Source organism: Triticum aestivum, chromosome 6B (genome assembly GCF_018294505.1).
Source record: "Triticum aestivum cultivar Chinese Spring chromosome 6B, IWGSC CS RefSeq v2.1, whole genome shotgun sequence".
NCBI lineage: Eukaryota > Viridiplantae > Streptophyta > Magnoliopsida > Poales > Poaceae > Triticum > Triticum aestivum.
This window is the reverse complement of record NC_057810.1, coordinates 421,921,230-422,065,408: the sequence shown is the minus strand read 5'-3', so window position 1 is coordinate 422,065,408 and position 144,179 is coordinate 421,921,230. Positions and strand designations below refer to the sequence as shown.

The following is a 144,179-nucleotide window of genomic DNA, read 5'->3' as shown; positions in this document are numbered from 1 at the left end:
TTAGACTATTTGCTGTGGCCATTAGCCTGCGTCTGAAACGCTCTTGTTCGACGGGATCCTCAGGCACGACGAATTCGTCGTCGTCGAGGCTTGCCTCATCTCCGGAGGGAGGTATGTAATTATCATCCTCGACCTCTTCGTCTGCCGCCCTCTCGTGAGGGCTTGCTTCTGCCTCCTCCTGCGCTGAATCTTGCTGGAGGGGGTTATCTTCGGCACTTTCTGGGGTGTTATTATCTCCTGTGCCGGAATCTCCATTCTTGCTGTGGCGGGATTTAGAACGGCGCCGCTGACGTCGGCGCTTGGGCTGTTTCTTTAAGGAATCTGCCTCCGCTGCTTCTTCGCCGTCCCCATCTTTTGGGGTGTCCACCATGTATATGTCGTATGACGAGGTGGTCTTCCAGTGTCCTATAGGCGCTGGTTCTTGATAGTCTCCGGCATCGTCGTCCATACCGTCGATGTCTTCGGAGTCGTAGTCGAGTACGTCGGTTAGATCGTCGACGGTGGCTACGAAGTGGGTGGTGGGTGGGTTTTGAATTTCTTCGTCGTCCGCGTCCCAACCATCCTGGCCGTAGTCCGGCCAGGGTTCTCCGGATAGCGCGAGGTGCTTCCGCGAATTTAAGATGTCGCCGAAGGGTGAGTATTGAAAGATGTCCGCAGCGGTGAACTCCATGATCGGCGCCCAATCAGATTCGATTGGCAGGGGCGCAGGAGGTTTGGAGTCCGGCAGGGAGTCCGGCACCTCAGAGTCATGAGCTTTATGAGGGACAAGGTCAGTGTTCGGCTCCATCGCCGTGGAAGTTGCAGCTCCCGAGGCGGTGTCCAGCCACCCGTCCTCGATCTGCGCGATCGGCTCCGGACTATGGGTCGGAGCGGATTCGTGTGCAGCCTCCAAGGTACTATCCGGCAGCAGAGTTAGGTCGTGCCCATCGTGACAGTGCGGCGCGCTCGGCAGTGGCTCAGATCCATCGAAGATCAAGTCCCTGCGGATATCGGCCGTGAAGTTTAGGCTTCCAAATCTGACCTGACAGCCAGGGGCGTAGCTTTCGATCTGCTCCAGATGGCCAAACGAATTGGCCCGCAGTGCGAAGCCGCCGAATACGAAAATCTGTCCGGGGAGAAAAGTCTCGCCCAGGACTGCGTCGTTGTCGATTGAAGAGGCCATCAAGCCTGTCGGTGACGACACAGAGGAACTCTCAATAAAAGCACCAATGTCGGTGTCAAAACCGGCGGATCTCGGGTAGGGGGTCCCGAACTATGCGTCTAGGCGGATGGTAACAGGAGACAAGGGACACGATGTTTTACCCAGGTTCGGGCCCTCTTGATGGAGGTAAAACCCTACGTCCTGCTTGATTGATATTGATATTGTGGATGTTACAAGAGTGGATCTACCACGAGATCAAGGAGGCTAAACCCTAGAAGCTAGCCTATGGTATGATTGTAATGGTTGTTGTTGTTGTTGTGTCCTACGGACTAAAGCCATCCGGTTTATATAGACACCGGAGAGGGCTAGGGTTACATAGAGTCGGTTACAATGGTAGGAGATCTACATATCCGTATCGCCAAGCTTGCCTTCCACGCCAAGGAAAGTCCCATCCGGACACGGGACGAAGTCTTCAATCTTGTATCTTCATAGTCTTGGAGTTCGGTCGATGATGATAGTTCGGCCGATGATAGTTCGGCCGATGATGGTAGTCCGGCCATACGGACACCGCCTAATCCGGGGCTCCCTCAGATACTATCTACCAGATTTGTGGGCGCCGAGATGAGCAATGGGAGATGATCAGCACCAGGAAGGATAGGTCTATTGCAGCTTTCATCCAGGAGTTAAACCAGCACATTCGTTGCTAGGAGAACCAGATGTGCGCGGGCATGATAGATCTGAAGAAGGAAAGGACCAGGATCACGGAGTTGGTGGAAGAACTCAAGTCTACACGCGATGGATATGAGGAAGAAATGACGATACTCGTGGAGAAGAATGACGATCTGACGAGAAAGCTAGGAGTATTCATGGGAGACCCCGCGCCAGGAGGAGAAGACGACGATTTCACTTGTCCGGAGAACTACATCATCATCGACAACACCGATTCGGACCCCGATGATACCGATGATGACTACATTGATTAAGCTGGAGCAGATATCATGGAGCCTTCCACCGATCAAGTTTTCTAGTCGACCACCATATCAGTAGTAGTATTCCCCCATGTATATAGTATAGTCCGAGCACTTTTGTAACGATAGTTAGACCGATTGTATGCCCTTGTTTGAATTGATTGAAGTGATATGTTTGTGCTTGTCTCATGTGCATATGGGTAGTGTTTTCCCTCTAGATCTCATTCTATTCTGTTTTCTCATCTTTTCTAAACCCATCAGATGCCTCCAAGACGCGACAATGGATTCACTTTCCCACCGGAGCTCTCTCAGTTGATCCAGCAGCAGAATGCATTGATGCAGATACTAGTCCAGAATCAGAATCATGGGAACAACAAAAACAACAACAACAACAACAACAACAACAACAACAACAACAACAACAACAACAACAACAACAACAACAACAACAACAACAACAACAACCCACCACCATGACCACCTGTTGATCACTTAGCCCGTTTCTTAAGGCTGAATCCGCAGGTGTTCTCCAGTAGCACCGAGCCGATAGTTGCAGATGATTGGCTTCGCAAGATTGGAAGGGAGTTGACCACTTCAGGATGCACAGATGCGGAGAGGGTGCGTTTTGCCGCACATCAGCTTGATGGACCCGCAGCATCATGGTGGGAGAATTTCACAACCACTTACCCCATCGACACTGTCACATGGGACGAGTTTCAGCAAGCTTTTCGCACTGCCCATGTTTCAGCAGGAGCTATGGCCATGAGGAAGCGCGAGTTTCGCAACTTGCGCCAGGGAGGACGCAAAGTGGGCCAGTATGTGGATGATTTTAGCAAGTTAGCATGTTATGCCCCAGATGACGTTGCTACGGATGCAGCTAAACAAGAGAAGTTTCTGGAAGGACTTAATGATGAGTTGAGCATGCAGTTGATGTTGGCAACCTTCAACAACTACCAGGAGTTGGTAGATAGAGCTCTCATGATTAAAGGGAAGCAGCAGCAGATTGACAACTGCAAGAGGAAGTATGGACAAGGGAAGTACAATTCAGGAGCTCAGCAGAGGCCCCGTTTTACCTCGAACTCGGGAGGACACCTTCACCATAACCATGGAGGTCACAATTCCAATGGAGGGAGTTCTCACAACCATAGTGGCCCCAAGAATGTTAATGAGAAAGGAGGAAGCAACAGCCAGAACCGTACCAACCCAGCAATGCCCGCCAAGAAGGATCTAAGTCACATTACTTGTTTCAAGTGCGGGAAGAATGGACATTACGCCACGGAGTGTTCTGAAGCTAAGAATGGAAACGGCAATGGAAGCTCTGGGAAGAAGCCCAACCCTTTCAACAGGGGACAAGTGAACCACGTTAGCATGGAGGAGGTTGAAGCCTAGCCAGATGCAGTAATAGGTAAGTTTTTGGTTATGTCATTTACTACAATCATTCTTTTCGATACTCGTGCATTGCATTCATACATATCAAGGGGATTGGTGGATAAATATAAGTTGCCCACCAAAGTTCTTAGAAAACCCATGTTAGTAAGCTCGCCAGGAGCGGAGCATATGGCAAGTAAAGGATGTTTTCAGATGCCATTGACCATAGGTAGGCATGTTTTCCCCTTAGACCTAATAATATTGGAGTCGCAAGGTTTGGATGTGATTTTGGGTATGGATTGGCTATCGATGTATGGAGGAAACATCGATTGCGCCAGTAAGTTGATTATGCTCACCACCCCTGAAGGAAGGAGGATTAAGTATGTATCCCGACATGTGCCGAAGAGGACTCAAGTGAATTCCTTGTCAGGAGTTGTACAGGAGGAAGTACCAGTGGTGAAGGATTTCCCTGATGTATTTCCAGAAGAGTTGCCAGGCATGCCACCGGATAGAGAAATTGAGTTTTTGATTGAGCTTTTGCCAGGCACAGGGCCAATATCTAAGAGACTGTACAGGATGCCCGCAAAGGATTTGGAGGAAACTAAGAAGCAGATTAAGGAGTTACTAGATAAAGGCTATATTCGCCAAGTTCATCACCTTGGGGATCACCAGTACTTCTAGTGGAGAAGAAGGATGGATCGTTGAGAATGGTTGTTGATTATCGTGGATTGAATGAAGTGACAATCAAGAACAAGTATCCACTACCGATGATCAACAATTTTTTTGACCAGTTGCAAGGAGCTAAAGTATTTTCCAAGATCGATCTGCAATCAGGATACCACCAGCTGAAGATTCGAGAGCAGGATATACCTAAGACAGCTTTTACCACAAGGTACAGGCTATATGAGTATACCGTTATGCCATTTGGTCTGACTAACGCACCTGCCTATTTCATGAACATGATGAAACAAGGTGTTTATGGAGGTCTTGGATAAGTTCGTCGCGGTGTTCATTGATGACATATTGGTCTACTCTAAGAATGAAGAGGAGCATAAGGAGCATTTGCGTTTGGTACTTGGGAAGCTTAGAGAACATCAGCTATATGCCAAGTTCAGCAAGTGTGACTTTTGGTTGAAGGAAGTTGGATTCCTCAGACATGTTATATCCGGAGAAGGAATAGCTGTATACCCCACAAAGGTTGTCACTGTGACAAACTAGGAAGCACCCATGACAGTTGGGGAGATCCGGAGTTTTCTTGGACTCGCTGGATACTACCGGAGGTTCATTGAGAACTTCTCTAGGACTGCAAAGCCCATGACGGAGTAGTTGAAGAAGGACACCAAGTTCAAATGGACTGAGGAATGTGAGGCTAGTTTTCATGAGTTGAAGAAACATTTGGTTACAGCTCCAGTGTTGATTCTTCCAGATCAACGCAAGGATTATCAGGTGTATTGCGGTGCTTCTCGTCGAGGACTTGGAGCAGTGCTTATGCAGGAGGGGAGAGTTGTTTCATATGCCTCACGACAACTTAAACCCCATGAGTTGAATTATGCTACACACGATTTGGAGTTAGCGGCCATAGTGCATGCGTTGAAGACATGGAGACACTTTCTCATCGGAAACCACTGTGAGGTGTACATGGATCACAAGAGTTTGAAGTATATCTTCACGCAGAAGGGGTTGAATCTCAGGCAGAGGAGATGGTTGGAGCTCATCAAGGATTATGATATGAGGTTGCATTATCATCCCGGAAAGGCTAACATAGTAGTCGATGCGTTGAGCCGCAAGAGTCATGTCAATACACTCAAGACCGGAGAGTTACCCAAGGAGTTAGCAGAGGATCTTCATGAGCTATGTTTGGAGATAGTTCCGAGAGGCTATGTAGCAGCATTGAGATTCAGTCTACTTTGATGGATAAGATCAGAGAAGCTCAGAAGACGGACAAGGAGATTGCCGAGATAAAGGAAAGGATGAGCAAAGGAAAGGCTAAAGGATTTCGTGAGGATGAGCATGATACCTTATGGTTTGAGGACCGCGTATATGTGCCAAATGATCCGGAGATCAGGAAGTCGATTCTGCAAGAGGCCAATGATTTGCCGTATTCGATTCACCCAGGAAATACCAAGATGTATCTGGATTTGAAGGACAGTTTCTGGTGGACCAGAATGAAGAAGGATATTGCGGAGTATGTAGCAATTTGTGATGTATGTCAGAGGGTGAAGACAGAGCATCAGAAGCCAGCAGGTTTTCTACAGCCATTGTCGATACCCGAATGGAAGTGGGATAAGCTAGGCATGGATTTTATCATGGGATTGCCCAGGACTCGTTCAGGCTATGACTCGATATGGGTTGTAGTCGATCGGTTGACGAAGGTAGCTCATTTCATCCCAGTGAAGACCACTTACACCAGTGCTAAGTTGGCAAAGATATACATGACCAGGATTGTATGTCTGCATGGAGTTCCCAAGACCATTGTATCAGATAGAGGAACCCAGTTTACCTCAAAGTTCTGGAATCAGTTGCAAAACTTTGGGTACCCGGCTAGAATTCAGTACAACCTTTCATCCACAGACAGATGGACAGACCGAGAGATTCAATCAGATTCTGGAGGACATGCTGAGAGCTTGTGCGCTAGATTATGGATCTAGTTGGGACGACAATTTGCCTTATGCAGAGTTCTCTTACAACAACAGCTATCAAGCCAGTTTGAAGATGGCCCCTGATAACCCGCAAGTATACAGGATCAATGTAGCCTCTTTCGATAAGTAAGAGTGTCGAACCCAATGAGGAGCTAAAGGTAGAACAAATATTCTCTCAAGTCCTATCTGCCACTGATACGACTCTACGCACGCTTAGTGTTCGCTTTACCTAGAACAAGTATGAAACTAGAAGTACTTTGTAGGTGTTGCTGGATAGGTTTGCAAGATAATAAAGGGCACGTAAATAAAAAGTAGGGGCTGTTTAGATAAAGATGCAATAAAGTAAGTATTAGTAGAGAGCATTTTGTTACGAGAAAGTTATTTGTCCAAGGCAATCGATAACTAGACCGGTAATCACTATTGCAATTCTATTTGAGGGAGAGGCATAAGATAACATACTTTCTCTACTTGGATCATATGCACTTATGATTGGAACTCTAGCAAGCATCCGCAACTACTAAAGATCATTAAGGTAAAACCCAACCATAGCATTAAAGTATCAAGTCCCCTTTATCCCATACGCAAACAACCTACTTACTCGGGTCTGTGCTTTTGTTCACTCACGCCACCCACCATAAGCAAGTCATAAACATATTGCAAACCCTATAGCAGGAATCCCTCACGCTTGCGTGACATGGAGAGCACCATAGGACAGCACCAATAATAAAACATGCAACTCAAACCAATCACGATCATCAATTAACCCATAGGACAAAACGGATCTACTCAAACATCATAGGATAGCCATACATCATTGGGAAATAATATATAGCGTTGAGCACCATGTTTAAGTAGAGATTACAGCGGGTAATAAGGAGTTACACCGCTGCATAGAGGGGGGAAGATTTGGTGATGAAGACGGTGAAGTTGTTGGTGAAGATCGCAGTGATGATGATGGCCCACGGTGGCGTTCCGGCGCCACTGGAAGCAAGGAGAGAGAGCCCCCGTTGTTCTTCTTCTTCCTTGACCTTCTCCCTAGATGGGAGAAGGGTTTCCCATCTGACACCTTGGCTCCCATGGCTTGGGAGGGGCGAGAGCCCCTCCAAGATTGGATCTGTCTCTCTGTCTCTCTCTGTTTCTGCGTTCCCATATCCATCCCCTTCACCGTTTCTTTTATATCAGGAGATCCGTAACTCCGATTGGGGTGAATCTTTCGCCCAGATTTTTCTCATAAAATTAGCTTTCTTGCAGCAAAAAAAGAGCGTCAACCGCCTTATGGGTGGCTCACGAGAGTGCCAGGCGCGCCCAGGGGGGAGGGCGCGCCCCCTATCTCGTGGCCACCTCGGGCACCGTTTCGCGTTGATTCTTCCTCCGGAAAATCCCAAATATTCTAAAATAATTCTCCGTCCGTTTTTATCCCGTTTGGATTCCGTTTGATATTGGGTTTCTGCGAAACATAAAACATGCAACAAACAGGAACTGGCACTGGGCACTAGATCAATATGTTTCTCCCAAAAAATAGTATAAAAAGTTGCCAAAAGTATATGAAAGTTGAAGAATATTGGCATGGAACAATAAAAAATTATAGATACGATGGAGACGTATCAGCATCCCCAGGCTTAATTCCTGCTCGTCCTCGAGTAGGTAAATGATAAAAAAGAATAATTTTTGATGTGGAATGCTACCTAGCATAATCTTGATCATATATCTAATCATGGCATGAATATTAAGACACGAGTGATTCCAAGCAATAGTCTATAATTTGACATAAAAACAATAATACTTAGGGCATCCCAACAAACAATCATGTCTTTCAAAATATCAATGCTTCCAGAACGTTATCCCTACAAAATCATATAGTCTTGTATGCTCCCTTTTCTTAACACAAGGTACCCCTCATGCCTATCCCGGTGTCAGCCAAGCAATTTTTTAATACTTTAGTATTCTCAAACTTTTTAACCCTTCATGCAATACATGAGCATGAGCCATGGATATAGCACTATGGGTGGAATTGTTGGGGAATGTAGCAGAAATTCAAAATTTTCCTACGTGTCACCAAGATCTATCTATGGAGAAACCAGCAACGAGGGGAAGGAGAGTGCATCTACATAACCTTGTAGATCGCTGAGCGGAAGCGTTCAAGAGAACGGGGTTGAAGGAGTCATACTCGTCGTGATCCAAATCACCGGAGATCCGAGTACCGAACGGACGGCACCTCCGCGTTCAACACACGTACAACCCGGTGACGTCTCCCATGCCTTGATCCAGCAAGGAGAGAGGGAGAGGTTGAGGAAGACTCCATCCAGCAGCAGCACGACGGCGTGGTGGTGGTGGAGGAGCGTGGCAATCCTGCAGGGCTTCGCCAAGCACCTGCGGGAGAGGAGGAGGTGTCACGGGAGGGAGGGAGGCACCAGGGCTTCAGGTGCGGCCACCCCTCCCTCCCCTACCTTTATATAGGGGCAAGGGAGAGGGGGGAGGCGCAGCCTTGCCCCTTCCTCTAAGGAAGGGGTGCGGCCAAGGGGGGGAGGAGTCCATCCTCCCCAAGGCACCTCGGAGGTGCCTTCCCCCTTGAGGACTCTCCCCTTTTTCTTATATCTTGGCGCATGGGCCTCTTGGGGCTGGTGCCCTTGGCCCATATAGGCCAAGGCCCACCCCCTACAGCCCATGTGCCCCCCCCGGGGCAGGTGGACCCCCCGGTGGACCCCCGGACCCCTTTCGGCACTCCCGATACAATACCGATAAAGTGCGAAACTTTTCCGGCGACCAAAATAAGACTTCCCATATATAAATCTTTACCTCCGGACCATTCCGGAACTCCTCGTGACATCTGGGATCTCATTCGGGACTCCGAACAACATTCGGTAACCACATACAAACTTCCTTTATAACCCTAGCGTCATCGAACCTTAAGTGTGTAGACCCTATGGGTTCGGGAACCATGCAGACATGACCGAGACAACTCTCCGGCCAATAACCAACAGCGGGATCTAGATACCCATGTTGTCTCCCACATGTTCCACGATGATCTCACCGGATGAACCACGATGTCAAGGACTCAATCAATCCCGTATACAATTCCCTTTGTCTAACGGTATTGTACTTGCCCGAGATTCGATCGTCGGTATACCGATACCTTGTTCAATCTCGTTACCGGCAAGTCTCTTTACTCGTTCCGTAACACATCATCCCGTGATCAACCCCTTGGTCACATTGTGCACATTATGATGATGTCCTACCGAGTGGGCCCAGAGATACCTCTCCGTTTACACGGAGTGACAAATCCCAGTCTCGATTCGTGCCAACCCAACAGACACTTTCGGAGATACCTGTAGTGCACCTTTATAGTCACCCAGTTACGTTGTGACGTTTGGTACACCCAAAGCATTCCTACGGTATCCGGGAGTTGCACAATCTCATGGTCTAAGGAAAAGATACTTGACATTAGAAAAGCTTTAGCATACAAACTACACGATCTCTATGCTAGTCTTAGGATTGGGTCTTGTCCATCACATCATTCTCCTAATGATGTGATCCCGTTATCAATGACATCCAATGTCCATGGTCAGGAAACCGTAACCATCTATTGATCAACGAGCTAGTCAACTAGAGGCTTACTAGGGACATGGTGTTGTCTATGTACCCACACATGTATCTGAGTTTCCTGTCAATACAATTATAGCATGGATAATAAACGATTACCATGAACAAGGAAATATAATAATAACTAATTTATTATTGCCTCTAGGGCATATTTCCAACAGGAATAGAGCATGATGGTGGAGGTTATGTGGAGAAGACAAAAAGGGAGAAAGTCTCACATCGACGCGGCTAATCAACGGGCTATGGAGATGCCCATCAATTGATGTCAATGCGAGGGTAGGGATTGCCATGCAACGGATGCACCGAGAGCTATAAGTGTATGAAAGCTCAAACTGAAAACTAAGTGGGTGTGCATCCAACTTGCTTGCTCATGAAGACCTAGGGCATTTGAGGAAGCCCATCGTTGGAATATACAAGCCAAGTTCTATAATGAAAATTCCCACTAGTATATGAAAGTGATAATATAAGAGACTCTCTATATGAAGATCATGGTGCAAATCTGAAGCACAAGTGTGGTAAAAGGATAGTAACATTGCCCCTTTTATTTTTCCCTTTTTTTTCTTTTTTTTCTTTTTCTTTTTGCGGGCTTCTTTGGCCCCCTTTTTTATTTAGGCTTCTTTGGCCTCCCCCCTTTTTTTCATGGGGCAATGCTCTATAATGATGATCATCACAATTTTATTTACTTAGAACTCAATATTACAACTCGATACTAGAACAAAGATATGACTCTATATGAATGCTTCCTGCGGTGTACCGGGATGTGCAATGATCTAGCGTAGCAATGACATCAAAAAATGGACAGGCCATGAAGACATCATGCTAGCTATCTTACGATCATGCAAAGCAATATGACAATGAATGCTCAAGTCATGCATATGATGATGATGGAAGTTGCATGGCAATATATCTCGGAATGGCTATGGAAATGCCATGATAGGTAGGTTTGGTGGCTGTTTTGAGGAAGATATAAGGAGGCTTATGTGTGATAGAGCTTATCGTATCACAGGGTTTGGATGCACCGGCGAAGTTTGCACCAACTCTCGAGGTGAGAAAGGGCAATGCACGGTACCGAAGATGCTAGCAATGATGGAAGGGTGAGAGTGTGTATAATCCATGGACTCAACATTAGTCATAAAGAACTCACATACTTTTTGCAAAAAATTAAAATCCCTTGAAACAAAGTACTACACACATACTCCTAGGGGGAGGTTGGTAGGAGTTAACCACCACGCGCCCCCGACCTTCATGCAAAGATAAATAGTCAAAATACAATGCGCGCCAATTTGGTTACATAGTTAGTATACCATACGTGCATGCTTCGGGAATCACAAACCTTAACACCAACATCCTTACTAACACAACCATCTACTAGTACCTCCCACATATTATCATCACTATATTGCAAAACTATTGCAAGGAATCAAACATATCATATTCAGTGATCCACAAGTTTATGTAGGATTTTATGACTAACCATGTGAATGACCAATTCCTGTCATCTCTCTAAATTGATATAAGTGAAGCAAGAGAGTTTAATTCTTTCTACAAAAGATATGCCCATGCTCTAACAAATATAAGTGAAGCAGAAGAGCATTCTACAAATGGCGGTTTTCTATGTGAAGAGAAACAGGCAATCCAGACTTCAAATGATATAAGTGAAGCACATGAAGCATTCTATAAAGCCATACTCAAAAGATTTAAGTGAAGTGCAAAGAGAATTCTATAAATCAACCAAGGAATATCTCATACCAGCATGGTGCATAAAATAAAAATGAAAACTAAATGCAAAAGACGCTCCAAGACTTGCACATATCGCATGAATGAAACGAATACAAAAACATACCGATACTTGTTGAAGAAAGAGGGGATGCCTTCCGGGCATCCCCAAGCTTAGACGCTTGAGTCTCCTTGAATATTTACTTGGGGTGCCTCGGGCATCCCAAAGCTTGAGCTCTTGCCTCTCTTCCTTTTCCTCATATCGAGACATCCTCGATTAGACACTTCATCCACACAAAACTTCAACAGAAAACTCGGTATGATCCGTTAGTATAATAAAGCAAATTACTACTCTAAGTACTGTAGCAAACCAATTCATATTTTGTTTTTGCATTGTGTCTACTGTAATATAGCTTTTACATAGCTTAATCCACTGATATAAATTGATAGTTTCATTAAAACAAGCAAACTATGCATCAAAAAGAGAATCTGTCAAAAACAGAACAGTCTGTAGCAATCTAAACATTCACCATACTTCTGGTACCCCAAAAATTCTACCAAAATTAGGAAAAATAAAGAAGTTGTAGAGCAAGACAGTGCAAAAAGAATCAGAACCGTTTGGCATTCCAGTTAAAAAAATGTAAAATCGCGCATTACAGCCAAAGTTTCTGTCCTACACCGTACAAACCAACAAGCATTGTAAACATCCTAAAGGCAAACCTTGGCACATTATTTTTATTATACAAGGGGATAATTATTTTTGTTGAAAATTTTCTGTAATCAAGATTCACAAAGTTTCCGTGAGCATGAACAAAGTTCAAGGCTAGCTCCCACTTCAACAATGCTTGTCTTTCTCACTTTCACTTTCCTTTTTGAAAAGTTTTTAGGTTCCCCTCTTTATTTTTTTATTTTTTTAGACTATATGAAAGCACTCAACAGAAATAGATGACTCTCTAAAACTTCCGGTTGTCTCCCTGGCAACTCTTTCTTTAAAGCCATTAAGCTAGGCATATAGTGCTCAAGTAATGGATCCACCCGGATCCCAAGGTATATTAAAGCCAATTTTAATTAACAATGATTTGTAATTTAGTAGTGAGCACAAAGTAACATATATCATGTAATGACAAAATCTAACCCTCTTCCTATGCATCGGCATGTCATAAAAGAACAATTCATGCACACCAAGTAAAGGCCAATGCATAGTATAAACAGTTTCTTGCAATTCTATCATATTGGAAACATAAAGAGGCGGAGATATAGTTCCTCTCTCATAATAATTGCAAGTAGGAGCAGCAAGCACATGCATAATATATCTATCTAAATCATCATGTGCAACAATAAAAGGCAACCCATCAATATAATCCTTAATAAGCACAAACTTCTCCGATATAGTGTAGTTTGGAGAATTCAAAAAGATAATAGGACTATCATGCGTGGGTGCAATAGCAACAATTTCATGTTTAACATAAGGAACTATAGCAAGTTCATCTCCATAAGCATAATTCATATTGGCATCTTGGCCACAAGCATAACAAGCATCATCAAAAAGGGATATTTCAAGAGAATCAACGGGGTCATAGCAATCATCCTTCGGTAAGCACGAAGGGGAATTAAACAATGTATGAGTTGAAGAGTTACTCTCATTAGAAGGTGGGCACAGGTGATCAATCCGCTCTTCCCCTTTTGTTCTTCGCTCTCCTCATCATCTTTTTCATCCAATGAGCTCACAGTTTCATCAATTTCTTCTTCCATAGCTTCCTGCAAAATATTAGTCTCTTCTTGGACAGTGGAGAATTTCTCAATATATAGTTTAACATAGGCATCAGAAGCATAATTATCATAATAATATTCAAGTATGGCAAAAATTTCAGATTTGTAAAGAGTGGCATCATACTTTTCAATCAAAGAAGCAATTTCATAAGCACCCTTAAAAGCAACAAATTCTTCAATTTGTTGAACATCATAGTAATTATAAACACCCTTAGCATACGAAGATACGATTCCATTATCAATAAACTCACATTGGTAGGGAAGGTGTTTCTTAGGGTTTACAGAACAACAAGTAATATCATATATTTCACATAAATTCCAAGCATAGCATTGCAAACGATGAATTTGATCCAGTAAAAGTTTCCGTTTTTCAGATATACGGTGTCGCACATAACAAGCATGCTGATCTAAAGATTTGCCCTCAACTAAGCTAGTTGGGGTTTCAGCACGAGCACAAAGGGATCGAAGATGATCCAAGTAAAAAAGCTTCAGGAGTGTGATAGATTTTGAGTGGTTCTTCAACCATTGGTTCAGTAGGTACAACTAATTTTTTTTGGTATTTTGTGTTTCCTACCCATAACTAAAGATAGAGAACAATTTAGAATAGCAAATACAAATTACTTAGTGATAAAGGAAACAAGCACACACGAGAATATTCACCCCACGCTATGGCTCCACAGCAACGGCGCCAGAAAAAGGTCTTGATAACCCACAAGTATACGGGATCAATGTAGTCTCATTCGATAAGTAAGAGAATCGAACCCAACGAGGAGCTAAAGGTAGAACAAATATTCTCTCAAGTCCTATCTGCCACTGATACGACTGTACGCACGCTTAGTTTTCGCTTTACCTAGAACAAGTATGAAACTAGAAGTACTTTGTAGTTGTTGTTGGATAGGTTTGCAAGATAATAAAGAGCACGTAAATAAAAAGTAGGGGCTGTTTAGATAAAGATGCAATAAAGTAAGTATTAGTAGAGAGCATTTTGTTACGAGAAAGTTATTTGTCCAAGGCAATCGATAACTAGACCGGTAATCACTATTGCAATTCTATTTGAGGGAGAGGCATAAGCTAACATACTTTCTCTACTTGGATCATATGCACTTATGATTGGAACTCTAGAAAGCATCTGCAACTACTAAATATCATTAAGGCAAAACCCAACCATAGCATTAAAGTATCAATTCCCCTTTATCCCATACGCAAACAGCCTACTTACTCGGGTCTGTGCTTCTGTTCACTCACGCCACCCACCATAAGCAAATCATACACATATTGCAAACCCTACAGCGGGAATCCCTCACGCTTGCGCGACACGGAGAGCACCATACGACAGCACCAATAATAAAACATGCAACTCAAACCAATCACGATCATCAATTAACCCATAGGACAAAACGGATCTACTCAAACATCATAGGATGCCATACATCATTGGGAAATAATATATAGCGTTGAGCACCATGTTTAAGTAGAGATTACAGCGGGTAAGAAGGAGTTACACCGCTGCATAGAGGGGGGAAGATTTGGTGATGAAGGTGGTGAAGTTGTTGGTGAAGATCGCAGTGATGATGATGGCCCCCGGCGGCGTTCCGGCGCCACTGGAAGCAAGGAGAGAGAGCCCCCGTTGTTCTTCTTCTTCCTTGACCTTCTCCCTAGATGGGAGAAGGGTTTCCCATCTGACACCTTGGCTCCCATGGCTTGGGAGGGGCGAGAGCCCCTCCAAGATTGGATCTGTCTCTCTGTCTCTCTCTGTTTCTGCGTTCCCATATCCATCCCCTTCACCGTTTCTTTTATATCAGGAGATCCGTAACTCCGATTGGGGTGAATCTTTCGCCCAGATTTTTGTCATAAAATTAGCTTTCTTGCAGCAAAAGAAGAGCGTCAACCGCCTTACGGGTGGTCCACGAGAATGACAGGTGGGCCCAGGGGGAGGGCGTGCCCCCTGTCTCGTGGCCACCTCGGGCACCGTTTCGCGTTGATTCTTCCTCCGGAGAATCCCAAATATTCCAAAATAATTCTCCGTTCGTTTTAACCCGTTTGGATTCCGTTTGATATTGGGTTTCTGCGAAACATAAAACATGCAACAAATAGGAACTGGCACTGGGCACTGGATCAATATGTTAGTCCCTAAAATAGTATAAAAAGTTGCCAAAAGTATATGAAAGTTGAACAATATTGGCATGGAACAATCAAAAATTATATATACGATGGAGGCGTATCAGCCCCTTTCGAAGCTTTGTACGGAAGGAGGTGCAGGACACCGTTGTTATGGGATGAAGTTGGGGACCGCCACTTGTTTGAACCAGATTTGATTAAGGAGTCTGAAGAGAAGGTTAAGTATATTCACGATAGACTTATAGTATCCCAGTCCAGGCAGAAGAGCTATGCGGATTTTAAATGCAAGGAGACAAATTACGAAGTCATAGACCGAGTCTACCTTCGTGTGTCCCCACTTCGAGGAGTTAAGCATTTTGGAGTTAAGGGAAAGTTAGCACCACGTTTTGTGGGACCGTACAAAGTTTTGGAACATATGGGAGAAGTTACTTACAAGTTGGAGTTGCCTGAAGGATTGTCAGGAGTTCACGATGTGTTCCACGTTTATCAGTTGAAGAAATGCCACACGGAGATGGCCGATATACCTCTGAGAGATACAGTGCCACTGGAAGCGATTCAGTTGGATAGCAATTTGACCTACGAGGAGAAACTAGTGAAGATTCTCGAGGTTGCCAGCCGAGTTACGCGCAGCGAGGTTATCAAGTTCTGCAAAGTTCAGTGGAGCCACCATACCGAGGATGAAGCCACCTGGGAAAAAGAGGAAGAACTACGGAAGGACCATCCGCACCTATTTTCTAGCCAACCCGAATCTCGAGGGCGAGATTCATCTTAAGGGGGGTAGGTTTGTAACATCCCAAATTTCCAATTTGGAATGTTATACACTAGATCATCATTGCATATCATATTTTATTACATTTTTGGTTGATCCTAGAAATTCTACGCAACTCAAGGACCCACACAGAGAGTTGGGGATTTCGTTATTTTCATATTTGAGTTTTCTCAAATTTTGAAAAGAGGATCAAGAAAATGTTCATCTTCTTCTAAATATTTTATTTAGACGGTAAAAATTTGTTTTGGCATTTTTACTTTTTTATTTTATTTTTTAGGATTTGTTTAGTTTTGGCAGAATTTATTTAAAAAAAGAAGTGTTCGCGCGCCCGACTAGGCCAGCGGCCCAGCCGAGCGGGGCCGGCCTCGCGAGCGCCGCCGCCTCGCCCCGCCGTGTCACCGCCGGACTCGGGGAGTCCGACCCGAGCCGACGCCGCTGTCGCCCCTAGCCGAAGCCGGCCACGCCCCCCTCCCGCCTCCTATATGTACCGCCGCCCCCGCCGCCTCACCACCACCCACCACGGCGCCGCCCCGCAACCGCAGCCGCCACCGCACACCACTGTTGCCACCGCCGCCACGAGCCGCTGCCGCCCGACGTCGCCGTAGCCCCCTCGCTGCCCCGCTGCCAAGCCGAGCCCCGCCAGAGCCGCCCCGCCTCGCCGGAGCCTCGCCGAAGGTAGAAACCGCCGCCGCCGCCGATTTGTTTTTTTTGAAAACCGCTCCGTTTTTTTAGAAACCTAGGTTTATTTTTTTTAGATTAGATCGGTTCGGTTTTCTCGATTTACCTAAATAGTGCATGTTCGTCCGTACGTTCGTTTTAATGAGCAGTGTTCACCCGTTAGCCGCAGACAGCGGACATTTGTTCGTTGGCCTATTCGTTAGTTTTTCTTTTTCCATTGTTTTTCCGTGATTATTTTCGATCGCAATTTGTGCCCTGATTTTTGTTTTAGTTTATCTTTTCGCTCGTTTATCGGAATCAGTCGATTCAAGCGCCTAGATCTTCGCCTCGAAGCTCTCATTCTGTTTAATCAGGTTGAACAAGATTTTGGTACTATAAAAGTTGACTTTATTCTAGATTAGTAAATGAATCTTGTTTCTTTCGCAGTTTGACTTTCGTTGATTCGTTTGATTTGATACATTTTGCAAACCGGAGTTCTTAAGTTGAACTTTCTAGTTAGATCTCTTATTTGAATTTTACCCATGCTTCTAGTTGAATGCTTATTGTTTGTTTGTTTGTGATAGAGTACTCGGAGTGCGAAGCGTGCTACTACGAGTCTCTAGGTTTCACGGATCATCAGCAAGGCAAGTAACACTTTGATCATACCTCTTTACTACCCAGTTGTTATTGCATTAGGTCAACCCTCCAACAATTGCATGGTTAGGATATGTTTAACATGTGGGTTCTCGGAAGTAGATGATGAGGTAGAACCTATTGCCCTGTTTACTATCGAACCTTTGGGAGTTACTTCTACGTTGATTGTATTGCGATGCTATGCTTGTAGATGTGGTTTGGTTCGAGTGATTGATGACAGATGTGAGAGTTATTATTAATGGTTAACTTAAGGTGGCTACTTTAATACACATCTGGGTGGATTGCTTGAGGCACCCTAGAGTACCCAGTGGTTGCCAGGGCACCTGGAGAATCCAGTGTTGTCCTAGGATATCCCAGAGTACCCATGTGATCATCCTACGGTCCGCCACCCAGGCTCAAAGGGATCATAAGATTATTCATGCTAGAAACTTCCGCAGAGTGTACAAACTAATCATGGTTAGCCATGTCCCCGGTTATGGACGTTTTGAGTATCTGGTTCTTGGATTATCATGTTGATCTCATCACTCTAAATATAATTTGATTGGGTTAACGATGATGCTTAATTGGGATTGAGTTGGACGAACCTTCTCAATGTTTAACGACCACCATGATAGTTAAATAAAATTTATTCCTTTGTTGTAGGGAAAATTTGGCTTTATGCAAAACTGTAACCATAGAGCTTTCCACCAGCCATATATGCATGTAGTGATAGCAATTATTTCTGTTCATTACTCTATGTGTTACATTGCCAGCATATTCCATGTGCTGACCCGTTTCGAGCTGCAACGTTGATGTTGCAAACTTTTCTGACGACGAGTAAGGTGCCATAGGTCGTTGTCTTTCACTTAGTGATGCCATTGGAGTTGATGGACTCACTTTATCTTCCAAGCCTTCTGATGTTATCATTTTTAGATGGCCTTAAGCCATAATATTGTAATAAGTTCTCTTTTGAGACATTCGATGTAATAAGTGTGTGCTTGCTACTCTGTTACAAATCCTCAAGTAATGTGTTTGTCAGCATTACCGATCCAGGGATGACACTGATGCAGAGAGATCAGACTGTTTGAGGTCTGGTCACTACACCCTCTACGTAGGTGAACCTGTAACTTTTAGCCCGTTTCCGGTAGATGAATAGTGCATATGAACCGGTTAATAAATCCAAGTTAAAAACTAAAATAACTAATATGACTAGGACATATCTTTAGGCAACCCTGCACCGCACGTTAGCATAGCATACTCTGTGTTGCATATGATTACTATGTATTTATCTGTTTCTTCCCCCTCTTCTCTCCGGTAGACCCTGAGACCGATGTTGTTCTTGTCATCGACTACGTCACCGACGACACCACTGACTACCCTGCCTTTGCTGCTGAGCAACCAGGCAAGCACCCCCCTTTGAACATTTAGATATCGCCTATTCTCTTCTCTCTTATGCTTGCATTAGAAATTGATGTTGTTGCTGCTACTGCTTTTCCTATTCTGATGCATAGCCTGATCTTGTAACATGCTATTTTTACCTACCTGTTTATCCTAAACTGCTTAGTATAGGCTGGTTAGAGACCCATCAGAGACCCCATGTTGACCCAACTGCTCCGCTGGATTATCAGAAGACCCGATCAACGGGATTGAAGACCAGGCCCCGACACCACACAACACTCGCCTTAGTTGTACGACACGGCAACGTTACTATCGAGTGCCGAGGGTGATACCTCGTTAGCATTTCTGATGCTAACTTTGTTGAGTAGTTACCCGGTCGTGGTCATCGAGGGTGATTCCTCCTTTTCTACTTCTGATAATGATGCTGTCGTGCAACACCTCAAGTGTGAACCTCGAGGGTGATTTCCTCTTACGTTCACCTTGATGTTTACATCAGGTGGGAATCCAACGAGGGTGATGCCTCGGGTTCCTTCTTGGTGTGGTACCCACACAGATTGCCTTTACATTACTATTGTTACTGATTAAAGTGGATAAAGATGGGTCGGACCTGAGGGGTACCCGCGCGAGCATCTGATGCGAGTGATGTGGAGTCGGGTTGACCTGGAAGGTGCCCGCGAGATAACTACGTGGTGTGGCCAGGGATTCTTAGCCCTTGCCGCAAGTCCTCGAGACAGGGTGACAGGGTAACATCGATCGTGATTCTTTGCTCGTTATTCGCGCTCATAATCCACTACGATTTGGATATTTTATCCGGGGGCCTCTGGCCTAATAGCATTAACCATCACGTGGGCATAGTATGGGCGTTCTGCGTCGTATGCATCAGCCGAAGCTTAATAGACGTCATGCGACTGAGCGGCATGCGCCGAGTTGGACTGCGTAAGCACCTGCCTTTTTTAAGGAGGTAGCTAGGTCTGCTCATCAGCCGCGTACGCAACATGCAGGAGTGCAAAGGGCGATGGGCCTGAGACCCCTGCGTGCTTAGGATGTAGACCGGCATGCTGACCTCTCTATTAGGCCTAGGTCGGGTTGCGGCGTATGGTTTGGCCGAGTCCGGGCATGACCCAGAAAATGTGTCCAGCCGGAGTTAATAGAGCATGGTGGGTAAGTTGGTGCACCCCTGCAGGGAAGAAAACATCTATCAATAGCCTGTCCTACGGTAACAGAAACTTGGAGTTGTATCCCAATCAATACAACTAGAACTGGATACTGAATGTTGAGGCATGTAATGGATATGTGGCTCCGGGATTGCTTTCCTGCAGGGAGTCGAGGAAGCATCCTTGGGCGTTATTACTACAACATGTTTGTTAAATATAAATTGCTATTCTATACTCTTCTGATTGCTGCAAGATGCTTAGAGCTGCTTGAAGATGCTAGTCTTTGATAGGCTAGGCTTCCCCCTCCTCTTTTGGCATTTTGCAATTCAGTCCACAGATACTACCCATTTCATTGATACCGATGCATATGTAGTGTAGATCCTTGCTTGCAAGTACTTTGGATGAGTACTCACGGTTGCTTTGCTCCCCTTTTCCCACCTACTTCCATTCTTCTCGGATGCTGCAACCAGATGGTGGAGCCCAGGATACAGACGCCACCGTCGACGGCTACTACTACCCCGAGGGTGCGTACTACTACGTGACGGACACCGACGACCAGGAGTAGTTAGGAGGCTCCCAGGCAGGAGACCTTGCCTTTTTGATCGATGTTGCTTTTGTGCTAGCCTTCTTAAGGCAAACTTGTTTAACTCATGTCTGTAATCAGATAATGTTGCTTTTGCCGACTCATTTGTATTCGAGCCCTCGAGGCCCCTGGCTTGTAATATAAAGCTTGTATTATTTTAATTTGTGCCTAGAGTTGGGTTGCGATATCTTTTCGTGAGTCCCTGGTGTTGATCGTACACAACTGCGTGTATGATTAGTGTATGATTGAATCGGGGACGTCACATGTTACATACCCTTCCTTAGTGGAAACTGAAATTTAATATTGCCTTATTTCATATCAATCACGGCACCGATAGTACGTAAAAACGGTCCACCAAGTATAATTGGACAAGGTGGGTTGCAATCAATATCAAGAACAATAAAATCTATGGGCACATAATTCCTGTTTGCAAGAATAAGAACATTATTAGTTCTTCCCATTGGCTTTTTAATAGTGGAATTCGCTAAGTGCAAATTTAGAGAACATTCTTCAATATCGGTAAGACCAAGCACTTCACATAAAGATTTTGGAATTGTAGGTACACTACCACCCAAGTCACATAAAGCAAATCACTCATCATTTTTAATCTTGACTTTGATAGTAGGTTTCCATTCATCATGTAATTTTCTAGGAATTGAAACCTCTAATTCCAACTTTTCTTCCAAAGCTTTCATCACAACATCAACAATATGGATTGGAGCAAAGAAATACAATTAATCAAAGAGAAATTATCATAATTAAAGTCTTTCTAATCCAAAAGAGTGGGCACATCACTAGTTAAAGTTTTGACCTCTCCAAATCCACTTTTATCATTTTTCTCAACAAGATTTTCACTCTCCAAATTATCGGGGCGCCTTCTAGCTAAAGTTGCCTCTTCTCCAGTCCCTTTATCATCAATTTTAATCTTACTAAACAAGGAATCAATAGAAGAAACACCAATCATTTTAAGATCTTCATCATTTTTATGAAAGTAATCGCTAGAAAACGCTTTTTCTAAAAATTCTCTTTTAGTTCTAAGCATAGTGGTTCTTTTCTTACTTTCGTCTGTTGAAACATATAAAGCCTGAATTGATTTATCAACCTTGGGCACAAAAATTTCCATCTTGAGATTTTCTACATCATGAGAAATTCTATCAATGCTGCTAGACATATCATCAATCTTATTCAACTTTTCTTCCATTGTAGCATTGAAAACCTTTTGAGTATTGATAAATTCTTTAATATTATTCTCAAGATCAGAGTTGTTCCTATTATTATTATTATAAGAAGGATTACCATAGGAATTACCATAATTATTATAGGAGTTACTAGGAAAAGGCATAGGATTAAAATTACCTCTATAAGCATTGTTATTGAAATTGTTTCGCGAGATAAAATTCACATCTATGGCATCACTATTTTGCTCAATCAAAGTAGACAAAGGCACATCATTAAAAATCAATTAGATCACTTTTATTAGCAACCAATTTCATAAGAGCGTCAACTTTTTCACTCAAAGAAGAAATTTCTTCAATCGAATTAACTTTTTTACTAGTAGGAGCTCTTTCGGTATGCTATTGTGAATAATTTGCCATAATATTGTACAGCAATTTAGTAGCTTCACCCAATGTAACTTCCATAAAAGTACCACCTGCGGCGGAATCTAAAAGATTTCTAGAAACAAAATTCAATCCCGCATAAAAAGTTTGTATGATCATCCAAAGATTTAAACCATGAGTAGGGTAATTTATTAGCATAAATTTCATTATTTCCCAAGATTGCGCAACATGTTCATTCTCAAGTTGCTTAAAATTCATGATTTGTGTCCTAAGGGAAATAATTTTTGCGGGAGGAAAATACTTAGTAATAAAAGCATCCTTGCACTTATCCCAAGAATCGGTACTATTGCGAGGCAAAGAAGAAAACCAAATTTTTGCACGACCTCGCAAAGAAAATGGAATAATTTCACCTTCACAATATCATTGTCCACAACTTTTTTATTTTTAAAATCGCATAATTCCACAAATGTGTTAAGATGGGACGTGGCATCCTCACTAGGAGTACCAGAAAATTGATCTTCCATAACAAGATTTAACAAAGCAATATTAATATCACAAGACTCCGCACTAGTGGCGGGAGGAGCAATTGGAGTGCTAATAAATCATTGTTGTTGGTATTGGAGAAATCACACAACTTGGTGTTCTCTTGAGTTATTGTGACTATGCAATAAGATTGCACTCAAAAACAGATCTGACGAGAAAATGACGAACGAAAAAGAGGGCGAATAAAACGGCAAATTTTTGTGAAGTGGGGGAGAGGAAAATAAGAGGCAAATGGAAAATAATGTAAATTGCAAGGAGATGATTTCATGATTAGGACCTGGTATATGTTGATGATGTCTCCCCGACAATGGCGCCAGAAACTCCTTTTGATGTCGGCGTGAACTACGTCGATATTTCTCCAATGAGGAAGGGGTGATGCACCACAACAACGGTAGGTATTTACCTCAATAATGAGACCAAGGTTATCGGACCAGTAGGAGAACCACTTAACACTACGTAAATGGTACATGCACATAAAGAACAACTACTTGCATCCCGACGTGTTAAAGGGATTGTCCATCCCTTTCGGGTAACGGTGCCAGAAATTGTCAAGTTGACGAGATAAAATAGTAGTAGATTGATAGATGCAAATAAAAGCAAATAAAATTCAGCGAGGTATTTTTGGGTTTTTGATAATATAGATCTGAAAGTAAAAGTTGCAAATAATCAAAAAGGCAAATAGCAAAATAGTCTGAAAGTATATGATGAGAAAATAGACCCCGGGGCCGTATATTTCACTAGTGGCTTCTCTCAAGAAAAATAGCATACGATGGGTAAACGAATTACTGTTGGGCAATTGATAGAGGTTCAAATAATTATGATGATATACAGGCAATGATCATTACATAGGCATCACGTCCAAGATTAGTAGACCAACTCCTGCCTGCATCTACTACTATTACTCCACACATCGACCGCTATCTTGCATGCATCTAGTGTATTAAGTTCACAGAGAAACGGAGTAATGCAATAAGAACGATGACATCATGTAGACAAGATCTACTCATATAGGAATAGACCCCATCTTGTTATCCTTAATAGCAATGATACATACGTGTCGGTTCCTCTTTTTTCACTGGGATCGAGGCACCAATGAGGATGATGAATCCCTCCGTGATGGTGTCTAGATTGGATCTGTGGCTTCTGGAACTTGCGGCGGCTGGAATTGTTTTTCATCGCCTCCCCTAGGAATTCTGGAATATTGGGGTATCTATAGAGCAAAGAGGCGGTGCAGGAGGCGGCTGAGGTGGGCACGACCCACCAGGGCGCGCCTGGGGGCCCAGGCGCGCCCAGGTGGGTTGTGCTCCCCTCGTAGACCCCCTCTGGTACTTTTTTGCCCCAACAGATGTCTTCTGGTCCAGAAAAAATCACCAAAAAAATTCGCTATGTTTGGACTCCATTTGGTATTGATTTCATGTGAAGTAAAAAACAAGCAAAAACACAAGTGGCACTGAGCACTATGTCTATAGGTTAGTCCCAAAAATGATATAAAGTTGCTATAAAATGATTGTAAAACATCCAAGAATGATAATATAATAGCATGGAATAAATAAAAATTATTGATACGTTGGAGACATATAAATGGACTTTTGGAGTTTTGAATCACTTGACACATGTGAACCATGCCTTATGGGAAAGATGACTAAAACCTAGTTTTTTGGTACAATGGAACGGGCAAGTGACTTGTTGGAAATCATACATACTGGTGTGTGTGGTCCGATGAGTGTTGACGCGCGTGGTGGATATAGTTATTTCCTCACCTTCACCAACGATTTGAGTAGATATGGGTATATTTACTTAATAAAGCATAAGTCTGAAATGTTTGAAAAGTTCAAGCAATTTCAGGGTGAAGTTGAGAATCATCGTAACAAGAATATTAAATTCCTACGATCCGATCGAAGGGGAGAATATCTGAGTTATGAGTTTGGCAATCACTTAAGACAATGTGGAATTGTTTCACAGTTGACGCCACCTAGAACACCACAACGTAATGGTGTGTCCGAACATCGTAATCGTACCTTATTGGATATGGTGCATTATATGATGACTCTTGCCGATCTACCAATTTTGCTTTGGGGTTATGCATTAGAGACAACTACATTCACTTTAAATAGGGCATCATCTAAATCCGTTGAGACGACACCGTATGAATTATGGTTTGGCAAGAAACCTAAGTTGTCATTTCTTAATGTTTGCGGTTGCGATGCTTATGTGGAAAGGCTTCAGCCTGATAAGCTCGAACCCAAAGCGGACAAGTGAGTCTTCATAGGATACCCTAAGGAAATAGTTGGGTACACCTTCAATCCCAGATCCGAAGTGAAGGTCTTTGTTGCGAAGAATGGATGCTTTTTAGAGAAGGAGTTTCTCTCGAGAGAATTGAGTGGGAGGAAGGTAGAACTTGATGAGGTTGTTGAACCGTCACTTCAGTTGGAAAGTAGCACGATGCATAAAGATGTTTCTGTGGTGCCTGCGCCAAGTGAAGAGGAAGCTAATGTTGATGATCATGAAGCTTTAGATCAAATTACTACGGAGCCTCGTAGGTCGACAAAGACTCGTACGCCCCTGAGTGGTACGGAAACCCTGTCTTGGAGGTCATGTTGTTGGACAACGGTGAACCTACTAGCTATGGAGAAGCGATGGTGGGCCCGGACTCCAACAAATGGCTAGGAGCCATGAAATCCAAGATAGGATCCATGTATCCGAACAAAGTATGGACTTTGGTGGACTTGGCTGATGATCGGCAAGCCATTGAGAATAAATGGATCTTTAAGAAGAAGACATACGCCGATGGTAATGTCACCATTTATGAAGCTCGACTTGTCGCAAAGAAGTTTCCGACAAGTTCAAAGAGTTGACTATGATGAGACTTCCTCACTCATAGTGATTCTAAAGTTTCTTCGAATTATGTTAGCAACTGCTGCATTTTCAATTACGAAATCTAGAAGATGGATGTCAAAACAAAGTTTCCTTGACGATTTCCATGAGGAAAGGTTGTATGTGATACAACGAGAAGGTTTTGTCGATCCTAAGGATGCTAAAAGGTATGCAAGCTCCAGTGATCCTTCTATGGACTGGAGCAAGCATCTCAGAGTTGGAACATACGCTTTGATGAGGTGATCAAAGCTTTTGGGTTTATACAATGTTTGCAAGAAACTTGTATTTACAAGAAAGTGAGTGGGAGCACTACAACATTTCTGATAGTATATGTGGATGACATATTATTGATCGGAAATGATGTAGAATTTCGGGAAAGCATAAAGAGTTGTTTGAAAGGAGTTTTTCAAAGGAAGACCTAGGTAAAGCTGCTTACATATTGGGCAACAAGATCTATAAAGATAGATCAAGATGCCTGATAAGACTTTCACAGAGCACATACCTTGACATGATTTTGAAGGAGTTCAAAATGGATCAGTCAAAGAAGGAGTTCTTGCCTGACTTGTAAGGTGTGAAGTTGAGTAAGACTCAAAGCTCGACCATGACAGAAGAAAGAAGAAGGACAAAGGTCGTCCCCTATGCCTCACCCATAGGCTCGATACGGTATGCCATGCTGTGTACCACACCTGATGTATCCTTGCCACGTGTCTGGCAAGGGGGTACAAGTGTGGTCCACGAGTGTATCACTGGACAACGGTCAAAATTATCCTTAGAGGAATAAGGAAATGTTTCTCGGTTATGGAGGTGATAAAGAGTTCGGCGTAAAGGGTTACGTCGATGCAAGCTTTAACACCAATCCGAATGAGTCTCAGTAGCAAACCAGATACGTATAGTGGAGCGGCCATTTAGAATAGCTCCAAGTGGAGTGTGGTAGCAGCATCTACAATATTACATAGAGATTTGCGAAGTACACGCAGATGTGAATGTTGCAGATCCGTTGACTAGAACCTCTCTCACAAGCATAACATGATCGACCCCAAAACTCATTGGGTGTTAACCACATGGTGATGTGAACTAGATTATTGACTCTAGTGCAAGTGGGAGACTATTGGAAATATGCCCTAGAGGCAATAATAAATTAGTTATTATCATATTTCCCTGTTCATGATAATCGTTTATTATCCATGCTAGAATTGTATCAATCGGAAACTCAGATACATGTGTGGATACATAGACAACAACGTGTCCCTCGTGAGCCATAGATGACAATGGTTTCCTAGCCATAGACATGAGTTGTCATTTGATAACAGGATCACATCATTAGGAGAATAATGTGATGGACAAGACCCAAACTATAAACGTAGCATATGATCGTGTCAAGTTTGTTGCTGTTTTTTCTGCATGTCAAGTATATGTTCCTATGACCATGAGATCATGCACCTCACCGACACCGGAGGAGTACCTTGTGTGTACCAAACATTGCAACGTAACTGGGTGACTATAAAGGTGCTCTACAGTATCTCCGAGGGTGTCTATTGAGTTGGCATGGATCAAGACTGGGATTTGTCACTCCGTATGACAGAGAGGTATCTCAGGGCCCACTCGGTAATACAGTATCACAATGAGCTTGCAAGCAATGTGACTAATGAGTTAGCCACGGGATCTTGTATTACGGAATGAGTAAAGAGACTTGCCGGTAACGAGATTGAACTAGGTATGGAGATAACGATGATCGAATCTCGGGCAAGTAACATACTGATAGACAAAGGGAACTGCATACGGGATTAGCTGAATCCTTGACATCGAGGTTCGACCGATAAGATCTTCGTAGAATATATAGGAACCAATATGGGCATCCAGGTCCCGCTATTGGTTATTGACCGTAGAGGTGTCTCGGTCATGTCTGCATAGTGCTCGAACCCGCAGGGTCTACACACCTAACGTTTGGTGATGATAAAAGTATAGTTAAGTCATTATGGTGGTTACCGAAGGTTGTTCGGAGTCCCGTATGAAATCTTGGACATGACGAGGAACTCCAGAATGGTCTGGAGGTGAAGATTGATATATTGGACGAAGGATATTGGAGTCCAGAATTGTTCCGGAGGTATCGGGTGATGACAAGCATGACCGAAATTCGTTTCGGGGGGGGGGGGAGGACAAGTATTGGGGGGCTCATGGGCCAAGGGGAGGCCCACTAAGGGGTTGTGCGCCCCCCTCACCCCATCTCACGTAACCAGGAGAGGTGGGGTGCCCCATCTAGGGTTCCCTCCACTTGGCTTGGGGGGCAAGCCACCCCAGGGTTTCCCTAGGGGGCGCCCCCATCTGCCTTGTGGCCGCCGCCCCCTTAGATGGGATCTAGGGCGCCCCCTCCTCCTCCCTGTCTCCTATTTATAGAGGGTAGAGAGAGGGCAGCTGCACCCTTGAGCAGATCTCTACGCCACGGCGCTGCCTCTCCTCTCAATCTCATCCCTCTTCCTCTCCATAGTGCTTAGCGAATCTTTGCTGAGATTCCTCCACCATCACCACCACCACGCCATCGTGCTGCCGGAGGACTCGGGCTACTACTTTACCATCGCTCGCTGGATCGAGGAGGTGAAGGCGTCATCAAGCCGTACGTGTGTCGAACACGGAGGTGCCGTCCGTTCGGCACTTGGATCGGGAGTTCACGAGATGGATCATGATTGGATCGCGAAGACATTCGACTACATCAACCGTGTTTCTCAACACTTCCGCTTAGCAATCTACAAGGGTATGTAGATGCAATCTCTCCTCTCGTAAATGCTCATCTCCTAAATTGATCTTGGTGAGCTAGTAAATTTTTTGTTTCCCATGCAACGTTCCCCAACAGAGCAACCCCAAAGCTCATCGTACGGCAAGAAGTGACGACGACACTCTCATGGTCCAAGGAACTAAAATCACAAGTTAACACTCCGTGTTATAACAATTGACTCGTGATGATATTATCTCAAAGTATAACAAACAAGTTTGGGTCATACTCTCAATGTTGTTTTGAGACTATCGTTATACTTAACAATATCTCAAGATCTGGAAAACGTGATCACCAACAACACTTGAGCTAGTCTTAGAGGCAGGACTAGGAATCATATTTTACCGTTTATCGTTCTACACGTGCATATGAGTTTTCCAATGAATCACATATTCCAGGATCATATCAGTTATAACATATAATATAAACTCTAAATTATGAACACAGAAATATAGTAATACAATATTATTGCCTCTAGTTACCTAGAACTCCAATTCCAGTCTAGGTATCATGATGTGTAAAAGAGCTAAACTATTGATATCACTATCATAGATGTCATTCTATCCAATTTTTTAGAAGTGCCACATTCTCAGCCTTGATCCGGTGTTCCAGCATCGTCAAGTATTGCTTGAGTAAGAATTTCCAGTAATTGGTAACCTTGCCATTTCTTTGCCTGAAAGGGATTCTGCAAGGCTAGATTACTATAGATCCAGATACTTCGGGCAAGGTGACAGCGAAAAGTAAATATATAGGTGATACGTCTCCGTCGTATCTATTTTTCTAATGCTTTTCCTCTTGTTTTGGACTCTAATTTGCATGATTTTGACTGAAACTAACCCGGAATGATGTTGTTTTCAACAGAACTACCATGGTGTTGTTTTTGTGCATAAATAAAAGTTCTCGGAATGGAACGAAACTTTGCGAGCATTTTTTATACAATAAAAGAAAATATCTGGAGCCAAGAACCATCAGAGGGGGCACCTGGGTGGGCACAACCCACCAGGGCGCGCGACCCCCTCCAGGCGCGCCCAGGTGGGTTGTCCCCACCCGGTGGCCCCGAAGACCCTGAAACCAATGCTATAAAATCCTATTTTTCCAGAAAAAATCAGGGAGAAAGAATTATCGTGTTTCATAAGACGGAGCCGCCGCTGTCTCCTGTTCTTCATCGGGAGGCCAGATCTAGTGCCCGTTTGGGGCTCCGGAGAGGGGGATCTTCGATCTTCGTAATCACCAACCCTTCTCCATTGCCAATTCTATGATGCTCCCCACCGGGAGTGAGTAATTCCTCTGTAGGCTCGCTGGTCGGTGAGGAGTTGGATGAGATTCATCATGTAATCGAGTTATTATGTTAGGGCCTGGTCCCTAGTATCCATTATGTTCTGAGATTGATGTTGCTAGGGCTTTGCCATGCTTAATGCTTGTCACTTTGGGCCCGGGTGCCATGATTTCAGATCTGAACCGTTTATTTTATCATCATTATATCCATGTTCTAGATCCGATCTTGCAAGTTATAGTCACCTACTACGTGTTATGATCCGGCAACCCTGGAGTGACAATAGTTGGGACCACTCACGGTGATGACCGTAGTTTGAGGAGTTCAAGTATTCACCATGTGCTAATGCTTTGTTCCACTTCTCTATTAAAAGGATGCCTTAATATCCCTTAGTTTCTAATAGGACCCCGCTGCCACGGGAGGGTAGGGCAAAAGATGTCATGCAAGTTCTTTCTATAAGCACGTATGACTATCTACGGAATACATGCCTACATTATATTTATGAACTTGAGCTAGTGTCGTATCGCCCTAGGTTATGACTGTCTCGTGATGAATATCATCTAACAAATCACCGATCCAATGCCTACGAATTTACCTTACATTGTTCTTGCTAAGTTACTACTGCTGCTACTGCAATCGTTATTGCTACCAAATCACTGCTATCATTGTTACCGTTACTATTGTTGTTGCTACTATTATCAAAACTATCATACTACTTTGCTACTGTTCACTTTGCTGCAGATAACTAATCTCCAGGTGTGGTTGAATTGACAACTCAGCTGCCAATACTTGCAAATATTCTTTGGCTCCCCTTATGTCGAATCTATAAGTTTGGGTTGAATACTCTATCCTCGAAAATTGTCGTGATCCCATATACTTGTGGGTTATCAATAGGCAAGCCAAATGGGATGTGATTTTCTCACAGAAGGATCATGGATGACTTGCTATACATAGAAACCAAATCATAAAGAATGCCTTAACAAATACTTGTATAAGCTTCTTATTGGGAAGGAGTGGCAAACTCTCTCGTGCAAAAAGTATTTGAGCCCGACAATTGTGTCTCTGACATGTAGGAAACACATGGAGATTTATATTTTGGGGCACGTTCGATGGCGGCAAAGAAACATCTTTTGCGCTTAGAATCCTTGACAATTAGGAATGGGTATGAGATTCTCTTTCGGGGGGATAGGGTGCTAGAAAACGCTACTCTCTGAAAATAATATCTAGGCTTATAATGCATTGCTCTCTCTAAAAATGATACGCCTGCACAAATTTTGACCACATCACCACCGTATATATCTTCGCATGGGATTTAGTCTTTCCCCGTCTCGTGCCATGGCAGTATGGCACTATATCTAGCCTGCTTGGATTCTACCAAACTAACCTAGGACCGGGATGTGTTTTACTGGGATCTTGTGCTAAACGAGTTTAGGGTAGACTCAATGTATCGGGCACGTTCGCACTCAGAAATTCTAGTGGATAATAACAAAAATATCTAGAAGTGGAAGATACAACTAAAGTAAACTAAATCATGTGGTACCTTCCTCGAGGTGCCATCCTAACTAAGGACAACCATGCTCGCCGTAGTTGATAAGGAAGTAAAAAATGTGGTGTTTTTGTCCTCACGACGAAACAATTAAACATGCCATCCTCAATCCATCTTTTGTCTGCTCTACGTGGTCTGTCATTAAAATAGCATCCAACTTGTATCTACTCTACATCGAGTAGAGTACCAACCGTTCTTTACAACGGTGTGGATGTGTTTGAAGTAGGTGGCCAAGGATGATTTTTATCCCACATGGATAGCAACGTAGTCTACAAATAGGCTCTCCACCCTCCGCTTCGTAGTAACAGTTTCATTCTTCTATGGCATTATTGTTGGCGACGTTTTTCTTTTCTCTTTTTTAGTGTGTGTAAGTTTGTGTTGGCTATGTGCATCCTAATTATGAAGAACTCGGTGTATACTCATTATAATATATGTATCCTTGATGCTACATTTTTAGTTCAAAAATACTACACCACGTAATCTATTACGAAAAGTTACGTTCTTTCCTATCCACAACTAAATACCTCCCCCCCCCCCCCCACACCCCCAATTTCATGGGGTGGGCATGGGCCTTTTTTTTTCCTCCCAACCAAATCTGGTCACCTCAGCTCGTTGGTAAGCTACCTAGAAAAATTTACATAGGTGTAGCAAAGCTCTTGTCAGTTACTCCCTTCATTTCCTAATACAATGCCACAAACTTAAATTACAGGTATCAAGGTAAAATTTAATGCATGCTTTGCAAGCCAACTTGCCTTCCTGTTTACCGGGTTAATTAATAATGTGCATGCAAATTTGAACATAAGGGAGGAAGTACGTAATTGAGAGTGTCATTATCATCAAGTGCATGCATGCGAGTAGTTAAACCATGAGTTGCTTGTACGAGGCAACGTCATCATTTTTTGCCTCGATTATTGTTAATGGTCTTGCATAGCTGCAAACTATATATTTTTCATAGTGATTTTGTATACAAAAATGGAGGGAGTAATAAAAATGACCTTTATAAAAAGAATCAAGTGATCTATAACAACTCTCTAAATACTACTCCCTCCGTCCGAAAATACTTGTCATCAATTTGAATAAAAAGGGATGTATCTAGATGTATTTTAGTTATAGATACATCCCTTTTTGTCCATTTTGATGACAAGTATTTTCGGACGGAGGGAGTATTATTTATCAAAAAATGAGACCAACCCAAGGGCTAACCCTCGTTGGCATTTATTTATAAGAGAAACTCCGCGAGCACCACGCGTTCAAGCCGGGACTTGAACTCGGGTGGGCTGGCAGCAACCTCAGCTGCCCAGCCAACGGGTCGACGCCCCATCCTCAAATACTATTATTTATCAAGACATAATAAACAGATTAAAGTGACGAGAAGCGATAGGCATTCAAAAATGGAGCGTGACACACTTTTCTCCACTAAGTAATCAGAATTGAGAACAATTAAGATGGGACATTGGCAGGGAAAGAAAAGCAATGATGAACCTCTAGACAATCTGAGACACGTCGCAAAAGATGAATAATAGCAAATCGGTAGATGTTGCGCCGGATGTACCCTAGCGAAGAAATTTCTCCAGGACACGACATAGCCTCTCTGAATTGTGAAGCGGCACTGGGGCCTGAGGTGGATGAGGCTGCCCCCATGCTACTGATGAGCAAGAAGCTGAAGATCGACCATCATATGCGCCTAGAAAATTAGGGCAGGCCATGCTGAGCTGTTGTTGCTGGCTCGGTGGTTGCTGACCCAACATTTGGAGCTGAGGTGAGGTCTCATCATCCCATCATCATCAAGCCGCGCGCACATAACATATTCGGACCCTCCACACGCGCCAGACCTAACAAAGAGGATCTTTCAGGTTGAAAGGCAAGAAAATTATTGTTATCTTCGGTGCATTTGATTCTCCCGTGGAATTTCTCACCATGCTCATTTCTCTCTCTCCCTCTCTCTGTCCTTGCTTTCTTTAACTCTTCTAGATGCAATTCTTTGCCAAGTGGATGGCAATCATAGGATACGGAAAGGAAGATAGTGCTTGGTGATGGATGGCCTCTTTCTTATACGTAGTACTATCAAACATGATTCGAAACTGCTATCATCATGACCATGTTTTGTCAAGCGCTGCCACTCGATCGGGTTGATAATTCTTCAAAAAAGCATACTCTGCTAAAGCAGCGACAGTTGATATGGATTCGTATAATAGTATACAGTATGTAGAAGTAACCTGTGCAGTTCCTATTTGATTTATTTTGACAATTATGCATGATCACTCGCAGCTACACGAAGAGAGAAACAAAACAACCTTGGGCCTTGGGCAAGGTAGGCAACCCAACAAAAATATGCGACGGAAGAAGCAAATTACAAAAACCTAATGGCTGGCTGCTAGTGGTGCTGGGCTGCTAATGCCGGTCGGCGGAGACGCTTCTTCCCAGCGGCCAGAGCTTGCTGAGCATCCGCTTCGGGTTCCCCGCCGGCATAGCACAGAAGGCCCTGAACCGCAGCGACGCGCTGCGCGACAGCCCGGCCTTGCGCACGAACTCCTCGTCGTCCTCATCGTCCTCCTCCATCTTCATGCGCAGCGTGGCGATCTTGGACGCCGCGCGCCGGAGCCCCTCCACGCTCCAGTCGTCTCCCGGGGATGCGCCCGACGCCAGGGCGCGGAGCCGCTGCTCGTCCACCCGGTCGGCGTCGTCCTCCTCCGACCCGGACTTGGACAGCAGCGCCTTGATGTTGCTCGGCAGCTCGCCGGCGACGGGCGCGCCCGACAGCGCCGCCGCCCGAGCGTGCTCGAAGAAGAGCACCTGCACCACGACGCGGAGCGGGAGGAGCTCGTTCTGCGCCGCGTGCGAGCACGCCTTCTCCGACAGCCTCCGGCAGTTGATCACCCGGCACAGCCGCTTTCTTGCGCTCTTGCTCATCTCCGGATGCGCCTGCAATGTACAGTTTTTTTTTTTTTGGCAGATTAGAACTCTCCATTGTTTATGCAAACAAGTTGAAAAACTATCCAACTTCCAAGTAGGGGTCTGCGCTGCGACGCGACACAACGAATTTGAGGATTGAAAAAAGAAATCACCTTGAGGTACGAGTCGACGACTTTGTAGAGCCCATCGTGCTCCGGGCGAGCGCTGTCAGGCACGGCCTCGGCAATCGCGAGCAGCTTCTCCACGGGCAGGTGGGGATCCTTGGCCACCTCCATCAGGAACGCGTCCACTAGCCTGCCCACCCTCGCCAACGCGTACTGCGACACCGGCGCGGCCGACGACGACCGCCGCGCGCCGTCGAACCCCACGCTCTCGTCGGACCTCGACCGCCGGTGCCCGTCCGACCGTGCCGGGCTGTTGTCGTCGGGGCTCCTCGCCGGCGCGGTGGCCGCCGCGTGCCGCAGCGCGAACTCGTGGAGAATGGCCGCCACGGCGTCCACGTCGTACAGCATGTCACTCATGCAGGACACTGACGGGATGAGCAGGTCGCTAACGCTGGCCTCCTCGAGCTGCCATGCCACCCTCCTCACCAGCTCTGCCTTGGACGCGGGGGACGCGCTCAGGATGTTGGCCGCCTTGAGGAGCTTGAGGAGGAAGGCGCAGGAGACGGCGTCCTTGTCCACCGGGAGAAGGCTCACGATCTTCTCCAGGAGGAGGCGGTGCCTCGTGGTGATCTGCTTCACGCTGGCGCCGACGGCGTCGTCGAACGGTTGCTCCGCGGCGAGCCCGTCCTTGGCAACGTTGGGCAGCCACCGGCGCGCGTACGTCTTGAGCGCGTCGCCGATGGTCTTCTCATTGACGGCGCCGGTCGATTTTACGGCCACCATGATACGCCAGAACATATCAACGCCGAGCTCCGCGACGTCGTGCGCCCACCAGGGGGACGCGGACGTGGATTTGGCGGGGACAAGGGCGACGGCAGGGTTGGCGATGAGGTCGGCGACGGCGTCCACGCAGCGGGAGGTGAGGCCGAGCTCCTCGCATAGCGGCACGTTGTGGCGCGTGGAGTGGAGCACGGCGAGTGCATCCTTCCAGCGGCGGAGGAGGCAAGAGGCGAGGAAGGAGTCGAGCTTGGCCACGAGGTTGCCGCGATCGGCGGCCTCGGACATGCCGAGGTGAGCGGCCGCGCAGCGGAGCGGGACGAGGTTGCGTGCGCTGACGGTGATTGTGATGCCGTAGCAGAACTTGGCGCAGACCTCGAACGCCTCGGCGCCGCCCGGGAAGCCGGCGAGCTCGATGACGTCGCCGTCGCCGCCGCAGCCGGACTCGGCACAGAGCGCTTGCAGAAGCAGGCATTTGGAGAGCAGAGGAAACTGTCATCAGGAAACAAACAATCTTGTGAGGAATAGGATCCGATCGATAAGAGATTCATTCCAACGGCCAACACAAACCAGGAAATCAATCCTTGCATGGCTATGCAAGCTAAGATTAGAGAAACAATGAGAGGTTGCGATCGTAACATGTGCGAAAACAAATCGGCAGGGTTGTGGAATCACATAGAGAGAGACATGAATGAATCTGGTTCTTGGATTGGTTCGTCCATTACCTTGTGGAGATGGTAGAGGCATTTGCCGACCAGGATCTGCAGGTCAGTGGCCACCTCCGTGTACACGGACCTGGAGCAGAAGGTAGCGCGGAATCAGGCACAAGAAACTATCTGAGAGAGATGGCGCGGAATGAGGATCAGCACGTACCTCTGGGAGTCGGAGGAGTAGAAGGTGTCGGGCCTGGTGCCAAGTTTCATAAACTTCATGGTGGCCGAGTAGTAACTAAACAGAGGAAGGAGGTTTTGAGTGGGAGGAGGAGGTTGGTTGGTTGGTTATAACCACCAGCAGGCGAGTGAGGGTGAGTGCTAACTTTGTGTGAGCCGTGGGAGGCTCTCTACTTCTACTTATATATCATGCATGCACAAGCAAGTGGTTGGAGGGAGGAGAGAGAAACCTTCCCCAGATTCAGCATCCATCCTCCTAATTCGAGGTGTCGTCAGATTTGATTTGATTTTATCAAAGGGAAGGGGAACAAGAATATGCAGTCCAACTATGCGCACATATACTGTTTGCTATGCCAGTCCATTTTGGTGAACTTTCAGTGCTGCTTGCGACGCTCTTCAAATCGAGATGAGGATCGGACTGGAGGTGGACATGTGAAAACTGGGACCAGAGGGGAGAGGGCCATGCACAAGTCAAGAGAAATGGGCAGGATCTTGCAGGTTTCGGCTGGGGATCACGGGCAGGATGGGCTCCTCCTAGCTGCAGGGGCTGGGTTGGCCACCTACTTGATGCGCCTTCTTGTCATAAAACAGCTGATAATTCCGGCTCAAAATCAATACTCTACTACTTTTTTTTTAGAAAAGGAGGATGACCCCTGGCCTCTGCATCTGAGCGATGCATACAGCCACTTTATTAATTATTCTCACAAGACCTTACAAAGAAATACAACAGCAAGACTAAAGTCACCGTCTAAGCAACAACTGTCGTTACGGCTATCCAAATGATGAAGGGGCGCTGATAGTCTGGGCCTAATACCAAACAGACATCGCAGCCAAACCTAAACATCTAAGACCTGAGGTTCCAACCAGGACGCCTGCCTGGTATGGGGCACCTACCAGTCCGGCGCACTTCTCAACCAGGACGCCTGCCGGGTATGAGGCCCCCGCAGCCACCTGCCACGAGTCCATCTTTAGAGCTGTACTGTTGCATCTACCATGCCAGATCTCTCTGCCATCGACGTCACCACGACGCCAGACAGCGTCATCCTCCTGCGCGAGTCCATCCTCCCACATCGAACTCCGAATCTGCACTGCGCCATGCCGTCAAGATCCGTCGCCATCAATGTATGGATGAAACACCGATCCACCAAAGAAACCGTCCGCTGGTCCCGCGAAGCAAGGCTCGGCACCAAGTAGAAGGCCGAAGCGCACCGCCACCACGCCACCAGCAGCCCCGCCACCAAGAGTTGTTCCCAGCCGCCGCCTTCAAGAAGGAGCACGACACCAGGGTGCCGTCGACGCCCAGACCAGGGGAACAAAAGCTTTCGCCATAGCTCGAGGAGGAGGCGGAAGGGAGAGGATCCACCCCAAAGCCTTCAGGAAGGGGATCGGCGCCAAAGGCGTCGACTTTGGGGAGGCTGCCGCACCAGCCAGGGGTTTCCCCTGGAACCTCACCCGCACGCCAGATCCACCAGGCCGGCCATAGGGGACGCTGAAGCCGCCGCCAAGGACCGGCGCCAGCACGGATCGGGACAAATCGAAGCAGAGGCGGATCTTCTACATGGAGCCATGACGGATTGCGAGGAACCGCCACTGCGCCAGCGTCCGCAGCCCCCACGCCGCCCGCGCGGCCCAGAGCCCGCCGACACAGCCCGCCGGCTGCACCGCGGCCATCCCGCCGCCACCATCATTGGGAGGCCCTCAGGCGGCGGCAGAGGGAGGGGAGGCGAGGGGGAGGCGCGGCGGCGGCGCTAGGGGGCGTCACCACCATGCCAGATCCACCTTCCTCGCCGCCAATAGAAGCCGGCGGGCCAGATCGGGCGTGGACCAAATCTGGCGCCTAAGCACCCGCACGCCTACGCCGCAGCCACGGTCGGCCAAGCTCCAGGCCACGCCACTCCACCCACCACCAGAAGCAGGAGGGGGGCTGCCACCCCACCCCGACGCGCCGAGAGTACAGAGACTCGCCGGCGCCGCCGCACCGGCCGGACGGCCGAAAAAACCGCCAGCCAAGGAGGCGTTGCAAGGGCTGACGGAGGAGGAGCGCGAGACGGAGCAGAGGGCCGCCGGGGAGCGCCGCGACGGCCGCAGCGCTGGAGGCCGAGCCTCCCCCACCTAGAGCCCTCGCCGTCGGGAACGACGCCGCGCGCGCGAGCGGGAAGCCCTGCCGCCGCCGTCCGCCGCGCGGGCTTCGCCCGGCAGTTTCCTCCGGCGGCGGCGCGGCAGGGGGAGCCGGGGAGAGGGGGTGGCGGCGCGGCGGGCTAGGGTTCCCCCGAGTCGCCTCCTAGGCGACGCGGGGGTCGGGGTCCAAATGTCCAAATGCGATTCTCAATACTCTACTACTGCTACATACAAAAGGTTCAACCACAAAATTCTATATATGCTAGGTGAACATTACAATGGATCAGGAAAAAGAATATAGGTCTGCTGTTGAGTCACAGGAATTTCTGCTCAGGTTCCTGCTACCTCGGTTCCGGATAGTACATAAGTTAGGCTTATAGTCCTCCTGAGGGCAGCACTTGGGGAGATGAGGGCTTTTCATCTTCAAATTGTTATGTTATGCTTCAAATTCAATTATAAAGAGAAAGACTAACTTTTGAACGAGCAAGCGGAGCAAGGCCCGTCGCCGAATCAGTATTGGCCTAGATCACATGTGTTATATATACCTCTTGTAAGCCGTCGCACGGGATACGTTGATCAGTTGTAAACCCCAGCGTGTGTAACATCCCCTGATATAGTGAAGATTGGCTGGCTGTTGCAGGGATTTTCTATGTTAAAATCCCGTGTCTCCTGCTTGTTTTCGTTTTTCGTCGAGTTGATTTGCCTCTCGTATCTCTAAAAAGTGGAATCAGAACCTTGTTTCTGTCTAGGGTTTCGACGACATGGCATCAATGAAGTTCGATATTCGCTGCTGGACTGCGACACGAGGTTTTCCTTGTGGCAAGTAAAGATGCGGCTGTGCTGGCGCATCCCGATCTCGACGAGGCGCTAGATGGCTTCGGTGGAAAATAACTGAAGCCGTGGACCGAGGATGAGAAGCGTAGTGATCATAAGGCTTTGTCTTTGATTCATCTTCATCTATCTAACAATATTTTGCAAGAAGTGTTGGAGGAGAAATCCGCAACACCTCTCTGGCTGAAACTGGAGTTGATCTGCATGTCTGAGGATCTAACCAGTAAGATGCACATGAAGATGAAGTTGTTCACACACAAGTTGCAAGAAGGTGGTTCAGTGCTAAACCACTTATCAATATTCAAGGAGATCGTTTCTGGCTTACGGTCTATGAACGTAAAGTATGATGATGGAGATTTAGGTCTTCCGCTTTTATTCTCTCTGCCTAGTTCGTTTTTAAATTTTCGAGATACCATATTATATTGTCGTGATGAACTAACTGTTGCTGAAGTATATGAGGCCCTTCAACAGAAGGAAAAGATGAAAAGATATGTTGCAATCTAAGGAATCGTCCTCCAAAGGAGAAGCTTTGTAGGTACGAGGCAGGCCTGAGCGAAAAAAGAATACTACAACAACAACAAGTAGCAAGAATGGTAGAGGTTGTTCGAAGTCCAGATGATCTGGGAAGGAAAATATCTGCAGGTATTGTAAGAAAGAAGGTCACCTCATTGATGACTGTTGGAAGTTGGAAAATAAGGAGAAGAGAAATTGTATGTGGAAACCTAAATACAAGTCCGATGATGATGGTAAGGTTAATGTTACATCCGGTAATAAGTCTCATTCAGATGATGCTCTAGTTGTTTTTGTTGGATGTGTTTCATGTCATGATGAATGGATACTTGATCTGCCTATTTGTTCCATATATGTTGTAACAGAGATTGGTTCAGTACTTATTAGTTTGTGTAGAGTGGAGGTGTTGTGCATATGGGAGATGACAACCCACGTGAGATTGTGGGCATTGGTTCTGTTCAGATCAGAACACATGAAGGGCATGATGCGCACGTTGACAGATGTGAGACACATACCAGGCATGGCCAGAAACCTCATCTCACCGAGTACTCTCGATGTCAAAGGGTACAAGCACTCTGGTTCAAGTGGAGTTCTGAAGGTAACAAAAGGTTCCCACATTCATATGATAGGTAACATGAATTCTGCCCAAGTTATATGTTCTTAGAGGAAGCACAATTACTGGTACTGTTGTTGCTGCTATTGCTTCTGATAAATCCAGTAAAACTAATATTGGCACATGCACTTTGGGCATATTGTCGATGTCAAAACTGGCGGATCTTCGGTAGGGGCCTAAGCTGTGGATCTAGGATCAATGGGGAACAAGGGGCGATGAACACGATGTTTACCCAGGTTCGGGCCCTCTCTAAGAGGTAAAACCCTACGTCCTGCTTGATTGTATTTGATGTGTATGGTATGATTACAGATTCGATCTACCTTGAGATCGGGCGAGCTAAACCCTAGGTTGATGGGGTGTAGGATGTTGCTCTAGCCCTAAAGACTAAAACCCTTTGATTTATATAGACACCGATAGGGTTAGAGTTACATGCGATCGGTTACAACATAGTAATTATCACGCTAAATCCTGACTTGGAGGGCACACCACGACTCCAAAGATCTCCTGTCCGGTCACATGTCCATGCCCTAGTTCGGCTCCATAGTAGCCCATCAGTCCAGCCCATAATCAATGGGCCGGCGGCCCGAGGACCCCTTAATCCAGGACTCCCTCAGTATCCCCCGAACTAGCCTCCAACGTCGAGGATTTCCTTCTTGCTTGCTTCAAATCTCCGGCTTGCAAGGTGAGTTCTTCACCTTTACTTGTATCATCCGGAGCAGAGTTCCATCGCCAAATACTATCTGGAATCCGGATTAATGTTGGAGGTTCGTCACCCAACATGATCCGGATCAATACTTCATCGGAATTCGAGTACCTCATTAACACATGGTGGGGCCATCGGAGTTAATGCTTTCCTCGGGGCAAGGGCAAACTTTGACTGTCGTGTGCCCTTTTAGAAGGCAAACGACCCAATGTCCCCTTTTTTGCAGACCTGTCCTTTCAACTTTAGGACGAAACGCCTATTTATAGATCCAAAAGTGCGGGGGGCAACTGACTCGTTCCTCCCCCAGAAGCCAATGCCTAAGAAATTTTAGATGCCATGGCCGACGCCCCAGGCTCTTCTTCACGACCTCACAGTCCTCTTCCAGGTGACTAGGCAAGCTGCTCTATATCACGCCTTCCACTGAGTAATCTACAGACGGAAGGATATCTTCCGGCAGCGGATCTTGTTTCCCGCGCTGGATTGATCTCCGTGGATGGCCAAGTGTTCATCGAAGACTTCCCTGCTAAGCAAGGAAGAGAGGGTATGTTTCGTGCCCCTTCTTCTACGGGGCCTAGGCTTTCCCATTCACCCCTTCTTGCGGGGTCTATTAGAATTCTATGGGATCCAGCTTCACCACCTCACCCCGAGGTCCATACTGCATATTTCTAGTTTCGTGGCCCTCTGTGAGATATTCCTGAGCTGCGAATCCCACCTTGATTTGTGGAGAAAATGCTTCTGCCTCATCCCCCATACCCGTGAAGGGTCAATGTTTGAAGTAGGTGGAGCAGAGGTACGACGCATAGCCGAGACAGGGTATCCCATTGGGACCCCACGGAAAGATTTCAAGGAATGGACCTCAGAGTGGTTCTATATCAAAGTTGTTCCCCTCTCCGACCCAGTCCAGTGGGGGCTGCCCGAATACAGTACCCCGCTAAAGAAGTGGTTCAACTGGCGACCCAAGAGTCCTTCCCAACTAGATAGCACAGAGGTGCACCTTTTGGCCACCAAAATTCAGCTGCTGGCCCATAACAAACTAACCATGATCGAAGTGATGACCATCGCCATAGCCTGGTGTGTACAACCCCTTCAACAGAGGGGACATCCTCTGTACTGTTACAACGGGACTAGCGACGCAACTCACTACAAGCGACAAGGGCCGAACAATCAAGCGGCTATAGCCAAAATATTAGCCGACCTCTTCAAAGGAGAGGAAGAAGATTTTGCTCAATTGAGTATCCGGGAGGGTTGCTGTAAGACCTTGAAGTATGTCTAGAGGGGGGGGGTGATTAGACTACTTGACCAATTAAAAACTTAACCTTTTCCCAATTTTAGACTTTGGCAGATTTTAGCTATCTTTGCACAAGTCAAGCAATCTTCACACAATTCAAGCAAGCATGCAAAGAGTATATGAGCAGCGGAAATTAAAGCATGCAACTTGCAAGAATGTAAAGGGAAGGGTTTGGAGGATTCAAACGCAATTGGAGACACGGATGTTTTTGTCGTGGTTCCGATAGGTGGTGCTATCGTACATCCACGTTGATGGAGACTTCAACCCACGAAGGGTAACGGTTGCGCGAGTCCACGGAGGGCTCCACCCACGAAGGGTCCACGAAGAAGCAACCTTGTCTATCCCACCATGGCCGTCGCCCACGAAGGACTTGCCTCACTAGCGGTAGATCTTCACGAAGTAGGCGATCTCCTTGCCCTTACAAACTCCTTGGTTCAACTCCACAATCTTGTCGGAGGCTCCCAAGTGACACCTAGCCAATCTAGGAGACACCACTCTCCAAGAAGTAACAAATGGTGCGTTGATGATGAACTCCTTGCTCTTGTGCTTCAAATGATAGTCTCCCCAACACTCAACTCTCTCTCATAGGATTTGGATCTGGTGGAAAGAAGATTTGAGTGGAAAGCAACTTGGGGAAGGCTAGAGATCAAGATTCATATGGTAGGAATGGAATATCTTGGCCTCAACACATGAGTAGGTGGTTCTCTCTCAGAACTGGTAAGTTGGAAGTGTAGGTTTGTTCTGATGGCTCTCTCCACGAATGAAGAGGAGGTGGAGGGGTATATATAGCCTCCACACAAAATCTAACCGTTACACACAATTTACCAAACTCGGTGGGACCGAATCAACAAACTCGGTCGGACCGATTTAGTAAATCTAGTGACCGTTAGGATTTTCGGTGGGACCGACATGCAACTCGGTAGGACCGATATGGTTAGGGTTAGGGCATAACGTAATCTCGGTGAGACCGATTACACAAACTCGGTGAGACCGATTTTGGTAATTAGCTAACCAGAGAGTTGGTCAGGTAAACTCGGTGGGACCGATTCGCTCTTTTCGGTGAGACCGAAATGTTACGAAAGGGAAACAGAGAGTTTACATTGCAATCTCGGTGGGACCGATCGCTCACTTCGGTTAGACCGAAACGTTACGAAGGGAAACAGAGAGATTACAATCCCATCTCGGTGAGACCGAGATCCCTATCGGTGAGACCGATTTGCCTAGGGTTTGTGGCAGTGGCTATGACATTTGAACTCGGTGGCGCCGGATAGAAAGAATCGGTAGGACCGATTTTGACTTTGGGTTTAGGTCATATGTGGATGTGAGAAAGTAGTTGAGGGTTTTTGGAGCATATCACTAAGCACTTGAAGCAAGAGGCTCATTAAGCAACACCTCATCCCTCCTTGATAGTATTGGCTTTTCCTATAGACTCAATGTGATCTTGGATCACTAAAATGTAAAATGTAGAGTCTTGAGCTTTTGAGCTTGAGCCAATCCTTTGTCCTTAATATTTTGAGGGATCCACTTTCATCATCCATGCCATGCCATTCATTGAGCTTTCCTGAAATATTTGTCTTGGAATAGCATTAGCTCAATGAGCTATATGTTGTTATGAATTACCAAAACCACCTAGGGATAGTTGCACTTTCAATCTCCCCCTTTTTGGTAATTGATGACAACATATAGATCAAAGCTTCGACAAATGATAATAAGATTGAAAAACATCGTCGCTTTGAGAAGTATGTGATAAGCAAGAGCTCCCCCTAAATTTGTGCATAGTTTAAGATTTGCTTTGGACTGCAAATGCACAAGGAATTAGGCTCATGGGTTACTCTTCCATGTCACATACATCTTGGTGGAGCGCTCAAAATAATAAAGATTGAATACATGCACTCATCACCAAGCAAAGTGAATGATCATATAAGGATAAGTAAGATAATATCATCTAACAAGCATAAGTGTAGCTTATGATCAAACACATGATCATCAATGTCTCACAGATAATAGCATAGTATCTCAAGCAATCAAAAGCAAACAAAGTTCAACCACCAAAGCAAGAGAGAACAAAAAGCAAACTCTCTCTCTCGAAGCCTATGATCTATACATTTTTCTCCCCCTTTGGCAACAAGTTACCAAAAAGTTCCTAGAAAATGCATAGTACTATATCGTCTCTCAGGCTTGGTCTTCAGGTGGTGGTGTAGAGATGGCTCCTTGGACGAAGGCTTCAGTTGATGTGGATGGAGCTGGAGGTGTTGGTGCTGGAGCTGGTTGCACTGGAGCTGTAGCTGGTGCAGATGAAGTGGCTCTGGTGTCTGTCACTGGCTACTGCAGTTGATCTCTGAGCTCTAGGCACTCTGGCAAATGCATCTGTAGTTGTCTGCCCTTCCTCTCCTGCATGTCATCCTGTAGCTGCTCCACAACTGACTGAATCTCAGTTACTTTGACATCTAAATCATAGAATTTTTGTTCCATGATTCTTTCCAGGCTCTCCTGGTTTTGAGTTAGGGTGGCCAACCCCTTCTCAATCCTCAGAGTTGATGCTATCAAGTAACCAAGCTGCTCCTGCTTGTTCTTCAAAAAGTACTCAGATGCCTCCTCTTGAGTTGGCATCTTGGCAGCCTTCTCTTTCTTTGCTTTCTCCTTCTTCTCTTGAGCTTGTACTAATGATGGTTCATTCTCATTCATCACAACTTGATTGTCCTCAAATTCTGGATAGATAGCAAAAGTGTTCCTTATCCAACAAGTATGTTCCTGTGCCCATCTTTGAGTTAATCAACTCCTGAATTTGTGGGGCATATCCACAACTTCTCTTTTGGTCTGCTGCTGTCCTCTTGATAGTCTCAACCATGAGGCTCATGACCTTGAATTTCTGTGGCACATCAAATATGTGTAGCAAATTAATTGCATGCCCTCTGATCATGTTGTGGTCACCTGACTTGGGCAAAAGAGTGTGCCTTAGGATCCAGTTGATCGTTGACAGCCCTGACAGAAGAAAATGGACTGACCCAAACTTGAAAGTCTCAAGAGCTTTGTCTGGGATCTCCTTGTACATATGTGACATAGAATTGTGATCCATCTTTTTCTTGGCATAAACGTCCAAGTCATCTTCACTCTCCTTGGGGCATTGATCAGATTGGCCCATTCCTCAATAGTTGATTGGTATCTCGTACCTTCAGACATCCAAACTATCCCACCATCTGGGTAGAAGTTTGCTGTGGAGTAGAATTGCATAATGAGCTCATCATTCCACTTTGTGAGCTTCTGTCCAACAAAGTCTGCAACTCCACAAGCAATGAAACTATCTTGCACTCCAGGATAGTGTTCCTCATTCTCCTTCATGTAGGTCCAGTCGACCCACCTCATGTCACAAACTATAGGCTTCTTTTCCAACAACACTGTCTCATAGAAATCCTGATGTTCCTTAGTGTGGAACCTGTAATCAACAGCAGTCCTTCTCCTGGTGGCATATGGATCAGACAACCTCCACTGTCTGAGTCCTGCATCTTTTCTCAGCTTCATGTTCTCAGCCACAGGATGAGCATCACTGTGGTCTAGAATCTTTGGTTTGAGCTTCCTCAGGACTTTTCCTTCATCATCTTCCTCAGCAGCAACTTCAGGCACTGGGGCCTTGTTCTTCTCAGCAGCTGGTATACTCCTGGTATTCCTCTTTGGTGCATTCTTGGGCTTGGAGGCAACTTTGGGTGCTTCTTTGGCCTTTGATGATGCAGGCCCTGACTTTATAGCATCACCCATAAGCTTTTGTGCCTTGGGTGCTGGTGCAGCAACCTCTTCTTCCTCTTCTTCAGAGTCTCTCCTCATGGAGGGATTGCCAAGAACTTTGGCAGTAGTGGTTCTGACTCTCTTCTTCTTCTTGTCTTGACCAGTAGCCTCATCTTCTGACTCAATAGTAAACTTCATGGTTTCTCCAGTGGCAACCTTCCTGGGTTTGGAAGTGGGAATCCTTCTTGCAGGTGCCTTCTTCTGCACTACTGGCTTAGTGGCTGCAGCTGACCATATTCTTTCTTGACCACCTTCTTCTTGGAAGTGGCCTCATCCTCTACTGCCACATAATCCTCATCCTCAGAGTTCTGAGGTTCTTTTCTTCCTTGTCCTGGTGGCAGCTTTGGGCAAATTGCTGGGAGTGCTTCTGCTGCCATCATCTGAAGTGCTAGAGGGACTAGTGCCCTCACTCATGTGAATCTGCTCTTCTTCCCTGTTCTGGCTGTCACTTTGGTCTGACATGCTGCAAACACTGACTGCTGACCCTGTGAATAGTTATAGATGAGATAGAGTGGATGAGCATCACAAAATGCAGAGATTTTTGCAAAAGAATGATTCAAAAACTTAGTTTTAGTTTTCCATAGAAAGCATTTCGGATCAACCGATTTTCAAACTCGGTGATACCAAAGCAGTTTTGGAACCTAAACTAGTGTACTTGGTCAGACCGAGTCACAGTTCGGTGGCACCGAGACTGCTAGGGTTTCACAAAGTTCTAAAATCGGTCACACTGATTAGCAATTCTCGGTCAGACCGAGAGTTACTAGTGCAATGGCGTTAGCCGAATCGGTGGGACCGAGTTTTTCAACTCGGTGGGTCCGAGATGGTTTCGGTGGAAACCTAACCCTAAATTTTCAAATCGCATCTATTCTAAGGATTGTTTTGACTGGATAGAGGTGTTTCAATCGTGGCAAGAATCATAATGAACACAATGTGCTGAGAATCAGACGAGGATAGCACTGTGATCGAGTTCATACCCTAGTTCGGCGATGAACTCGCTACGGCGGCAACGGCGGAGATGAAATCCGTTGACGGCGGCGGAGACCAGCGACAGGAGGCGGCTGGCGACGAAGTCGACGATCCGGAGACCTAGAAGGCAGAGCGAGCTATGCGCGGGCGAAGAGGTTTGGAGAAAGTTTTCCAAATTTTTGCCCGTGTGAATATATAGCCCGACACTGTCGGTGTGACCGAGTGGAACGACTCGGTGGCACCGAGATGCATAACTGTTGACAGTTACAGCAACTCGGTGTGACCGAAAAGTTCAAATCGGTTGCACCGAGATTGAAAACCTAGATCGACTTAGTGATCTCGGTATGACCGAAATGGAAGAATCGGTCAGACCGAAAAGCACAAAGAAGTTTTGGAAGTTTAAGTCTATGACGAATCGGGGACTCCGAGTGCTCCTCACACAGAGTGGTTCGAATCTGACTTGATCAAATTTTGTGATGTAGCATGAATAGAGTTTGAGACGAGAAAAGCATAGATAGCTAGAGAAGGTTCTTAGGCATTCTTGTCCATCCACTTGGCCAAAGAAAAAGAAACCAATCAATCAAAACAACAAGTGGATGTCCTCGAATGAGTAAAATATGCAACCAACATGCTCACACAATAAAATGGCAAATGAAATATGTGGCAAAGCATGCACAACCAATTCTAGCATCTATCAAACAATTGGCGATGACTAGGTCATCTATATATGAGTATATTGACTTAGGAGTCAAATGAGAACATTTGATCATAGGTCATACTCATCGTTTAAGCTCAAGTGGGGTTACCACTTTTACATAATGCATTGATGTGTTCACATCATTAGAGTTGCTTTGACTCAATTCTTAGAGTTAAGCTCCCCCTAGATGTGAGATCCCCCCTTAGAGGGATGAACTAACCTTGGGTTTTGTCGATGATGACTTCATGTAGGTGTTGAAGATGTGGATGCTCAATGTTGATGTAGATCATTTGGAGCAATCCTTTGGAGTGAGTTGCACTTTCAATACCTACATGGGTTAGTCCCACAAGGAACAAACAAGAATATCCATAGACATAGAGTGATGCACACACAAGATGATGTCCATGAAAACATTAGGTTACCTTGTCCCTTGCCTTACCAACATGAGGGTTTGTGACTCCTTGAACTAGTGCAAGATATGGAAGTTGATTGCACTTGTCCTTGCCATAATGATATGAGTGAAGAATGTTGGCGGAGTCACCCTCAAGAACACTCTAGTTCTTCTTCTTCGGGATCCACATCATCTTGATGGGAATCCTTGGAGTTGTAGTTGTACTTGATGAAGTAGAACTTGACGTAGTCTTGGGAACCCACTTGACCAAGGCCTTAGGTGCTTCTTCAAATGCATCAATCTCCTCTTGAAGCTTGTCCTTGCCTTTGTTCTTGTGGTCTTGTGGTGGAAGATCATCTTGTGCTTGTGTTCCCTTGAAGGAAGTAGGATCATACTTCTCTTGTTGAGGAACAAACTTCGTCTTGGGGTATTGATCTTCTTCCCACTCAACTCCATTGGCATTGAACTTTCGTTCAAAACCAACACCTTGATTCTTCCGGTGCCTTCCTTGCTTGCGTACAATTTCCTCGAATTGCTTACTCCCGGCAAGGCTCTTGTATACACCTTTCTCTATAATTCCCTTCAATAAGCTATTTTCTTGCTCAAGTGTAACTTGGCTAAGAGAATCATTAGTGGAATCAAGAGAACTACTAGAAGCAACAATATTGGATTTAGCATTATTATTGTTACTACTAGAGGAAGAATCTTTCTTGTTCTTGTTACTAGACTTGACTTGAGGCATGTAAGTAGATAAGAGTAAACGCTTGGCAATGTAAGAAGAACTTTTCTTACGGAGATCATCATTGATTGCCTTTAAGAACTCATGCTCTTGCTCAAGATTGAGCTTTTCAAAGCGTAACTTCTCATGAGCCCTTAAAAGTTCTCGATGATCTTCGAAGATAGTTTCATGAGCTAACTTAAGAGTGTTTAGTTCTTTAGTTAGAAGCTCAATCTTCTCCTTATCATTGTCATTCGTTTTATCTTGATTAGCATGATTAATTGACGTTTCATCATAGTATTCATTACTAGAGTTGTCAATAAGTAAATCATCATCACCTAACAAGTCATCTTCATCACTATTAAAATCAACATACTCGGGGTGTGTTACCTTAGGACCTTTGGCCATGAAGCATCTTCCAATTCCTTCATTTGGTGAATCAAATATGTCGTAGGAGTTGGTTGACACAAGTGCTAGACCGGCAACACCTTCATCTTGAGTATATTCGGAGTCGGAGTGATAGCTTCTCTCGGAGTGATTGTCGGAGTCGGAGCCGGATACCCATTCACCAACATGAGCTTGATGTCTTCGTTTTGTGTAGCTCTTTGATGACTTGTCCTTCCTTTCCGAATCCTTGCTTCTCCGTGAGGGTCTTCGTTCATAACGATCATCTCTACTCCTTCTCTCTCTTGGTGGTGATTCTTCTCTTCTACTTCTTCTTTTTGGAGAATCTTCTCTTCTTTTGTAGGGTGCCGTACACTCATTGGAATAGTGTCCGGGTCTCCCACAATTGTAGCAATTGCGCTCTCGACTAGAAGATCTTTTGTCATTGTAGGACCTTGACTTAGAGCTTCTTTCTTTGCTTCTACTCTTGTAGAATTTGTTGAAGTTCTTCACCATTAAGCTCAATTCTTCATTGAAGGTTTGTTTCTCACTTGATGATGTGGGGGCTTCACATGAGGCTTTGTAAGCACCACTTGACTTGTTGTGAAGTTCCTCCTTATCCTTGAGTGACATCTCATGAGCAACAATTCTTCCAATGACTTCCGTTGGCTTGAGATCTTTGTAATTTGGCATCATTTGGATCAATGTGCACACGGTATCATACTTTCCATCCAATGCTCTTAGGATCTTCTTGATGATGAATCTGTCGGTCATCTCTTCACTTCCTAAGCCGGCAATCTCATTTGTGATAAGAGCAAGCCTAGAGTACATTTCAGCGACACCTTCACCATCCTTCATTTTGAACTTGTCAAGCTGACTTTGGAGCACATCCAACTTGGATTCCTTGACGGAGTCGGTACCTTCATGCATATCAATCAAAGTATCCCAAATTTCCTTTGCATTCTCAAGACGGCTGATTTTGTTGAATTCTTCGGGGCACAAGCCATTGAAGAGGATATCACAAGCTTGAGCGTTGTATTGCAGCATCTTCAATTCATCCGCGCTAGCTTCACGGTTCGGCTCTCTCCCATCAAAGAATTCACCTTGCAAGCCAATACACACAATAGCCCAAACGGCGGGGTTATGTCCGAGAATATGCATTTTCATCTTATGCTTCCAACTAGCAAAATTAGTGCCATCAAAGTAAGGACCTCTACGGTGATAATTTCCCTCGCTAGACGCCATACTCTCCTAGGTTGTGAAACCAAGGCTATGACCACCAAAAGCTATGGAAATCAAAGCAAATGGAGACCAAAGCTCTGATACCACTTGTAGGACCTTGAAGTATGTCTAGAGGGGGGGTGATTAGACTACTTGACCAATTAAAAACTTAACCTTTTCCCAATTTTAGACTTTGGCAGATTTTAGCTATCTTTGCACAAGTCAAGCAATCTTCACACAATTCAAGCAAGCATGCAAAGAGTATATGAGCAGCGGAAATTAAAGCATGCAACTTGCAAGAATGTAAAGGGAAGGGTTTGGAGGATTCAAACGCAATTGGAGACACGGATGTTTTTGTCGTGGTTCCGATAGGTGGTGCTATCGTACATCCACGTTGATGGAGACTTCAACCCACGAAGGGTAACGGTTGCGCGAGTCCACGGAGGGCTCCACCCACGAAGGGTCCACGAAGAAGCAACCTTGTCTATCCCACCATGGCCGTCGCCCACGAAGGACTTGCCTCACTAGCGGTAGATCTTCACGAAGTAGGCGATCTCCTTGCCCTTACAAACTCCTTGGTTCAACTCCACAATCTTGTCGGAGGCTCCCAAGTGACACCTAGCCAATCTAGGAGACACCACTCTCCAAGAAGTAACAAATGGTGCGTTGATGATGAACTCCTTGCTCTTGTGCTTCAAATGATAGTCTCCCCAACACTCAACTCTCTCTCATAGGATTTGGATCTGGTGGAAAGAAGATTTGAGTGGAAAGCAACTTGGGGAAGGCTAGAGATCAAGATTCATATGGTAGGAATGGAATATCTTGGCCTCAACACATGAGTAGGTGGTTCTCTCTCAGAACTGGTAAGTTGGAAGTGTAGGTTTGTTCTGATGGCTCTCTCCACGAATGAAGAGGAGGTGGAGGGGTATATATAGCCTCCACACAAAATCTAACCGTTACACACAATTTACCAAACTCGGTGGGACCGAATCAACAAACTCGGTCGGACCGATTTAGTAAATCTAGTGACCGTTAGGATTTTCGGTGGGACCGACATGCAACTCGGTAGGACCGATATGGTTAGGGTTAGGGCATAACGTAATCTCGGTGAGACCGATTACACAAACTCGGTGAGACCGATTTTGGTAATTAGCTAACCAGAGAGTTGGTCAGGTAAACTCGGTGGGACCGATTCGCTCTTTTCGGTGAGACCGAAATGTTACGAAAGGGAAACAGAGAGTTTACATTGCAATCTCGGTGGGACCGATCGCTCACTTCGGTTAGACCGAAACGTTACGAAGGGAAACAGAGAGATTACAATCCCATCTCGGTGAGACCGAGATCCCTATCGGTAAGACCGATTTGCCTAGGGTTTGTGGCAGTGGCTATGACATTTGAACTCGGTGGCGCCGGATAGAAAGAATCGGTAGGACCGATTTTGACTTTGGGTTTAGGTCATATGTGGATGTGAGAAAGTAGTTGAGGGTTTTTGGAGCATATCACTAAGCACTTGAAGCAAGAGGCTCATTAAGCAACACCTCATCCCTCCTTGATAGTATTGGCTTTTCCTATAGACTCAATGTGATCTTGGATCACTAAAATGTAAAATGTAAAGTTTTGAGCTTTTGAGCTTGAGCCAATCCTTTGTCCTTAATATTTTGAGGGATCCACTTTCATCATCCATGCCATGCCATTCATTGAGCTTTCCTGAAATATTTGTCTTGGAATAGAATTAGCTCAATGAGCTATATGTTGTTATGAATTACCAAAACCACCTAGGGATAGTTGCACTTTCAGTTGCTCCGGATACAATCCGGCAGACTAGGTAAGCTTCGGTCCTTTGTCTGTAATTTGAAGATTACGTTTGAACACCTACTGATTGTACCTTTCTCTAAAACAAGGTTGGAGGCGTCAGATCGAGTCCATCCACTGCACTCCCCTCAACTAGAGAATCATTCCCGTGAAGATGCCCCGTGCTATCATGACGATCCGAAGACGTCGGTTGATTTTGAAGACGGGGTCTTTTACCAGGAAAGCCTTGATGGCACCAAGGTTGCCGTGATGGCTGACCACCCTAGGGATCTTCCTTTCTCCACTGTAAGTGAAAGGAATAATTCTTCCCGAATGGGGAGCTCGCCTTGCACTGTCCCGCGTGTGCTGACTTCTTCCCGAACGGGGCGCTCGCCTCACACTATCTCGCAAGTGCTGACTTCTACTCCCAAGGGTCGCCGTACTGCGCGCTGAACAACCGCGGGAGGAGCACGGCGTACGCCGACCTTGAAGGAAATATGCCCTAGAGGCAATAATAAAGTTGTTATTTATATTTCCTTATATCATGATAAATGTTTATTATTCATGCTAGAATTGTATTAACCGGAAACTTGATACATGTGTGAATACATAGACAAAACAAAGTGTCCCTAGTATGCCTCTACTTGACTAGCTCATTAATCAAAGATGGTTAAGTTTCCTGACCATAGACATGTGTTGTTATTTGATGAACAGGATCACATCATTAGGAGAATGATGTGATGGACAAGACCCATCCGTTAGCTTAGCATAATGATCGTTAAGTTTTATTGCTTTCTTCATGACTTATACATATTCCTTTGACTATGAGATTATGCAACTCCCGTATACCGAAGGAACACCTTGTGTGCTATCAAACGTCACAACATAACTGGGTGATTATAAAGATGCTCTACAGGTGTCTCCGAAGGTGTTTGTTGGGTTGTCATAGATCGAGATTAGGATTTGTCACTCCGACTATCGGAGAGGTATCTTTGGGCCCTCTCGGTAATGCACATCATGATAAGCCTTGCAAGCAATGTGACTAATGAGTTAGTTGCGGGACGATGCATTACGGAACGAGTAAAGAGACTTGCCGGTAATGAGATTGAACTAGGTATGAAGATACCGATGTTCGAATTTCGGGCAAGTAACATACCAATTACAAAGGGAATGACGTATGTTGTCATTGCGGTTTGACTGATAAAGATCTTCGTAGAATATGTAGGAACCAATAATTGCATCCAGGTTCCGTTGTTGGTTATTGACCGAAGATGTGTCTCGATCATGTCTACATAGTTCTCAAACCTGTAGGGTCCGCACGCTTAACGTTCGATGACGATTTGTATTATGAGTTATGTATTTTGGTGACCGAAGATTGTTCGGAGTCCCGGATGAGATCATGGACATGACTAGGAGTCTCAAAATGGTCGAGAGGTAAAGATTGATATATTGGAAGGTTATATTCGGACACCGGAATAGTTTCGGAGTGTTTCGGCTATTTTTCGGAGTACCGAGGGGTTACAGGAACCCCCCAGGGGAAAGTAATGGGCCCTATGGGCCATAGTGGAGAGGAGAGGCAGGCCACGAGGAGGTGGCGCCCACCATAGGGAGTCCGAATTGGACTAGGGTAGGGGGCGCGGCCCCCCTTTCCCTCTCCCTCTCCCTCTCCTTCCCTTTTCCCCCTCCGTTGGAAGGAAGGGGGGCCGACTAGGATTTGGAGTCCTAGTAGGACTCCCCCCACTTGGGCGAGCCCTAGGCCGGCCCTCCTCCCCTCTCCTCCTTTATACACGGGGGAAAGGGGCACCCCGAAGGACATCAATTGTTTCTTAGCAGCGTACGGTGCCCCCTCCACCGTTTACTCCTCTGGTCATATCGTCATAGTGCTTAGGCGAAGCGCTGCGCGGATCACATCACCATCACTGTCACCACGCCGTCGTGCTGATGAAAATCTCCTCAACACTTTGCTGGATCAAGAGTTCGAGGGACGTCGCCGAGCTGAACGTGTGCTGAACTCGGAGGTGTCGTACGTTCGATACTTGATCGGTTGGATCGTGAAGACGTTCGACTACATCAACCGCGTTGAACTAACGCTTCCGCTTTCAGTCTACGAGGGTACATGGACACACTCTCCCCCTCTCATTGATATGCATCTCCTAGATAGATCTTGCGTGATCGTAGGAAGTTTTTTGAAATTGCATGCTACGTTCCCCAACATTGGCATCCGAGCCAGGTTTATGCGTAGATGATATGCATGAGTAGAACACAAAGAGTTGTGGGCAATGATAGTCATACTTCTTACCACCAACGTCTTATTTTGATTCATCGGTATTGTTGGATGAAGCGGCCCGGACCAACCTTACATGACCACATTCATGAGACCGGTTCCACCGACAGACATGCAACTTGTTTTACATAAAGGTGGCTGGCAGGTGTCTGTTTCTCCAACTTTAGTTGAATCGAATTTGACTACGGCTGGTCCTTATTGAAGGTTAAAACAGCAAACTTGACGAAACACTGAGGGAGTCCTGGATTAGGGGGTATCTGGACAGTCGGACTGTGTAACAACGCCCGAACTATTGAAGCGCTGAAGATACAAGACTCAAGACTTCGGCCCGTGTTCGGATGGGACTCTCCTTTGCATGGAAGGCAAGCTTGGCGATCCGGATATTATATTTCCTTCCTTGTAACCGACTCCATGTAAACCCTAGCCCTCTCCGGTGTCTATATAAACCGGAGAGGTTGGTCCTTAGAAGGCCGATCACAATTACAATTATACCATCATAGGCTAGCTCTTAGGGTTTAGCCTCTATGATCTCGTGGTAGATCTACTCTTGTACTACCCATATCATCAATATTAATCAAGCAGGAAGTAGGGTTTTACCTCCATCGAGAGGGCCCGAACCTGGGTAAACATCCGTGTCCCTTGCTTCCTGTTACCATCAGCCTTGACGTACAGACCGGGACCCCCTACCCGAGATCCACCGGTTTTGACACCGACATTGGTGCTTTCATTGAGAGTTCCTCTGTGTCGTCGCTGTCAGGCTTGATGACTCCTTCAATCATCATCAACGATGTTGTCCAGGGCGAGACTTTTCTCCTCGGACAGATCTTCGTGTTCGGCGGCTTCACACTGCGGGCCAATTCGCTTGGCCACTTGGAGTGGAGCGATAGCTATGCCCCCGGCCACCAGGTCAGGTTCGGAAACTTGAACTACACGGCGGACATCCGAGGAGACTTGATCTTCGACAGATTCAGGCCAGCGTCAGGAGCGCCGAACAGTCACGATGAGCATGGCTTAGACCTGCTGTCGGATGATGCTCGGGATATCACCCCGGCAGAAGCCTCGGACTTAAATCCGGGGCAGATTGCGTTGCCTAAAGACAGAGGGCTGGACCCCGCCCCGCAGGTGGTACCCTCATCGGCGATGGAGCCGAACACAGGCCTCACTCTTGAGGGAGCCTATGACTCCAGACCCCCGGATTCATATTCGGATGTAGGTTCTAGTCCACGCATCCCCGAGCCCGCCGATCCTGGTTGGGCCCCGGTGATGGAGTTCACCGCGGCGGACGTCTTTCGGCACTCACCCTTTGGTGACATGCTGGACTTATTGAAGTCTCTCTCTTTGTCAGGAGACTCCAGGCCGAACTATGTCCGGCTTGAGTGGGAAGCAGACAACAATGGAATTCGTTGCCCACCCACCACCCACTTCATTGCCATGATCGATGATTTAACCAACGTGCTTGACTTCGACTCCGAAGACATCGACGGTATGGACGACGATGCAGGAGAACTACAGGGACCACTGCGTACAGGGCAGTGGGCGGCCACCTCCTCATACGATGTATATATGGTGGACACCCCAAAGGAAACCAGAGGCGGTGAGGCAACGGAGGATAACTCCTCAGGGAGAAAAGCAAAACATGTGCGTTATCAGCGCCACTCCAACCCCGCCACATCAAAACCGGCCCCAGAGACGAGAGCAGTTCGGATGGTGTCGAAGAGGAATACAGCCCTAGTCAACCTACACTCAAGCAGGCCAAACCGATCACGATGGGATGCTTGGAGAGGGACAATTATACACCCCCCTCCGACGATGAGGCAAGCCTCGGCAATGACGAATTCGGCGTACCTAAAGACCCAGTGGAACAAGTTCTCTTCCAGCGACGGCTCATGGCCATGGCAAGGAGCCTGCAAAGGAAGCAAGAGCAGCTTAAAGCTGACCAAAACGTGCTAGAGGATAGGTGGACCAAGATACTGGCCACCGAAAAGTACGAACTCGATAGCCCCAACAAAGGGCACACACGGCACAACTGGCTACCTCAACTCGAGCAGGAAAACCACAGGCACGCACACAGACGCCCACACATCACTACGGTCCAAGACGGCAAGAAGCATACACGAAGAGGCACCCTCAGGCCTCGACACAAAGGTCATAAACGTCAAGACAAGGAAGATGGTGCCAAGTCCGGCAACTCCCAGTCCGGTAAACGGACAAAGAACAACCCAAGCCTACTCGACCAAAGCCACACACTAGATCAGCCGTGTGAAATTCACGGTACCCCCAGAAGGATGGCAACGCATACCAATAGAGAATGCAGGGTCCTCAAAACAAAGCGGCTGGTCGCGCGCCAGAAGCAATAAGGGAGGGCGCCTCGTCAAGAACCCCACGCCCCAGAGCATAACAGTACGGCCGATCGCCCAGGATCACATAAACCACAACAAGTCAATTGCAGTACCTCTAGACCCAGTAGTCCGGGGGCTCCATAACACGCAAAGCCCACAAGGGTACGAAGCCAAGAATAACATCTCCTAAAAGATGTAAGGCGCAAAGGCCGAGCTTTATTGGCCCACCACTCTAACGATTGTCTTCGGATAACCCAAAAATGCTACGCCAAAGAATAAATCTTCGGCACCTTCCCACCGTGCGGAAGTTTACCGTATGCTAATGGGAAAAAACCACGTCGACTAGATTCCACGTGGTAAATTACTCAGGCCAACTACCCGGACACCCATTGCGGAGTCCGCACTACCTCACGGTATAATATCTGGGCACACCAGGGCCCGATTAGGGACCCTGGGACCAACAACAAGAGGACACCCAACTGCCTTCAAGCATTTTGCATTTACAAACTAACGATTGAAGCAGAACAGGATTGGCGGCGTGGAATTAGCCCGGACACACAAAGGAAGGAACATGCAGGTAGAAGGCAGTTCATATTCATTCTTGATCCACCCACAACCCCCTCTAGTCCGGCCACAACAGGTTTCGCCAAATAACACCTCTTTCCATACATCATACCCATATGCATAGACATATCATCCTACTACAAATGCATAGACTTAAATAGCAATTACTGGCCGCCATTTACCGCCGACGCCTCTTTGCCGAAAATGATAGCCATGCTCCGCGTTCGCCCAGTCACACCAGGGGCTTCACAGTACGGCAATAAAGTCTGACCACCTCTTTGGTCGCTCGGCACCCCAAAATTATAGCACTATATGCATCTGCTCCGAATCATGTCTTGGGTCATTGGTTGGGTTTGCCCGGCTCCCATGTTTTGGTACCTTACGTTCTATTCTATCGGCTAAGGTAGCGCTGGGAGAACTACTGCGATTGTGTCCCGGTTCAGCCGGACGAGCAACTCAGTAGAGAAAGCTGAAAACCGACTGTCATGATGAAGCGAGAGCCGGTCCGCTATTCGAGAGGTTATAAAATCCTTAAAGATTTATTCCGCACAACGCCATTATAAATGCTCAGTGCATCAGATCGGTCTTCTGATCAGGCGCCAATAGAGCCCCTAGTTCAGCCTTCCAAACACCAGGGGCTGCACCGACCATACTCGAATTCCTATGGCTAAGTGAGAGTAATAAAGCCTTATAGTCCGATTGCCTGGTTCGTGGAAAGATACACCTCCTTAAAAGGACCCAACTATGGGATAAAGAGCGTTCAGATATATCCCGAACACCCCCGTATCCTTTTTACGAGGGGGCAGAAGCCGACGACTGGCCAACTCCCAGGATTTGCATACAATAAACAGCCGCATAGGAAGAACATATGTTCAAATAAAACAGGCAATATATAATAAACATGCCATTATCCCATATTACAACAAGAGGCACAAATGCCCATAGGGAAATATGATGTCTTTAGCACACTTGTCCGCCACAAGGCGGGCCCCTTTCATTACACCTTCATAATACAGCTCAGGCTTGCGGTGCTCCTTACCCTCCGGCTGCCCCTCAGTAATCAGCTTCTCCGCGTCAAGCCTCCCCCAATGCACTTTCGCACGGGGAAATGCCATGTGCGCGCCTTCTATACAGACTGATCGCTTGATAGCATCAAGCCGAGGACAGGCGCCCACAATCCGCTTGACGAGTCCAAAGTACCTGCATGGAATCGGCTCCGCAGGCCACAGCCGGACAACTAAGTCCTTCATGGCTAGTTCGGCCGCCTGGTGCAGTTCGACCAGCTGTTTCAGCTGATCGATAAATGGCACCGGATAGTTCGGCGCCAGATACTGCGACCAGAAATCCCTCTCCGCAGTCTTCTTCTCCTCGGTGCGGTAGAATTGAGCGGCATCTGATATGCTGCGAGGAAGATCTGCAAAAGCCCCTGGAAAAATAAGAATTCAGCTTGCCGCTTAGGATTCTTCACATTGTAACATATAAAGAGCTAAGAATACAGAAGGCCTTACCAGCTGCCACTTTCCGGGCCTCCTGAATGTCCCGCGCAGCACCTCGGGCTTCTTCCCGAGCACCTTCCACAGCCTCGAGAGCTTGGGCGAGTTCAGACTCTTTCCCTAACAGACTCTGCTCCAAGCCCTTGCTTTTCTTCACAGCTTCCTGGAGCTCTCGCTCAGCTGTGATAACCCTGGCTTCATGTTTTTCACGAAGCGCCTATTCGGCCTCAGCCTTCTTGTTGGCGTCAGCCAAAGCTTTCTTTAGTGCCTTGTATTCGGCACCCGCTCCTAGAGCACACAATATTAATATTTTTCATTCGGCACAACCATTCGTTCGTGCCAACTCCAAGACAAATGTTTTCAACATACCTTGCTTGTCTTCCAGTTGCTTCCTCACACGGCCGAGTTCCTCCTCGGCCCGTGCAAGGCTCTGCTTCAGTTCAGACACTTCCACATTATAAGCGGCCATCCTCTTTGTGGATGCTTGTTTTCACACAAAAGGGTATACGTCATTCACATAGGCTCCTGCGAGAGCAGGGGATTTGATCCCCTGCCCGGCTCTGTCTCCTCCGCCGGACAGTGCATCAGGGGCTACTACTCATATTATGACAATTCCTCAAGGCTTTCCTAGGAAACATACCTCAAAAGCCGTTATAAGGCCAAGGCAAGACTCGTTCAGCCCGCTCTCGACGGACTGAATCCTCTCAACCACGGCGCCCATAAGGGCCCGATGCTCATCGACAATAGACGCATTCTTCAACGCTGTCGATAGACCGCCAGGCAGCTCTGCTCGAACTGAGGACGCCGACAGGGTAGGCAGGCCCCCCACCATCGGGGGTGGCTGCTTGCTCGATCCCGGAACCCTAGAGGTCCCGGGGGCCATATCCATCCCTGCGTGTCCGGCACCAGGGATATGTCCTCCCTGGTCCGGGTCTTGTCGAGATGACACCTCAATGTCGCGCCCAGACTTGGGGGAAGGGGCCTGCAGAGGCGTCTCGCTTGCCAAAGCATCCGAGCCCAGTGAATCCTCCGACGAGGACTGGCCGGCGTAGGACCTTGCCGGACTGTGCAATATGTTGGCAATAGTCAAAACTACTATACCCAAAAACGATCCCGGACACATATGCGTGTTCGGATACTTACGACTTCTCCAGGGGCTGGGCCCTGGGATCCCACTCCGGGCTGCTATCGGCAGGCGTGGGGGATGCCCCTGAGAGGGAATTTTTTTCCCTCTTGGGAAATCCGGCCTCCAGAGATGTGGAGACCGTCCTCTTCCTCCCACCATAAGAGTGAGGCTCATCCTCCTCTGCTTCCTCCTCTTCGTCCTCGGACGAAGGATCATCGCTGGAGTCCTCAGATTTGGCGTTCGAAGCCTCGCGATGGTGAAGGCCACCCCGGGTCTTCTTGACCTTCTTGGAGGCCTCTTACTTTGGCGCCTTGTAAGGCGCGGGGACCAGCATCTTCGTCAGAAGGGGTCCGGCCGGTTCCTCCGGCAGGGGAGCTGGACAATGTATCCGCTCCACCTTCTTTATCCATCCTTGAGGTCATAATGAAACACGATTAAGGTGTCCCCCACATGACATGCCAGCTAAAGCATGAATAGACAGAGTGTGGCTGTGACTTACCGAGCTTGGAGAATGGGATGATTGATACCCACGATCCTCGGCAGGGCCCGGCCATGATTTGCCGGACTTAAAGAGCACCTTCTAGATATCCATGTGGGAGGAGTCATAAAGCTCCCGAAGGGTTTGCTGCTCGGCCGGATCGAACTCCCACAAAGTACAAGCTCGGCGCTAACAAGGGAGTACCAGGCGAGCTAGCATCACCTAGACTACGTCGACGAGTTTGACGTCCCTATCGACCACACCCTGAATGCGCGTCTGGAGCAGTAACAGCTCATCGGACGAGCACCAGTTCGGGCCCTTCTCGGGCCAGGACGTGAGCCGCAGTGGAGCTCCAGATCTGAAATCTGGAGCTGCCGCCCACTTCTTGCCGCGCGGTTCGGTGATATAGAACCACTGCTGCTGCCACTCCTTGATGGACTCGTTGAAAGCGCCTTTTGGCCAAACAGCCTTGGGCATCTTGCTTACCATGGCGCCGCCGCACTTGGCGTGTTCGCCACTCACCACCTTGGGCTTCACGTTGAAGATCTTCAGCCAAAGGCCGAAGTGAGGTGGGATCCGGAGAAAAGCCTCGCACATGACGATGAACGTCGAGATATTGAGGAAGGAGTTGGGGGAAAGATCATGAAAATCGATCCCATAGTAATACATGACTCCCCGAACGAACGGGTGGAGGGGAAACCCGAGCCCACGGATGAAATGGTGGAGGAACACGACTCTCTCATGAGATTCCGGAGTGGGGACGACTTGTCCCGCCGGTGGAAGACGGTGGCCGATCTTCTGGGCCAGATACCCGGCTCCCCGGAGCTTCTTGATGTCCTTCTCCTGGACAGTTGAGGCCATCCATCTGCCTCCTGCTTCGGATCCGGACATCTTCGGAAAACCTCTCTTTGATGGAGAAGAACAGTGCTTGGGTGTTAGGGCTCAAACAGAGGGGAATGAGCTAGCGGGAGGAGAAGGCATGGGTAAAAGAGAAAGGAATCTGACCTCCTTATAGAGGCGATAAAAGCTTTTTGTGCCTCCCCACTTGCCTGGTGCAACCCGTCTGACTCCCACTCACCGTGATTAGCGGCACGGTTAGATTACGCATACCCGTATTGATGAGAATCCCATAATAAGGGGCACGATATCTGCTTTGACAAGACGTGTCAAAGAAACCGCCTCGCAATATGCGCTGTAGCTGGTTGTGGGAAAACAGATCAAATAATGATCCGACCATAATAACATATCACGTCATCAGAAAAAGTTGTCAGCATATTGCATTTGTGAAATATCATTCTCTCTACGGTGGCATATGAAGATCATATCCGGACACGGTCTAAGTGTTCGATGATTACTTTGGAGTATTTGGAGAAGGAACCCGCCTTGCAATGCCAAAGACAATACTGTGTGCCGGACTCATCGTCATTGAAGCCTGGTTCAGGGGCTACTGAGGGAGTCCTGGATTAGGGGGTATCCGGACAGCCGGAGTGTGTAACTACACCCGGATTATTGAAGCGTGAAGATACAAGACTCAAGACTTCGGCCCGTGTTCGGATGGGACTCTCCTTTGCGTGGAAGGCAAGCTTGGCGATCTGGATATTATATTTCCTTCCTTGTAACCGACTCCATGTAAACCCCAGCCCTCTCTGGTGTCTATATAAGCCGGAGAGGTTGGTCCTTAGAAGGCCGATCACAATTACAATTATACCATCATAGGCTAGCTCTTAGGGTTTAGCCTCTATGATCTTGTGGTAGATCTACTCTTGTACTACCCATATCATCAATATTAATCAAGCAGGAAGTAGGGTTTTACCTCCATCGAGAGGGCACGAACCTGGGTAAACATCTGTGTCCCTTGCTTCCTGTTACCATCAGCCTTGACGCACAGATCGGGACCCCCTACCCGAGATCCGCTGGTTTTTGACACCGACAAACACCATTGTGGTTTTTGATGCGTAGGTAAGAATGGTTCTTACTAGAAGCCCATGGCAGTCACGTAAAACTTGTAACAACAAAGTAGAGGACGTCTTACTTGTTTTTGCAGGGCATGTTGTGATGTGATATGGTCAAGACATGATGTGATATACGTTGTTGTATGAGACGATCAAGTTTTGTAGAAGTTATCGGCAACTGGCAGGAGCCTTATGGTTGTCGCTTTATTGTATGAAATGCAATCGCCATGTAATTGCTTTACTTTATCACTATGCGTAAGCGATAGTTTTAGAAGCAATAGTTGGTGTGACGACCATGACGCTGTGATGGAGATCAAGGTGTCAAGTCGGTGACGATGGAGATCATGACGGTGCTTTGGAGATGGAGATCAAAGGCACAAGATGATGATGGCCAGATCATGTCACATATTTTGATTGCATGTGATGTTTATCTTTTATGCATCTTATTTTGCTTAGTATGACGGTAGCATTATAAGATGATCCCTCACTAAAATTTCAAGGTATAAGTGTTCCCCTGAGTATGCACCGTTGCAACAGTTCATCATGTCGAGACACCACGTGATGATCGGGTGTGATAAGCTCTACGCTCACATACAACGGGTGCAAGACAGTTTTGCAGGTGCAGAATACTCAGGTTAAACTTGACGAGCCTAGCATGTACAGACATGGCCTCAGAAGACTGAGACCGAAAGGTCGAATGTGAATCATATAGTAGATATGATCAACATAGATATGTTCACCATTGAAAACTACTCCATCTCACGTGATGATCGGACATGGTTTAGTTGATATGGATCACGTGATCATTTAGATGACTCAAGGGATGTCTATCTAAGTGGGAGTTCTTAAGTAATATGATTAATTGAACTTAAATTTATCATGAACTTATTCCTGATAGTTTTTTGCATATCTATGTTGTAGATCAACGGCCCGTGCTACTGTTCCCTTGAATTTTAATGCGTTCCTAGAGAAAGCTAAGTTGAAACATGATGGTGGCAACTACACGGACCGGGTCCATAACTTGAGGATTATCCTCATTGCTGCACAAAAGAATTATGTCCTTGATGCACCGCTAGGTGAAAGGCCTGCTGCAGGAGCAGATGCTGATGTTATGAACGTCTGGCAAGCTCGATATGATGACTACTCGATAGTTCAGAGTGCCATTCTTTACAGCTTAATATCGGGACTTCAAAGATGTTTTGAATGTCATGGAACATATCAGATGTTCCAGGAATTGAAGCTAATATTTCAAGCAAATGCCTGAGTTGAGAGATATGAAATCTCCAACAAGTTCTATAGCAGCAAGATGGAGGAAAACAATTCTGTCAGTGAACACATACTCAAAATGTTTGGGTATTACAATCACTTGACTCAGCAGGGAGTTAATCTTCCAGTTGATTGTGTCATTGACAGAGTTCTCCAATCACTGCCACCAAGCTTCAAGAGGTTCATGATGAACTATAACATGCAAGGGATGGACAAGACTATCGCCAAGCTCTTCGCAATGCTAAAAGTTGCGGAGGTAGAAAACAAGAAGGAGCATCAAGTGTTGATGGTTAACAAGACCACTAGTTTCAATAAAAAGGGCAAAGGAAAGAAGGGGAACTTCAAGAAGAATGGAAAGCAAGTTGCCACTCCCGGAAAGAAGCCCAAGTATGTACCTAAGCTTGAAACTGAGTGCTTCTATTGCAAAGGGACTGGACACTGGAAGCGGAACTGCCCCAAGTATTTGGCGGATAAGAAGGATGGCAAAGTGAACAAAGGTATATTTGATATACATGTTATCGATGTGTACCTTACTAATGCTCGTAGTAGTGCATGGGTATTTGATACTAGTTCTGTTGCTCATATTTGCAACTCGAAACAGGGGCTACAGATGAAACGAAGATTGGCTAAGGATGAGGTGATGATGCACGTCGGGAATGGTTCCGAGGTCGATGTGATCACCGTTGGCATGCTACCTCTACATCTACCTTCGGGATTAGTTTTAGACCTGAATAATTGTTATTTGGTGCTAGCATTGAGCATGCACATTATATCTGGATCTTGTTTGATGCGAGACGATTATTCATTTAAATCAGAGAATAATGGTTGTTCTATTTATATGAGTAATATCTTTTATGGTCATGCACACTTGAAGAGTGGTCTATTTTTGTTGAATCTCAATCATGGTGATACACATATTCATAATATTCATGCCAAAATATGCAAAGTTGATAATGATAGTGCAACATATTTGTGGCACTACCGCTTAGGTCATATTGGTGTAAAGCGCATGAAGAAACTCCATGCAGATTGACTATTGGAATCACTTGATTACGAATCATTTGATGCTTGTGAACCATGTCTCATGGGCAAGATGAATAAGACTCTGTTCTCCGGAACAATGGAGCGAGCCACTGACTTATTGTAAATAATACATACCGATGTATGCGGTCCGATGAGTGTTGAGGCTCGCGGCGGTTACCATTATTTTCTGACCTTCAGATATGATTTGAGCAGATATGGGTATATCTACTTAATGAAAAACAAGCCTGAAACATTTGAAAAGTTCAAAGAATTTCAGAGTGAAGTGGAAAATCATCGTAACAAGAAAATAAAGTTTCTACAATCTGATCGCGGAGGCGAATATTTGAGTTACAAGTTTGGTCTTTATTTAAAATAATGTGAAATAGCTTTGCAACTCACGCCACCTGGAACACCACAGCGTAATGGTGTGTCCAAACATGGTAACCATACTTTATTAGATTTGGTGCGATCTATGATGTCTCTTACCGATTTACCACTATCGTTTTGGGGTTATGCATTAGGGACAACTGCATTCACGTTAAATAGGGCACCATCTAAATCTGTTGAGTCGACACCGTATGAACTGTGGTTTGGCAAGAAACCTAAGCTGTCATTTCTTAAAGTTTGGGATTGTGATGCTTATGTGAAAAATCTTCAGCCTGATAAGCTCGAACCCAAATCGGAGAAGTGCGTCTTCATAGGATACCCAAAAGAAACTGCTGGGTACACATTCTATCACAGATCTGAAGGCAAGATATTTGTTGCTAAGAATGGATCCTTTCTAGAGAAGGAGTTTCTCTTGAAAGAAGTGAGTGGGAGAAAAGTAGAACATGATGAGGTAATTGTACCTTCTCTTGAATTGGAAAGTAGTTCATCACAGAAATCAGTTTCCGTGATGCATACACCAATTAGTGAGGAAGCTAATGATGATGATCATGAAACTTCAGATCAAGTTACTACCAAACCTTGTAGGTCAACCAGAGTATGTTCCACACCAGAGTGGTATGGTAATCCTGTTCTGGAAGTCATGTTACTAGACGATGACGAACCTATGAACTATGAGCAAGCGATGATGAGCCCAGATTCCGCAAAATGGCTTGAGGCCATGAAATCTGAGATGGGATCTATGTATGAGAACAAAGTATGGACTTTGGTTGGCTTGCCCGATGATCGGCAAGCCATTGAGAATAAATGGATCTTCAAGAAGAAGACTGACGCTGATGGTAATGTTACTGTCTACAAATCTTGACTTGTTGCAAAAGGTTTTCGACAAGTTCAAGGAGTTGACTACGATGAGACTTTCTCACCCGTAGCGATGCTCAAGTATGTCCGAATCATGTTAGCAATTGTCGCATTTTATGATTATGGAATCTGGAAAATGGACGTCAAAACTGCATTCCTTAATGGATTTCTTAAAGAAGAGTTGTATATGATGCAACCAGAAGGTTTTGTCGATACTAAAGGTGCTAACAAAGTGTGCAAGCTCCAGCGATCCATTTATGGACTGGTGCAAGCCTCTCAGAGTTGGAATATACGCTTTGATGGTGCGATCAAAGCATATGGTTTTATACAGACTTTCGGAGAAGCCTGTATTTACAAGAAAGTGAGTGGGAGCTCTGTAGCATTTGTAATATTATATGTGGATGACATATTGTTGATTGGAAATGATATAGAATTTCTGGATAGCATAAAAGGATACTTGAATAAGATTTTCCCAATGAAAGACCGCAGTGAAGCTGCTTATATATTGGGCATCAAGATCTATAGAGATAGTTCAAGAAGCTTAAATGGACATTCACAAAGAACATACCGTTATAAAGTTTTGAAAAAGTTCAAAATGGATCAGTCAAAGAAAGGGTTCTTGCCTGTGTTACAACGTTTGAAATTGAGTCAGACTCAATGCCCGACCACTGCAGAAGATAGAGAGAAAATGAAAGTCATTCCCTATGCCTTAGCCATAGATTCTATCATGTATGCTATGTTGTGTACCAGACCTAATGTGTGCCTTGCTATAAGTTTAGCAGGGAGGTAGCAAAGTAATCTAGGAGTGGATCACTGGACATCGGTCAAGAATATCCTGAAGTACCTCAAAAGGACTAAGGATATGTTTCTCATTTATGGAGGTGACAAAGAGCTCATCATAAAAGGTTACGTCGATGCTAGTTTTCACACTGATCCGGATGACTCTAAGTCGCAAACCGGATATGTATTTATATTGAATGGTGGAGCTGTCAGTTCGTGCAGTTCCAAGAAAAGCATCGTGGCAGGATCTACGTGTGAAGCAGAGTACATAGCTGCTTCAAAAGTAGCAAATGAAGGAGTCTGGAGGAAGGAGTTCATATCCAATCTAGGTGTAATACCTAGTGCATCGGGTCCAATGAAAATCTTTTGTGACAATACTGGAGCAATTGCCTTAGCAAAGGAATCTAGATTTCACAAGAGAACCAAACACATCAAGAGACGCTTCAACTCCATCCGGGATCAAGTCAAGGAGGGAGACATGGAGATTTGCAAAATACATACGAATCTGAATGTTGCAGACCCGTTGACTAAGCCTCTTCCACAAGCAAAACATGATCAACACCAAGACTCCATGGGTGTTAGGTTCATTACATTGTAATCTAGATTATTGACTCTAGTGCAAGTGGGAGACTGAAGGAAATATGCCCTAGAGGCAATAATAAAGTTGTTATTTATATTTCCTTATATCATGATAAATGTTTATTATTCATGCTAGAATTGTATTAACCGGAAACTTGATACATGTGTGAATACATAGACAAAACAAAGTGTCCCTAGTATGCCTCTACTTGACTAGCTCGTTAATCAAAGATGGTTAAGTTTCCTGACCATAGACATGTGTTGTCATTTGATGAACGAGATTACATTATTAGGAGAATAATGTGATAGACAAGACCCATCTGTTAGCTTAGCATAATGATCGTTAAGTTTTATTCCTATTGCTTTCTTCATGACTTATACATATTCCTTTGACTATGAGATTATGCAACTCCCGAATACCGGAGGAACACCTTGTGTGCTATCAAATGTCACAACGTAACTTGGTGATTTAAAGATGCTCTACAAGTGTCTCCAAAGGTGTTTGTTGGGTTGGCATGGATCAAGATTAGGATTTGTCACTCCGAGTATCGGAGAGGTATCGCTGGGCCCTCTCGGTAATGCACATCATGATAAGCCTTGCAAGCAATGTGACTAATGAGTTAGTTGTTGGTTGATGCATTACGGAATGAGTAAAGAGACTTTCCGATAACGAGATTGAACTAGGTATGAAGATACCAATGATCGAATATTAGGAAAGTAACATACCAATGGCAAAGGGAATGACGTTTGTTGTCATTTCAGTTTGACCGATAAAGATCTCCGTAGAATATGTATGAACCAGTAAGAGCATCCAGGTTCCGTTGTTGGTTATTGACCGAAGATGTGTCTCGGTCATGCCTACATAGTTCTCGAACATGTAGGGTCCACATGCTTAACATTCGATGATTATTTGCACGGACATGACGAGGAGTCTCGAAATGGTCGAGAGGTAAAGATTGATATATTGGAAGGTTATAATCGAACACCGGAATGGTTTCGGAGTGTTTCGGGTATTTTACGGAGTATCAAGGGGTTACCGAAACCCCTCGGGGAAAGTAAACGGCCTTATGGGCCATAGTGGAGAGGAGAGGCAAGCCATGAGGAGGTGGCACCCCCCATAGGGAGTCCAAATTGGACTAGGGGAGGGGGCGCGGCCCCCCTTTCCCTCTCCCTCTCCCTCCTTTTCCCTTTTCCCTCTCCATTGGAAGAGAGGGGGGCGACTAGGACTTGGAGTCCTAGTAGGACTCCCCCCACTTGGGTGCGCCCTAGGTCGGCCCTCCTCCCCTCTCCTCCTTTATATACGGGGGTAAGGGGGCACTCCAAAGGACATCAATTGTTTCTTAGCCGTGTGTTGTGCCCCCTCCACCATTTACTCCTCCGGTCATATTGTCATAGTGCTTAGGCGAAGCCCTTCACGGATCACATCACCATCACCGTCACCACGCCATCGTGTTGATGAAACTCTCCCTCGAGACTTTGCTGGATCAAGAGTTCAAGGGACGTCATCAAGCCGAACGTGTGTTGAACTCGGAGGTGCTATACGTTCGGTACTTGATCGGTTGGATAGTGAAGATGGTCGACTACATCAATCGTGTTAAACTAACGCTTTCGCTTTCGGTCTACGAGGGTACATGGACATACTCTCCCCCTCTCGTTGCTATGAATCTCCTAGACAGATCTTGCATGATCGTAGGAAAATTTTTGAAATTGCATGCTACGTTCCCCAACAGACCTCAGCCCATAATAGGGCATTTGAGAGGAAGACCTCCGTTGAGGCAGAAGCAACCTCTCCCTCGTCTCAAAGTTAATATGTTTGGGACCATGAAAAGGGCCGCCCTTAATATCTTTGTTCTAACGTTCGCTTAGCTTTGTAGAATAAGAGTACCACCGTGCCAGTCTGAGGACTCCCCGGGCATGCCGAAACATAGTTCCAATCTTGGTCCTTCGGCGCAGGCTAGGGACCATGCCAAACATACAGATGATGGCGCACCTCCGGAGGACCCTGACGATGTTTCAGTTACCAACTCCGAAGTCGAGAGTGTGATGAATCACCGCCGCCGGAGAGAATACTTGCGCCATGTTGCCTTTACCAACCAGGAGTTCAATACATTTAATTCGTTGGACACATACCTTAGAGTGGCCCGAACAGGGCTTGAAGGGATCGCCGGTCTCTTTTCTACCAAAATGCAGGTGCGAACTTTAAATAGCTTAAGAGCATATCATAATACGTAACCTTGTATCCCCTGCTACGTCTTGAGCTTGCATTGGTTTTCCTCGAAGAGGAGAGGGTGATGCAGCAAAGTGTAGCGTAAGTATTTCCTTCAGTTTCGAGAACCAAGGTATCAATCCAGTAGGAGGCTCCTCAAAAGTCCCACACACCTACACAAACAAACTGAGAACTCGCAACCAACGCGATAAAGGGGTTGTCAATCCCTTCACGGCCACTTGCGAAAGTGAGATCTAATAAAGATAGTAAGATAAGATAAATATATTTTTGGTATTTTGTAATATAGATGCAAAGAGTAAAGATGCAAATAAAGGTAGATTGAAAGCAAATATGATAAGAGATAGACCCGGGGGCCGTAGGTTTCACTAGAGGCTTCTCTCAAGATAGCATAAGTATTACGGTGGGCGAACAAATTACTATCAAGCAATTGATAGAAAAGCGCATAGTTATGAGATTATCTAGGCATGATCATGTATATAGGCATCACGTCCATAACAAGTAGACCGACTCCTGCCTGCATCTACTACTATTACTCCACAAATCGACCGCTATCCAGCATGCATCTAGAGTATTAAGTTCATAAGAACATAGTAACGCAATAAGCAAGGTGACATGATGTAGAGGGATAAACACATGCAATATGATATAAACCCCATCTTGTTATCCTCGATGGCAACAATACAATACGTGTCTTGCAACCCTTTCTGTCACTGGGTAAGAACACCGCAAGATTGAACCCAAAGCTAAGTACTTCTCCCATGACAAGAAAGACCAATCTAGTAGGCCAAACCAAACTGATAATTCGCGGAGACTTGCAAAGATAACTCAATCATACATAAAAGAATTCAGAGAAGATTCAAATATTATTCATAGATAAACTTGATCATAAACCGACAATTCATCGGATCTCGACAAACACACCGCAAAAAGAGTTTACATCGAATAGATCTCCACAAGAGAGGGGGAGAACATTGTATTGAGATCCAAAAAAGAGAGAAGAAGCCATCTAGCTAATAACTATGGACCCGCAGGTCTGTGGTAAACTACTCACAACTCATCGGAGGGGCAAGGATGTTGATGTAGAGGCCCTCCGCGGTTGATTCCCCCTCCGACAGAGTGCCTGCAAAGGCTCCAAGATGGGACCTCGCGGATACAGAAGGTTACGGCGGTGGAAATTGTGTTTCGTGGTGCTCCTGGATGTTTTCGGGGTACGTAGGTATATATAGGAGGAAGAAGTACGTCAGTGGCTGCCCGAGGGGCCTACGAGACAGGGGGCGCGCCCTACAGGGGGGGGGCCCTATCTCGTGGGGCCCTCAGAAGCTTCTTGACTAGCACTCCAAGCTCTCTGGAACACGTTTGTTCCAAAAATCACGCTCCCGAAGGTTTCATTCCGTTTGGACTCCGTTTGATATTCCTTTTCTTCGAAATACTGAAATAGGCAAAAAAAAACAGCAATATGGCACTACTAGGGAAAACCCTAGTAGTAGCGCTGGTTTTGAGGCTAGCAGTAGCGCGGGTGGCCGCGCTACTAATAAGGCGCTACAGCTAACTCATAGTGTAGAGCGGCCCTTACCCATGCTACTACTGTTGACGATATCAGCAACGCTTTTTAAGAACACGCTACTATTACCTGGTTGTAGCGATTTCTCCATCCCTCGCTACTGCTATATCTTTCATCATTTTCCCAGCACCCCTTTCCCTTTCAGTTTCCCCTTTCCCTTTCAGTTTCCCTTTCCGATACTAGATAGTAGGTACTGCTAGTAGATATCAAATTCATAAACCATTACTAGGTAGTACTCCCTTCGTTCCAGATTACTCATCGTGGTTTTAGTTCAAAGCACGACGAGTAATTTGGAACGAAGGGAGTACTAGAAAACAATTTCATGCATAGTCAACATGCATCCTCAAGCAGTACAAGGTCATATCAACGGCCATCATCATATGTAGTTCTAGATGATATCGACGACGATCATCATACGTAGTTCTAGATGATATAGCCACACACACATATGTAGTTCTAGATGATATAGCCACACACACATATGTAGTTCTAGATGATATTGAAGACAATCATCATCCTCAAGCCTGTGCGGTTGGTGTTCATGATAGTAATTAGGATGGCCTGTCCTACACGAAGATTCTTGCCATTGAGGAATTTCTTCCACCCAACCGAGTTTAAGTGTGTGCGGCCGTCCGTGTCCACGCGGTAAGTACAGGTTGTGACGGATCCCCTTGCAGTAAGGCGTAGTCCAGCTGAGCCTTCTTCATCAGGCTCGATACCATAACTCACAGATATGCTCTTTGCCAATTTCTGAATAAGAAAAACATATTAATTAATAAATAGCCTCGCAAATAAGTACATATGGATTATCTACACTATTAATAGTTTCCTTAGATTCTACACTCATAAGCATGTGATCAAACTCTACACTAAAACATATCATCGACTAGATTCCACACAACATACCATATCATTGGACTGTACACTAAGTAATTCATCGGATAATTTGCATTTGTAAGTATAACATACCATATCATGTCGATCAACCATGGTATTTGTCAAGCGGATCACGAATGGCACCCCAACAAATTCAGCACGTGGCGGAATTATGTCCCACAGATTGGACACCTCCTCCTCACTCAGCCTTGTTCTTTGAGCTACGATGGCTTCATGAACTGGGTCCTCATCATCTTCATTGAGTGGGTCCTCATTATCTTCATCATCTTCATCATCTTCATCATCTTCGTCATCTTCATCATCTTCCACCAGGTTGAGATAAATGACAGCTAGCTTGGGTCTTTCTGCTCGGAAGGAGAAGCTGATCAACTCACCACCAGTAAGACGCATGCGAGCGACGAAACGGGCCCATCCATCTCCTCCAATCTGCGACATATTGCGTCCTTTCTCGACCTCCATAGTGTACGGCCCCCCAGGAGCCTCAAATGTCACACTGTCTCCTGTCAGCTTGTTGAATTTCAACCTCACATTGCATGGGACGATCTGTGTAAAATAAGCAAAATGACACAATGCAGTAATGCCAACACTAAAAATTAAAATAGTTATTACATTTCATCTAATTTCTTACCGCCGCATGACAAAAACTTGGCTGGAAGTAGATGCCGAACAACTTGCCGGTTGCAAGGCTGCTAGCGCATCTTGACTTGCACAGTCGACATAGTGGTGGTGGTGGTGGCGCCATTTTTCTTAAAGCAATATGAGCAAAGGATTAACGATCAACTAAATCAAAATGTTCTAAGTCAACTAAATCAACTAGCCTACTAAATCAACTAAATCAAAATGTTCTAAATCAACTAGCCTACTAAATCAACTAAATCATATCAACTAAATCAAAATGTTGCATATGAACTAGCCTACTAAATCAACTAAATCAAAATGTTCTAAGTCAAACTAATCAACTAGCCTACTAAATCAACTAAATCAAAATGTTCTAAATCAACTAATCAACTAGCCCACTAAATCAACTAAATCAAAATGTTCTAAATCAACTAAATGAACTAGCCTACTAAATCAACTAAATCAAAATGTTCTAAGTCAACTAAATCAACTAAATGAACTAGCCTACTAAATCAACTAAATCAAAATGTTCTAAGTCAACTAAATCAACTAGCCTACTAAATCAACTAAATCAAAATGTTCTAAGTCAACTAAATCAACTAATGAACTAGCCTACTAAATCAACTAAATCAAAATGTTCTAAGTCAACTAAATCAACTAGCCTACTAAATCAACTAAATTATATCAACTAAATCAAAATGTTGCATATGAACTAGCCTACTAAATCAAAATGTAGCGGGCAGGAGGGAGAAGGAGGGGCGACTCAAGAAGGGAGAAGAGATTAGGATGGAGGAGGAAGGCGGAGCGAGGAGGGGCTGGCCGGCGCGGCCAGTGGAGGAAGGACGGAGGAGGAAGGCGGAGCGAGGAGGGGCCGGCCAGCGGCGAGTGGAGAGGGAGGACGGAGGAGGAGGCCGGTACCGAGTCCAGCAAGGAGGAGGAGGTGACGGCGGCGCAGACGAAGGAGGGGCGATGGGGGTGGACCGGCGCGGGGGATTGAGAGGGGGTCCAATGATGAGTGTGTGACTGTGTGAGTGGGTCGTATAGAGGAGATGGGGTGGGAGATGAATGGCTTAGCAGTAGCGCGCTGTAGGAAAAGACGCTACTGCTAAGCTATCTAGCAGCAGCGCCTTTCACAATAAAGCGCTACTGCTATGTGTCAGCATGTAAAAATAGACTTTGTTCAATATATCAAAAATACATTGATCATCAACGATCTTTTTGTGTACAATATGATTTGTCAATATGAGTCCTCACCGGTTTAGGAGCAGGTGAAGACTCATATTGCAGCCACAAATTCTACACATAGAGTTCAATGAAGACCAAGTGCTTGTCAAAGTTTGAGAAGTAACATATTTAAGGTGGTAAAAACTCTCTTCACGGAGCAAGGTGGGACTAAATTTTTGTAGTAAACTTAGCATAGCGCTTATTCAAGAAATGCGCTGCTACTATGCTACGTAGCAGTAGCGCCCGTCGTTATAACGCGTTGCTGCTATAACTAGCCTCGCGGCGGCCTCGTGGGAATTGTAGCAGTAGTGCATCTTTGAGAGGGCGCGCTACTGCTATATTTGTTTCAGCAACGAGTTACTGGTGAGCACGCTACTGCTAATTATCAGCAACACCTTATTTTAAAGCGCGTTGCTGATAAGATTCTGTGTATAGGCTTTTCCCTAATAGTGTGGTCTGGGCCTCTGGTTAGTAGGTTAGTCCCAAAAATGATATAAATGTGTAAAATAAAGCTCATAAACATCCAAAAGGGGTAACATAATAGCATGGAACAATCAAAAATTATAGATACGTTGGAGACGTATCAAGCATCCCCAAGCTTAATTCCTGCTCGTCCTCGAGTAGGTAAATGATAAAAAAGAAATTTTTGATGTGGAATGCTACCTATCATAATTCATCATGTAATTTTTCTTTATTGTGGCATGAATGTTCAGATCCAAATGAATACAAAATAAAAGTTCATATTGACATAAGAAATAGTAATACTTCAAGCATACTAATCAAAGTAATCATGTCTTCTCAAAATAACATGGTTAAAGAAAGTTATCCCTACAAAATCATATAGTCTGGCTATGCTCTATCTTCATCACACAAAGTATTTAATCATGCACAACCCCGATGACAAGCCAAGCAATTGTTTCATACTTTAATAATCTCAAACTTTTTCAACTTTCACGCAATACATGAGCGTGAGCCATGGACATAGCACTATATCTGGAATGGAATGGTGGTTGTGGAGAAGACAAAAAGGAGAAGATAGTCTCACATCAACTAGGCGTATCAACGGGCTATGGAGATGCCCATTAATAGATACCAATGTGAGTGAGTAGGGATTGCCATGCAATGGGTGCACTAGAGCTATAAATATATGAAAGCTCAATAAAAGAAACTAAGTGGGGTGCATCCAACTCGCTTGCTCACGAAGACCTAGGGCACTTTCAGGAAGCCCATCATTAGAATATACAAGCCAAGTTCTATAATGAAAAATTCCCACTAGTATATGAAAGTGACAACATATAAGACTCTCTAACATGAAAATCATGGTGCTATTTTGAAGCACAAGTGTGGAAAAAGAGATAGTAGCATTGTCCCTTCTCTCTTTTTCTCTCATTTTATTTTTTTTTCTTTTCTTTTTTTCTTTTTTTTCTCTTTTTTTTGTCCTTCCCTTTTTCTTTGGCCTTTCCCTTTTTTTCTTTCTTTTTTTTCTTTTTGTAAAGTCCGAAGTCTCATCCCGACTTGTGGGGGAATCATAGTCTTCATCATCCTTTCTTCACTAGGACAATGCTCTAATAATGAAGATCATCACACTTTTATGGATTTACAACTCAAAGCTAGAACAAGATGTGACTCTATATGAATGCCTCCGGCGGTGTACCAGGATATGCAATGAATCAAGAGCGACATGTATGAAAATTATGAAAGTGGCCTTGCCACAAATACAATGTCAACTACATGATCATGCAAAAAGCAATATGACAAAAGTAATGCGTGTCATATGAACGGAATGGTGGAAAGTTGCATGGCAATATATCTCGGAATGGCTATGGAAATGCCATAATAGGTAGGTATGGTGGCTGTTTTGAGGAAGGTAAATGGTGGGTGTATGGTACCGGCAAAAGTTGCACGGTACAAGAGAGGCTAGCAATGGTGGAAGGGTGAAAGAGTGCGTATAATCCATGGACTCAATATTAATCAAAGGAACTCATATACTTGTTGCAAAAATTTAGAAGTCATCAAAAACCAAAGCACTACGCGCATGCTCCTAGGGGGTTAGATTGGTAGGAAAAGACCATCGCTCGTCCCCGACCTCCACTCATAAGGAAGACACTCAATAAATAAAATTGTGCTCCAACTTCATCACAAAGCGGTTCACCATACGTACATGCTACGGGAGTCACAAGCTTCAACTCAAGCATTCTTTAAATTCATAATCACCCAACTAGCATGACTTTAATATCACTACCTCCATATCTCAAAATAATTATCAAGGATCAAATTGATCATAGCATCCAATTCACTTTCTATGATAGTTTTTATTATACCCAACTTGGATGCTCATCATTCTAGGACCAACTTTATGATCATAGCAAATACCATGATGTTCTAAAAGACTCTCAAAATAATATAAGTGAAGCATGAGAGACTAGCAATTTCTTCAAAATTAAGACACCACCATGCTCTAAAAGATATAAGTGAAGCACTAGAGCAAAAACTATCAAGCTCAAAAGATATAAGTGAAGCACATAGAGTATTCTAGCAAATTCTAATCAAATAGACTTCTCCCAAAAGGTGTGTACAGCAAGGATGATTGTGGTAAACTAAAAAGCAAAGACTAATATAATACACGATGCTCCAAGCAAAACACATATCATGTGGCGAACAAAAATATAGCTCCAAGTAAAGTTACCAATGAACGAAGACGAAAGAGGGGATGCCATCCCGGGGCATCCCCAAGCTTAGGCTTTTGGCTATTCTTGAATATCTTGGGGTGCCATGGGCATCCCCAAGCTTAGGCTCTTGCCACTCCTTATTCCATAGTCCATAAAAGCTTTACCCAAAACTTGAAAACTTCACAACACAAAACTCAACAGGAAATCTTATAAGCTCCGTTAGTGAAAGAAAACAAAACCACCACATAAGGTACTGCAATGAACTCATTTTTTATTTAATTTGGTGTTAAACCTACTGTATTCCAACTTCTTTATGGTTCATAGACTGAATTACTAGCCATAGATGCATTGAAATAAGCAAACAACACATGAAAAACAGAATCTGTCAAAAACAGAACAGTCTGTAGCAATCTGTAACTAGCGCAAACTTCTGGAACTCTAAAAGTCCTACCAAAATAGGAAGTCCTGGAAAACTTGTTTATTGAACAGCATCAAAAAGAATCAACGCAAAATCACGTTACTGTGATTTAACAAAATTATATTAGTGCGTGCAAAGTTTCTGTTTTTCAGCAGAATCAAATCAACTATCATCGTAGGTTATCCTATAGGTTCTACTTGGCACAAACACTAATTAAAAGATAAAAACACATCGAAATAGAAGGTAGATGCAAGATTTATTACTAAACAGGAGCAAAAACAAAAAACATAAAGAAAATTGGGTTGCCTCCCAACTAGCGCTATTGTTTAACGCCCCTAGCTAGGTATAAAAAGCAAAGATAGATCTAAGTGGTGCCGTAATTGAGAAACAGTAAAATTGAGCCACCTACGATGCCTCACAGTGATTTGGGGCTCTTTACCGTTCGATCACATTGTTGAACGTCTGAGATCTTTCACTGTCGTCCCACGAACCCCGCTCGGGCCGCTGCTTCGGAAACCGGCCTTGGTGGCCTATGGTTGAGCGGGCCTTTTCCAGTGGGAATACGTTTTGTGTCACACCCTAGCTAGTCATGCATTAGAGTGTTGCATCATGTTTAATCTTTCATCAGAAACCTGAAATGGGGATGACAGAACCCTCAGTCCCCTCTGAATCCAATTAGGGTTTACTAAAAAAAACTTTTTCAATGAACCTGAAATGCCCTTCTAAAATGCCCATCATTTTTGTCTTGGGTCAGAACCTCTGCCAAAAGTGGTGCACATTTTCCTAGGCCAGCTTAGGGTTTTTGAATTAAATCATAAATATTTGAATTTGGGCATTTGAAATTATATAAAATATTTAAATGCTCAAATATCTCCAAACTAAAATGTTTCATGTTGGAAATAATCCAACTATGGGCCAGGAGTAGTTTGGTGATTTTTGGAGTAGCCTAAGTATTTTATTTAATTCAACAAAGTTGCAGAAGTATTAAAAAACAGAAAACAGAAAGAAAATAGCAAAACTTACCTGGCGCCAGCACCCGGCCCACCTGCCGGCCCAGCCCAGCGCCGCTCCAGCGAGCTGCTTGCCGGCCAGGCAGGCAGGCAGGTGCCCGACGGCGACCGCAGCGCGCGCCACGCACCTGCTCGCCGCCTCGCCGCTCCACTCGCCGGGTGACGTCGTGGATCGCTCTCCCTCTCTCTCCCGAACCTCCCAGACACCCCCTCTCCTCTCCAGTTCCTCTCCCTCGCTCTCCCACGCCAAGGCCGACGCCATCGCCGCCACCCCCTCGCCGTAGCCACGCCCTCCGTCAACCCCACGCCATGCCACTCTGTCCAGGAGCTCCGCCGCCGTCCACTTCATCGAGCTAGCCGAGCCCCGTGTGCTCGTGCGGCCCGAAACCACCGCACCGACCTCGCCCGAGCTCGCCGTCGCCGGAGATCCCCTTCAATGCCGTCGCCGCCTCAGCTCGTCCCCTACCCCGCCGGTGGCCTCTACGGGAGCGCTGTGAGCCTAGCTACCCCTCCGACCCTCCCTCTCTCATTCTCGAGCCGTGTAGCCACCGCACGAAGATCACACGCACGCACCGCCGCGGATCTCATCGCCGACGTGCTCCCGGCCATCCTCCGGCCAACCCGCGGTGGCCAACGCACTCACCACGCTGCGTTGGGCCCAACCGTGCACTTCCCGCACCTCCCCGCACACCCTAGGCCGAGTTCACTTTCACCCGAACTCCGGTGGCCGCCAAGGTCGTTGCCGGCGCCAACTCCGGCCACCCCGACCCCAACGGACTCCACCAAGAGCTGCGGCTCATCCTCAGCTCCACTCCGGTGGTCTCCGTGACCCATTTGGTGGCCGAAATGGCCAAAACCACTCCCGCCGCCGCGTCGGGATCGCCGGCGGTTAAACGCCGACGCCGCTGGCATTGACTTTGACCACGGGTGGGCCCTGGTTGACTCCCCTGAGTCAATGACAGGTGGGGCCCAGCCCTGTTAATTAAACAGGTTTAGTTTTAATTAAACTTTAATTAATTTAATCACCCTGACATGCGGGACCCACTGTCAGGTTTGACCCGGACGTGTTCCGTTGACCTGCTGACGTCACACTGACGTCAGGCTGACGCAATAATTGATTTTCTGGAATTATTCTAATATAGGAAATTCCAGAATATAAATTAAACTTCAAAAATTCATAACTTTTATTCTGTAACTCCAAATCAGACAAATTATATATGAAAAATGATCAGAAAAATCCAATCTATCCATCTGTACTATTTTCATGCATGATTAAACAAGTTAACTTGATGTTTAATGCAGAACAAGGAAAAACACTTTAAAGGGCCATGTTTGAGTTTGAAATTTGAATCTTTGATTCAAATTGGTTCAAACCCTTCTGGTCTTAGCTGCATTAGCCCAACACACTCATATTGCGATGTTTCATGCATGCATCATATTGTTGCACATTGTTTGGTAATGGTTGTATATCGGTGTTCCTTGCGGCAGGATCTGCCCCCGAGGAGTACCGTGATTACCCTAACGAAGAACCGTATCAGTGCATCGAACCATCAGGCAAGCAACCAACCATTTGATCATATCGATACAATCCCATGTTCTCGCTCCTGCTCTCTTTTACTGCATTAAGACAACGCGTTTCAAACTGCTGTGTGCTACGGTAGTTGAACCCACTTCCTCTGCATGACCTGTCATTGCCACAGTAACTAGATGAAACCCACTAGCATGTGTAGGAGTTGATTGAGCCATATGTATGTGTTGTTCCTACCTTGCTATGCCTGCTATGCTTAGAGTCGTGTCAGGTCTGGTTCATCTGGGTGATGGGCTAGAGTGAAATGATTATGTCGGTAATAAGAGTGGTGTGGTGAACACGATTTGGTAAAGGTATCGATGAGAGGCCATGTAGGAGTACATGGTGGGTTGTTTCATTGAAGCCGACCTTAAGCACTGAGATCTGTATGTGTGATTTAAGATACAGCTACTACCATGCATTGGGCCCTGAAATATGACCCCGCTCGACTTCTTATTTGCCCTAGCTCTCTGTCCAGGAGTTGCACGTAGTTTCTGGTGTTTGTAGCCTACTGGAGGCCGTGGACAGCGCTGACCGTAGGGGTGGGCTGTGATGCGGTAGGTACGTGGCACGGTGTACCGAATACCCGTTAGGTATCTCGGAAACCCTGTTCACATCGTTCGGGGCCGTATGGGAAACCTCGGCCGGACTCCCTGCGGATGGAACCTGGATAGGCGATAAACCTGGACTAGAGACTTAGGTGTTTAGGTAGGTCGTGGTCTACACCCACGTCGGCTTTCGCTTGAAGTCTGCCGAGCACATGTCGTGTGCAGACGCTAAGTGGTGGAAACATGTATGAAGAAGTACACCCCTGCAGGGTTATCATGATCTATTCGAATAGCCGCGTCCGCGGTAAAGGACTACTTGGTTGCCTATACAGTTCATAGACAAGTAAATGGAAACTACTAAAAGCCTCAAGATAAGTGTGAGTGCCGAGGATGGCTCTTCCGTAGGAAGACGGAGGTGGATCCCCGGTAGTGTATTGAAGTGGTGAGTAGTGGACTCGTGTGCGCAAAACCATTTCAAGTTGGAGTCTCGTAGGATAGCCTAGCCAAGAGTCAAAGCTGGCTTGCTGCAACAACTCCACCAACCCTTCTTGAAAATGTGCATGTATGTAGGATCTGATGTAAGTCTTGCTGAGTACCTTTGTACTCATGTTGCTATAATTTACATTTTTACAGAAGACGCTGCAACCCCTTCTGATGGGTTCTACGTAGACGTTGACATCAATGAGTAGGCTAAGGCCCAGGTGGTGATCCTGAGCTTGTGAAGGACCACGTAGTATAGCTAGGCTTTCCAAGCCTCTTTTATTCTACTAGTTGTCTGTACTCAGACAAGTTACTTCCGCTGCTGGTTTGTATGACTGTATGATTTGAATGCTGGGTCATGTGACCCGTACCTGTGTGTATGATTATGTATGGCTCCCTGAGCCTTAAATAAAGTACTTGTGTCGTAGAGTCATGTTGTGATGCCATGTTGTATTTGCACATATCGAGCATACTGTGTGTATGTTATTAAAATGCTTGGTATGTGTGGGATCTGACTATCTAGTTGTTTATCTTTAGTAGCCTCTCTTACCGGGAAATGTCTCCTAGTGTTACCACTGAGCCATGGTAGCTTGCTACTGCTCTGGAACACTTAGGCTGGCCGGCATGTGTCCTTCTTCGTTCCGGTGTCTGTCCCTTCGGGGAAATGTCACGCATTGAGTACCGGAGTCCTGTTAGCCCGCTACAGCCCGGTTTACCGGAGTCCTGCTAGCCCAGTGCTACAGCCCGGACCCTCTTGCTGATGACCGACACGTTCGAAGCTGGGTCATGGATGCCTGTCCCCGTAAGTCTGTGCCACTTTGGGTTTACAACTAGTCATGTCAGCCCGGGCTCCTTAACATATGGATGCTAGCGACACTATCATATACGTGAGCCAAAAGGCGCAAACGGTCCCGGGCAAAGGTAAGGCGACACCCGTGGGGATACCGTGCGTGAGGCCGCAAAGTGATATGAGGTGTTACAGGCTAGATCGATGTGTCATCGAGTCGGGGTCCTGACAGCGTTGGTATCAGAGCCGGACTGCCTGTAGGTTCTCCAAGCCAAACTGGTCGATGTCGAGTCTAGAAATTCTTTAGTTATATGTAGGGGAATTGTTTGTGGGTTGGAACGTAAGGCTCTTTTTACTCCTTTATCTTATGACATTCTGATCTGAGTCGGACTATTCTTCCACCGGGGGTTAAGGAATTAGGATCTTTTCTCTCTATCAGGTTCACGTGTTACTAATCAGTAGTACCTTATAGGTTTGATGAATACAAGCCTAGTTCAGTTCTACTACCACATTATGTTGCTAGGATGGACTCAGACTTGATATGATGATGTTGAGTGTGTATGAAATCCTTTGTCAACTGTCTCAAAATCCTTCTTGAGCATTTACAGCTGTTATGCTGCCGAAATTTTGCTAGAAATTCTAATGCCTTTGCATTATGATTGTACTTTCAGATGGCCACTCGCGACCTCAATCAAGTGGTTCGCCTGACTCGATGCCTAGATGTACCCGGCCATACTGCCATGTTGGTCAGGGTAATGACTGAGGCTGGATACCGTTGGTATCCTGAGTACACGGTCGAAGAGCAATTTCGGGACTTTAATCAAAGCCAGTATCTCTGCACTGTCAGGATATTTCCATCTTATCCTGGATCCACCGAGCCCCTTCACTGCTCCTATGGACTCGGGGTTACTATTGAGATGGCTGTGCAGGACGCCGCCTACTCTATGATGACCATCATGCGAGTCAGATCTGGCCTATTTCGGGACTCTGATTTCCGGTATATGCCAGGATCACTTCCGGGAGCACAAGGGTATCTCCAGGCTATCTATGCTGACCCCACTCAGGAGGATTCACGGACTCGCACCACTGCTGAGATGCTCGAGGATAAGGACCGTGAAAATCGGCCTTGAGGCTAGAGCTTTTTAATACCCGTGCTGTCCATTGGGCCACATTGACTCGGTTTGCACCGGCGGTGCAAGCTGGATATTCGGATATGCGCGATCTCTATCCTGTGAGATCTGCTCTGCCAGACGTGATGGGTTGGCGTGATGTAGGAGGCATCACCCCACCTCGCGGTCCCCGCAGGCCACCGTCTGTTGGTCCAAGACCTCATCCTAGTCCCTATGGTCCTCAAGCTCCGCGGGATCGTCTGTTCCCGGATGATCATGTTGAGTTTCCAGGCTATGGAGGTGACTTCTACGAGGACTACTACGGATCGGTCTGAGTTAGTAGTAGTATCACTAGTTCGTGTTAGCGGTGTCGTCTATCGTCCCGCGTGACTCGTGGGATATGACCTAGTTTGTATCGTCTTCCGGAGGTGTAGAAAAATAATGTATAGGAGCTTGGGATGCCTCCGATGTGATGTAATCTTCCTTTCACCGTAATAGTACCTTGTTTGGTCTTGTACTAAACCTTGTATGGTGTGTATGACGATGGAATAAAGAAGCAGTTTCTGTATCTACCATGTCATACGGATGATCATCTTGCATTCCGAGTTATTCCTTACATTCTGTATCCTATGTCGGAATTTTATCATCCTGACTAAATCATTGTCTTGGTTACCTAGGATGGTCAACACGCGCACTAACCCTGCTCCTCAAGAGCAGGCCGAAGGCAGTGAAGTCAGGAATGCAAATCTGCCTCATCCTCCTTCCCTAGCCGAGGTTATGATGGAAGCTGAGAGAAATAAACGGGAGACCAACCGTTTGTTGGAGCGAATTGAACAGAACACAGCACATCATCAGAGGACTAACGTGGTGTCACTCAGTGATTTCATCAAGTTACATCCACCCACGTTCCACCACTCCGTCGAGCCTCTCGACGCTGATGACTGGCTTCGCAGTATCTCTCACAAGCTGCGTTCCGCGCTGGTAGCTGAGGCTGACAAGGTCACCTTTGCTGCATATCATCTTGAAGGCCCCGCCAGTCTATGGTGGGAGAATTATGGAGCTATGCGCCCAGCAGGTCATGTCACAACCTGGGCTGAATTCAGCGAGGCTTTCCGTGAACATCACATTCCGGAGGGTCTCATGGATCGTAAACGTGAGGAATTCTGCAGTTTCACTCAGGGCCGACTCTCTGTGGATGCTTACAGCAGGGAGTTCGGTAACCTCGCACGATATGCCACTGAGGAAGTTTCTACTGATGCTAAGAAGCAAGCAAGGTTCCGTAAGGGACTTAGTCCTGAGCTTCGCCGCGACCTCCGTCTGCATGAGTGCACATCTTTTCAGAAACTTGTTAACAAGGCCATCAGTGCTGAAACTGGTCAGACTGATTATGATGCAACACGCAAGCATGGCCGTGACATGGGTTCCTCATCCGGTGCTGGTCCTCAGAAGCGCCGCGTGTGGGTGCCCAACACCGCCCTGCCACCCAGGTTCACACCGAGGCCATCTTTCCAGGCGCCTCGCCCTGTTCAACAGTCTACACCAGCCAAGCCCTATGGGGGTCCAACCAACAATGCTCCCCCACGTACCAGTTCCGTGACCTGTTTCAAGTGTGGGGAATCTGGTCACTATATGCGTGAGTGTCCCCAGACCAACCCCAACCAGTCTGCTAAAGCTGTTGGCCGTGGCAAGCCGGCAGGGAAAGTGTTCCACGCCAAGCCGGCCACCGCTACACGTGGCCATGTCAACTGTATCTCTGCCGAAGAAGCTCAAGAGGATCCCAACGTCGTTCTCGGTACGCTCCTTGTTAATTGCCACCCGGCATCTGTTCTTTTTGACACAGGAGCCTCTCATTCTTTTATATCTGAAAACTATGCTCGTTTGCATAACATCGCATTCTGTGACATGCCAGCCTCTATGGTAATTCAAACTCCGGGATCCAAATGGCAAACTTCTAGAGTAAGCCATGGAAATGAAATCCAAGTCGACAGACTTGTTTTCCTCGCATCTTTGATAGCCCTTAAATCTTCAGATATTAATATCATTCTGGGTATGGACTGGATGTCAGCTCATCATGCCAAAATTGATTGTTTCTCTAGGACTGTTCAACTCACTCACCCTTCGGGCAAGATAGTCAATGTCTTGACCCGATTAGCCAAGCGACAATTATATTCTCTTAACGCCAGCCCTTTGCCAGACCTTGAGGACGTTCCGGTAGTCCGTGACTTCCCGGATGTCTTCCCAGAGGAATTGCCAGGTGTTCCACCTGACAGGGATGTTGAGTTCGTAATAGACCTCATTCCAGGAACCGTTCCGATTGCTAGAAGACCCTATAAGATGGCACCACTAGAACTAGCCGAGCTTAAGAAACAACTCGATGAGTCCTTGAAAAAGGGTTTCATCCGACCTAGTTCATCTCCGTGGGCTTGCCCCGTCCTCTTCGTCAAGAAGAAGGATGGTACGGACCGGATGGTTGTAGATTACCGACCGGTCAATTTGGTCACAATCAAGAACAAATATCCGCTCCCCAGGATCAACGACCTGTATGATCAGCTCGCTGGATCCTCAGTCTTCTCCAAGATGGATTTGAGGTTGGGCTACCATCAAATCAAAATTAGAAACGGGGACATTCCTAAAACGGCCTTTGTTACTCGTTATGGCCAATACGAGTACACCGTCATGTCCTTCGGTTTAACCAACGCTCCAGCCACTTTTTCTCGGTTAATGAACTCAATCTTCATGGAGTATTTGGATAAATTCGTCGTAGTTTATCTCGATGATATACTCATCTACTCCAAGAACGAGGAAGAACATGCCGAACATCTAAGGCTAGTGTTGAAGAAACTTCGAGAGCATCGCCTTTATGCCAAATTTTCTAAATGTGAATTCTGGTTGTCGGAAGTGACCTATCTGGGTCATGTAATATCTGGTAAAGGTATTGCTGTTAACCCTGAGCGAGTTCAAGCCGTCCTTAATTGGACTCCACCTGAATCGGTCAAGCAAGTTCGGAGTTTTCTGGGCTTAGCGAGCTATTGCCGTCGCTTCGTCGAAAACTTCTCCAAAGTTGCTAAACCTCTAACCGAACTCCTCAAGAAAGATAAAAAGTTTGAATGGACTCCACAATGTGAGCACAGCTTTCAGGAACTGAAAAGACGCCTGACTTCTGCTCCCGTTCTGGTACCGCCAGACTTCTCCAAGGACTTTGTTATCTACTGCGACGCCTCGCGACAAGGACTAGGCTGTATTCTCATGCAAGATCGACACGTAATTGCTTACGCTTCACGGCAATTGCACCCACATGAGGAGAATTATCCTACTCATGATCTAGAGCTTGCAGCTGTAGTCTATGCACTTAAAACCTGGCGACATTACCTCCTTGGTAATCGTTGCGAAATATTCACTGATCACCAAAGTCTGAAGTACATTTTCACCCAACCGGATTTGAATCTCAGGCAAAGACGTTGGGTTGAGTTGATCACAGATTTCGACTTAGGAATAACTTACACCCCAGGGAAAGCCAACGTCATGGCCGATGCGCTAAGTCGTAAATCTTATTGTAACAACCTGATGTTACAACAAAGTCAACCGCTTCTCCATGAGGAATTTCGGAAGCTTAACCTTCACATTGTCCCTCAAGGTTTCCTTTCCACCTTGGTGGCGAAACCTACTCTTACGGATCAAATCATCGCTGCCCAGAAGCGAGATAAGGGAATATCTAAAATCAAGGAGAACATTGCTAGCGGAGGTGCTAGTTGTTTCTCCACAAATGATCATGGTGTTGTGTACTTTGGGAACCGTTTAGTGGTTCCCAAGAACCAGCATCTATGACAGTTGATCCTTAAGGAGGCTCATGAATCTCCTCTCACCATTCATCCCGGTAGTACTAAGATGTATCAGGACCTACACCAGAGGTTCTGGTGGACTAGGATGAAGAGAGAAATTGCTCAGTATATTGCTAATTGCGACGTCTGTCGTCGTGTAAAAGCAGAGCATCAACGGCCTGCTGGCACCCTTCAACCCCTAGCTATTCCTGAATGGAAATGGGATAAAATTGGTATGGATTTCATTACCGGTTTTCCCAGGACCAAGAGAGGGAATAACGCTATCTTTGTCATTGTCGATCGTCTTTCCAAAGTGGCCCATTTCTTACCTGTTCGTGAGAGTATAACCGCTAGTCAGCTGGCAGACTTATACATCTCCCGAATAGTGTCTCTCCATGGTGTTCCTTTGGAAATTAACTCGGATCGAGGAAGTCTTTTCACCTCTCGATTTTGGGAAAGTTTCCAAAACGCTATGGGAACCCGCCTTTCCTTTAGCACCGCTTTTCACCCTCAATCGAGTGGTCAAGTGGAACGCGTCAACCAGATTCTAGAAGACATGCTTCGAGCCTCTGTTATCTCATTCGGAATGGATTGGGAGAAGTGCCTTCCATTTGCCGAATTCGCTTACAACAACAGCTATCAATCTAGCTTGGGTAAAGCCCCTTTTGAAGTTCTCTATGGACGACGGTGTCGAACACCCCTTAACTGGTCAGAGACCGGGGAAAGACAATTCTTTGGCCCGGATATGATTCAGGAAGCAGAAGAACAAGTTCGCATCGTTCGTGAAAAGTTGAAAACAGCCCAAGCTCGTCAAAAGAGTCAATATGACCAAAAACATAAGGCTATGACTTTCGAGGTTGACGAGAAAGCTTACCTTCGGGTTACCCCTCTGAAGGGAACCCATCGTTTCGGTATCAAAGGCAAATTGGCTCCTCGTTACATTGGACCTTTTCGCATTCTCGCTAAACGAGGAGAAGTTGCCTACCAGTTGGAACTACCTCCGCACCTCTCCAGAGTCCACAATGTCTTCCACGTTTCTCAACTCAGGCGTTGCTTCTCGGATCCTATCCGTGGAGTGGACTACGAAACGCTTGATCTCCAAGATAATCTTACATATCGAGAGTACCCCATTCGTATCCTCGATCAGGCCGAGCGTACCACTCGACGTCATAATATCAAGTTTCTCAAAGTTCAATGGTCGCACCATTCTGAGGATGAAGCAACTTGGGAAAGGGAGGATCGTCTTCGACTCGAGTATCCCGCCCTCTTTCCGGAGGAACCTAAATCTCGGGACGAGATTCTTTTGAGTGGGGGTGAGTTGTCACACCCTAGCTAGTCATGCATTAGAGTGTTGCATCATGTTTAATCTTTCATCAGAAACCTGAAATGGGGATGACAGAACCCCCAGTCCCCTCTGAATCCAATTAGGGTTTACTAAAAAAACTTTTTCAATGAACCTGAAATGCCCTTCTAAAATGCCCATCATTTTTGTCTTGGGTCAGAACCTCTGCCAAAAGTGGTGCACATTTTCCTAGGCCAGCTTAGGGTTTTTGAATTAAATCATAAATATTTGAATTTGGGCATTTAAAATTATATAAAATATTTAAATGCTCAAATATCTCCAAACTAAAATGTTTCATGTTGGAAATAATCCAACTATGGGCCAGGAGTAGTTTGGTGATTTTTGGAGTAGCCTAAGTATTTTATTTAATTCAACAAAGTTGCAGAAGTATTAAAAAAACAAAAAACAGAAAGAAAATAGCAAAACTTACCTGGCGCCAGCACCCGGCCCACCTGCCGGCCTAGCCCAGCGCCGCTCCAGCGAGCTGCTTGCCGGCCAGGCAGGCAGGCAGGTGCCCGACGGCAACCGCAGCGCGCGCCACGCACCTGCTCGCCGCCTCGCCGCTCCACTCGCCGGGTGACGTCGTGGATCGCTCTCCCTCTCTCTCCCGAACCTCCCAAACACCCCCTCTCCTCTCCAGTTCCTCTCCCTCGCTCTCCCATGCCATGGCCGACGCCATCGCCGCCACCCCCTCGCCGTAGCCACGCCCTCCGTCAACCCCACGCCGTGCCACTCTGTCCAGGAGCTCCGCCGCCGTCCACTTCATCGAGCTAGCCGAGCCCCGTGTGCTCGTGCGGCCTGAAACCACCGCACCGACCTCGCCCGAGCTCGCCGTCGCCGGAGATCCCCTTCAACGCCGTCGCCGCCTCAGCTCGTCCCCGACCCCGCCGGTGGCCTCTACGGGAGCACTGTGAGCCTAGCTACCCCTCCGACCCTCCCTCTCTCATTCCCGAGCCGTGTAGCCACCGCACGAAGATCACACGCACGCACCGCCGCGGATCTCGTCGCCGACGTGCTCCCGGCCATCCTCCGGCCAACCCGCGGTGGCCAACGCACTCACCACGCTGCGTTGGGCCCAACCGTGCACTTCCCGCACCTCCCCGCACACCCTAGGCCGAGTTCACTTTCACCCGAACTCCGGTGGCCGCCAAGGTCGTCGCCGGCGCCAACTCCGGCCACCCCGACCCCAACGGACTCCACCAAGAGCTGCGGCTCGTCCTCAGCTCCACTCCGGTGGTCTCCGTGACCCATTTGGTGGCCGAAATGGCCAAAACCACTCCCGCCGCCGCGTCGGGCTCGCTGGCGGTTAAACGCCGGCGCCGCTGGCATTGACTTTGACCATGGGTGGGCCCTGGTTGACTCCCCTGAGTCAATGACAGGTGGGGCCCAGCCCTGTTAATTAAACATGTTTAGTTTTAATTAAACTTTAATTAATTTAATCACCCTGACATGCGGGACCCACTGTCAGGTTTGACCCGGACGTGTTCCGTTGACCTGCTGACGTCACACTGACGTCAGGCTGACGCAATAATTGATTTTCTGGAATTATTCTAATATAGAAATTCCAGAATATAAATTAAACTTCAAAAATTCATAACTTTTATTCTGTAACTCCAAATCAGACAAATTATATATGAAAAATGATCAGAAAAATCCAATCTATCCATCTGTACTATTTTCATGCATGATTAAACAAGTTAACTTGATGTTTAATGCAGAACAAGGAAAAACACTTTAAAGGGCCATGTTTGAGTTTGAAATTTGAATCTTTGATTCAAATTGGTTCAAACCCTTCTGGTCTTAGCTGCATTAGCCCAACACACTCATATTGCGATGTTTCATGCATGCATCATATTGTTGCACATTGTTTGGTAATGGTTGTATATCGGTGTTCCTTGCAGCAGGATCTGCCCCCGAGGAGTACCGTGATTACCCTAACGAAGAACCGTATCAGTGCATCGAACCATCAGGCAAGCAACCAACCATTTGATCATATCGATACAATCCCATGTTCTCGCTCCTGCTCTCTTTTACTGCATTAAGACAACGCGTTTCAAACTGCTGTGTGCTACGGTAGTTGAACCCACTTCCTCTGCATGACCTGTCATTGCCACAGTAACTAGATGAAACCCACTAGCATGTGTAGGAGTTGATTGAGCCATATGTATGTGTTGTTCCTACCTTGCTATGTCTGCTATGCTTAGAGTCGTGTCAGGTCTGGTTCATCTGGGTGATGGGCTAGAGTGAAATGATTATGTCGGTAATAAGAGTGGTGTGGTGAACACGATTTGGTAAAGGTATCGATGAGAGGCCATGTAGGAGTACATGGTGGGTTGTTTCATTGAAGCCGACCTTAAGCATTGAGATCTGTATGTGTGATTTAAGATACAGCTACTACCATGCATTGGGCCCTGAAATATGACCCCGCTCGACTTCTTATTCGCCCTAGCTCTCTGTCCAGGAGTTGCACGTAGTTTCTGGTGTTTGTAGCCTACTGGAGGCCGTGGACAGCGCTGACCGTAGGGGTGGGCTGTGATGCGGTAGGTACGTGGAACGGTGTACCGAATACCCGTTAGGTATCTCGGGAACCCTGTTCACATCGTTCGGGGCCGTATGGGAAACCTCGGCCGGACTCCCTGCGGATGGAACCTGGATAGGCGATAAACCTGGACTAGAGACTTAGGTGTTTAGGTAGGTCGTGGTCTACACCCACGTCGGCTTTCGCTTGAAGTCTGTCGAGCACATGTCATGTGCATACGCTAAGTGGTGGAAACATGTATGAAGAAGTACACCCCTGCAGGGTTATCATGATCTATTCGAATAGCCGCGTCCGCGGTAAAGGACTACTTGGTTGCCTATACAGTTCATAGACAAGTAAATGGAAACTACTAAAAGCCTCAAGATAAGTGTGAGTGCCGAGGATGGCTCTTCCGTAGGAAGACGGAGGTGGATCCCCGGTAGTGTATTGAAGTGGTGAGTAGTGGACTCGTGTGCGCAAAACCATTTCAAGTTGGAGTCTCGTAGGATAGCCTAGCCAAGAGTCAAAGCTGGCTTGCTGCAACAACTCCACCAACCCTTCTTGAAAATGTGCATGTATGTAGGATCTGATGTAAGTCTTGCTGAGTACCTTTGTACTCATGTTGCTATAATTTACATTTTTACAGAAGACGCTGCAACCCCTTCTGATGGGTTCTACGTAGACGTTGACATCAATGAGTAGGCTAAGGCCCAGGTGGTGATCCTGAGCTTGTGAAGGACCACGTAGTATAGCTAGGCTTTCCAAGCCTCTTTTATTCTACTAGTTGTCTGTACTCAGACAAGTTACTTCCGCTGCTGGTTTGTATGACTGTATGATTTGAATGCTGGGTCATGTGACCCGTACCTGTGTGTATGATTATGTATGGCTCCCTGAGCCTTAAATAAAGTACTTGTGTCGTAGAGTCATGTTGTGATGCCATGTTGTATTTGCACATATCGAGCATACTGTGTGTATGTTATTAAAATGCTTGGTATGTGTGGGATATGACTATCTAGTTGTTTATCTTTAGTAGCCTCTCTTACCGGGAAATGTCTCCTAGTGTTACAACTGAGCCATGGTAGCTTGCTACTGCTCTGGAACACTTAGGCTGGCCGGCATGTGTCCTTCTTCATTCCGGTGTCTGTCCCTTCGGGGAAATGTCACGCATTGAGTACCGGAGTCCTGTTAGCCCGCTACAGCCCGGTTTACCAGAGTCCTGCTAGCCCAGTGCTACAGCCCGGACCCTCTTGCTGATGACCGACATGTTCGAAGCTGGGTCATGGATGCCTGTCCCCGTAAGTCTGTGCCACTTTGGGTTTACAACTAGTCATGTCAGCCCGGGCTCCTTAACATATGGATGCTAGCGACACTATCATATACGTGAGCCAAAAGGCGCAAACGGTCCCGGGCAAAGGTAAGGCGACACCCGTGGGGATACCGTGCGTGAGGCCGCAAAGTGATATGAGGTGTTACAGGCTAGATCGATGTGTCATCGAGTCGGGGACCTGACATTTTGGACGGCCCATTATCACTTCTTTGCTTAGCGGCCCGCTCAGGCTTCGCTTCTCTGGCGCAGACGGTTCAGGATTTACACGAGGAGGGGCACCCGTAAAAAAAGCGAGAGGGAGGGGCGCCTCGCCTCCTTCGCCTCCATGCAGCCGAGAACCTCCACCACGACCTCGCCTAGACCAGGGCAGGGCGCTCGATGCGCATCCCCACTGACGACATGCTTGTCCCAGAGTATTGGCTTCACCTCTCGCCGATTCAGCCATTCATGTCCCTTCTTCTTCCCTACTATCTCTCTCTCCCTCCCTCTCTCTCTCTCAAAATATTAATGCAATCTGACCAACAGAATTCGCTGCATGTCATTCGTCCAGACCCTGTCACTGAATCCTACCCTAGCGAGCGAGCACGGTTGAGAGGTCACACGACCAGCGGGATGGCGGCTGGATGCCTTCTCACCTTTCCGTGTAGGTAGTTTTGGCAAGATGATACAGGGAGTAGATAAGCACTAAAGTTGTTGCTCTGCTGATGATCTATGAGCATGATCATATTCCCAGTGTCGTGCATTGCATCTGCTTCACATTTACTTATTTTTCAGAAAAGAATTTGAGGATTAGCTAGAAAGTATTTGGAGTGGGGGAAAACTAATTGAGTGGGGGCATATTCTATAGAAATTCAAAGAATTTAAGCATATTTTTCCAAAAACACAAGCAAATCATACTGAAATTTCAAATTTTCAGTGGGTGCCTAGGCCCCCACTCACCATAACGTGGGTTCGCCCCTGCTTGCGTATATTTTGACCTCAGTTTGTGCGAGTAATATAAAAACTGGGGGTACCTAGAGTTTGCACAATTGATAACTGGTGGATTAGTGAAAATTGAGTATTGTTGGTCAGACCTCATGCCTTATGCATGATTTGGAGCTATACCTCATGTGCAGTTGGTAGTTGGTTGAAATCGACTGACCAGAACATTGGCCATGTTTAGTTATTTCATGAAAATTTAGAGTATTTGGACTCTCTGAACCATATACAGATATCATTATTGCTGACCTTGAATTGATAGAGAAAATTTGCGATTCAGGTATATATGTTATTCGTAGCATGGCATCATATATAGCACCACAGAAGATCATTTTTTAGAACTTACCCATTCTTCACTTGTTAATGGGCACTTCTATTTCAAATTTTGAGAAAGGAGATGGAGTAAGTTCTTCATCTCATTTTTAGCTAATCTCCAAGAACTTAGCTCTGCCACTTTAGTTTAATTTATATGTGATCTTTATTTATTTTTCTAACTTTCAAGAAGTATAACGAATAAAAATATACATCATGTGCACATTATTTTTGGCTTAAGTGGTGAAGTTAAGTGCGAAACAATTCAAAATTTCCACAACTGCTAAAATGCTTAAGGAGGACAATTTTTTATACTGCCTTTACATCTATGAGACCTGACATGGAAACAACACAAATCTTCAAGCGCAATTTAAAGGAAAGCAGCAGCAATATTCATTATTACCCTACCTTCAGGTATAAACCATCCCCTGTTTTCTCACAATGAATCATTAATGTATCCTCAGTTTCAAGTGTTCGATATTTATTACATGTTATAACTCCAAATTTCTTAGGCATAAACATCATTACAGTTCTAAAGATGGACGGGCGCGGCAAAGCGCGCCTTTATTATCTAGTAGTAAGATAGATCTTGAAAGCTCATCTCATATTCTCTACGTTCGGCAGCAAGTTTCCTTTGAGGCAAGCAAAAGTAATCAAAATGGCTAAATTTAGTGGGACAAAGATCCCCAAGATCAATCACAGGAGGAACGGGTTCCTCCCTTGGCCCCTCATAGTGCACAACTATTTCATCACTAAAAGCACTCTTTTGGCAAAATCTTGTGAGCCTATACTCAAGAGAGTATCCTAGCTCATTGTTTCGAAGGGAAAAATCATTATTAAGCTCGTTAATGCAATCAACCAGGACATTGGTAGGAACCTTTTTTCTAAGGTTTTCATTAAAAGCGACATAGTCTGAAGATTGAAAACGTCTAATTTCCTCTTGATCATAGAGGATCGCCTTTATGGGAGGACGACCAGCGTCCACCCTATAGTGCACAAAGATTTCTTTGCCTCTCTTATGATAAATCTAAACTCATGAGCCAAAAAGATAGTAACAACGCGCTTAACAGAAGAATGCTCAATATTAGAGAATTCTAGGAAATTTCTTTGTATGCAAGGATGCATATGCATAAATTGTCTTTCAAGTTCAACTACAAGCATAGCGATAGCATCAGCAAGACTACTAGTTCTATGAAGAATAGAACAACCCATGGAAGGTAAAGCACCGGCGCAAGTAAAGAAATCTTGAATAACACCTTTGCCAATGATGTTACCACTACTGATTCAAAACTTTTTAGTATGCAAGATAGGGGGATCATCGGCCGGAGCCTCGGGATTTTCTGTGTTATCATTATTGTCCATATCGACGATAATCTCCCCAATTTCAGACATAGCGGTAAACAAAAGCAAGGAGGAAGAAAGCAAGCAAAAAGGAGAAGAGGAGATTGGGAAAGAGAGGGCGAATAAAACGGCAAGGGTGAAGTGGGGGAGAGGAAAACGAGAGGCAAATGGCAAATAATGTAAATCCGAGGGAGATGAGTTTGTGATGGGTACTTGGTATGTCTTGACTTGAACGAAGACCTCCCCGGCAACGGTGCCAGAAATCCTTCTTGCTACCTCTTGAGCTTGCGTTGGTTTTCCTCGAAGAGGAGAGGGTGATGCAGCAAAGTGTAGCGTAAGTATTTCCCTCAGTTTTGAGAACCAAGGTATCAATCCAGTAGGAGGCTCCTCAAAAGTCCCACGCACCTACACAAACAAACTGAGAACTCGCAACCAACACAATAAAGGGGTTGTCAATCCCTTCACGGCCACTTGCGAAAGTGAGATCTAATAAAGATAGTAAGATAAGATAAATATATTTTTGGTATTTTGTAATATAGATGCAAAAAATAAAGATGCAAATAAAGGTAGATTGAAAGCAAATATGATAAGAGATAGACCCGGGGGCCGTAGGTTTCACTACAGGCTTCTCTCAAGATAGCATAAGTATTACGGTGGGTGAACAAATTACTGTCGAGCAATTGATAGAAAAGCGCATAGTTATGAGATTATCTAGGCATGATCATGTATATAGGCATCACGTCCATAACAAGTAGACCGACTCCTGCCTGCATCTACTACTATTACTCCACACATCGACCGCTATCCAGCATGCATCTAGAGTATTAAGTTCATAAGAACATAGTAACACAATAAGCAAGGTGACATGATGTAGAGGGATAAACACATGCAATATGATATAAACCCCATCTTGTTATCCTCGATGGCAACAATACAATACGTGTCTTGCAACCCTTTTTGTCACTGGGTAAGAACACCGCAAGATTGAACCCAAAGCTAAGCACTTCTCCCATGGCAAGAAAGACCAATCTAGTAGGCCAAACCAAACTAATAATTCAAAGAGACTTGCAAAGATAACTCAATCATACATAAAAGAATTCAGAGAAGATTCAAATATTATTCATAGATAAACTTGATCATAAACCCACAATTCATCGGATCTCGACAAACACACCGCAAAAAGAGTTTACATCGAATAGATCTCCACAAGAGAGGGGGAGAACATTGTATTGAGATCCAAAAAAGAGAGAAGAAGCCATCTAGCTAATAACTATGGACCCGTAGGTCTATGGTAAACTACTCACAACTCATCGGAGGGGCAAGGATGTTGATGTAGAGGCCCTCCGTGGTTGACTCCCCCTCCGGCAGAGTGTCGGCGAAGGCTCCAATATGGGATCTCGCGGATACAGAAGGTTATGGCGGTGGAAATTGTGTTTCGTGGTTCTCCTGGATGTTTTCAGGCTACGTAGGTATATATAGGAGGAAGAAGTACGTCTATGGCCGCCCGAGGGGCCCACGAGACAGGGGGGCGCGCCCTACAGGGGGGGTGCGCCCCCTATCTCGTGGGCCCCTCTGAAGCTTCTTGACTTGCACTCCAAGCTCTCCGGGTCACGTTTGTTCCAAAAATCACGCTCCCAAAGGTTTCATTCCGTTTGGACTCTGTTTGATATTCCTTTTCTTCGAAATACTGAAATAGGCAAAAAAACAGCAATATGGGATGGGCCTCCGGTTATTAGGTTAGTCCCCAAAATGATATAAATGTGTAAAATAAAGCCCATAAATATCCAAAAGGGGTAATATAATAGCATGGAACAATAAAAAATTATAGATACGTTGGAGACGTATCAGCACCCAAGCCTGAATTTCGGCGGGACGGCCGAGTTAAGGATCTGTATTATCTTGATTTTGCAGGCCGCAAGAGAACAAAATAACAAGTTATCCGAGGACCTCGAGCTGAGCCGAACATAGTTGGCCAATACTAAAGCCGAACTAGAAGCGGCCAACAAAGCTACCAGCAAAATTCCTGGTAAGTGGAAAAGCTTTAGAATGCTTAAAAAACTGTGTAGTGTTTCCTGCATATTGATACCATGCCTCCCTGTAGCCACTGAATCCATGAACCAATTGCGGAGGGACTTGGTGGCTGGCAAGCGAGTGCTGACACAAAGTCATGAGGAGAAGAATGAGCTCAGGGCAGAAAATCAGAGGGAGGCCAAAGAAATCGAGAATTTAAAACCTCAGTTGGCACATGCCTTGGAGGAGAACCAGAAGCTAAAAGATGGCAAATTCGGTAAGTCGCGAATTTTGATACTGCATGTATGTGGATGATCACAATATTTTGAGAAAACATGCTACCCCTGTTTGCTAGGTCTCCTGAAAGGACCGCCAAAAGAGGAGGCCGGTTCCTTTAGTGGGAACCTTTTGAAGGAGCTTACCAAAATGCATGAGAGAGGCCGAAAGGCCATGAAAAGCATGGTCAAGGCATTATGGCCATTGACATACCGTCAGAGAGCATGGCTGAGTTGGCTGGCCGCTTTAAAGGGGCGAGATAGCGCTTTGAATTATGGAAGAAATCGGCCTGCCAGGAAGGAGCGCGCGAGGCCTAGGCAATGGTGAAGACCCAGTTTACCAAACTCGAACTTGCACATATGGCTCGAGTTGGACCCGTGGGACCGGATGGGCAAGAAATACCTCTTAGCTTAGTGTATGACCAACTAATGCCTACAGCTTGGTACTCTCAACAAGATTGTGCCTTGGACAGCTTGATAGATGGTATTGACAAAGAGTATGGTGTGAGATTCTATGTATCCATGCACTTTACATCACGCCATCTCGATTCACGGTAAAAACGTTGTCTTAACCGGCCATCGGCTTCCGCCTCCCCGACCAATGATATGTGAGTGTCCCGTACTGTATTCCCTGATGAACAAGGAATACTTTTGGTAACCAGGTAATCCGGCCATTTGGTGCAAACAGACAGAACGTGCGTAGTGATCCATGTTATATTACTTTGTAACGTAAGAAAATTCTTCCAAAAAATTACTTCCTCCAAGGGTTCCTTTCTTCGGGTATGGTATGTTGACCATGAGCCATGAATCCGGATGCCGGTGGTACACGGATGTTTCGTGGTTTTTAGGAACCAAGAATAGTGGGCTGGTGGCTAGCGCCTGGTTATTTTAACTTCCCTTGAGGCCTACCAATTATTTTCTGTAAGAACGCTAGCTTTCGACTTCACCCGTCTGAGGTACGTACCCGGATTACCCGAGTGTAACAATCGCAGTGGTGCTCCCTTTACTTCCTAGCCGAACAATCAGAAACGTAGGGGTAAACATAGGAGCCAGGCAGCCCAGCTTGGCAAAGGACTTAAGTCAAATAGGTGCATATGGTGGCTTAAAAGATATGGGAAGGATATTAATTCAAACATCATAAAAGATGTTGCGAGATGAATGTTGTAACTGGCCTTTTTAAAAGAAGCCCCCAGGTAAAGCTTGGTATTACATCCGAAGATGTGTACAATGGTGACCTGTCGTGTTACAGTTTATCGGAACTCTAGGTCGGGAGGTTAAAGCTCCAAGAGTAAAATAAAGAAAGATATAAAAACCGAAGGAAAACGAGGAGTGGTGATGACGACACCGGACTAGGAGTAGAAACACCAAAGCTGAGCGGCATTCCACGGGTTGGGTTTGAGGCAGTTATCTGACGAGCTGCGCAGGCGGTATGCCCCTCTTGCGAGTACTTCAGCTATAATGATGGGGCCATCCCACTTGGGAGAAAGCTTGTGCTTCTGCCTATCCATTGGTTTGCGGGTGGTACACCGAAGCGTAATCAAGCTTTATGCCCATCTTAGCACACCAATCTTTAACTTCTTGGGTGGTAAAATTATACCCATTATCAGTGATTATGTTGTGGGGAACACCGTAACGGTGTACGACACTAGATATGAAGTCAACAACTGGTCCAGATTATGCAGATGTTATCGGCTTCGCTTCGATCTACTTAGTGAACTTATCGACCATACCTAGTAAGTACTTCCTTTTCTTGGTCCCCCCTTTAAGTGGTCAAACCATGTCAAGCCCACAAACTGCAAATGGCCAGGTTATCGGTATCGTCTGGAGAGCTGTGGGGGGCATATGGCTTTGATTTGCAAATAGCCGGCACCCAACGCAATGTTGGACCAGCGTACGTGCGTCCGCGCGGGCTGTGGGCCAGAGGAAACCTACTCAGAAAGCCTTACTGACCAGGGCCTGGGCTGCTGCGTGGTGGCCGCCCATGCCAGCGTGTATCTCAGTGGGAAGCTGTAGCCCCTCCTCTTCGGAGATGCACCTCTGACGGACCCCCATAGTGCTCCTTTTATAGAGCTCGCCCTCATGGACCTTGTACGCTTTAGAGCACTGGACTATGTGTCGCGCCTCCGTCTGGTCATCGGGAAGTTCTTGTCGCAGGAGGTAGGCAAGCAAGGGCTCGGTCCATGGGGCGATTATGGCCATGATCTCGTGGGCCGAGGTAGTTTCTTCGAGTGCGGAGCCCCCGATGATATAGTCACCAGGCTCGATTTTCGAGGGGACGATATGCTCATTGGTTGTGGTTGCACTGTCCCCGCCCTCCCATACCACTGATGGTTTGAAGAGCCTTTCTAGAAACGTGTTTTTAGGGACTGGGTCACTCTTGGCGCACATGCGGGCAAGGACATCCGCAGCCTGGTTATTGACTCTAGAGACATGATGGAATTCTAGACCCTCGAATCAGGCTGACATCCTGAGGACGATGTTTCTGTATGCCTCCATTTTTGGGTCTTTGGCGTCAAATTCGCCATTGACCTGGGAGATGGCGAGGTTCGAATCTCCTCGCACCTCTAGCTGCCGAACACCCATCAATGATGCCATCCTAAGACCGTGCAACAGTGCCTCATATTCGGCAGTGTTATTGGAATTCCTGTACATGATCTGTAGAACGTATCGGATATTGTCGCATGTGGGGGATATTAGGATCACCCCAGCCCCCAGTCTGGCTAGAATTTTAGAGTCGTCGAAGTACATCGTCCAGTGTGCATATGTATTTTAAGGAAATATGCCCTAGAGGCAATAATAAAGTGTTTGCATTATATTTCCTTATATTCATTATAAATGTTTATTATTCATGCTAGAATTGTATTAACCGGAAACTTGATACATGTGTGAATACATAGACAAAACATTGTGTCCCTAGTATGGCTCTACTTGACTAGCTGGTTAATCAAAGATGGTTAAGTTTCCTAACCATAGACGTGTGTTGTCAGTTGATGAACGGGATCACATCATTAGGAGAATGATGTGATGGACAAGACCCATCCTTTAGCTTAGCATAATGATCGTTAAGTTTTATTGCTATTGCTTTCTTCATGACTTATACATATTCCTTAGACTATGAGATTATGCAACTCCCGAATACCGGAGGAACACCTTGTGTACTATCAAATGTCACAACATAACTAGGTCATTATAAAGATGCTCTATAGGCGTCTCCGAAGGTGTTTGTTGGGTTGGCACAGATTGAGATTAGGATTTGTCACTTCGAGTATCGGAGAGGTATCTCTGGGCCCTCTCAATAATGCAAATCATCATAAGCCTTGCAGGCAATGTGACTAATGAGTTAGTTATAGGATAATGCATTACGGAACAAGTAAAGAGACTTGTCGGTAATGAGATTGAACTAGGTAAGAAGATACCGACGATCGAATCTCGGGCAAGTAACATACCGATGACAAAGGGAATAACGTATTTGTCATTGCGGTTTGACCGATAAAGATCTTCGTAGAATATGTGGGAACCAATATGAGCATCCAGGTTCCGCTATTGGTTATTGACCGGAGATGTGTCTCGGTCTTGTATACATAGTTCTCGGACCCGTAGGGTCCGCACGCTTAATGTTCGATGACGATTTGTATTATGAGTTATGTGTTTTGGTGACCGAAGATTATTCGGAGTCCCGGATAAGATCACAGACATGACGAGGAATCTCGAAATGGTCGAAGGTAAAGATTGATATATTGGACAATAGTATTCGGACACCGGAATGGTTTCGGAGTGTTATGGGTACTTATCGGAGTACCGGGGATTACCGGAACCCCCCGGGGGAAGTAATGGGCCACATGGGCCTTGGGAGGGAGGCACACCAGCCCACAAGGGGTTGGCACGCCCCCCACTTGGAAGGGGTCCGAATTGGAGTAGGGAAGGGGCGGTGCCCTACTTTCCTTATCCTTCTCCTTCTCCCTCTCCTTCCCACTTGCGGGCGCTCCTTGGTCGGCCTCCTCTCCTCTGCCTCCTTTATACACGTGGGAAGGGGGCGCCTCCTAGACACACAATTATTCCAAGCCGTGTGCGGTGCCCATCTCCATAGTTTATGCTCATGTCTACTACGCAACTTTATTCTTGTAGACTGGTGTTGGGCCTCCAAGCGTAGAGTTTTATAGGACAGTAGAAATTTTCCCTCAAGTGGATGACCTAAGGTTTATCAATCCGTGGGAGGTGTAGGATGAAGATGGTCTCTCTCGAGCAACCCTGCAACCAAATACAAGAAATCTCTTATGTCCCCAACACACCCAATACAATGGCAAATTGTATAGGTGCACTAGTTCGAAAAAGAGATGCTGAAAAAAGTGTAATATGGACGGTAGAAATATAGTTTTATAATATGAATAAATAAAAACAGGAAGGTAGCAAATAGTAAACGGGCACAAAGACAGTATTGCAATGCTTGAAAATGAGGCCTAGGGTCCATACTTTCATTAGTGCAATATCTCAACAATATTGATATAATCGGATCATATAACCATCCCTCAAAGTGCGATGAAGAATCACTCCAAAGTTCCTATCTAGCGGAGAACATAAGAATAAAATGTTTGTAGGGTATGAAACCACCTCAAAGCTATTCTTTCCATTTGATCTATTCAAGAGTTCGTACTAAAATAACACAAAGCTATTCTTTCCATTCGATCTATCCTAGAATTCGTACTAAAAAAACACCAAAGCAAATAAATATTCATAATACTCAATCCACACAAAGAACTTCAAAGAGTGCCACAAGATTTCTACCGGAGAAACAAAGACAAGAACATGCATCAATCCCTATGCATAGATTACCCCAATGTCACCTCGGGAATCCCCGAGTTGAGTGCCAAAACATATATCAAGTGAATCAATACGATATCCCATTGTCGCCATGAATATTCAATTGCAAGACATATATCAAGTGTTCTCAAATCCACAAAAGTATTCAATCCGATAACAATGAAATCTCAAAGGGAAAAACTCAATTCATCACAACAAGATAGAGAGGGGAAAGCACCATATGATCCGACTATATTAACAAAGCCGGCGATACATTAAGATTGTGACATCTCAAGAACACGAGGGAGAGAGAAATATTAAACACATAGCTACTGGTACAAACCCTCAGCCCCGAGGGTGGACTACTCCCCCCTCATCATGGTGGCCGCCGGGATGATGAAGATGGCCACCGGTGATTAATCCCCCCTCCGGCAGGGTGCCGGAAAAGAGTCTAGATTGGATCTCGTGGATACAGAGGCCTTGCAGCGGCGGAACATCTGATCTAGGGCTGCCTTGAGGGTTTTTGGAATATTTGGGAATTTATAGGGAGAAGAGGGGGTGCGGGAGGCCACCGAGTGTAGCAACCACGATCCCAATGGACCGAAGTCTCTGTGCTTAAGTGTCATCCCTGGATCGGTAATGCTGACACACAGTACTCGAGGAATTATAGCAGAGTTCAATCACACACTTATTACATCGAGTCCTCATAAAGAGTATGATTACACAAAAATAATATGGCTGAAGGCCATCTAAACTAAATAACTGCGGAAGCTTCGAAGGTAAATGAGTCCATCAACTCCAACAGCATAGCTGAGTGCACGACAACGACCTATCGCACCTTATTCATCATCTGAGTAGTCTGCAACATGAGATGTTGCAGCCGTGTAAGTCAGCACATTGAATATGCTGGCAGAATTACACTGTAAAGCAATGTATGCAAGAACTATATCTACATGCAATATTTGGCTGGTGGATGCTCTAAGTTTATGATTTTGCGTAAAGCTAGTTTTTCCCTACAACAAAGGAATACATTTTATTTACTACTCCCAAGTTGTACCAATATTTGAGAAGGTTCCTCCAACTCAAATCCCAATTAAACAAGTATCATCATTAAACCCAATTCAATTAATTTAAAAGTCATGAGATCAACAATAATATCCAACTCCAGATACTCAAGACGTCCATAACCGAGGACGGCTAACCATGATTAGTTTATACACTCTACAGAGGTTGCGCACTTTTCCCCACAAGACTCGACCGCATCCATGATCGGAAGATCGAGACATAGTCTTTCGAAAGCATTAACTCTCTACTCCGGACAGACCGGTTGTAGGACCTTGAAGTATGTCTAGAGGGGGGGGGGGTGATTAGACTACTTGACCAATAAAACTTAACCTTTTCCCAATTTTAGAGTTTGGCAGATTTTAGCTAATTTAGGACAAGTCAAGGAATCATCACACTATTCAAGAAAGCATGCAAACAGTATGTAGGCAGCGGAAATTAAAGCATGCAACTTGCAAGAAAGTAAAGGGAAGGGTTTGGAGGATTCAAACGCAATTGGAGACACGGATGTTTTTGGCGTGGTTCCGATAGGTGGTGCTATCATACATCCACGTTGATGGAGACTTCAACCCACGAAGGGTAATGGTTGCGCGAGTCCACGAAGGGCTCCACCCACGAAGGGTCCACGAAGAAGCAACCTTGTCTATCCCACCATGGCCGTCGCCCACGAAGGACTTGCCTCACTAGTGGTAGATCTTCACGAAGTAGGCGATCTCCTTGCCCTTAGAAACTCCCTGGTTCAACTCTACAATCTTGTCGGAGGCTCCCAAGTGACACCTAGCCAATCTAGGAGACACCACTCTCCAAGAAGTAACAAATGGTGCGTTGATGATGAACTCCTTGCTCTTGTGCTTCAAATGATAGTCTCCCCAACACTCAACTCTCTCTCATAGGTTTTGATCTGGTGGAAAGAAGATTTGTGTGGAAAGCAACTTGGGGAAGGCTAGAGATCAAGATTCATATGGTAGGAATGGAATATCTTGGCCTTAACACATGAGTAGGTGGTTCTCTCTCAGAAATGGTAAGTTGGAAGTGTAGGTTCGTTCTGATGGCTCTCTCCACGAATGAAGAGGAGGTGGAGGGGTATATATAGCCTCCACACGAAATCTAACCGTTACACGCAATTTACCAAACTCAGTGGGACCGATTCAACAGACTCGGTCGGACCGATTTAGTAAACCTAGTGACCGTTAGTGATTTTCGGTAGGACTTACATGCATCTCGGTGAGACCGATTCGGTTAGAGTTAGGGCATAACGTAATCTCGGTAAGACCGATTACACAAACTCGGTGAGACCGATTTGGTAATATGCTTTCCAGAGAGTTGGTCAGGTAAACTCGGTGGGACCGATTCGCTCTTTTCAATGAGACCGAAATGTTACAAAAAGGAAACAGAGAGTTTACATTGCAATCTCGGTGGGACCGATCGCTCACTTCGGTTAGACCGAAACGTTACGAATGGAAACAGAGAGATTACAACCCCATCTCGGTGAGACCGAGATCCCTATCGGTAAGACCGATTTGCTTAGGGTTTGTGGTAGTGGCTATGACTTTTGGAATCGGTGGCGCTGGATAGGAAGAATCGGTGTGACCGATTTTGGCTTTGGGTTTAGGTCATTTGTGGATGTGGGAAAGTAGCTGAGGGTTTTGGAGCATATCACAAAGCACATGAAGCAAGAGGCTCATTAAGCAACACCTCATCCCTTCTTGATAGTATTGGCTTTTCCTATAGACTCAATGTGATCTTGGATCACTAAAATATAAAATGAAGAGTCTTGAGCTTTTGAGCTTGAGCCAATCCTTTGTCCTTAGCATTTTGAGGCATCCACTTTCATCATTCATGCCATGCCATTCATTGAGCTTTCCTGAAATAATAGTCTTGGAATAGCATTAGCTCAATGAGCTATATGTTGTTATGAATTACCAAAACCACCTAGGGATAGTTGCACTTTCAATCTCCCCCTTTTTGGTAATTGATGACAACATATAGATCAAAGCTTCGACAAATAATAATAAGATTGAATAACGTCGTCGCTTTGAGAAGTATGTGATAAGCAAGAGCTCCCCCTAAATTTGTGCATAGTTTAAGATTTGCTTTGGACTGCAAATGCACAATGAATTAGGCTCATGGGTTACTCTTCCATGTCACATACATCTTGGTGGAGCGCTCAAAATAATAAACATTGAATACATGCACTCATCACCAAGCACAGTGAATGATCACATAGGATAGATAAGATAATATCAAACATGCATAAGTGTAGCTTATGATCAAACACATGATCATCAATGTCTCACAAGCATAGTATCTCAAACAATCAAAAGCAAACAAGTTTAACCACCAAATAAAGCAAGAGAGAACAAAAGCAACACTCTCTCTCTCGAATCCTATGATCTATACATTTTTCTTCCCCTTTGGCAACAAGTTACCAAAAAGTTCATAGAAAATGCATAGTGCTAGATCGACTCTTCAGGCTTGATCTTCAGGTGGTGGTGTCCGGATAACTCCAAGAACGAAGGCTTCAGTTGAAGTAGAGGGTCCTGGAGTGGATGCTGGTTGCACTGGAGCTGAAGGGGCAGTAGCTGGTGCTGAAGATGTTGCTCTAGTGTCTGTCACAGGCACTGCAACTGACCTCTGGGCTCTGGGCACTCTGGCAAACACATTTGTGGTAGTCTTGCCCTGCCTCTCCTGCATATCATCCTGCAGTTGCTCCACAACTGACTGAATCTCAGTTACTTTGACATCAAGGTCATGGAATGTGAGTTCCATGATTCTTTCCAGGCTCTCCCGATTCTGAGTGAGGGTGGTCAGTCCCTTCTCAATCCTCAGTGTTGATGCTATCAAGTAACCAAGCTGCTCCTGCTTGTTCTTCAAGAAATATTCAGATGCCTCCTCTTGAGTTGGCATCCTGGCAGCCTTCTCCTTCTTTGCCTTCTCCTTCTTCTCTTGAGCTTGAACTGATGATGGATCATTCTCATTCATGACCACTTCATTGTCCTCAAAGTCTGGATAAAGTGGAAAATGTTCCTTATCCTATTGATATTTCCCTGTGCCCATCTTTGAGTTTATCAACTCCTGAATCTGAGGTGCATATCCACAGCTCCTCTTCTGATCTGCTGCAGTCCTCTTAATGGTTTCAATCATAAGGCTCATGGCTTTGAACTTTTGTGGCACATCAAACACATGCAACATGTTGATGGCATGCCCTCTGATCATGTTATGGTCACCAGACTTGGGCAACAAAGTGTGCCTCAGAATACAATTGATTGTTGGCAGCCCTGACAGCAAAAAATGGACTGATCCAAACTTGTGTGTCTCAACTGCCTTGTCTGGGATCTCCTTGTACATGTGTGCCATGGAATTGTGATCCATCTTCTTCTTTGCATAAATATCCAGGTCATCCTCACTTTCCTTTGGGGCATTTATCAACCTTGCCCATTCTTCAATAGTGGATTGGTAACTTGTACCTTTAGACATCCAAACAATTCTTCCATATGGGTAAAAATGTGCTATGGAGTAGAATTGCATGATAAGTTCATCATTCCAGTGAGTGAACTTTTGCCCAACAAAACCAGCAACTCCACAAGCAACAAAGCTGTCTTGCACTCCAGGATAGTGCTCTTCATTTTCCTTGATGTAGGTCCAGTCGACCCACCTCATGTCACAAACTATGGGCTTCTTATCCAACATAATTGTCTCATAGAAGTCCTGTTGTTCCTTTGTATGGAACCTATAGTCAACAGCAGTCCTTCTCCTTGAAGCATATGGATCTTCCATCCTCCATAGCCTCAGCCCTGAGTCCTTCCTGATCCTCATGTCCTCAGCCACAGGATGGGCATCATTGTGGTCTGGTATCTTGGGGTGGGGGTGTCCGGATAGCCGAACTATCATCTTTCGCCGGACTCCAAGACTATGAAGATACAAGATTGAAGACTTCGTCCCGTGTCCGGATGGGACTTTCCTTGGCGTGGAAGGCAAGCTTGGCGATACGGATATGTAGATCTCCTACCATTGTAACCGACTCTGTGTAACCCTAGCCCTCTCCGGTGTCTATATAAATAGGAGGGTTTTAGTCCGTAGGACGAACAACAATCATACCAAAGGCTAGCTTCTAGGGTTTAGCCTCCTTGATCTCATGGTAGATCTACTCTTGTACTACCCATATCATCAATATTAATCAAGCAAGAGTAGGGTTTTACCTCCACCGAGAGGGCCCGAACCTGGGTGAAAACATCGTGTCCCTTGTCTCCTGTTACCATCCGCCTAGACGCACAGTTCGGGACCCCCTACCCAAGATCCGCCGGTTTTGACACCGACACCAACCGTTTCTTCAACTCTTGAAAACTGGCCTCAAAATCCTCAGTCCATTTGAACTTGGTGTCCTTCTTCAATAACTCCATCATGGGCTTCGCAATCTTAGAAAAATTCTCAATAAATCTCCGATAATAGCCTGCGAGTCCAAGAAAACTTCTAATCTCTCCCGCTGATGTGGGTGCCAACTATTTAGTGACAGAAGCAACCTTGGTAGGGTCTACTATTATTCCTTCTCCGGATATAACATGTCTGAGAAATCCAACATCCTTCAACCAAAACTCACATTTGCTAAACTTGGCATACAACTGATGTTCCCTGAGCTTCTCAAGAACCAAACACAAATGTTCCTTCTGCTCTTCTTCATTCTTCGAGTAGATCAATATATCATCAATGAACACCACGATGAACTTATCTAAAAACTCCATGAACACTTTGTTCATCATACTCATGAAATAGGCAGGAGCGTTAGTCAAACCAAATGACATAATTGTATACTCATATAGCCCATACCTTGTGGTAAAAGCTATCTTAGGTATATCCTGCTCTCAAACCTTTAATTGGTGATAACCCGATCGAAGATCGACCTTGGAGAAAATCTTAGCTCCCTGCAGCTGGTCAAACAAATCATTGATCATCGGCAGAGGGTATTTGTTCTTGATCGTCACCTCATTCAGGGCATGATAATCAACAACCATCCTTAAAGATCCATCCTTCTTCTCCACTAGTAGCACAGGGGCTCCCCAAGGTGATGAACTTGGTCGAATATAACCTTTCTCCAATAACTCCTTAATCTGCTTCTTAATTTCCTCCAGATCATTTGCGGGCATCCGATACGGTCTCTTTGATATTGGTCCAGTGCCTGGCAGTAACTCAATCAAAAACTCAATGTCTTGATCCAGTGGCATGCCTGGTAACTCTTCCAGAAATACATCGGGATAATCCTTCACCACTGGTACTTCCTCCTGAACAACTCCTGATAAGGAATTCACTTGAGTCCTCCTCGACTTATGCCTAGACACATACTTGATCCTATTTCCTTCCGGGGTGGTGAGAAGAATTGATTTACTTGTGTAATTGATGTTTCCCTCATACTTGGATAGCCAATTCATGCCTAGTATCACATCCAATCCTTGTGACTCCAGGACAATTAGGTCGGTGGGGAAAACATGTCTACCTATGGTTACTGGCAACTGATAGTATCCCCTACTAGCCATATACTCCACTCATGGGGAACTTACTAACATAGGTGACTTAAGGGCTACTATTGGCAATTTATACTTATCCACAAATCCCCTTGATATGAATGAATGAGATGCACCAGTATCGAAAAGAACAAGTGTTGTAAATGCATTAATCAAAAACTTACCGACAACTGTGTTGGGTTGATCCTCAATCTCCTCCACACTGATGTGGTTCACCTGACCTTTGGTGAAGGGGTTGAGCTTCTTTGCGGAACTTCCATTGCCATTTTCATTCTTTGCTTCAGGACATTCAGTGGCATAATGTCCGGTCTTCCCGCACTTGAAACAAGTAATGTGGCTCAGATCCCTCTTGGTCGGTGTTGCGGGGTTGGAACGGTTGTGGCTGTTGTTTCCTCCATTCCCATTGCCATTCTTGGGGCCACTGTGGTTGTGCGAACTTCCTCCATTGTGCGTATGACCTCCATGGTTATGGCCTCCATGGTTGTGAGTATGTCCTTCTGAGTATGGGGAATAGTGGGGCTTCTGCTGAGCTCTAGAAGTGTACCTCCCCTGTCCATACTTCCTCTTACGGTTGTCAATCTGTTGTTGCTTGCCTTCTATCATGAGGGCCCTGTCTACCAACTCCTGGTAGTTGTTGAAGGTTGCCACCATCAACTGCATTCTTAGGTCATCATTAAGTCCCTCAAGAAACTTCTCCTGCTTTGCGGCATCTGTGGCCACATCATCTGGGGCATAACGGGCTAACTTGCTGAACTCATCCACATACTGTCCCACTGTAGCGCTAGTTGCGAAACTCACGCTTCTTCATGCTCATAGCTCCAGCTGAAACATGAGCGGTGCGGAAAGCCTACTGAAACTGATCGATGTAACTGTATCAATGGGGTAAGTGTGGTGAAGTTCTCCCACCAAGATGCTGCGGGTCCATCAAGCTGATGTGCGGCAAAGTGCACACTCTCCGCATCTGTGCATCCTGCAGTAGTCAGCTCCCTTCCAATCTTGCAGAGCCAATCATCTACAACAATCGACTCGGTGCTGCTCGAGAACACCGGCGGATTCAACCTCAGAAAATGGGCTAGGTTGTCAACAGGGGGCGGTGGTGGTGGGTTGCTGTTGTTGTTGCCTTGGTTCTGGTTCTGAACTAACATCTGCACCAAGGCATTCTGCTACTGGATCAACTGAGTGAGCTCCGGTGGGAAGACGAATCCATTGTCACATCTCGAAGGCATCTGATGGGTTAGAAGGGGTGAGAAAACATAACAGAATAAGGTCTAAGAGAGATTTCACTACCCATATGCACATGAGGCAAATACAATCATTTCACTTCATTCAATATCAAACAAGGTTCACACAAAGGATCTAAACTACGATTACAATTCGATCGATGCTAACTGCTTGGAAGAATACTACTAGTAACATGGTGGTCTTCTAGAAATTTTGATCGGAGGAAGACTCCATGATATCTGCTCCAGCTTCGCCAATGTAGTCATCTTCACTGTCATCATTTGCATCACTGTCCATGTCAGTGTCGTCCAAGATGATGTAGTCCTCCAAACGGATCTCCTTTGCAGGTTCTCGCTTATGGTTCTCCACATGTAGTCCTAGCTTCCTCTTCAATTCTTCATGCTTCTCCAGTAGTACGACAATTTCTTCCTCATATCCATCGCATGTAAACTTGAGTTCCTCTTCTAGCTCGATATTCTTCTTCATCAGCTTCTTGATTCTCTTCATGTTGAAGCATAGTAGATTCTCTTGTCGGTGAATGTGATCACCCATCTCTTGAATGTATGCTGCAATTGATCCATCCTTCCTGGTTTGAATCATCTCCCATTCTTCATCTCGGCGGCCACATATTTGATAAATGGTGTTTTCCAGCTCCTTGTGATACACTTCACATATGCGTCCAAAAGTGATGTGGGTTGCCATGCTCTTTCCTAAACTCCAGCTTGGTGCATCCAGGTAGAAATTAATAGGGTTCGTTGTTGGCGCAAATGTCCTCCCAGGTACCCAGACTTTAATCTTCCAGCACTCCTCTTCCGGTAAAGTTGTAGAGAAAGTCCCAATGAAGCTTGGTAGTCTGATGTTCAGGTAATTAGTGACTTCCTTCAAGTGTCGTCCGAGAGGGATGTCGTCATCCGGTTAAGTGAACTTGTTCCTGGGGTCCGCCATCTATAGAGTAGAAATAGAAGAGAATTAGAAATGAGCAAAGAAGAGAATTCATGTGGCTTATCCTAGTGGTCACGTCCTACAGTCAGCGTGTGCTCTGATACCATCTTGTAGCAACCATGATCCCAATGGACCAAAGTTTCTGTGCTTAAGTGTCATCCATGGATCGGTAATGCTGACACACACAGTACTTGAGGAATTACAACAGAGTTCAATCACACACTTATTACATCGTGTCCTCATAAAGAGTATGATTACACAAAAATAAAATGGCTGAAGGCCATCTAAACTAAATAATTGTGGAAGCTTCGAAGGTAAATGAGTCCATCAACTCCAACGCCATAGCTGAGTGCACAACAACGACCTATCACACCTTATTCATCATCTGAGTAGTCTGCAACATGAGACGTTGCAGCCGTGTAGGTCAGCACATTGAATATGCTGACAGAGTTACACTGTAAAGCAATGACTGCAAGAACTATATCTACATGCCATATTTGGCTGGTGGAGGCTCTAAGTTTATGGTTTTGCATAAAGCTAATTTTTTTCCTACAACAAAGGAATACATTTTATTTACTACCCCCAAGTTGTACCAATATTTGAGAAGGTTACTCCAACTCAAATCCCAATTAAACAAGTATCATCATTCAACCCAATTCAATTAAAAGTGATGAGATCAACAATAATATCCAATTCCAGATACTCAAGACATCCATAACCGGGGACACGGCTAACCATTATACACTTTGCACAGGTTGCGCACTTTTCCCCACAAGACTCGACCGCATCCATGATCGGAAGATCGAGACATAGTCTTTTGGAAGCATTAACTCTCTACTCCGGGCAGACCGGTACACCTACTTTCCCCTACATCTGCCAGATCACCTCTTCAAGAGCTCATACAACTTACTCAACTACGCCAGAGCCCATAATGGCTTGTGGCTGCACACGGAAGTTTCTAGGCATGAAATATCACATGATCCCTTTGAGCCTAGGTGGCTAACCAAGGAAAAATCACACGGGCACTCCGGGATTTCCCAAATGGACAAACACTGGATTCTCTAGGTGCCCCAACCAATCCACCTAGATGTGTATTAAAGTTGCCACCTTTATGTTATACAAGATTAATAACTCTCATAACTTCCATGTGAATCACGATCCAATCCCCGTCTACTAACATGGCTAAGCAATAATAAAGCATAACGCATATTCCCGGGGTGATCAAGAGGTATTAGGTTCCTACCTCAAGTACTACAACCAAACCACATGTTCCCAATCCTACTCATGCAAATATTTGAGGGGTATAACTAATGCATAGTAAAAACCGGGTATAGAAGAGTATGATTAAAGTGTAACTTTCCTTGCTGACGATCTGCAAACTCTAGGGATTCGTAGTAACAAGCTTCGCACTTCGGGTAATCAAGCGCAGACAAACAGTAGCATACATAAGCAATCACTCAAACGAAACAGAGAGAAATCAAGAAAAGATCCAAATAAAACTCGAAACAAACAAACAACTAAACTAAACAGAAAACAAAATCTAACAGCATTATTTTTATGTGAATTAGATCTTAACAATAGGTACATGTGGTTAGCTACGATTTGCAAAAAGAAACAACTCAAACGGAGTTACGAAACTCAAGATACAAACGAAACAAGATCGAATACTAATCTGATCTAAACTTATATTTTAATTTGTCAAAATCATGTTCAAGTTAGTTTACTGGAAATAAGAGATTGTTACGTAGATTTAGGTGTTGGTTTCATCTAATTTGGATAAACGAGCAAAAAGTTACGCTAGTTTTAAGATCAGGAGCTAAATCGCCATAAAACTTATTCGCGGATAGGTCCCTGGCTGAAAATAAAACTAAATAGAAAAACCTACAGAATGAACGTTCGCTAACAGAACTAAATGAACGAATTCGTTCATTAATAAGAACTAACGGGTGAACGTTCGTAATCTAATGAACTAACTAAAAAAACTGATCTAAAAACCTAAACCGAACAAAACCGGAAAAAACCGAGTTGGTTTTTTATCGGTCAACGCGGATCAGCGAGGTCAGCAGCAGAGCGGCAGGATCCGGCGGGGCGGCGGCTCGGCTCCAGCGGCGGCGGGGTGATGGTGACGCGGGGCGGCAGCGACGGAGGCATCAACAGCTAGCAGCACGGCAGCAGCGCTAGGCGGCGGCAGCGGTGGTGGTGCCCTGCGGCGGCGAGGCAATGTTGGGAGGAGAGGGGGTGGTAGCACGGGCTTATAAAGGCCCGAGGGGGGCCTCGGCTTGCGCGAGGTTGCAGCTGGACGTGAGTCTGACCCGGACTCCTCCTCGCCAGAGTCTGGCGCTCGCACGGCGGTGGAGGCGGTTGGCGGCGGCTGGGCCGGGCTTGGCTGCGGCTGGGCCGACCCAATTAGGTCGCGCGCAGACTTTTTTTTCTTAAAACAATTTCCGCACAGAAGAAAAATCCTAATAAAATATAAAATAAATACTAAAAATTCCAGAAACAATTTTCACCGTCCAAACCAAAAATTTAGGACAAGATGAACATTTTTCTAGACTAAATGCTATTTTCAAAAATGCATGTTTTTCTCTAATTCAAATAAAATAGCAAATAAAATTCAAATAAATAATAATTTGATTTCAACATTTATTTTCCAATATTTCTCCTCTCTTTTGAAGAAGTCATTTTATCCTCTATCATTTACTTAATTGTGGGAAATAATTGGAGAGAAATTATTAACGTCAAATTGATCCTCTTTTCAAATTTGAACTAAATTCAAATATGAAATTTTTGTGAAACCTCCAACTCTCTCCTTGGGTCCTTGAGTTGCTTAAGATTTCTAGGATCACAACAAAATGCAATAAAAATATGATATGCATATGATGATCTATGTATAACATCCAAATTGAAAATTGGGATGTTACACCGAGGTGGGCACAACCCACCGGGGCGCGCCTGGGGGCCCAGGCGCGCCCTGGTGGGTTGTGCCCCCCTCGGGGCACCCCCCCAGATGCTGTTGTGGCTCATTGGTGGTCTTCTGGTCCATAAAAAATCCACAATAAGTTTCACGGTGTTTGGACTCCGTTTGATATTGATTTCCTGCAATGTAAAAAAAAGCAAAAACAGCAACTGGCACTGGGTCAATAGGTTAGTCCCAAAAAATGACATAAAGTTGCTACAAAATGATTGTAAAACATCCAATAATGATAATATAACAATATGAATACTTCATAAATTATAGATACATTGGAGACGTATCAGCATCCCCAAGCTTAATTCCTACTCGTCGTCGAGTAGGTAAATGATAAAAGAAATAATTTATGAAGTGTGAATGCTAGCAAAGTGCATGAGTTCGAACAATGATAGTTTCAATCACTTTTCCTAGCATCATAACAACAATTCTTTCTTATAAAACTTCTCATGTTAAAGTAGTAACCAATTCAAATGTTAAGGTTCAAATAATGAATTCTCTTGAAACTCAACAACCTATGTTCTCAGTCACCAAGCAATTGTAATTCAACTTATTCAACAGAGTTTAAGTAAGAGCTCCACATACTCAACCATTATATAGTCTTCTATGATTGCTAACACTCACCGCATACACATGAGCAAAACATTTCAATCGGACACATAGAAAGATAGGGGCTTATAATTTCGCCTCCCGACGTATTCACCTCAAGCGTGATGTCAACAATAATAACTCATGCTACCCATATCCAACTAGATATATGTGCCTAGATCTTTCCTCACCACATGATGCTTGCCAAAAGAGAAAAATAAAAAGGAATAGAGAGAAAAACTTTGACTCGTGCATGAAAGTAAATACATAAAAGTAAAAGATAGGCCCTTCACATAGGGAAGAAGAGGTTGCCATGTGCTTATTTGTTTGTATGCTCAACCCCTTAGTGCAAAAGAACGTCACGTTACATTGACCCTTGTGATGGCAACCTTTATTATGCAGTCTGTCGCTTTTATTCTTCACCATCACAAGTTCGTACAACACTCAATTTTCTATTACACTAAATGATCTAAAACTTTTAGAAGCAATTTTTATTGCATTATTGCACTAATGACAACTTACTCGATGGACATTACTCAATCCTTAGGTAGGTATGGTGGACTCTTGAAAATAAGATTTGGGTTTAAGGGTTTTTGGATGCACAATTAGTATCTCTACTTGGTGCGGAATTTTGGCTAGCAAAGATGGGGGACAAGCACCACATGTTGAAGGATCCATGACAATATACCTTCTATGTGAATATGGACAAACATAAACCATTATGTTTTCTTCCTTGTCCAACATCAACAATTTTGGCATATAATATTTTGATGGTGGATCACAATCACAAAAGATTTCCAAGATAGTGTATTTGCATGTGAAAGTTCTCTTCATTATACTAATTATTCTTGAATTGCTTGTATGACCAATATTGTGATTGTCAAGCCTCAAAAGATTTCACTTTCTAAACCCAATGTGAAGCTACCACTAGGCATGATATGATTTCAACTTCATGACATTCAATTTATTCAACAATTTACTCATAGGATATAAGTGAAGCACAAGAGCAATTCCATAGAAAAGAGCTTCGTTGACGGGATGTGAGTGCCGCTTACCTATCCTCCCTGGCAACTATTCGAGGACTCTATTTTATTTAAAAACTTTCAGATCTAAGTATTTTTATTAAAATAGCAAGAAAAATGAAAAATAAAATGACATTTCAAGAATATCACAACTCATATGAAAGAGCAAAAACTAGGCTCAACCGATACTTACCGATAATTGTTGAAAAAGAAAGGTGGGATGCCTGCCGGGGCATCCCAAGCTTAGATGCTTAAGGCTTATTGAAATATTAATTTGTGATGCCTTGGGCATCCCCATGCTTGAGCTTTTGTGTCTCCTTAATTCCTTTTTATAGCGTGGTTTTCCTAAATCTCAAAAGCTTTATCCACACAAAACTCAACAAGAACTCGTGAGATAAGTTAGTATAAACCAATGCAAAAACCTTATCATTCTCTACTATAGCAAATCACTAAAATTATTATTCAACATTGCATACTAAATGCCTTTGCATATTTAATACTCCTATCCTCAAATAGAATCATTAAACAAACAAACATATGCAAACATAACAACAATCTGCCAAAACAGTACAGTCTGTAAAGAATGCAAGATTCATCATACTTCCCTAACTCCAAAAATTCTGAAAAATTACCACACTTTAGAAAATTATTATAGATTACTATGCAAAAAGTTTCAACATTTTATCACATTCTAACTTTTCTCGGGAATTTCTACAACAGCGATAAACTTTCTGTTTTGAAACAGCAACATGTAGACTTGCAAAATAAGCATGGTAAAGGCTATCCTTGACATTTTTATTGAAAAGAAAGATGCAAAACATTATTTTAAATAAAATCAAGCAATCCTAACAAAAGAAAATGATGCTCCAAGCAAAACACATATCATGTGACGAATAAAAATGTAGCTCCAAGTGAGGTTACCGATAATATTGGAGACGAAAGAGGGGATGCCTTCCGGGTCATCCCCAAGCTTAGTTGCTTGGATCTTCCTTGAATATTACCTTGGGTGCCTTGGGAATCCCCAAGCTTAGGGTCTTGTCACTCTTTATTCTCCTCATATCGTCATCTCACCCAAAACATGAAAACTTTAATCACACAAAACTTAACGGAACTTCGTGAGATAGGTTAGTATGATAAAGAGCAATCCATTTCACCTTGGTACTGTCAAAGACAAGATTCATAATTGTTTCCACACAATGCCTACTGTAGCATATCATTTCCACAAATTATATTGAGCAATATAAGCCATAGAAACTAGGAAACAAACAAACTATGCATTAAAAACAGAATCTGTCAAAAACAGAACAGTCTGTAGTAATCTGTAGTCCAACCATACTTACTCTACTCCAAAAATTGTTTAAAATTAGGAAGACGTCAGAAATTTGTTTATTAATCTTCTTCAAAAACAATGAACTCAAAAGCACTCTCCTGTTAAAAATGGAAATTATTTTCATGAGCACAAAAGTTTCTGTTTTTTAGAAAGATCAAATCAACTATCACCCAAACTATCGCAAAGGATTTACTTGGCACTTTATTGAAACAAAAGCAATAAACATGATTACTACAGTAGCATAATCATGTGAACACATAAAAACAGTAGGTAAAAGTGTTGAGTTGTCTCCCAACAAGCGGTTTTCTTTAATGCCGTTTAAGCTAGGCATGATGATTTCAATGATGCTCGCATAAAAGATAAGAGTTGAAACACAAAGAGAGCATCATGAAGCATATGAATAGCACATTTAAGTCTAACCCACTTCCTATGCATAGGGATTTTGTGAGCAAATAACTTTTGGGAACAAGAATCAACTAGCATAGGAAGGCAAAACAAGCATAACTTCAATATTCTCAACACATAGAGAGGAAACTTGATATTATTGCAATTCCTACAAGCGTATGTTCCTCTCTCATAATAATTTTCAGTGGTATCATGAATGAATTCAACAATATAACTATCACATAAAGCATTCTTTTCGTGACACAAAATCATAGAAAACTTATTACTCTCCACATAAGCACATTTCTTCTCATCAATAGTAGTGGGAGCAAACTCAACAAGATAACTATCATGAGAGTGAAAATTAAAATCATTATGACAAGTTTCATGGTTATCATTACTCTTTATAGCATACATGTCATCACCATAATCATCATAGATAGCAACTTTGTTATCATAGTCAATTGAAGCCTCATCCAAAATGGTGGATTCATCACTAAATAAAGTCATGAAATCTCCAAATCCACTTTCATCATTGTAATCATCATAAATAGGAGGCATGCAATCATTATAACAAATTTGCACATCAAATCTTGGGAGACTAAAATATCATCTTCATCAAACATAGCCTCCCCAAGCTTATGGCTTTGCATATCATTAGCACCATAGATATTCAAAGAATTCATACTAACAACATTGCAATCATGCTCATCATTTATACCAAACATTCTATTGAATTATTCTTCTATCAATTGAGCACAATTTTCCTTTCCATCATTTTCACTAAATACATTATAAAGATGAATAATATGATGCAACCTCAATTCCATTTTTTTGTAGTTTTCTTTCTATAAACCAAACTAGTGATAAAATAAGAAACTAAAAGATTCAATTGCAAGATCTAAAGATATACCTTCATGCACTCACCTCCCCGGCAACGGCGCAGGAAAAGAGCTTGATGTCTACTATGCAACTTTATTCTTGTAGACTCGTGTTGGGCCTCCAAGCACAGAGTTTTGTAGGACAGTAGCAATTTTCCATCAAGTGGATGACCTAAGATTTATCAATCCGTGGGAGCTATAGGTTGAAGATGGTCTCTCTCAAGCAACCCTGCAACCAAATACAAGAAATCTCTTGTGTCCCCAACACACCCAATACAATGGCAAATTGTATATGTGCACTAGTTCGGCGAACAGATGGTGATAAAAGTGTAATATGGATGGTAGGAATATAATTTTATAATCTGAATGAATAAAAATAGCAAGGTAGCAAATAGTAAACTGGCACAAAAAGATATTGCAATGCTTGAAAATGAGGCCTAGGGTCCATACTTTCACTAGTGCAATCTCTCAACAATGTTGATATAATTGGATCATATAACCATCCCTCAAAGTGCGATGAAGAATCACTCCAAAGTTCCTATCTAGCGGAGAACATAAGAATAAAATGTTTGCAGGGTACGAAACCACCTCAAAGCTATTCTTTCCGTTTGATCTATTCAAGAGTTCGTACTAAAATAACACAAAGCTATTCTTTCCGTTTGATCTATCCTATAGTTTGTACTAAAATAACACCAAAGCAAATTCATATTCATAATACTCAATGCTACACAAAGAACTTCAAAGAGTGCCCCAAGATTTCTATAGGAGAAACAAAGACAGGAACGTGCATCAACCCCTATGCATAGATTACCCCAATGTCACCTCGGGAATCCGCGAGTTGAGTGCCAAAACATATATCAAGTGAATCAATACGATACCCCATTGTCACCACGAGTATCCAATTGCAAGACATATATCAAGTGTTCTCAAATCCATAAAAGTATTCAATCCGGTAACAACGAAATCTCAAAGGGAAAAACTCAATTCATCACAACAAGATAGAGAGGGGAAAACACCATATGATTCGACTATATTAACAAAGCCCGCGATACATCAAGATCCTAACATCTCAAGAACACGAGAGAGAGAGAGAGAGAGAGAGATTAAACACATAGATACTGGTACAAACCCTCAGCCCCGAGGGTGGACTACTCCCTCCACATCGTGGTGGCCGCCGGGATGATGAAGATGGCCACCGGTGATGATTCCCCCCTTCGGCAGGGTGCCGATACGGGGTCTAGATTGGATCTCGTGGATACAAAGGCCTTCCGGTGGCGGAACTTCTGATCTAGGGCTGCCCTGAGGGTTTTTGGAATATTTGAGAATTTATAGGGCGAAGCGGGGGTGCAGGAGGCCACCAAGGTGGGCACACTCCACTGGGGCGCGCCTGGGGGCCCAGGTGCACCCTGGTGGGTTGTGCCCCCCTCGAGGCACCCCCCCAGGTGCTGCTTTGTCCCATTGGTGGACTTCTGGTCCATAAAAATCCACAAAAAGTTTCACGGTGTTTGGACTCCGTTTGATATTGATTTCCTACAATGTAAAAAACAAGCAAAAAACAACAACTGGCACTGGGCACTGGGTCAATAGGTTAGTCCCAATAAATGATATAAAGTTTCTATAAAATGATTGTAGAACATCCAAGAATGATAATATAACAGCATGAATACTTCATAAATTATAGATACATTGGAGACGTATCATACGCCTCCAGTCATATTCACGTAGTGCTTAGGCGAAGCCCTGCGCGAATAACTTCACCATCACCATCACCATGCTGTCGTGCTGACGGAACTCTCCCTCGAAACTTTGCTGGATCAAGAGTTCAAGGGACGTCATCGAGCTGAATGTATGCAGAACTCAGAGGTGTCGTATGTTCTGTGCTTGATCGGTCGGAACGAGAAGAAGTTCGACTACATCCACCGCATTAACAAACGCTTCCGCTTTCAGTCTATGAGGGTATGTGGACACACTCTCCCCCTCTCATTGCTATGCATCTCCTAGATAGATCTTGCGTGAGCGTACGAATTTTTTTGAAATTGCATGCTACGTTCCCCAACTGTGGCATCCGAGCCAGGTCTATGCATAGATGATATGCGCGAGTAGAACACAAAGAGTTGTGGGCGGTGATCGTCATACTCCTTACCACCAACGTCTTATTTTGATTTGGCGGTATTGTTGGATGAAGCGGCCCGGACCAACCTTACATGAGCGCGTTCATGAGACCGGTTCCCCCGACAAACATGCAACTAGTTTTGCATAAAGGTGACTAGCGGGTGTCTGTTTCTCCAACTTTAGTTGAATCGAATTTGACTGCGGCCGGTCCTTGTGAAGGTTAAAACAACAAACTTGATAAATCACTGCTATGGTTTTTGTGCCGTAGGTAAGTACGGTTCTTGCTAGAAGCCTGTAGCAGCCATGTAAAACTTTCAACAACAAAGTAGAGGACGTCTAACTTTTTTTGCAGGGCATGTTGTGATGTGATATGGTCAAGACATGATGTGATATACATTGTTGTATGAGATGATCATGTTTTGTAGAAGTTATTGGCAACTGGCAGGAGCCTTATGGTTGTCGCTTTATTGTATGAGATGCACACGCCGTGTAATTGCTTTACTTTATCACTATGCGTTAGCGATAGTTGTAGAAGCAATAGTTGGCGAGATGACCACGACAGTACGATGGAGATCAAGGTGTTAAGCTGGTGACGATGGAGATCATGACGGTGATTTGGAGATGGAGATCAAAGGCACAAGATGATGATGGCCATATTATGTCACATATTTTGATTACATGTGATGTTTATCTTTTATCCATCTTATTTTGCTTAGTACGGCAGTAGCATTATAAGATGATCCCTTAACTAAATTTCAAGGTATAAGTGTTCTCCCTGAGTATGCACCGTTGCGAAAGTTCTTCGTGGTGAGACACCACATGATGATCGGGTGTGATTGGCTCTACATTCACATACAACGGGTGCAAGGCAGTTTTGCACATGCGGAATACTCGGGTTAAACTTGACGAGCCTAGCATGTACAGACATGGCCTTGGAACACTAGAGACCGAAAGGTAGAGCGTGAATCATATAGTAGATATGATCAACATAGAGATGTTCACCATTGAAAACTACTCCATCTCTTGTGATGATCGGACTTGGTTTAGTTGATTTGGATCACGTGATCATTTAGATGACTCGAGGGATGTCTATCTAAGTGGGTGTTCTTAAGTAATATGATTAGTTGAACTTAATTTATCATGAACTTAGTCCTGATAGTATTTGCATATCTATGTTGTAGATCAATAGCTTGCGATGTAGCTCCCCGTTTATTTTTTATATGTTCCTAGAGAAAAATAAGTTGAAAGATGATAGTAGCAATGATGCGGATTGGGTCCGTAATCTGAGCATTATCATCATTGATGCACAAAAGAATTAGGTCCTTGATGCACCTCTAGGTGACGGACCTATTGCAGAAGCAGATGCAGACATTATGAATGTTTGGCAAGCCTACTTGATAGTCTAGTGTGCCATGATTTATGGCTTAGAACTGGGACTTCAAAAATGTTTTGAACGCCACAGAGCATATAAGATGTTCCAAGAGCTGAAATTGGTATTTTAGACTCATGCCCGAGTCGAGAGGTATGAGACCTCTTACAAGAACTTTGCCTACAAGATTGATGAGAATGGCTCAGCCAGTGAGTATGTACTCAGAATGTCTGGGTAGTACAATCGCTTGAATAAAGTGGGAGTTAATTTTCCAGATAAGATAGTGATTGACAGAGTTCACTAGTCACTATCACCAAGCTACTAGAACTTTGTGATGAGCTATAATATGCAAGGGGATGACAAAAACGATTCCTGAGCTCTTCGCGGTGCTGAAATCGGCGAAGGTAGAAATCAAGAAAGAGCATCAAGTGTTGATGGTTGACAAGACCACTAGTTTCAAGTAAAAGGGTAAGGGAAAGAAAAGGGAACTTCAAGAAGAATGACAAGCAAGTTGTCACTCCCGGCAAGAAACCCAAAGCTGGAGCCAAGCTTGAAACTGAGTGCTTCTACTACAAAGGGACTGATCACTGGAAGCAGAAATGCCCCAAATATTTGACGGATAAGAAGGATGGAAAAGTGAACAAAGGTATATTTAATATACTTGTTATCGATGTGGACCTTACTAGTGCTCATAATAGCCCCTGGGTATTTGATACCTATTCGGTTGCTAAGATTAGTAACTCGAAACAGGAGTTGCAGAATAAATATAGACTAGTTAAGGGTGAAGTGACGATGTGTGTTGGAAGTGGTTCCAAGATTGATATGACCATCATCGCACACTCCCTATACTTTCGGGATTAGTGTTGAACCTAAATAAAAGTTATTTGGTGTTTGCATTGAGCATGAATATGATTAGATCATGTTTATTGCAATACAATTATTCATTTAAAATAGAGAATAATTGTTATTCTGTTTACATGAATAAAGCCTTCTATGGTCATACACCCTATGTTAACGGTTTATTAAATCTCGATCGTGGTGATACACATATTGATAATATTGATGCCAAAAGATGCAAAGTTGATAATGATAGTGCAACTTATTTGTGGCACTGCCATTTAGGTCATATCGGTGTAAAGCGCATGAAGAAACTCCATGCAGATGGACTTTTGGAATCATTTGATACTTGCAAACAGTGCCTTATGGGCAAGATGACTAAAACTCCGTTCTTCGGAACAATGGAACTGGCTAATGACTTATTGGAAATAATATATATCGATGTATGCGGTCCAATGAGTGTTGAGGCTCGTGGTGGGTATCATTATTTTCTGACCTTCACAAATGATTTGAGTAGATATGGGTATATCTACTTAATGAAACACAAGTCTGAAGCATTTGAAAAGTTTAAAGAATTTTAGAGTGAAGTGGAGAATTAACGTAACAAGAAAATAAAGTTTCTACGATCTGATCACGGAGGCAAATATTTGAGTTACGAGTTTGGCTTTCATTTAAAACATTGTGGAATAGTTTCACAACTCACGCCACTTGGAACACCACAGCATAATGGTGTGTCCAAACATCATAACTACACTTTATTAGATATGGTGTGATCTATGATGTCTCTTACCGATTTACCACTATCGTTTTGGGGATATGCATTAGAGACAGCTGCAATCACGTTAAACAGGGCACCGTCAAAATCCGTTGAGACGACACCGTATGAACTATGGTTTGGCAACAAACCTAAGCTGTCGTTTCTTAAAGTTTGGGGTTGCGATGCTTATGTGAAAAAGCTTCAGCCTGATAAGCTCGAACCCATATCAAAGAAGTGCGTCGTCATAGGATACCCAAAAGAAACTGTTGGGTACACCTTCTATCACAGATCCGAAGGAAAAATATTTGTTGCTAAGAATGGGTCCTTTCTAGAGAAGGAGTTTCTCTCGAAAGAAGTGAGTGGGAGGAAAGTGGAACTTGATGAGGTAATTGTACCTTCTCTCTATTTGGAAAGTAGCTCATCCGAGAAATCTGTTCACGTGATGCCTACACCAACTGGGGAGGAAGTTAATGATAATCATCATGAAACTTCAGATGAAGTTGCTACAGAACCTCGTAGGTCAACCAGAGCACAATCCGCACCAGAGTGGTACGGTAATCCTGTTCTGGAAGTAATGTTACTTGACCATGATGAACTTACGAACTATGAAGAAGCTATGATGAGCCCAAATTCTGATAAATGGCTTGAGGCCATGAAATCTGAGATAGGATCCATGTATGAGAAGAAAGTATGTACTTTGGTGGATTTGCCCGATGATCGGTGACCCATAGAAAATAAATGGATCTTGACGGTGATGGTTGTGTTACTATCTATACTACAAAAAATACACTTTTGTGATGATACGTGTTTGTCACAGTAGGTCTCGTTTTTTGTCATACATGTACATCCATGACAATTTTATGACAGAATCAAGATAGTTACCTGTGCTTTCGTAGAAGTGTTCCATGACATTACCAAAATTATCATCACGGAAGTGTCCACTTCCATGACGATAAATCGCGTGTCACAGAAGTGCTTTTGTCAAGGGTGACTGACACATGGCATCCACTGTAACGGAACACCCTTAAGCTATCGGGTCTGGTTTTGGATCCGATAACACGTTAACAGCCCCGGCCAATGGGGATTTTCCACATGTAAAATCATCATTGGCTGGAGGAAACACGTGTCGGCTCACCGTTGGGATAGATGTCATCGACTCATTGGACCGAAGGCGCCTATGATACGTCGACACGTGGCACGGCCCAACAGAGGCCCATTCCTATGAAAAGGCCAGCCCGTTTGACTTGGTCAAAAGGTGGCGGGCCGGTCCACGGAAAGCCTGTTAACGGCCTGTTCGCATATAGCCCATTTACGGCCCGCTAACCCAGGGCCCATTACGACCTATCCGAATTAGGCCCGGTAGCGTCATCTGGGCCTTCCAATATGATCCCAGCCCATTTTAAGTTCCGGCCCATGTATGGCCCATGATGTCTTCCGGCCCATATTAGGCCCTTTGTAATTGTTGGCCCATTAACGGCCCGTGGTGAAACTGGCCCGTAGTGAATAGTGTATCACTTTATACCCATTAACGGCCCATTAATCCATTGGGCCATTTGCAGCCCATGTTATCTTTCGGCCTTCTCAGGGCCCATTTATTCTTGGGTTCATTTCCAGCATTCGGTTACTTATGGCCCGTTGCCGTCATTTTCTGCTTATGGGCTAAATTCAGCCCGTGGTTACAGTCGGCCCGTTTGTGGCCCATTAATACGTTGGGCCATTTTCATAGCATCATCAAATACGGCCTATTAACGATGGCCCATTATGGTCGGCCCATGAACGGACGATTCCAACTCTAGCCCGTTAACGGCCATAATGCGGTCTATTTATTGGCCCATGTTTGGCCAATCGATCATACGGCCAATAAAAGGCCCATTGATGATACGGCCCATAGAAGGCCCATTGTTTCTATGGCCCATAGAAGGCCCATTGTTTGTACGGCCCGTAGAAGGCACATTGTTTCTACGGCCCGTAGGAGACCCAGTGTCACTACAATAAATATGTAGCCCATGGTTATTGTGGCCTAGTTTTAAAAAATAGGTTATTGCAGCCACTAGCAAACTGCGGAAACAGAACTGCGCTGACTACAAGCAAACAAATAAACAAGACAACAAGGAAATAAATAATCAAGCAACTTATGCTAGGCTATCCAGGCTATTACACATATTACATCCACTGGGCATCAAAGTTTGCCACCAGTGCAAATAAACGCGCAGACAAAAGAATATACAAAACTGAGAGCACTTCGGAAGGCACTAGGCCTGGCCAGGTCGGGCCCCCCAAACAGCCGAAGAAGCTGAGTAGACCTCAATTGTGTCAACGATAGATGCATCACCCGTAGCTGTATGGCATGATGGTGCACAAGGCAGTCCTCTGACATCTTCATTGTATCTTTGACTTCAAGTCGGAGCTGAGCTGAAGCAAGCCTTTCCGCTCTAAGTTGAGACTGAAGAAGATGAACTGATTGAGGCAGCGACTGCACAGAGGTTGTCTCGCACCTGCTGGTGAGTGAGGGAGTCCTGGATTAGGGGGTATCCGGACAGCCGGACTGTATACTTTGTCCGGACTGTTGAGGCGTGAAGATACAAGACTCAAGACTCCGTCCCATGTCCGGATGGGACTCTCCTTTGCCCGGAAGACATGCTTGGTGATTCGGATATTATATTTCCTTCCTTGTAACTGACTTCATGTAAACCCTAGCCCTCTTCGGTGTCTATATAAACTGGAGAGTTTAGTCCTTAGAGGGACGATCACAATCATAATCATCATAGGCTAGCTTCTAGGGTTTAGCCTCTATGATCTTGTGGTATATCAACTCTTGTACTACTCATATCATCAATATCAATCAAGCAGGAAGTAGGGTTTTACCTCCATCGAGAGGGCCCGAACCTGGGTAAACATTGTGCCCCTTACCTCCTGATACCATTAGCCTAAGACGCACAGATAGGCCCCCCCTACCCGAGATCCGCCGGTTTTGACACCGACATTGGTGCTTTCATTAAGAGTCCTCCGTGTCGTTGCTGCAAGGCTTGATGGCTCCTTCAATCATCAACAACAACGCGGTCCAGGGTGAGACTTTTCTCCCCAGACAGATCTTCGTGTTCGGCGGCTTCGCACTACGGGCCAATTCGCTTGGCCATCTGTAGCAGATCGATAGCTACGCCCCTGGCCACTAGGTCGGGCTCGGAAACCTAAACTACATGGCCGATATCCGCAGAGACTTGATCTTCGACGGATTCAGGACTGTGCCAGGAGCGCCAGACAATCACGATGAGTGTCGGTGTCAAAACCGGCGGATCTCGGGTAGGGGGTCCCGATCTGTGCGTCAAGGCTGATGGTAACAGGAAGCAAGGGACACAGATGTTTACCCAGGTTCGGGCCCTCTCGATGGAGGTAAAACCCTACTTCCTGCTTGATTAATATTGATGATATGGGTAGTACAAGAGTAGATCTACCACGAGATCATAGAGGCTAAATCCTAAGAGCTTGCCCATGATGGTATGATTGTGATTGTGATCGGCCTTCTAAGGACCAACCTCTCCGGTTTATATAGACACCGGAGAGGGCTAGGGTTTACATGGAGTCGGTTACAAGGAAGGAAATATAATATCCGGATCGCCAAGCTTGCCTTCCATGCAAAGGAGAGTTCCATCCGGACACGGGCCAAAGTCTTGAGTCTTGTATCTTCACGCTTCAATAGTCGGGACGTTGTACACAGTCCGGCTGTCCAGATACCCCCTAATCTAGGACTCCCTCAGTAGCCCCTGAACTAGGCTTCAATGACGATGAGTTCGGCGCGCAGTATTGTCTTCGGCATTGCAAGGCGGGTTCCTTCTCCGAATACTCCAAAGTAATTGTTGAACACTTGAATCTTGTCCGGATCCACAAAATGATCTTTACACACCGCTGTAGAGAGAATGATATTTCACAAATGCAATCTGCTGACAACTTTTTCTGACGACCTGACATGTCATTACGGTTGGATCATTATTCGAACCGTTTTCTGCAACCAGCTACAGCGCATATTGGAGGCGGTTTCTTTGACACGTCTTGTCAAAGCAGAGATCGTGTTCCCATATCACGGGATTCTCATCAATACGGGTATGGGTAATCTAACCGCGCCGCTAAAATCTCACGAGAGAGTCATATTCCTTCCCCATTTCATCCGTGGGCTCGGGTTTCCCCTTCACCGGTTCGTTCGGGGAGTCATGTATTACTACGGGATCGATTTTCATGATCTTTTCCCCAACTCCTTCCTCAATATCTCGTCGTTCATCGTCGTGTGCGAGGCTTTTCTCCGGATCCCACCTCACTTCGGCCTATGGCTGAAGATCTTCAATGTGAAGCCCAAGGTGGTGAGTGGCGAACACGCCGAGTGCGGCGACACCCTGGTAAGCAAGATGACCAAGGCTGTTTGGCCGAAAGGCGCTTTCAACGACTCCATCAAGGAGTGGCAGCAGAAGTGGTTCTATATCACCAAACCACGCGGCAAAAAGTGGGCGGCAGCTCCAGAGTTCAGATCCGAAGTTCCGCTGCGGCTCACATCCTGGCCCGAGAAGGGTCCAAACTGGTCCTCGCCCGATGAGCTGTCACTGCTCTAGACGCGCATTCAGGGTGTGGTCGATAGGGACGTCAAACTCGTCGACGTAGTCCAGGTGATGCTAGTTCGCCTGGTTCTCCCTTGTTAGCGCCGAGCTTGTACTTTGTGGGAGTTCGACCCAGCCGAGCACCAAATCCTTCGGGAGCTTTATGATTCCTCCCACAAGGATATCTGGAAGGTGCTCTTCAAGTCCGACAAATCGTGGCCGGGCCCCGCCGAGAATCGTGGGTATCGATCATCCCATTCTCCCAGCTCGGTAAGTCACAGCCACGCTCTGTCTATTCATGCTTCAGCTGCGTGTCATGAGGGAGACATCCTAATCGTGTTTCATCGCAACCTCGGGGATGGATAAAGAAAGTGGAGCGGATACATTGTCCGGCCCCGTTGCCGGAGGAACCAGCCGGACCCCTTCTGTCAAAGATGTTGGTCCCCGCGCCTTACGAGGCGCCAAAGAAGGAGGCCTCCAAGAAGGTCAAGCAGACCCGGAGTGGCCTCCGTCGCTGCGAGGCTTCGGACATAAAATCCGGAGACTCAAGCGACGCTCCTTCTTCGGAGGACGAAGAGGAGGAAGCAGAGGAAGACGAGCCTCACTCTGGGAGTGGGAGGAAGCGTGCAGCTTCCCCGTCCCTAGAGGCCGGATCGCCCAAGAGGGGGAAAGATTCCCTCCCAGAGACATCCACCACGGCTACCGACAGCAGCCCGGAGTGGGATCCCAGGGCCCAGCCCCTGGGGAAGTCGTAAGTATACAGAATCCGAACTCACATACGCGTCTGGGATTGTTTTTGGGTTTATCGGCTTTAACTGTTGCCGCATTTTGCATAGCCCAGCGAGGACTCGCGCCAGACAGTCCTCGTCAGAGGATTCACTGAGCTCGGATGCCTTGGCGAGCGAGACGCCTCTGCGGGCCCCTTCCCCAAAGTCCAGGCGCGACACCGAGGTGTCGTCCTGATAGGACCCGGACCAGGGGGGACATATCCCCGTTGCCGCACACATGGGGGCGGATAAGGCCCCTGGGACCTCTAAGGTTCGGGAGTCGAGCGGGCAGCCATCTTCGATGGTGGGGGGCCTGCCTACCCCGCCGGCATCCTCTGTTCGAGCAGAGTTGCCTGACGGTCTATCGATGGCGTTGAAGAACACATCTATCGTTATGAGCACTGCACTCTCATGGGCGCGGTGGTTGAGAAGATTCAATCCGCCGAGAGCAGGCTGAACGAGTCCTGCTTTGGTCTTATAAAGGCCTTTGAGGTATGTTTCCTAAGAAACATTTGAGGAATTGTCATAATAGGAGTAGTAGCCCCTGATACGCTGTCCGGCGAAGAAGACGGAGCTGGGCAGGGGATCAAATCTTCCGCTTTCGGAGGAGCTTATGTGAATGACGTATACCCCTTTATGTGAAAACAGGCTTCTGCCGAGAGGACGGCCGCGTATAATGCGGAAGTGTCCGAACTGAAGCGTAACCTTGCACGGGCCGAGGAAGAGCTCGGCCTTGTAAAGAAGCAACTGGAAGGCAAGCAAGGTATGTTGAGAACATTTGTCTTGAAGTTGGCACGAACGAATAGTTGTGCATAATGAAAGATATTTGTATTGTATGCTCTAGGAGTGGGTGCCGAATACGAGGCACTAAAGAAAGCTTTGGCTGATGCCAACCAGAAGGCTGAGGCCGAATAGGCGCTTCGTGAAAAACACGAGGCCAGGGTTATCGCAGCTGAGCGAGAGCTCCAGGAAGCTGTGAAGAAAAGCAAGGGCTTGGAGCAGAGTCTAAAAGGGAAAGAATCCAAATTCGCCCAAGCACTCGAGGCTGTGGAAGGTGCTCGGGAAAAAGCCCGAGGTGCAGCGTGGGACATTCAGGAGGCCCGAAAAGTTGCGGCTGGTCAAGCCTTCTGTATTCTTAGCTCTTTATATGTGATAATGGGAAGAATCCTAAGCGGCAAGCTGAATTCTTATTTTTTCAGGGGCTTTTGCGGATCTTCCTCGCAGCATATCAGATGCCGCCCAGTTCTACCGCACTGAGGAGAAGAAGTCTGTGGGGAGGGATTTCTGGTCGCAGTATCTGGTGCCGAACTATCTGGTGCCATTTATTAATCATCTGAAACAGCTAGTCGAACTACACCAGGCGGCCGAACTAGCCATGAAGGACTTGCTTGTCTGGCTGTGGCCTGTGGAGCCGATTCCAAGCAGTTACTTCGGACTCGTCAAGCGGATTGTGGGTGCCTGTCCTCGGCTTGATGCTATCAAGCGATCAGTCTGTATAGAAGGTGCGCGCATGGCGTTTGCCCGTGCAAAAGTGCATTGGGGGAGGCTTGACGCAGAGAAGCTGATGACTGAGGGGCCGCCGGAGGGTAAGGAGCACCGCAAGCCCGAGCTTTACTATGAAAGTGTACTGAAAGGGGCCCACCTTGCGGCGGACAAGTGTGCTAAAGACATTATATTTCCCTGAGGGCATTTGTGCCACTTTTTGTAATATGGGATAATGGCATGTTTATTATATATTGTCTGTTTTGTTTGAACATATGTTCTTCCTGTGCGGCTATTTATTGTATGCAAATCCTGAGAGTTGGCCAGTCGTCGGCTTCTGCCCCCTCGTAAAAAGAATACGGGGGTGTTTGGTATATATCTGAACGCTCTTTATCCCATAGTTGGGTCCTTTTAAGGAGGTGTCTCCTTCCGCGAACCAGGCAATCAGATTATAAGGCTTTATTACTCTCACTTAGCCATAGGAATTCGAGTATGGTCGGCGCAGCCCCTAGTGTTCGGAAGGCCGAATTAGGGGCTCTATTGGCGCCTGATCGGAAGACCGATCCGTCACACTCAACATTTATAATGGCATTGTGCGGAATAAATCTTTAAGGATTTTATAACCTCTCGAATAGCTGACCAGCTCTCGCTTCATCATGACGGTCGGCTTTCTCTACTGAGGTGCTCTTCCGGCTGAACTGGGACACAATCGCAGTAGTTCTCCCAGCGCTACCTTAGCCGACAGAACGGAACGTAAGGTGCCAAAACATGGGACCCGGGCAAACCCAACCAATGACCCAAGACATGATTCCGAGCAGATGCATATAGTGCTATAAGTTCGGGGTGCCGAGCGACCGAAAAGGTGGTCGGACTTTATTGCCGTACTGTGGAGCCCCTGCTGTAACCGGGCGAACGCGAAGCGTGGCTATCATTTTCGGCAAAGAGGCGTCAGCGATAAACAACGGCCAGTAAGTGTTATTTAATTCTACGCATTGTAATAGGATGATATGTCTATGCATATGAGTATGATGTATGGAGAGAGGTGTTACTCGGCGGAACCTGTGGTGGCCGGACTGGAGGGGGTTGTGAGTGGATCAAGAATGAATCCGAACTGCCTTCTACCTGCATGTTCCTGCCATTGTGTGTTCGGGCTAATTCCATGCCGCCAATCCTGTTCTGCGTCAATTGTTAGTTTTTGAAGGCAAATGTTTGAAAGCAGCTGGGCATCCTCTTGTGGTTGGTCCCAAGGTCCCTGATCGGACCCCGGTTGGCCCAGCCGTTATACCATGAGGTAATGCGGACTCCTCAATGGGTGTTCGGATGGTTGGCCTGAGTAATTTACCACATGGAATCTAGTCGAAGTGGTTTATCCCGTTGGCATACGGTAAACTACCGCATGGTGGGAAGGTGCCGAAGATTTATTCTTTGGCGTAGCATTTTTTGGGTGATCCGAAGACAACCGTTAGAGTGGTAGGCCAATAAAACTTGGCCTTTGCGCCTTACATCTTTTAGGAGATGTTATTTGTGGCTTCATACCCTTGTGGGCCTTGCGTGTTATGGAGCCCCCGGACTACCAGGTCTAGAGGTACTGCAATTGACTTGTTGTGGTTCATGTGATCTTGGGAGATCGGTCGTACTGTTATGCTCTGGGGGGGGGGTTCTTTATGAGGCGCCTCCCCTTATTGCTTCTGGCGCGCGACCAGCCGCTTTGTTTTAAGGATCCTGCATTCTCTATTGGTATGCTTTGCCATCCTTCTAGGGGTACCATGAATTTCACATGGTTGATCAAGCGTGTAGCTCGGGCCGAATAGGCTTGAGCTACTCTTTGTCCGTTGACTGGACATTTATTTACTAGACCTGGCACCAGTTTCCTTAACTTCACGTTTGTTGCCATTGCGTCGAGGCTTGAGAGTGTCTCTTCATGTATCCTTCGTACTGTCTTGGATCGTAATGATGTGTGGATGTCGGGGTGCGCACCTTGGGTTCTCCTGCTTGGGTTGAGGTAGCCGGTTGTGCCGTGTATGCCCTTTATTGGGGCTGTCGACCTCGTGCCTTTCGGTGGCCAGTACCTTGGTCCACCTGTCCGCTAGCAAGTCTTGGTCAGCTTTAAGCTGCTCTTGCCTCCTTTGCAAGCTCCTTGCCGTCGCCATGAGCCTTCGCTTGAAGCGAACTTGTTCCACTGGATCTTCAGGTACGCCGAATTCTTCATTGCTGAGGCTTACCTCATCGTCGGAAGAGGGTGTATAGTTGTCTTTCTCTAAGTATTCCATCGTGACCGGTCCGGCCAGCTTGAAGGTAGGCTGATCAGGACTATATTCCTCTTCGGCACCATCTAGATTGCTTTCGTCTCCAGGGCCGGTGTTGCCGTGTCGGGGCTTGGAGTGGCGCCTACGACGTCCATGCTTTGTTTTTCTTCCCGAGGGGTTATCCTCCATTGCCTCATCGTCATTGGTTTCCTTCGGAGTGTCCACCATATATATATCGTATGAGGAGGTGGCTGTCCACCGCCCTGTGAGCGGTGGCTCCTGTAATTCTCCTACATCGTCGTCCATACCGTCGATGTCTTCGGAGTCAAAGTCAAGCACGTCGGTTAAATCATTGATCGTGGCAATGAAGTGGGTGGTGGGTGGGCAACGAATTTCGTCGTTGTCTGCTTCCCACTCAAGTCGGACATAGTTCGGCCCAGAGTCTCCTGACAAAGAGGGAGACTTCAATAAGTTCAGCATGTCGCCAAAGGGTGAGTGCTAAAAGACGTCCGCCGCGGTGAACTCCATCATCGGAGCCCAACCAGGCTCGGCGGGCTCGGGGATGCGCGGACTAGAACCTACAACCGGATATGAATCCAGGGGTCTGGAGTCACAGGTTCCCTCAGAAGTGAGGCTTGTGTTCGGCTCCATCGCCCATGAGGGTACGGCCTGCGGGGCGGGGTCCAGCCCTCCGTCCTTAGGCAACGCAATCTGCCCCTGATTTAAATCCGAGGCTTCTGTCGGGGTGATATCCCGAGCATCGTCTGACAGCAGGTCTAAGCCGTGCTCATCGTGTCTGTTCGGCGCTCCTGACACTGGCCCGAATCCGTCGAAGATCAAGTCCCCGCGAATATCCGCTGTGTAGTTCAAGTTTCCGAACCTGACCTGGTGGCCGGGGGCATAGCTATCGATCTGCTCCTGGTGGCCAAGCGAATTGGCCCGCACTGCAAAGGCGCCGAACGCGAAGATCTGCCCGGGGAGGAAAGTCTCGCCCTGGACAGCGTCGTTGATGATGATTGAAGGAGCCATCGAGCCAGACAGCGACGACACAGAGGAACTCTCAATGAAAGCACCAATGTCGGTGTCAAAACCGGCGGATCTCGGGTAGGGGGTCTCGATCTGTGCGTCAAGGCTGATGGTAACAGGAAGCAAGGGACACAGATGTTTACCTAGGTTCAGGCCCTCTCGATGGAGGTAAAACCCTACTTCCTGCTTGATTAATATTGATGATATGGGTAGTACAAGAGTAGATCTACCATGAGATCGTAGAGGCTAAACCCTAAGAGCTTGCCGATGATGGTATGATTGTGATTGTGATCGGCCTTCTAAGGACCAACCTCTCCAATTTATATAGACATCGGAGAGGGCTAGGGTTTACATGGAGTCGGTTACAAGGAAGGAAATATAATATCCGGATCGCCAAGCTTGCCTTCCACGCAAAGGAGAGTTCCATCCGGACACAGGTCGAAGTCTTGAGTCTTGTATCTTCACGCTTCAATTGTCCGGACATTGTACACAGTCCGGCTGTCCGGATACCCCCTAATCCAGGACTCCCTCAATGAGCACGGCTTAGACCTGCTATTGGACAATGCTTAGGATATCACCCCTGTAGGAGCCCCGTACCTAAATCCGGAGCAGATTGCGTCGCTCGAGGACGGGCGGATGGACACCATCCCGCGGGCCACCCACTCATCGGCGTTAGTGCCGAACACAGGCCTCACCCCTAAAGAAGCCTGTGATACCGGACCCCCGGACTCGTATCCGGCTGTAGGTTCCAGTCCGCGCGCCCCTGAGCCCGCCGAACCTGGATGAGCTCCTGTAATGGAGTTCACCCCTACGGATATCTTCCAGCACTCGCCCTTTGGCGATGTGTTCAACTTGTTAAAATCTCTCTCTTTGTCAGGAGACGCTTGGCCGAACTATGTCCAGCTCGAGTGGGAAGCAGGTGACGAAGGAATTCGTTTCCCACCCACCACCCACTTCATTGCCACTATCGACGATGTATCAAACGTGCTTGACGTCGACTCCGAAGACATCGACGGTATGGACGATGATGCAGGAGAAGATTCAGAATCACTGGGGCGTTGGACTACCACCTCGTCATATGATATATACATGGTGGACACGCCCAAGGAGGAGGACGGCGACAATCCGGAAGATAAAACCCCCGGGCAAAAGACAAAACGACGGCGCAGACGCCGCTCCAAGTCCAGCAATAGTAAAAATAGCGACAAGAGCGCGAGAAAGATCGACACCCCAGTCAACTCTGAAGGCAACAACGGCCATATGGACCCAGCAATGGAGCAGGATGAGCTAGGTCACGCCGAACACAGCTCGGAGCAGACGCCTGATCACAATGATCCCGAGGGACGAATTAATCAAACCGCCGCGGGACAAGAGCACAGTCCGGATGACGATGCATTCATCATCCCGGAAACACGCCTAGAACGAGATAACCTCCACAGAAGGCTTATGGCCACTGCGAGAAGTCTAAAGAAGCAGAAGCAACGGCTAAAGGCCGCACAGGAAACGCTCAATCGCACATGGAATAAAGTGCTAGACACTGAAGAAAAGTACGGTGACGATCGCCATACAAAGAGCTACCCAAAATGCAAGCTGCTACCAGAATTCAACGACGAGGCCGTTCCACCAAATGAAAACACGGTGAGGAGGCGGGATAAACCACTTCATAACCGCAACAGAGCAGCTACCGATGTCGAACATGATTTACGCGAGCTCCTGGATAAGAAAGCCGGCGCGGCTAGGTCCATCTACGGATCTAAAGGACACACCCCGACGCGGGACTATGGTCACCAAAACGATCATACCGATCAGGTACCAGTTCGGAATAAACACCGGACACAACAACAGCCGACGGCATGCCACAACACGTCCAAATACAGAGGGGCTACTCACCCCCTGTGCTTCACCGAAGAACTACTGGACCTTGAATTTCCACAGGGTTTTAAACATGTGAACATAGAGGCATACGACGGAACGACAGACCCAGGGGTCTGGATCGAGGATTTTATCCTGCATATACACATGGCTCGTGGGGACGACCTCAACGCAATCAAATACCTTCCCCTCAAGTTGAAGGGGCCAGCTCGACACTGGTTGAAAAGCCTCCCCGAAAATTCAATTGGAAGTTGGGAGGAACTCGAGGACGCTTTCAGGGCCAATTTTCAAGGGACTTATGTCCGGCCTCCGGATGCGAACGATTTAAGTCACATAATCCTACAGCCCGGAGAGTCCGCCCGCAAGCTTTGGAACAGATTCCTCACTAAGAAAAAACAAATTTTCGATTGTTCGGATGCCGAAGCCTTAGCGGCCTTCAAACACAGCATCCGCAACGAGTGGCTTACTAGACACCTCGGCCAAGAAAAGTCGAGGACAATGGCAGCCTTAACAAGCCTTATGACCCGCTTTTGCACGGGCGAAGATAGCTGGTTGGCCCATAAAGGCACCAGCGACCCAAGCACATCAGAAATAAGGGATGGCAACGGGAAGCCATGGCGCAATAAAAACAAACGTCAAAACAAGGAAGAGAGCCCGGACAACACAACGGTCAATGCCGGATTCAGGGGCCCACAACCCGGTCAGCAAAAGAAGCCATTTAAAGCTAGCAAAGAGGGATCGTCCGGTCTGAACAGAGTCCTGGACAGACTATGCCAAATTCATGGCACCCCCGACAAACCCGTGAACAACACTCACAGAAAATGCTGGGTCTTCAAGCAGGCCGGAAAATTAAATGCCGAACATAGGGAAGGGAAACACCAAGTGAAGACGAGGATGAGCCTCGCCAGCCGAACACTGGGGGACAGAAAAAATTCCCACCAGAGGTGAAAATAGTAAACATGATCCACGCGACCCACGCATCCACGAGAAGGCACAAATGCACGCTCAGAGACGCATACGCCATAGAGCCCGTCGTACCCACACCCAACCATTGGTCGGCTTGTCCGATCACCTTTGATCACACGGACTGCCTGACTAGTATTCGGCGCGGAGGATCAGATGCCTTGGTGCTCGACCCAATAATCGACGGATACCATCTTACTCGCGTCCTCATGGAGGGCGGCAGTAGTCTCAATTTAATATACCAGGACACTGTCCGCAGGAAGACTCATCCAGAATCAACCAAAGCAACACCACCTTTGAAGGGGTGATACCAGGCATTGAAGCCTGCGACAGGGGCTCCGTCGTACTGGAGGTAACATTCGGCTCCCCAGGCAACTCCACAAGTGAAGAACTACTCTTCACCATCGCACCCTTCCAGAGCGGCTATCACGCATTGCTTGGAAGAATGGCCTTTGCCCGCTTCAACGCGGTACCGCATTACGCCTACCTCACACTCAAGATGCCCGGTCCATGAGGCATCATCACCGTTAACGGAAACACAGAGTGCTCTTCATGCGCGGAGGAATACGCGACATCTCCATCGGCCGGATTCTAAGCGGCCTCCAATACCAGAAAGCATGATTGGTCGTTAAGACCACGGACACGGTTAGACGAGTCCGGCAGCCCGGATAAAACTGGTCCATGGCGCCATGTACGAAATCCCATAGAGGACACCATGGGCTTTAGATATTTAATACAGCCCCACGCTTGGCTTGACCTTGTTAGCAGACCAATGTCTTACCCTTTACTATCCACCGCACGCTTATGTTATACTCTTCTACATGAGTTTTTCTTTTTTATAGACACAATTCATGCGATACCCTTCCAGGAAACGGCACAACGGAGACAAAGGTGCAGACATGCAGTAGGGTCCCGCCCACAGGTTTCTCTTTAGATTAAGCCCCTGTGTAAACCTTTTTATTGTCTTTTTTTGTTTTCACATCCCATGGGTACTATACCCATAGAGGTTACTGCCGTTATTGGCATTTCGCCACGACAGGTTAATGCACGTACCTGGAACTACATCGTTCATAAAGAAAGGGCACTCTTCAGCCCATTTTATGTTGCAAAGTCCGAATACCTTTGGGAGTGTTCGGCGTCATGAGTTTGGCCTTATATGCATCAACTCCGACTCATGTCTTTGGTTAAATGTTGGGTTTGCCCGGCTCCTGGGTTTGCCACTTTACGTTCCGTTCTTATCGGCTAAGGCGGCCAAAGGAGAACTACTGCGATTGTGCCCTGTATATTCCGGATGAGCACCTCAGTAGAGAAAGCCGAAAACTAACTGTCATGATACAGCGAGAGACTGTTCAACCACTCGAAGACTTATCGGAATCTTTAGGATTCCTCCGCATTAACGAAGGACCATTTCCCGATCATGTACACACGCACCCGTATTCGGATGCACGCAAGGGTACCAGGGGCTACATAGTAGCCCCACCGTTAAACTCCCATGGCTAAGCGGAAGTGTTACAGCTATATAGTCCGGTTGCCTAGTTCGACGTGCGATCACCTCCTTAATGGACCAAGACGTTGGATCAAGTGTGATTACACATATTTTTCGTGGACACCCCCGCATTGTATGCGTGCGGGATGAAGCCAACGACTGCTAACTTTCGGATTACACATATACATAAAAACGTCCGCACAGGAGACACAATAATACTTTCGGGCAAAAAGTATAAATATAGCCTTGTAATCAAAATAACATTTTTTTACAATGACACGATTTGTCACTAGAATAAGACACTCTTCGAGCACTGCGCCTCTATTAAGCGGGCACCTTCTGTTACCTGCTCCAAGTAGTGCTCGGTCGGATCCTGGCCTCCCGCCGGATTCTAGGTCGCAATGATGGTGGCCTCCATATCCGTCCAATATGCTTTAACACGGGCAAGTGCCATCCGTGCACCCTCTATACACGCCGACCTCCTCATAGCATCGATCTGAGATACAGCACCGAGGAATTGTTGCACCAAACCAAAGTAACTGTCCGGCTTAGGCCCCTTCGGCCAAAGATGGTATATTACAGACCGCATTGCAAGCCCGGACAGCCTATGAAGCTTCGCCACAGCAGCCATCTTCTCACTCAACGGCAGCGGGCACGTGGGAGCATTGAATTGCGACCAGAACAGCTTCTCCACTTCTTTATCACCTTGATCCTTGAAAAACTTGGCTGCATCAGCTGTACTCTTCGCCAAGTCCGCATACGCGTCTGCGGGACTCCAGCGTCTATCGAGGGGAGCATACTTCGGATCCAAAAACTTCATCCGCAGTAAGTAGGAGCTCCCAGCCGCGATTTTACTGGCCTGTCAAAGCTCCTCCTAGACATCCCTGATTTCGGTCCGCATCTCCTTGGTTGCATTAAGTGCCTTGCTCAGGTCAGCTGAATTAACCTGACTCTCCTTCTCAAGGAGCTCATAACGGTCGGCGGTATTCTTCAACTCCACAGCCATTTCGGCTATCTTGTCCTCGCTTCGGCGATGAGCAGCCTGTTCGGCTCTCAACTCTTCGGCCGCCTTTAGGGCAGCCGCATTGCTAGCCCGAGCTTGTTCCTTGGCCTGTGCAAGTTCCGGCCTTAGGGCTTCCACGGCAGTAGCACCGTCTACAGTTAAGGCATATCGCATTAATATCATGCCCCTCTCAAATTTTCCTATAAAACATATTTAGGAAAGCAGAGCACCTACCTTGTGACTCATTCAGCCGCTCATTCACCAGCATGATATCAGCATCAATAGCTCCAATCTGCCTCCTTAGTTCGGCAACTTCAACGGACTGGTCGGCTGCCGGATCCTTAGACACCTGTGCATATATATAACACATTCATTACTTACACAATATGATCCTCCGTTTGCCACCTAGGGCGGGCAACCAGAGTCTTAGGGGCTACTATCCATATGGAGAACACCTAGCGCGTGCCTCACAACTAAGATATTATGTATTTATTATTACATACCTCGAAGCCTCTGAGCAGGCTCGTAAATGCTTCATTCAAACTGCTTGTGGCGGATGAAATCTTCTTGAGCACCGTGCTCATTAATGAGCGGTGCTCCTCCGAGAGTGCAGCTCGTTCCAGAAGGCCCGTTAGTATGTCCGGCCAGACATCGACCTGTGCCAGACCCTTCTCATCACCCCCCGTGGGAGCCGACCCCTCCGGGCTCAGGGCGGCTGAAGGAGTAGCTTCTGGCTTCGGCAGATCCGGACTCCTCCGTGACGACACCTCGGGGTCGCCTGCCTCGTGAGGCCGATAGATTGGTGGGGTCTCAGTCTCCATCATCTCCGAAGGAAGATCCCCCGAAGACGAACTCTGTTGAGAAGAGCTGCTAGCCGGACTGCAAAAAAATGAATCCTGGTTATTGTTCTCGGAGAAATGCAGTACCTTTGAATTAACGATTAACTCACAGCTCGGTTGAGGGCTGGCCCGTCGGTGGGTATGACGGTAAGGGCGCCCTTCGTGGCAGGGCCCCCTGGTGATGTTTTCTTCCCATGCTTGGGCACCTCCGTGTCCAAGTCTTCGGAGGTGGCCCTCTTCTTCCCGCGCAGGGAGGAGGCTTTAGATTCCCCTCCCCAATTATCCTCCTTAGGGGAGGTAGCAATTCCCCCAGTTCGGATGCGCAGTGAGTGAGGTTCGGCCTCCCTGTTCTTCCCTTGATCTTTCCCTGAGGGTATTTTGCTAAGCACCCGGCCAAGCATCTTGGCTATGGCAGGACTAGGCGAGCCTTCGGGAACTGGCGCCGGACACCTGATTCTCTCCGCCTTGCTGAGCCATTCCTAGCCACGGAGGATTTTCAGAATAAAGATTATGATAAATATAAATGAAGTGTCCAGTTTCGGGATGACTTACTTGGGTATCTAGGCGATTACAGCTTAGGCCCGCATCCTCGGTGGTGTCCGGACACTTTACTTGTGGTCCAAAGAATAATTTACACATCTCTTCGAGCGTCAGGCCGAAGAAGTGTTGAATAGTCCACGGACCCTCTGGATTGAACTCCCACATCCGGAGAGGCCAGCATTTGCACGGCAACATCCGTTGGATTAGCATTACCTGAATTATGCTGACAAGGTTAATGTCCCTTTCAAGAAGCTCCCGGATACAGCCCTGCAGTGTTGGTACATCATTAGCAGACCCCCAATCTTGTCCTACGTTGGTCCATGACGCTAGTTGTGACGAAGGGCCAGTGCAAGTCGGGGGCAGCCACCCACTTTGTGCCTCGGGGAGCCGTGACGTAAAACCACCTCCGCTGCCATAAATCGGATACCTCTAGGAAAGAACCCTCTGGCCATGGAGCATCGGCGTTCCTGCTTATTATGGCACCTCCGCACTCCGCATGTCGCCCCCCAATCATCTTTGGCCTCACATTGAAGGTCTTGAGCCATAAGCCGAAGTGTGGAGTGACGTGGAGAAAAGCCTCGCACACAATGATAAACAACGAGATATGGAGGATAGCGTCCGGAGCTAGATTGTGAAAATCTAACCCATAATGGAACATGAGCCCCCTCACAAAGGGATCAAGGGTGAGGCCCAAGCCGCGGAGAAAGTGACGAACAAATACGATGCTCTCATTAGGCTCGGGAGTAGGGATGACCTGCCCTGGAGCAGGAAGCCTGTGCTGGATGTCGGTAGTCAGATATCCGACCTCCCCGAGCCTCGCAATGTCCTCCTCTTTGATCGAGTAAGCCACCCACCGGCCTTGAAGGTTGGATCTGGACATATTGGAGGATCTGGGGTGTTCAAGTTTGGGTCTCATGTGTTAGAACTCGAGATGCGAAAGGGTGCAAGGGTGGGGGAAGAGAGGTATAGGCCTCGGCCCCTTTATAAAGGGGGTGAATATCAAGAGTCGTTAGCGTGACTGCTTGAGACTTATCTAAAAACACGGAGTTATACCAACAGTCGTCGTGGGGTGGCGCACGCCCGTATTGATGGAAGATACCATAATGAGGGGAACACGATCTCTGCTTTGGCAGGACGTGCCAATAAAACCGCCTCGCAACGTGTATCGAGGTGGGCTAAGAAAAACCAGTTCGTGTTGGGCCGGGCCACGATACAAGGGCACGACGCACAAAGATTGCTAGCAGATCAGATTTATGCTATGCCCCCTACGGTGGTATGTGAAGATCATCTTGCAGATCTGGACACGGTTCAAGTGTTCGATGATTACTTTGGAGTATTCGGAGATGGAACTCGCCTTGCAATGCCGAAGACAAGACTGCGCGCCGGACTCATCGTCATTGAAGCCTGGTTCAGGGGCTACTGAGGGAGTCCTGGATTAGGGGGTATCCGGACAGCCGGACTGTATACTTTGTTCGGACTATTGGGGCGTGAAGATACAAGACTCAAGACTCCGTCCCGTGTCCGGATGGGACTCTCTTTTGCATGGAAGACAAGCTTGGCGATCCGGATATTATATTTCCTTCCTTGTAACTGACTCCATGTAAACCCTAGCCCTCTCTGATGTCTATATAAACCGGAGAGTTTAGTCCTTAGAGGGACGATCACAATCATAATCATCATAGGCTAGCTTGTAGGGTTTAGCCTCTACGATCTCGTGGTAGATCAACTCTTGTACTACTCACATCATCAATATCAATCAAGCAGGAAGTAGGGTTTTACCTCCATCGAGAGGGCCCGAACCTGGGTAAATATTGTGCCCCTTACCTCCTGTTACCATTAGCCTAAGACGCACAGATCGGGACCCCCTACTCGAGATCCGCCGGTTTTGACACCAACAGTGAGTAGCTTCAACTCACTATCTTCATCAAGATAGGACCTTCAGGTTATCTCACTGTCCTCAAGATTGTTTGGCTCACTATCTTCCCTAAAGTTCTGCTTGGCATAAGAGATACGACTCTGAAAGAGAAACAAGGAGACACGTAACAGGTTTCACAATTATATAAGCAAATAAATGGATTTGTTCTGCATAAGGAACATGTTTTTACAACTACAATTTGAAACTAGTAGTTGTTGCAAACATCCAATTAGATATAAACAGCAAAGCAAACAGAAGTGGAGGAAATGATGCCTATCCAAATCTATACTAGAACAAAGTTTGAATGCTTGAGAAGGATGAACTTACATTACATGTTAACACGGGCTGGACAAAGCCCTTCTCCATGTTGATGGAAGGATAATTCAATAAATTCCCCAAAGAAAATTCTTTATAAGCGTTGCCATTATTCTACATTTTGCAAAGTAAATATAGATCAAATAATATTGGAAGAAATAGAGGATAATGAAGCTCAGGTGCAGACTGATGATACATAATCAAATAGCAATTAATTAAGTACATTGTTACAAGGCAAAAGGGAGAGAGGTACTGACAAGAGCAATGTAGAGCCCAGTATTGTTGTGAGATCGTATGATCCTTTGAGCAAGGAGATTCATCTGAAATTAGTTTTCATATAAGAGAGAAGGTAAGGCACATGCAGAAATTTAGGAGTTCAAATTTTGAATTGATATCATAGACAATACCTGACGTTGGGCTCTCAGCAGTTCTAATAGGGGTTTGGCCAATGCAGTAGGGGTAAACTGTGGTACAGTTGGGCCTATGTTTTCTGTGGCTGCTGATCTATCTGATTTAACAGGTATCACTCCTTGAGGATCTGCACTCATCCTCTTCCTTTTGGACATCTATTACGAAAGAACAACATTTGACTAGAAAAACATAGTGTGACGACACATGGAATAGGTACATGAAATGGATAGGTATGGCATATACTCATATATGATGCTTAAACTAAGCAGATGGTGTAACAAAGTAGAAGTAATGCAAGAGGTCAGTGCAAAATATGTGCGACCAATACAACCTTGCCAAGTTAGAGCAAGCACCTTGATGGGTGAATAAGATAGGCCATCCTCCACCATGCCAAGTTTGTTAGCCAGTGGATTGTTCCACAATATTCCTCTCGTGCGCCCATTCTCATATTCATTTTGATAATGTTCAATATCTGACATGCATGAAAACATAAAAACAAGTGAGATTTTCTTTGTAATGCAGAAGTGATTCTAATCCAATACTGCCTCCCTGTAAACCCCTTTGTGCTATCTCTACAATTCTTTTAAGAGATGCCATGCATGCTGTAATTTGGTGTGTGCATTAATATAATATGGCCTACTACTCAAAATATGAGAGCTCCAGAAGTGATGACACTTCACAGATGACAGCTTCAACATATAGTAAAGAAGAACAAGTCGACCTGACCTGACTGATTCAAAATATACTGAGGGAGAACAACTCGACCTGGCCAGTCGACCTTAAAAGAAGAGGATCATCTTAAAGAAGAGCAGAAGAGCAAGCAGATTGAAGATATTACAAGTCTTTCAATACAATGTCGGTTGGCCACCCATGATGAACCAGAGCGCACAGAGAAATACTATTCTTTCCGATCTCTCCATATGTGTCTCACATGCATTTAGAAACTAAAGTAGGAACATTTAGCTAACCAATTAAACATCTCTCAGTTTTACTAATATCAGCATAATATTAGATATGAATTTGTACAACGAAGCTTGTTTAGCTCGATGGGTGGAGCAGTGCTATTACGACACGAACCATGTATGCTGATTGTGATCATCATAAAATGGGGAAACCATAAGCATGATGAGTACAGTGTTGACCATGGCAGTGGGATGGCAGATCTGAAGCTGCAAACCGCGCAAAGCGTAGTTAGCAACAGATGTTTGCTTTGAAATAACAACTAAGATTTGGTATGGACAAGAAAGTACAGTCAACAAGTGACAAAGAAATGCAATTATGCTGTCTCTCTATATGTCGCGACATGCATTTGGAAACTCAAGTGTGACCTTTAGCTAACCAATTAAATGTGTCTATTAACTAATATCAGTATCATATCACAATCATATTTGAACAACTAAGCTTTCGAATTTTGAGTGTTGTGTTGTTTAGCTTGAAGGGTGGAGTAATGCTAGTACGACAGAAAGCACCTACGCAGATCATAGTAGAGTATATAAAAGGGGAAAACCCTAAGCATCAAGAGAAAAATCAGGAAAGTGGAACTAGATGGACCAGTGGGTGGCGCACATGCTTTTCAAAACGAATATAGGAACATTAGGTGACCAATTAAACGTTCTATGTTTTAGTGATATGAGCATCATATCGGATTCGTATTTCAACAGGTAAGCTTTGGGTTGAGGTCTTGAGGAGCAGTGCTAGCACGACATGAAGCACCTACGATGATGGTAGTGAATATAAAGGGGGGAAACCATAAGCTTTACGAGTATAGTGCCCGTGCCATGGCGGATCTGAAGGTGCAAACCGGACAAAGCTACTTCGCAACCAATGTTTGCTTTCAACTAGCCACTGTGATTTGGTACAGACAAGAAAAGTACAGTAAACAAGTTATGATCTATTTTCTGGGTGAGATCAATAACTTAAGCACATATGGAAGAGTACCACCTCTCTTGCGACGCCGTGTAGGCCTCTGCTGATACGTTGAGGGTGCTGCGGGTGCGATGGCTGTCGGCAGCGGGGAAGAAGACTTTAGACGACAGACGGCTGGGTTGGGGGATAAATCCTGTTGCCATGGACGAGGCGGTCATAGGAGCGGCAACGACAAGGTGGACGACGGCACCGATGAAGCGAGAGGAGGTGATGAAAGGATCCTGGTCCAGCGCCGTGGATGAGAGACGTCCATCTCTTGCAGTGGACGGCGGGGTAGGGGTAGCGGCTCCGGCAAGGTGGAGGATGAGGTGGCAGACGGAGGAGGCTGGTCGCAGTGCGGAGGTTGTCATGCCGCCGACGGTGTATGAAGGGAAATGGAGGGGAGGGGGTCTCAAACTTTGGGACGTGCTTCTCTGAAATGTGGGAAAGTTACGAACTTATCCCCCGTTTAAAATTTCGGACATCGCGTCGGTTGGGGATAGGACGGTAATCTCGCATCTCCCAAGTATTTGCCGGTAACTATTTCGGGCGAGGAGAGGGTGTTTTGCCGTCCACGGTTGGCGCCCACGGTGTATGAATGGGGCTGACAGGTAGGGCGGTTGTGTCACGTCCGAGGGAAGTTACACATTTGCCCCTATTTAAAATATTAGCCTACATCGATTTCGGATGAGGAGAGTTTGTTTTGCCACCCACCGTGTATGAATGGGAAAATGGAGGAAGAGACACGTGTCTTTCGGACGAGCTTCAATCAAATGTGTTTTGCCGCCCACGTTTGGCGCCCACCGTGTCTGAATGGGCTCAGAGGCCATCGTGTCACGTCTGATTGAAGTTACTAGTCTACCCCTATCGACAGCAGTGTAAATCCGGTCGATAAGGATGTCAAGTGTCAGGGGTAGACAGTAATTTCCATCTCGCAAACACTTGCTTCGGGCAGCCCACAAATTATAGCGGGTGTTTAGCCGCTTCGTTCAAAACTTGGGAGAATTAGCATTCACGTTTGCCCTGGGCCCTGGCAAACTAAATTCAAATCCAATTTGTATTTGATTCCGAATATCCACAGATAATTCTATGTTTTGTTATTTATTT

The 144,179-nt window shown here is 45.8% G+C and overlaps 1 protein-coding gene across 1 annotated transcript; it reads right to left on the bottom strand.

The window, feature by feature from the left end:
* Nucleotides 1-33,282: 33,282 nt before the first annotated feature.
* Nucleotides 33,283-36,057, bottom strand: LOC123137321 (BTB/POZ domain-containing protein At1g67900). The gene is made up of 4 exons (XM_044557031.1): nucleotides 35,744-36,057; nucleotides 35,596-35,665; nucleotides 34,142-35,362; nucleotides 33,283-33,998 (listed from the first exon to the last, which is right to left on the bottom strand). The coding sequence occupies exons 1-4, from the start codon at nucleotides 35,800-35,802 to the stop codon at nucleotides 33,468-33,470; spliced, it is 1,881 nt and encodes a 626-aa protein (XP_044412966.1). The 5' UTR covers nucleotides 35,803-36,057; the 3' UTR covers nucleotides 33,283-33,467.
* Between the last annotated feature and the right edge of the window lie 108,122 nt (nucleotides 36,058-144,179).

Bases quoted from the DNA above. Each gene is read 5' to 3' on its own strand.
- LOC123137321 (XM_044557031.1), bottom strand. From the start codon at position 35,802: ATGAAGTTTATGAAACTTGGCACCAGGCCCGACACCTTCTACTCCTCC. The intron at 35,666-35,743 runs GTACGTGCTGAT...CTTCTGCTCCAG, and splicing joins TACTCCTCCGACTCCCAGAG to GTCCGTGTACACGGAGGTGG. The intron at 33,999-34,141 runs GTGATTTCTTTT...TGTACATTGCAG, and splicing joins TCGTCGACTCGTACCTCAAG to GCGCATCCGGAGATGAGCAA.